The sequence below is a fragment of the Numenius arquata genome, chromosome 4, assembly GCF_964106895.1.
Source record: "Numenius arquata chromosome 4, bNumArq3.hap1.1, whole genome shotgun sequence".
Classification (NCBI taxonomy): Eukaryota; Metazoa; Chordata; class Aves; order Charadriiformes; family Scolopacidae; genus Numenius; species Numenius arquata.
In genome coordinates, this window is record NC_133579.1 from 60984860 (window position 1) to 61091188 (window position 106329).

Sequence of the window (106329 nt, forward strand, 5' to 3'; positions counted from 1 at the left end):
AGATTGTTGGGTTGTGTCTGTTTGTTTGTGGGTGGGTGTGGTGTGGGTGTGGGTTTTTTTTTTTTTTTTGTGGTTGGACTCGATGATCTCAAAGGTCCCTTCCAACCATGAAGATTCTGTGACTATATTCTCATGCAAAGAATCAGACGATATACTATTGTTGCTCTCTTTCCAGTTATTTAGAGGCTCTGTCTGTTCTCCAGTGGCTGCCTACCAAAAGTGTGCAATTTGTAACCTGTAATAATCTGTAATTAAACATAATTTAATTTAAAAATTAATTAAAAATTTTAATCATTTGTAACCTGAAAGGGAACTTTAATGAAACTGTACTGCCCCCTACATTCATTACTCAGTTAATTCAAAGCACAACTCCAGCACCTGCATTTGATATTTTTAACACTTCTCTCATACATCCAGGAGGCCCAGCACTCTCATATAAAATACTGCAATATACATGTTATTTAAAGCACTACCACTAGCTTTATCAGAGACGGGTATTTTCATCATTCAAGCCTCCATTCAAGCAGCATGAAATCTTACCATGGCTTCTTCTGGACTCGGAGTTTTGCTAGCCAAGTTCGAATTATCTTCTCCAGAAAACGCTTTCTCAGTACCAAAACCTGGATGTATCTTGAATAGAGAGACATGGGGTTGAGTGAGAAAATAAGAAACAACTTCTATGGTTGAGTCTTTAATAATGCAATCCAGCAGTGACTCCCCTGTTTCTATAAATGGGTCTTCATGAGGAACTACAAGGTGCTTAACTGATAATTGTTCTGGCAGTGAAACCTCTTGTGTCTCTGATTCTTGCAATTCTTTTTTAATGGTGTCTTCTCCATCTATGTTTTCTTCTCACCAGCCCAGCATTCTCCTTTGACGTGCTGATTCTTCTTTGCCTATGGATTCCTCCTCTGGAAAAAACATGTCCACACCTAAAGACTCCTCCCAGCTGGCTACGCAGAAAGGTGTGTTGCTTCTATGGCAAGTGTTTCTATGACTTAGTGACTCCGTTCTTCCTTGAGAAGTCTCTTGAAAATTCATATAGAATACTAAAAAAAAAAAATTAAGTTTTTTATAATGGTTTCAAAGAATATTCATGGAAATAATATAGCTGTGGAGAACAAGTACTTCGGAACTTAACATGATGCATATATCCTCCTGAGCATGTATCCTTTTTGATCAGGAGCCACTTAGCGAAAACGTGATGCAACTACAGGGATGTTCACAGCAGCACTGTGAATAAAGTCTGTAATTAACATTCCCCGATGTATCTTTCCTACGTATGTATGTCTCTTCCATTTAAAGAAATGTATGTATAAAGTCAGAATATAACCTGCGGTGTATGTAGTATGAAGCATGCTGCATGAGACGGAATCGTGGAACTGTCTAGTTCGGAAGGGATCTTTAAGATAATCTTAAATCCAACCATTAATGTAGCACTGCTAAATCCACCACTACACCACATCCCTCAGCACCAGGACTACCCATCTTTTAAATACCTCCAGGGTTGGTGATTCCACCACGTCCTTGGGCAGCCTGTTCCAATGCTTGACAACCCTTTCAGTGAAGGAATTTTTCCCTAATACCGGGATGAGATCTTGGCCTGCTGCTGTGCAGTCAGGTAAAGGCAGCTAAAGTAAAGGGACTGCAAAAAGCAGAACACGATTTCCCTTAATGCCCAAGAGAGCACGAACGCTGCTCATTAGTACGTTAGTGACTTATTTAGGTACGGGCGGCCGCTGTCAGCTCCCTCCGGGGAAGGCCGCGGCCGCCAGGTTTACTCCCCGCCCCGGTTCCCCCCCTCCGCCATTTCAGCCCCCCGTACGCCAGCGGCTGGGATAGACCCAACGGTTAAACTGACGTCAGGCGCTCGCAGCCAATCCCCGTGCCGGAACCTGAGAAGCGGACGGGGGCGGGTCCCGCTTACTTTTAGTCGCATGGGCTCGTTTCGCACTCGAATCTTTTATGTCCCTCTGCCGGTGCCGTAGGGGGTGGTGTAGCGCCCGTGTGCCGGCTGCCACCACCATGGCCGCCGCCGCCATGGATTACAGGGCGATGGCGATGAGCCAGGCGGTGCCTGGGCAGTTTGACGATGCGGAGTGCTCCGACGGGTACGAGGAGGCGACGGGGGGCCGGGTGTGGGGCTCGAGGGGGAGGCCCGTGCCGCCGTGAGGCGAAGCCGGGCGGGCCTGGAGAGGGGGAGGCCCGCCGCGGGTCCCGAGCGGTTCCCGCCGGCGCCGTCGGAGCCGCCGGTACAGGGGGTGGTTCGGGGGCGTCTGTCCCCAAAAAACGATGAGCGGGGAGGGGAGCGGTCCTGCACGCCGCCTAGCAGCGGGGCGATGGCCGCTGGCAAACGGCGGGGAGGGCAGGTGTGCTGCCCGAGCTGGAACAGGGCGTGTGAGGAAAGACTGTGTGCGCCCCCTCAGCTCTCCTCTTCAGTTACTTCATTTATTTCTGATTCACCACTAAAATGAGCAGACCCACCTGCAGACTCGGGGTGGTGGGGGCAGTTTCACTTTGGTGTTACTTGGTTGTAACTGAACACGTGAAACCGCATGAGAGAATGGTGAGCTGTTTAGGCCAGCAAATAATTTTGATTCGTTTTGCAAAACACATTTTCTGTTTGCACTGAAAGTCTAGAGCTTTTTATATTTAGTGGGGAGTGAAAAGGGAATGGTCTTGTGTTATATGTTCAAGCCATTTTCTTCCCAGTTTACCATTCATTTAATTAAACGTCAACTGCTTGAGGAGAATCTGCTTTGGGACATACTTGTTCTGGCAGAAAAACATGACAAGCTACAGACATCAACACATGAGTGTGTCAAAAGGGTTCATTTATCCCACAAATTCTTTTGTAGGCCAGACTTTTTTCATGTAGGTTGTGCTGGTGTCCTGAGTTACCAGCTGGCTGGCTGGTTGCCTCCGGTGAGATTTTGTGTGATGCCTTGTCAGGTGGAAATCTGCTGCGGCACCGAGCAGAGTGGTTCACCTCTGGTGAAGGAGCCAGCTGGCATGATCTGGTGTGCTCATCTGATTTGAGTTAGAGGAATCAAATATGTATAACTGCAGAACAAGTTAGAAGGCAGCACTGATGTGGTGAAGAAGGTAACTTAAATGCAGTCCATCCTTTAAAAGCAGTGACGTCTTCATATATAGTTGCTTAAAGACAGGTGAAGTGAGAAACATTTCATGGAGAGCTAGCCTTGTGAAATCATTTGTTGGGATAAATGTATTGAATTTTTGATGACTGTATCAATCATTTATAGCTATATTACTATCTGTGTTTGTTTGAAGTGAATTTACACAAGACACAGAAACGGCTAAAGAAGGTGAGGTCACTGAGAACTGCCAGTCATGTGTGTGTGAAGAAGTTAACACTGAGGAAGGAGACGGTGATGACGACAATGATGATGAAGAGGAAGATGAAGACTGGGACTGGGATGATGAGGTGGGAAGACTCACGAAGCGCCACAATGCTGCTGGTGGATGCAATCCACAGGTATGTTGAAGGCTGTTTAATGATCATCAAGAGTGCCCAAGGGCAAATGGGGCTAACCTGGAAGCTTTCTTCTTTGTTAGTATTACGTTTAGCAAAAATGGAAACAGAAATTTTTCCTCAAGAGAATCCCCTTTGAGTCTATTCCTTTGCCATGCCACGTGTGTACGTACGTTGTAGCCAAAGCTCCTCAATTTCCTTGTCTCTGTTGCTGGATTGTGTTTATCATTGCAGTTTCCCTTCTGTTTCTTAGCTTTCTCAATCTTTCTTTTTTTGACTACCCTGATCTCTACTGATGCTGCTTACCTTTTGGTATTTGTCCTGTGTTTTTGAGCATCTTCCCCCTCCTTTCTAGTCAGTTTTGAGACCATACCTGCTTGTCATACCCAGGATGGAACAGGTTATGTTTTGGACTAATAGTGAAGGAGGCAAAAGAAGGCATAGGAGATGGAGGAAGAGGTGCTAGAAGTGGATTAATTTAAAGTGTATGCTGTTGACATAGAAACTCTGGCATTGTGCAGAATAAAAAGCACGTGTGGCATCAGAACTAGGATCCTTCTTCCCCTCAGCTTGGACACTGGAAGCTCAAAACCTCTTTTTCTTATTGATACCAACATAACAGAGTAGTTGAGATAAATTAGCGATGTTGATCATGGCATATCATGTCTGAGTCACAGCACTTGTCCTGGATGACTTATTCTTGCCTTCAATTAGCGGTTTATGCTGTCCCGTGTTGGTGAAATAATGTTCTGATGTTGTGTTTGGAGAAGACTACCTGTAAGAAAAGATACCAGATTGGAAAATTTTATCTGATCATTACTTTCTCATTATTTCTCTCATTTTTCTCTTTGTGTCTGTCTGCTATTTCCCTCCCTTTTATACATGGAAAAAGTGTTAACGTGAGAGACTTGCAGCTCAATTCCCAGACTAAAAACAAATGTGAATTGGGGCGCTTTTTGGAATTTTAACTGATGTCACCTCTATTTTCTTTTCTTGAATTAAATAAAATCTGATGTTAAACCATATCCCTTTCTGCTTTTCTGTTTATAGCTCTAGATATAGACATCTGAGCTGACTTTTCCAATGATATTGCTTGTATTTCAAAGGGCTATTTAGAGAAGACAATATTAACAAATCCTTTGTTTCAGGCAAATAGACAGACCTCTAGTTGCTATTCAGCAAAAATGTCTACCCCTACAGACAAGGCTTTAAGGAAATTTGAGCATAAAATTAATTTAGGTGAGTATAATTGCATTGTTTTCTTTTATGAAAGCAGATACCGCTCTGTGATGTTCTCAGGCTAATTCTGCTTACTTAAAGCCAGAACTCACTGGAATGGCAGTTAACCATTGCCAGAGAGATTAAAAAATGGCTTTTTGCATACTCGAAGTTGCCTTTAATCTCCATTAACCAGCTGTCATACACCTTTCTCTCCCCTTTCAGAGCCACAGGGCTGTTTTGGTGTTGGTGGGTTGGGTTTTTTTTTTTCCCTTCTTCCCCTTGACTTCTCCAGATCACATAAAGTGTTTCTTGGTATTTCTTCCCTACCTTCTCTGTGGATACAAGCTGTTTGGCTGGAAGGAGGCTATCAACTTTCTGTTGTGATGTTATTTGTCATTGATTGGGGCCTTTTGACAGGGTAGTAAACAGAGGTTGTGTTTTCTTTCGTAACGAAGCGGTTCTAAAATGAAGGCTCAGAACAGTAATGCTGGTATATGTAGCCAAATACAGCAGCTTTTATACCTTTAGCAATTAATCAAACACCATTTAAAATACATCATGAGGAGAGAATCTTGGACTCTGTTGCATATTCTGTTCAGAAAATGGCATTCAGTTGTGGTAAGAGAATGGTGGACAAATGTAATGGTGAGATGTCATTGCGACGGAGACCAGCTCCAGGGCAGGTAAGACTGCGCTGGGAGTAGCGATCTGTAGCTGAAAAGGCCGAGGGAAAGCTCTTTTTGGGGCTTTTTTGTCGCCGGGCAAAGCCTCCTCCACGTGGTGGGGGCTGACAGCTGGTGGGCCGGCTGCTGACTAAGCCTGGGCGGAGCCAGCGCCTCCCGCGGCACATTTAAACAAGCCATTAACGTACCTAACGGTCATTGCGACGGAGACCAGCTCCAGGGCAGGTAAGACTGCGCTGGGAGTAGCGATCTGTAGCTGAAAAGGCCGAGGGAAAGCTCTTTTTGGGGCTTTTTTGTCGCCGGGCAAAGCCTCCTCCACGTGGTGGGGGCTGACAGCTGGTGGGCCGGCTGCTGACTAAGCCTGGGCGGAGCCAGCGCCTCCCGCGGCACATTTAAACAAGCCATTAACGTACCTAACGGTCATTGCGACGGAGACCAGCTCCAGGGCAGGTAAGACTGCGCTGGGAGTAGCGATCTGTAGCTGAAAAGGCCGAGGGAAAGCTCTTTTTGGGGCTTTTTTGTCGCCGGGCAAAGCCTCCTCCACGTGGTGGGGGCTGACAGCTGGTGGGCCGGCTGCTGACTAAGCCTGGGCGGAGCCAGCGCCTCCCGCGGCACATTTAAACAAGCCATTAACGTACCTAACGGTCATTGCGACGGAGACCAGCTCCAGGGCAGGTAAGACTGCGCTGGGAGTAGCGATCTGTAGCTGAAAAGGCCGAGGGAAAGCTCTTTTTGGGGCTTTTTTGTCGCCGGGCAAAGCCTCCTCCACGTGGTGGGGGCTGACAGCTGGTGGGCCGGCTGCTGACTAAGCCTGGGCGGAGCCAGCGCCTCCCGCGGCACATTTAAACAAGCCATTAACGTACCTAACGGTCATTGCGACGGAGACCAGCTCCAGGGCAGGTAAGACTGCGCTGGGAGTAGCGATCTGTAGCTGAAAAGGCCGAGGGAAAGCTCTTTTTGGGGCTTTTTTGTCGCCGGGCAAAGCCTCCTCCACGTGGTGGGGGCTGACAGCTGGTGGGCCGGCTGCTGACTAAGCCTGGGCGGAGCCAGCGCCTCCCGCGGCACATTTAAACAAGCCATTAACGTACCTAACGGTCATTGCGACGGAGACCAGCTCCAGGGCAGGTAAGACTGCGCTGGGAGTAGCGATCTGTAGCTGAAAAGGCCGAGGGAAAGCTCTTTTTGGGGCTTTTTTGTCGCCGGGCAAAGCCTCCTCCACGTGGTGGGGGCTGACAGCTGGTGGGCCGGCTGCTGACTAAGCCTGGGCGGAGCCAGCGCCTCCCGCGGCACATTTAAACAAGCCATTAACGTACCTAACGGTCATTGCGACGGAGACCAGCTCCAGGGCAGGTAAGACTGCGCTGGGAGTAGCGATCTGTAGCTGAAAAGGCCGAGGGAAAGCTCTTTTTGGGGCTTTTTTGTCGCCGGGCAAAGCCTCCTCCACGTGGTGGGGGCTGACAGCTGGTGGGCCGGCTGCTGACTAAGCCTGGGCGGAGCCAGCGCCTCCCGCGGCACATCACACCGCCATCCTATAAGAAGCCCCGGGGGAGGGCAGAAGCTAGCTTCTGCCCACCGAGCAGCAACCAGTTGCTGGGTGGGCGTCCTGGTCGGTGCCTAACGCCGCTGCAACTTGTACAGCTGGGTCCTGAGCCTCTGCCGTTGCGCAAGGTAAGTTCAATTCCTCGCTCCAACTGACCTTTCCACTGCCTCTTGCTTGCACACATCCAGCCATGGCTAGAACTAGGTCAAAGGCTATTGCCAAGAAAGCTGTGGGCACCCAGACAGAGGCCCCACGCAAACACGTGGGTGTCCAGGCCTCGGGCTGCAGGGAGTGCCGAGGCCTGGCCCTTGCCATGGAGGGTAGTGGTGATGACACCTGTGTCAGATGTGAACAGGTGAATGACCTCCTCGGCCTGGTGGTTGAGCTGAAGGAGGAAGTGGAAAGGTTGAGGAGTATCAGGGAATGTGAGAGGGAGATTGACTGGTGGGCCCACTCCCTGAAAATAAAAGAACATGTTGAGGCCCCACATAAGCCAGAGGACCCTCTCCCCATCTCTCGCCCGACAGTAGAAGGGGATCTCAGAGAAGAGGGGGAATGGAAACAGGTCCCTAGTCGGCGAAGCAGGCGAATCCCCTCCCTGCCTCTCCCACCTCCCCAGTTACCCCTGCAAAACCGGTATGGAATCCTGCAGGAGGAATTGACTGTTGGAGAGGAGGATGGTACAACTAGGCAGGATGTGCCAGAAAGACCACGTCGCCGCAAACCTGGCATCACAACTAGTTCAAGAAGGAAAAGCAGAAGGGTCATCGTTGTGGGTGACTCTCTATTGAAGGGGGCAGAGGGACCAATATGCCGTCCTGACCCGCTTCACAGGGAAGTCTGCTGCCTCCCTGGGGCACGGGTCAGGGACGTGTTGGACAAAGTTCCTGCTCTAGTCAACCCTTCTGACTATTACCCCCTTGTAGTTTTTCAGGTAGGCAGTGATGATGTATATAATACATCCAGGAAATTAAAAACAATCATAAAGGACTTTAAGACACTGGGAAAACTGGTTGAGGGATCAGGGGCACAGGTAATTTTTTCAGCGATACCCTTAGTTGCAGGAGGAAATCCTGAAAGAAATAAAAAGGCAACTGCGATAAACAAGTGGCTCAGAAACTGGTGCCATCACCGAAATTTTGGGTATTCTGAACTCAGGGAATTTTATATGGCACCGAGTCGGATAGCAACAGATGGAGTACACCTGTCTCAGAAGGGGAGAAAGATACTGGCAAGTGAGTTGGCGGGGCTTGTTGAAAGGGCTTTAAACTAGGATCGAAGGGGGAGGGGGTTAAGCGTAGGTTGAGCAGAAAAAAACTCAAAGAGAGCCTTCAACCTGCCATCTCAGCTAATAAGTCGGCCCCTTTAGGCACCCAGCTGAAGTGCCTTTACACAAATGCACGCAGCATGGGGAACAAACAAGAGGAGTTAGAGATGTGCGCACGCCTCCAGGGCTACGACATTATTGGCATCACCGAGACGTGGTGGGATGGCTCTTACGACTGGAGTGTTAGAATGGAAGGTTACAAGCTCTTCAGGAAGGACAGGCTGGGCAGAAGGGGAGGGGGTGTTGCCCTCTATGTCAAGGACCAGCTGGAATGTATGGAGCTTCACCTGGGGATGGGTGAAGACAAGACAGAGAGCTTATGGGTCAGGATTAAAGGGAGCACAGGGGCAGGTGATGTTACAGTAGGAGTCTGCTACAGGCCACCAGATCAAAGTGACAGCGAGGATGTGGCCCTCTACAAACAGATAGGGGCAGCATCGCGCTCACACGCTCTGGTCCTCATGGGGGACTTCAACCACCCCGACATCTGTTGGAAGGACAACACAGCAGAGCACAGGAAATCCAGGAAGTTCTTAGAATGTGTCGACGACAACTTTCTTCTGCAAATAATAGAGGAACCAACGAGGAAAGGAGCAGTGCTGGACCTTGTCCTCACCAACAAGGAGGGGCTGGTCGGGAATGTCAAGTTCAAGGGTAGCCTCGGCTGCAGTGACCATGAGATGATAGAATTCAAGATTCATAAGGCAGCAAGGAGGGTGCGCAGCAAGCTGGCTACCCTGGACTTCAAAAGAGCAGACTTTGATCTCCTGAGAGATCTGATTGGTAAGGTAGCGTGGGAAAAAGAACTGGAAGGGAGAGGGGCCCAAAAAAGCTGGGTGGTATTTAAGGATTGCCTCCTCCAAGCTCAGGAGAGGTGCATCCCAAAAAAGAAGAAATCGGGCAAAATAGCCAGTAGGCCGGCGTGGATGAACAAGGAACTGCTGGACAAACTCAGGACCAAAAAGGAGGCCTATAGAGGGTGGAAGCAGGGAAAGGTAGACTGGGAAGAATACAGAGAAGCTGTCCGAGTCACCAGAAACCTGATCAGGCAAGCAAAAGCCCAGGCAGAACTAAATCTAGCCAGGGATGTGAAAAATAACAAGAAGAACTTCTATAGATATATCAGGGATAAAAATAAGACGAGGGAAGCTGTGGGTCCCCTCCGGAAGGAAACGGGAGACCTGGTCACCCAGGATGTGGATAAGGCTGAGCTACTGAATGACTTCTTTGCCTCAGTCTTCACTGGCAAGGGCCCTAACCACACTGCCCAAGTCACGGAGGGCAAGAACAGGGGCTCTGGGAATGAAGAAGCACCCACAGTACAAGAAGACGAGGTTCGAGACCTCTTAAAGAACCTGAAGGTGCATAAGTCCATGGGACCTGATGAAATCCATCCACGGGTCCTGAGAGAACTGGCGGACGAAGTTGCTAAGCCCCTCTCCATCATATTTGAGAAATCGTGGCAGTCTGGTGAAGTTCCCACTGACTGGAAAAAAGGGAACATAACTCCAATATTCAAAAAAGGAAACAAAGAAGACCCGGGAAACTACAGGCCGGTCAGTCTCACCTCTGTGCCTGGCAAGATCATGGAGCAGATCCTCCTGAAATCCTTGCTAAGGCACATGGAGAATAAAGAAGTGATTGGAAACAGCCAACATGGCTTCACCAAGGGCAAATCGTGCCTGACAAATTTGGTGGCCTTTTACAATACTGCCACAGACTTGGTAGACAAGGGCAGAGCGACTGACGTCATTTACCTGGACTTATGCAAAGCATTTGACACTGTCCCGCACGACATCCTGGTCTCAAAATTGGAAACTCATGGATTCGATGGATGGACCACTCGGTGGATAGGGAACTGGCTGGATGGCCGCATCCAAAGGGTTACAATCAATGGCTCAATGTCCAGGTGGCGGCCAGTAACGAGTGGTGTTCCGCAGGGGTCGGTACTGGGACCAGTACTGTTTAACATCTTTGTCGGTGACATGGACAGTGGGATAGAGTGCACCCTCAGCAAGTTTGCTGATGACACCAAGCTCGGTGGCGCAGTTGACACGCTGGAGGGAAGGGATGCCATCCAGAGGGACCTAGACAGGCTGGAGAGGTGGGCTCGTGCAAATTGCATGAAGTTCAACCAAGCCAAGTGCAGGGTCCTGCACCTGGGACGTGGCAACCCCAGGCACAAATACAAGTTGGGTGGAGAATGGCTGGAGAGCAGCCCCGAGGAGAAGGACTTGGGAGTGCTTATGGATGAGAAGCTCAACATGAGCAGGCAGTGTGCACTGGCAGCCCAGAGAGCCAACCGTGTCCTGGGCTGCATCAGGAGAAGTGTGGCCAGCAGGTCTCGCGAGGTGATTCTGCCCCTCTACTCTGCGCTCGTGAGACCCCTCCTGGAGTACTGTGTCCAGCTTTGGAGCCCTCAACACAGAAAGGACATGGACCTGTTGGAACGGGTCCAGCGGAGGGCCACGAGGATGATCAGAGGGATGGAGCACCTCTCCTATGAAGACAGACTGAGAGAGCTGGGGTTGTTCAGCCTGGAGAAGAGAAGGCTCCGGGGAGACCTTATAACAGCCTATCAATACCTGAAGGGAGCCTACAGAAGAGCTGAAGAGGGACTCTTTGTCAGGAAGAGTGGTGACAGGACAAGGGGCAATGGTTTTAAATTGGAAGAGAAGAGATTTAGATTAGATATAAGGAAGAAATTCTTTACAGTGAGGGTGGTGAGGCACTGGAACAGGTTGCCCAGGGAAGTTGTGGATGCCCCATCCCTGGAAGTGTTCAAGGCCAGGCTGGATGGGGCTTTGAGCAACCTGCTCTAGTGAGAGGTGTCCCTGCCCATGGCAGGGGGGTTGGAACTAGATGATCTTTAAGGTCCTTTCCAACTCTAGCCATTCTATGATTCTATGATTCTATGTTATCCAAAAGGCATTACTTCTGGATGGTGTTACATCTCCAAGTCTGTGGGACTGCCTTATTCACCTGCATTGTTACCTTATAGTTCTTGAAATGTAGAGAGAGTGGAGAGCTAGGTCAACATTGGTATGTAGCTGAGCTTCTGGACTTGTTATAAAGAGCTCCACCTGTTTTTGAACATTGAGATGCTGGAGCGAGTGCAGAGGAGGGCAACGAAGCTGGTGAAGGGCCTGGAAAACAAATCATATGAAGAGCGGTTGAAGGAGCTGGGGCTGTTTAGTATGAGGAAGAGGAGGCTGAGGGGAGACCTCATCACTCTCTACAGCTACTTGAAAGGACACTGTAGAGAGGTTGGTGCTGGTCTCTTCGCACAGGTAACTAATGACAGAACGAGAGGGAATGGCTTCAAGCTCCAACAGGGTAGGTTTAGACTGAACATTAGGAAAGAATTTTTCACAGAAAGAGTGGTCGGGCATTGGAATAGGCTGCCCAGGGAGGTGGTTGAGTCCCCATCCCTGGATGTGTTTAAGAGACGTTTAGATGTGGTGTTGGGGGATATGATATAGGGGAGAACTTTGTAGTGTAGGGTAGATGGTTGGACTCGATGATCCCAAGGGTCTCTTCCAACCTGGACGATTCTATGATTGTGTTGTGGCACATTGGCTGGCAGCAGAGTTGCAGGGGCAATTCTGAACGTAGGAAACTTCTTTGATTTGGGGATTGGGTTTTTTTTTTTCATTTCTTCTTATGTGTTTTTCAGATAAGCTGAATTTTGATGACTCTGTTATAAACCGAGTCACAGAAAAGTCTAGACAGAAGGAAGCAGACATGTGAGTATTACTTCTGGTTCTATTTTCATTTAAATAATTTGAAACCAGAAGAGTAGTTCTTATTTCTTAGTGCGATCCTGAGTTTTGAATAAATTTATTAAGAAACCCAAAATTTGTAAATAGTCTGCATACATTTTGCTTTCTGATCTTAAAACTATTTGATATCCAGATCAGTTGCTTAAATCATTCCAAAGTTTTGATGCATCTGTTGCTGCTGCTGGTAGCACATCTGATTGTATTGGTGTAGTAGGACAGAAGTGATGGGTGACATGCCACTAGCAAAAGACTATTTTAGCTCTGATACTCTTTTTCTTAAGTATCAGAGATCCTTAAGCAATTGGGCTAGAAAAAAATACTGGAAGCCTTTTGAAGGTTCCACCAGATGATTTGGTCATGAGAGGTACCTTTTTTTTAAAAAGCTTATTTTTTTTCTTAAGCCTTCAGTTTATAAGCCTGAGTTGTTAACGACAGATACTGTTTTCTCCTGAATGCGCATAATTCAGTGGAGGCAAGAAATTGTCTGTAAAAGTGAAGGGCACTGATGTTTATGGGTTTCTTTTTTTTTTGTTTCTTTTTTTACCCCCTCTGCCTGCAGAAGAAACCTTTGCTTTTGTATGAACTGAAAGCCTTACTACTTGAGGCTGTCATCTTTGCTACAGAATGTTATATTTTACTCTGTCAAAGTACTAAGTCCTTGTGTGGGATTGTATCATTTCATTTTCACTTCTGCTAGGTACCGAGTCAAAGATAAGTCAGACAGAGCAACTGTAGAACAGGTAAGTCTCTAATGTGTCAAATTTCTCTTTTGACCAGAGAAAATAATGTGGAATTTTGGAATCAATGATAAAATGCATACTGTAAGAACAGAGTTTTGCCTTGGAATTCTGCTTCCCTTGTTATCCTGAAGAGACCTGTTGTATCTTTGTTTCTTTCTTGTATGAAGGTTGTACTTGCTTCCGTAAACATTTTGGAGCTCATTTTTGTGCATAGCATTGTCATTTGATCATATATGTAATGCAGAATTCCTTCTTAAGCTTTTATTAAATTCCAAAGAACAGTAAAAAAATGCTAGGTTTGGTTTTTTGCTTTTTTAGTTCTTTAGCAAGACTGAACTATTACTGGTCAAAAGCTGTATAGCTCCTGTATTTCAGTTATGATAGCTTTATCTTAAGAGGATCCTTATTTTAACACTTTTAATGCAACTGTGGGTGGGAAATCGTTCTCTTATGTCTCTTCTAGAGCTAGCTCAAGGATATATGCTTAGCTTTAAAAAAAAAAAAAAGATTTCTGAGTGGTTGCTCTTTGGATTATTTGATCCTTAAGAATAGTCTGATGCCATGGGTCCTTTAATATAGTGCTAAGAACGGACTGTGTTAGTAGGTTTTGTCCTCTTCAAAGAGAGCAATTGTGCTGACTTCTCTGTATTACATTTGAGGTGTTGGATCCAAGAACCCGAATGATTCTGTTCAAGATGCTAAGTAGAGGTGTCATTTCAGAAATCAATGGCTGCATCAGCACAGGGAAAGAAGTAAGTTTTACTACAAATGACATGATAATCTTTTTCTTGGCAAGCTAAGTGGCACCTTGTGGTGCTTAGAAGATGTATTGAAATACTTGGTTTTAGTAGTACTTTTTTTTTTTTGGCGTTGCTTGATTGGTAGGAAGTTATCTTAAGATAAAATGCAATTTATGTTAAAGGAAACAAGTTTCCTCAAGAATCTTGTTAATTGTATGTTACAACTGCAATTTTTGTAAAGGGTATATGTACACACAATGTTAAACAATGCCTGAAAAAACACGCAAAGCCAGGTAATTATTTCTTTATCTAAGAAGTTCTTCTGTGCAGATCAGACCAGCTCCATATGACAACAAACATGGGAGTATCTAAACGATGGAACAAAATTCTGTTTAAAATATTGTAAACCTTAATTGCTTTTACAAAACCAGTATGTTTGTGTGCTGTTATTATCAAGTAATACTGCAGATAATGAAAACCAGACCCCAGATTTCCAAGAAAATTAATAAATCAGTCTTAGAATGTCTAGTCCCAAGGCTGATCTGGTTTCTTCCAAGTCCTTGGATGCTGATTAAAGGCGTGCTTCTACCCTATGTAGAGGTGTCAATGTGAGATATTTGGGCCATGTTTTAAGGCTAAAATAGTGCACAGGCTCAAATTAACTCTTCACACAAGGGCTTGTTTTAGTCTGCAAAATGTGGATGAGGCAGAGTTTTCCTGTGCGTTATTGTTGTCCTATATGTGTTGTAACACCCCTGCCCAGTCTTTCCTGTAAGCTGCCTCTGGTAGAAAAAGAGATTGCCCTTGTGTGCAGTCTCACTCAGCTGGGTGCCATTGTAGGGGCTGGGGTGAGAAAGCTTATCAGAGCTTTTCCAGCGTGTCAGAAAGAGAAGAGAGAAGGTTATGTTGGTTTAAAGAGTGTTTAATATTACTTCTTCCCTTCATAATCCGATAGGCTAATGTATATCATGCCAGTACTTCGAATGGAGAGAACAGAGCAATAAAGATTTACAAAACCTCTATTCTGATGTTTAAAGATCGGGATAAGTATGTGACTGGTGAATTCAGGTGAGTTTGACTTCTGCCTGGTTTTACTGGGGGAGTGATGATGTTTGAAAGGTGATACAATCACCGGTGCTAATACTGCATTGATCGGCTAAGAGTCCTGTTGTCTTTTATTTCTTCATTTAAAGGTTTCGTCATGGATATTGCAAAGGGAATCCAAGAAAAATGGTGAAGACATGGGCTGAAAAAGAAATGAGGAATTTAATAAGGTGATTCTTCCAGTTTTTATTTCAGCATGCAAAGGCAACTGAAACTTTTTAGTTTGTAGGAGGTACTCTCCTTTTGCTAGACTGTGACTATCACTACCTTTCAGGGTCTCTGGAGCATTCAGGAAAGTGTCTTAAGCTTCCCTGTGGGAGAGAAAAGAAAGGAGAAGGAGGAATAAAGATATTCTTTTGTCTTGCTGCTCATGCTCTAAGCTCTCCAGTGTCTGAATGCTCGCTCTGACATGACTCAAAAGTGAGGGAAAGCTAGAAATAGCTGCTGCTGAGTAACAACAAACTGTGTGATATAGGTTAATCTAGGATTAACCTGCACTGTGTAAAAAGTCTTTGTCTGCCACAGGAATGCTTAGAGAAGGGTCAAAGTCAGAACGGTTGTAGCTTTTTGTAGTCATTTCCTAGTTGCTCTTCACAAGTGAGTTTCCTGAGTAGAGGAGCTCTTGTGTATTATTTTTAAAGCGACAGAGCTCCTACAGGCACTAGTGCAATGCAAACAGTAGAGTTTGTGTTTATTTTTTGGGGCTTTGTTCCTGTGTTACAGGTTGAATACAGCCCAGATACCTTGCCCAGAGCCGATTATGCTAAGAAGTCATGTGCTTGTCATGGGCTTTATTGGTAAAGGTGATAGGTAAGTACCCTTAGATTTTACTTTTTTTTTTTTAATTAGCAAAATATTTTATTATAAACAATCAAATCAACCCTCTGAATTTACCTACTATTACTTTAGGCCTCTAAACATGTTATTCTTAGATGTGCATGTGACCTGTAGAATACCCAGACTTTTGCCAGCTACTTCTGCAGACAACGTGAATGATTCTGAAGGCTGGAAAGGCTTGCTAATCATACATGAATATAACTCATTGCTTTGTAGTACAAACATCAATGTAGCATGATCCAAATTAGCTCATGTTGGAAACAGAGTTCCATATGTATGGAGCTTGGCAGGCATATACCAAGCTTTGCTGCCCTTCATGCTGCACTTAGCTGCTCATGCCAACTCGCTTGACACCACGAGGGGAAGGATCAGGTACAGCAGTTGAAGCATTTGCAGCTGGTATGAAGAAGGAAAACCTATTCACTTCCTGTTATTTGTGTTGTAATTCCAAGGCCTGCTCCTCTGCTGAAGAATGCTCAGTTATCTGACTCGAAGGTCCGGGAGCTGTACCTGCAAATCATCCAGTACATGAGAAGAATGTACCAAGACGCCAGACTTGTTCACGCAGATCTCAGTGAATTTAATATGCTGTATGTTTTTAAACTTTGCTCTGAATTGTGACATCTAAAATGTATGCATTGGCAGCCTCTATGTGAGAGTACTAATCTACCCTTAAGGGAGGGTGGGGTCCTTTTTGCGACTTGGGTTTGTAAGTTATGTAATTATGTAGGTTTTAACCCAGATTTGAGCTTTCTCTTGGTTAAAAAAAAACAAACACAAAAAAACCCAAACAAAAAACAACAACAAAAACTCAAAAGCCACAACACAAAAAACCCTACAAAAAACCCCTCACAAAGAAACAAAAAGACCCCTCAGCTGGAGAAAAAAATTATTAAAGTATCTTCTTTTTTTCATCCCCCAAACTGTAACACTGCTTTTTGTGTTCACAAGCAGACTATTTCTTTAAAGTTTAATAATACAGCTTGTGTAGAGGAGGGAAAGGATTAACCCAAAAAAGCCATTCTGGCCATAATATGCGAGGTGTGTGCTAGAGAAATATGTTAAGATTGTTTGCTAGTTCTTAAGATTGAAGAGCACTTTGTTCCTTACCCCTCAATAATCTCCTGTATAACATGAGTGGGGTTAGTGCAGCTCTCTGTTTGTTTGCAGGTACCACAGTGGGGACGTGTACATCATTGATGTGTCTCAGGCCGTGGAGCATGACCACCTGCATGCACTGGAGTTCCTACGAAAGGACTGTGCCAACGTTAACGGTGAGTGGGCTGCGCTTCAACTCTTGTTCTGGTAGCTGATTTATTTAGGAAGGTAAACTGTGTTCACCTGTGTTCTTTAAGGTATAAGTGACTGTAGAAGCTTTCAATCCCCTGTTAAAATGCTCCCTCTTCTAGGTTCTCATGGCTTCCTCAGGGAGCCGTATACTGTGCTGAATTCAGAAGCGTGTAGCCTATCTTGCTAGAAATCATCTGGCCAAAATGAGTCACCTGGCTGAATCTCAGATTTATGATAGATCTGAGATCAGTCCCAGTCTGCAGCAGTGCCCACCCCAGTCTTAACTTCCCTTACTTAAAGGACTGTGCGGGCAAACTGGTATGTTTCCTTCTGTGAGTGGAATCCACATCTGGAATTCCTCAGCTGCCAAGAAGTTACTGCATGTTATGAAGTTCCCTGCACACACTTGTCCAGATCAGCTGAGAGCATAGAATAGTTTATTAGAGATGTTATCACTTGCCATAGTATTTTGATAAATGAGGTACTTCCGTGGTATTTTTCTCTTGAAAATTTGGGCTTCATGTGTGAGCATGCATGTTATATAACAGACACCTCCTGGTAGGCTGTGCTTCTCTCCGAGGACCAGAAATCTGACGCTGCTGGCTGCTTTTCTCCCTCCTTCCTTTTCAGATTGACTTTTTTCTAATTTTACAGAGACTATGGAAGTCTGTGGAAAAGAATTGTGTGCATTTTGATGCTGTGTGTTTGTTGATAGCATACCCAGTATGCCAGTTTTTCCTGATTCCTTTTGTGTTTGTGGATTTCTAGTGACTCCCTTCTGGCTGAGATACTTACACCCTTCCTCTTGTTTCATGTCTTTAGGCTTGCTCTCCCTAGATATTCTAGTACCTCAGTGAGTTGCAGTGATTTTGGTGTGTTTTGTTTGTTTGTTTTCTGTCACTGTAACTTTCTCCATGTAGTCCTACAGAGACTCTGAGGAACACCTTGCTTTATGCTCTGCCCTAGCTGTGAGCATTGCAAAGACTTGTGGTTCCACAGGTACAGAGAGCTGCCTCCAAACTAAATTTTTTTTGTTCTCTCTCTGATTAATTTCTCATGGTGAGAGGTCTTCTGAAAATTTTAGTAGGAAACACTTAATAAGCAGTCCTCAGTGTCTTTCACTGCTGTTTTTCAGTACAGAAATGCAATATCTGAATTTGGTTATATTTGACTGAGAAACCAATTCTGAGTGTAGTACTGAGGAAAATTCTAATATGTTAATGTGTCTTCCCTCTTAGGCGGATCATAATTAGACTGCACTGTGTTTCAGTGGATAGTTCTGTTTCTCTTTGGCAAAAATTTGATGTTTACATTCCTTATTCTTTGAAATACATTTTTCATCTTAGTCGTTGCAAATACTACACCTGTCTTAAGTTGATTAGTACTTAGCCCCTACTCCATTAAGTCTGGCTCCACTGAAATTGATTTGGCTTTTATACTTCTCCAGTTATTCTCCATTGAGTATTTGTTGCATCTGGAAGATGAACAGTTTTATTTCAGATGGCTAAGAATTACCTGATAACTACAACCAGCGTGCATGATGCAGTACATACTGCTGAGACTTTCCCAAGTCATCAGGGCCATTAGCTTGCTTTAACTGTCACTTCAGCATGACAGCTGCATATGTTATACATAATTACTTACCGTTTTTGTTTCTGCCCTTATTTTCTGGTAGACTTTTTTCAAAAGCGCAATGTTGCAGTGATGACTGTGAGGGAGCTGTTTGAGTTTATTACTGATCCTTCCATCACAAGTGAGAACATTGATGACTATCTGTCTAAGGTAAGACCTCCTGGCCTTGTTGCTTATGTAGGATCACTTGAACAATAAAATCAGATCTAGTTCAGTCTCCTTCCTTCATTCAAGTAAAATTACTCTGTGCTGCTAGCAGCACCCATGCATTTCATCTCTAGCTGCCAGTTCTCCGCTCCCAGTTAGATATTTCTTTTAAAAGCTGGGGGGAAGGGGAAGCTTTTTAAGTTAATGCAAGAGAGGTGGGGGACACATATGCCATGCTTAGAGCGGAGATTTGATGTGTCGTTCCTGGACAAGACCACAAGGCAGAGACTGAGTGTGGTCCAGAAACCAGTGCAGCATGGGGATTTCCAGATGTTGTGTACTTTCTGTCATACTGGAGGTTGAACGAGACAGAGCTGTGCTGCGTGGTTCCCCTTACTTGTGCTCCTCTGGCTTGCTCATTGTGCGTGAGAAGAGCCAAGTTCCAAGACTGAGCACTGCTCACAGTAATCTTCTTGTGCTGTTATTTCCTGTAGTCATGCTGGGCCTCCTATAGTTTGATCTGGAAGAAGCAGCAAGCATCTTTTTCCCCCTATAAATAAGGCAAATCTGCAGTTACAAGTGCACTTCACAGAAATGTTGGTTACCATTAGGTGTCGCTCAAGGCATTGCCATAGGGAAAGCTGGAGTATTTAGTGGGTGACAGCGTGGAGTACAGGGGGAAACACAGATGGGAATGGTTAGTTGGATTCAGTGACGCGATTCTAAAGAGTGATAACTTTGTATTGTTTTATATTTCTTTAGGCAATGGAAATAGCATCAAAAAGAACAGAGGAGGAAAGATCCAGTCAAGATAAAGTGGATGAGGAAGTAAGTGAGGATTTTTGTTCCTTGTATGAAATTAATATTAACCTTGCCTCTTCTAAACAACAAAAACCATTGTTTTATATAGCACAGTTGATAAACGAAACATTGTGATACTGAGATGTCTTGAACGAGTCGAGTTGTGAAGTATTAAGGAATGCCATGTGTAAAAGCTGACAGTGATAAGGTGTTAGAAGGCAAATACTCCATTTCCTAAAACAATGTTTGCCTGTAGCTGGGTCCCATGATGTATCTTCCAGTTTAGGTTCAGTTTAAAAAAAAAAAAAAGAAAAACCAAAAACTGAGTGGAGAGATCTGGTTATGCCAGTGTTTTTGGCCTAGTGATACAGAAACAGGATATCTGAATACGAACATTGACCAAATTGCCTGTATAGCTCTAGTCTCAGTCTAATTCAGTTCTTCCATTTACTGTTTCTCTCCTTTGCTTTTACATTAAGCAAAGCTATTCCAAGTGCATTATAGAAAACTGCTAACGTTCTGGAAAGGCTTGATGTAAAGATAAAACAATTTCTATCTTAGTCTTGTCTCACTGTTCCAGAAGAGTTAAAAAAAACAAAAAAACCCAAACAACTCTGTGTTGAGCAGGATTTGTATCAGTGAGAACCTATTTGTACTGTTTCATGTGGTGTTTATCTCTGGAGTCAATACTACTTGATTTATCGAAGGCTTTTCTTTTTCTATTGGAGCTCTGCAGGTTTTACTAACTGCTACTGGCTCAAGCTTGGCCAAGGAAAATTTTTTTTTTTTTTTTTGGTTTCCTAAGATATCCTCAACATACAAATTCTGAACTATAGGGTTAGATGCTAGTGTTTTGTTGCAAGTCCATCTTTTGCAAACCAATTATTCCTTTGCTTTATATAGGTGAGATGGTTTAGAAGCATCTACATTCAGTTTATTTCTCTTTGACTTCTCATGTTACCATGGTTAGTTTGTATCACTTCCTTCACAAGAGAGTAGAGCTGATGAAGAGCAAGCTCTGTGGAGGTGGGGGCATCTGCTCTTTGCACAGCACTTAGTCTAGCAGTTATGATCATAAAGTGTGCTGAATTTGTACTGAGATTGAATTGATATCATGGGAAAGAGAAATACTTCTCTCTGATCTGGTAGTGACTTGAGTTTGCTGGATGACTGTTTCAAAAAGACAGCAAACCAAATTTTAAGTATGTTTTTGATACTGCAGTTAGGTTTTACTGTGCTATACTGCTGGAGGAACCTTTTTTGAGTTGGACTGCAGGATGAAGCAGGTGGTATTATATACAGAGATCAAATTCTAACGGTGCATTTTAGTGGAGTTGCTTCCTGAAGGCATTGTAAACATCACAATGAAAACATTAGAGAAACTATTTAGACTACAAAACCTTAGGACTCAAATCAGCTAAGAGGAAGTTGGAAGGGTTTGAGAAGTTTGTAAATGGCCTGGTGGTCAGTCATGCTGGGAAAGGAGCCTTATTACTGACGAGCATGTAAAGTCTGCTCCTGCAAAAAAAGATACTCTGCAGTTCAGGTAGTGAGTGACTGCCATGTTCATTTTTATTTTCTGTGAACCATGAAATTTTTCATGATTATTCTCCTAAGGATGCATAATTAGGAAGGAAGAACATCATGAAACTATATGTAAATTAGTAAATCTGTGTTTTGTTTCACTTTACTAGGTGTTTAAGAAGGCTTACATACCTCGAACTTTGACTGAAGTTAAAAATTACGAGAGAGATGTGGATATAATGATGAAATTGAAAGAAGAGGATATGGCATTGAATGTTCAGCAAGATAATGTGAGTGGACATGCTTGAGGCACTGCAGAGAGGAGGGAGGGAATATGAACGCTTCTAACTGGAAACAGATAGCAACAAACAAAACCAGAAGCCTTGTTACCAAGGCGTGGAGTACTGAATCTAGTGTCATACTTTAAATCATCTGGTTAGTACTAATGCTAACATTGTGGGGGTTTTACTGGTTTTGAGATAGTCATTTTCTCTGGGCATGAAGACTTAAGACATATTTTGGTAACATAGTTTTCTTTTTCTCTCACTGGGTGTAGATTCTCTACCAGACTGTGACAGGACTGAAGAAGGATTTGTCTGGTGTTCAGAAGGTGAGATGGTCTTTTTGAAATCGTACATTTTAGCCAATTTCAGAAAAGCGCTTACAAGAAGCACAAAGAATGCCTCGTCTTGTGGCTGACACTTTGAAAGAAGCCTCTTGTCTGTGGAATGACCATTTATGTCTGGGATGGGTCTGGCATGACAGTGTGTCTGCACACTGTGTGAATTGCTTCCTTGCGCTGTGGCTGATGCTGGGTTGCTTGAGAATGAAATGATAATCCTTGCTATGGCCATGACCTCTAAAGTTAAGGTGGAGAGGAGGGAAGACGCTTTCCAATTATGGAAGATGTATTTGATTTAAACAGTAGCATGACTACAAGTTTTGATACGTTCAGGGTAACTTTGCTCTAATTAATGTGTAAAGAACAACCTTGCGGTATGAGGCATAAGATATTATGTCTTGCTATATTTGAAGTACTCGACAGTGATACTTTGTAGAGTATGTTGGGTAAGAAGTTGGGTACAGAACAGTCTGTACCAATATAATTCAAGGGAGAAGCCCTATGTGGATTCCTCCTCCTTCCTTTGTAAATGTTACCTAGCAGTGGTGTTGGCTGTTTTAAAATGGAAATATAAATATGGATGGGATCAGACTGTGGCACAGTCTCCAGGCTTGTTTAAGAATAAGTGAGTTTTCTAGTGTAGATATTTGTGTTAGCAATAAAGCCTACATACAGTGCCCCTAAGGTAGATTTGGGTATGATCCAAGTGTAATTAAAAATTGGCTTCAACATATGTTAGCAAATAGCTGTTTAACTTATGGAAATTAGTTTGGGAATGCCAATACAGCTGTACTGTGAGACCTGACCTAAGAGATTCTGCATTGTACGTTCTAGATTCCTTGTTTTTAGTTTGGATCAACCTACTTCTCATTCTTTTTCTTGAGACTCAATGATGGCTGTAGTAAAGGAGATGGCACAAGCTCACTCAAGAATTGCTTTGCAGCAGATTCTGTTTTGGTTTTTATGTATTTATATATGTGTGTATATATTGTCATTAGGCTTCTTTGTTTTGGTTTGATTATAATTCTGTCTTGATATATCTTGCAGATTCCTGCACTTCTTGAAAAGAAGGCAGATGAGTCAGAAACAGACTCTGATGAGGATGATGGCAGCTCAGAGGACTCTGATTCGGGCTGTAAAGAATCTGTACATCCCAAAGATAAACCTGCTGAAGTTAGTGTGGACAAAAAGGTCAGCTGGCCAGGAATTGTTTGTTTTTCCCACCTCTGCCTATGTGACAGGAAAAAATCCTAACTTAGTTCTGAGTGGTTCTTGCTGCTACTTGTCTGAAACAAGCTATGGACTTTTCCTGTTGTGGAGAATAAGAGCAGAGAAAGTGCATTTCATCATGGATACTTTATTAATGGTGTTCTTACGTAGATGAACATGTAACATAGCTCTCTGTAGCCTTGACAAAGCTAAAAGAGAGGTCTCTGCAGGGAATTCAAAGGCTACGGAAAGCAGAATTTAGCAAAGCCTGGGCAGCTCTTCAGTGCCTCTGGCTGCTCTTCCAGGCTTTGGTGTACAGGTTTGTGGTCGTGGTCCCCAATTAACCTCCTTTTGCCCAGTGAACTGAGACACTTGATCTATACAACTGAGGCTTGGTGACCATGTTTGTACCACAGTACTATTAGTACAGACTGGCTAGCTTTGCTGTGGGCAAGAGATGTAATGCAGTCATTCAAAGGGATTATGGTTTGGGTTGGTTTTGGTTTGGTTTCTTTTTTTTCCCAAAGGTTTCATTTTCCAAACTGCAGAACAAGTATCCTCTGTTCTGATGAGGCTCTTCTGTAGAGTATTATCCATGGATGAGAGCCTTTTGGCAGCCTTCTAGGTGCTGTGCAAAAGACGGATGAAACTTGCTGGACTTAAGGGGTTCAAGATTTGGGGGTTTGCTTTTTAGGTGTTTCCTCCTAGAAAAGGTGGGATAATACATTCCATGTCTGTCAAATAAAAAGGCAATACTATGCTAGACACTTTCTACTAATCTAGAGCCTTTTAGATGTGAAGCAAGGACACCTTGATCACTCTCATTCTTATAGATGGGTTCTCATTTGGACAACTTTTTATGAGAGTAAGATGAGGTTTTTAGTAACCTGTGTGTTCAGCTGTAGGTTGAACAACTGATTAGCAGCAATTACTTCCACCCCCCACTGCTGACTTTGCATTTTCCAATTGAGTGTAGTCTCTTCACTTTGTCTGGCACAAATTGTAGTGTATTGCAGTAGCGTAACACCCTTTCTTGCCAATCCTGATGATGATCAGCTTGCTCTGCCAGCAGTTACTGGATCAGTACTTTTTCATGACATAAAAACACTTATTACAGTAGCCCTACAGGTAGCAGAAAACCTAGATCAGGCGTCCTGTTGTAACCTCAGGTGTAAATAGGATGAGTTAAAAGTGCCTCTTGTTCCCTTTCTTCAAAGGTTGCATGAAACTCCGGTTTTAACTAGTTTGAATTTTGGCTTGTCATCACCAGTGTGCAGCTCTTAGCTCCACCCCCAACCTATACTTCCTTTGATCTTTCCCCTCCCCATTCCTATTGATTTTTTTTTATTATTATTTCTTCATCTTGATAACCTCATTTTTATGTAGTGTGTTAACTTGGTAATGTAACAGTTGATTCACCTGCTCAAAATCTCTCATTCCTTCCAGGTTTAAATGAATGGTGTGTGTTTGTTTGTTTTTTAGGAAAGGAAAAAGATGGTTAAAGAAGCCCAAAGAGAGAAAAGAAAAAACAAAATCCCAAAGCACGTGAAGAAGCGGAAAGAAAAGACTGCAAAAATGAAGAAAGGCAAATAAAATCAGCTTTGGCTTGGGGAAAGGGATAGTTTGTTGTGGGTTATTTAGTCACTATATTTTTTTCTTTTTTAATTAAAAATCCTTTATTTATATACATACAATATTAATTTTGAGGGTGATTTTGTTAATGACATGTTGAAATTGTTTGAACAGAGTATACAACATGGGTTTCTCAATAGCAAAGGAGTTTAACACACTTGTGAATGATAAAATCTTGTACCTGATGGGTTGCAGGTTTAACCTGTTGTTAAACTCGCATTGATTTGTTCCTGGGGTCTTACTCCCCTGCCTCACACTGCATACGAGCTACTGTGGTTTGCTCCAGGTTTGGCAGTGGTGGGAATGGTGAAGACTAGGACTTGCTGCAAATGCTCATGCCCTCTTCACAGTATGGAAGCAAATTGAGCTAGTGGTCCTCTGCAGGCTGTCGCGGTCACCCACGGATAACCCTGCAGGCATTGTGCCTTTGCTGTCTCCTTGTGCTTGAATCACTTTTGGTATTTTCTTACTGAAAGCTGAATTTTTTGTTTTGGGAGGCAGCTGTCCTCATTGCCCAGTGCCCTTCTGAAGCAATCAGGCAGGTGTACCCAAACAGCCCAAAGCCTGAATATTATTTTTTTTTAATTCTTTTTTGTTGTTTGGATCCCGTCTGAGTTGCTCTTAGGAGTGTTAAGAACTTGTAAGCTTGTCAAATGAGTATTTGCTGTCAAGATTAATAATGTTCAAATTCCAAGTGCTGGGTAAAGGCTGGTGGCAGGAGCTCTGGGGTACGGCTCAGCATTACCAGTCTATGTTGTGCTAAGGTGCCCCAGTTCTTCATTAAGGAGAAGCTGCCAGAGCTCTGCTCATGAGTGACCCATTTGGGCTGAGGCAAAGGCACTGTACTGAAGGGAGACCACCTTTTCTCTCAGCAGCTGCTTTGGCCACTGAGGCTGACAAGTCTTGGGAGAGGTGGCCTCCTCGTGCTGTAGCACATCAGCTGTCTTCCCACTGCCTGCAGTTCCAGAACTCCCCATACCAGCACAGAGAAAGGTTCTGATTCCAGTAAACATCTTGATATGTTTTCCCACATTAGAGTTGATGCCCTCGGGATTTACACTTACAGGACATACATCCTTTGATGACAGAGGGCAGCTTTTATCGATCAGTGGGTATCCAACAATGATGGGTTGGCCAGGGGCAGGGTGAAGCTTTCTGCTCTTTACCTTCCATACCCAGAGATTGTGGGATGGTCATAGGCAGCCACCCTGGCAAGGACAGGTCATGTTGGCCAACTGCATGTGTGGTTGCTCCGCTCAAGAGTGTATTCCTCAAGGAAATGTGGTCTGGTTGCACCCCCCGGTCTGACCTTCACAACCTCTTTGGTGCCTTTGGCTAGAAATCTGGTAAGATGAACTGGTCAGTGCTTCCCAATCTCTCTCTGTGCTCCCTTCCTCTGTGTCCGTACAGGGATTGACAGCACTCATGTACAGTGTGCATACAAGCGTAGACTGTGTTGCTAGAGCATGTTGGGAAGCAAGACTGGTATTTCCTCAGCAAGTGGGGATGTTTGTTGGGAGACGTGAAACACCTGAATTTTGGAAAATGGCATTGCATCAGATGCAGCCTCTAACTTGGTAGTGAAGGGAAGAGGAGGCGCAAGACCTGCATCCAGAGGTGAGGGAGCACTTTTGATGGCTGTATAACACCAAGGGCTGAAGCACTGCTAGATGGATAGACACATTTCCTGCTTTTCCTTGCCATCACGGGAGCTTGTGTAGTGACATAATCAGGCAGAGGTGACCTTGGTGGTGGCTGCCATGAACCTGACTGGTTGTATTCTTAGGTGCAGAGCTGAAGGTGACTGAAACAATAATGGCTTTGTGCACCCACTTTGGCCTTGAATCCCATTGTACTGGTGATGCTTCCCTGCTGACTGACAAGGCTATCGTGTATGCATCTGCAGTTATAGTTGTGGTTCATGAAGGTGTGCACACCTGGAAGCGTGTGTAGGGATGTGGGGTGGTGGTGGGGGACTCCATCTGAGCTGTTGCCTTCCTCCAGCAACGGTTTGTGTAGTGGGCAGATCTCGGTACTTTTGGTGAAAATGACTCTTAAGAAGCTGTGTGTGCTTTAACTTCGTGTAGCTCAGCAGTGGATGACTCCACCAGGAAACTGGTCCATGGCTGATCAGCGGGAGTCGGGGGTTGTTAAACGCAAGAGACAACCTTCCTTTCATTGGGGCTGGGTGCTCTGAAGAAAAGGACAGATGTTAGTTCTTGGCAAACAGCCTGGAAGCCCTAGAGATGCAGAGTGTGTCCCCTACTGGGTGGATTTTACCTCCTTTACCTGAGGAGACACTTCAGAGAAAGGAGGCCGCTATCACCTGTGCTTGAGGGAAAAGGAAACATCCCAGCCCATATAACCTTGTCTTCCCTCCAGGCTGTGCGCCACAGCCTGATCGAGTTTGCCTGGCTCTAGCCATCCTGGAGCAGGAAGATGGTCCCGAATCAGTCATTTCGGGTTGGAGCCTTGCTCGCAGTGATGTGCAGCAGGACTGTCTGTGCAGGCTGTGCAAAGCATGAGCTGTCTGCCTCAGGTGTTTTCTCTAGGGCATGTTTACATCGGGTGTTTGCAGAGCACCTGAGGTGGAGCATGCCAGAAAAACCTGTGTTGTGCAAGTGCAGGTGGCCTGGGGATAGCTCTTGCAGCTGGGTGTGCGCTTGTCCAGGTGGGCTGTGAGTGCAGCTCACCAGTCCTGGCCATTGCAGGCTTGACACGTATAGTAGTGAGGCAGTCTGCAGGAATGGGGTGGACTGGGAGCTCTTTGGGCCGGGACCGCGAGATGGGTCATCTTTCTGGTGATCTGAAGCAGGAGAATGGCCCTTAAGAAATGTTAGACAATAACTACCAAAAGGCACCAGTCTGATAGGGAGTGGAGATGGGATGGGATGGCATGACTTCGTATCTTGTGCTAAAGAAAGCTTCAAAATTCAAAGTAGCACAGATACTCAGTTACGCTTTATTGATATCAATGTATGATGAGGTAGGTTTGTTTTGTTTTTTCCTTGCAGAGATTAGGATCTGACAAGGCCCACTCACTTTGTCATAGCAGCATGTTTATGGAGTGCCCTACTGCTGGCACCTGTGCAGACAGAGTAGCATTGCCAGGGCAGGAACGCCAGTACCTTGTGTAAGAAGAACTAGGACATCAAACAGCTCAAGGTAAAGCTTCCCCCATACTCTCCCTGCCCCCAAGGCTGCACTTAGTGGTAGGGCTCTGGAATCTCTTGTGGGCTACTGCAAGTGTCTCCGTCGTGGAGCTCACGTGATGGCACACAGCACAAGTGAACAGACCCTAGAGAGGTGGGCTGTGGCTCCTGGAGATGACCCTGACCAGTTACTGAAGCAGTGAGCCTGAACTGTGGGAGTGTGATACCTACCCCTAAGATTGAAAAGTCCCTTCTGTTGACTGCAGACATATTCCTCCACTGCTCCCTGGGTGTTCCAGATTATTACTATTTTTTCTCCCCCTTTTGAACGAGAACATCTGTACTGAGGTCACGGCATAAACTCGATTGCTTTGTCACTGTGGCTTTGGGAATGTTTCTGCGAGCAAGGTTTTTTATATTGTCTGACAGGTTTTTCAAAGCACAAATGTTTTGTTATCTGTCTTCTCTGAAAATGGGTTGGAGTCCAATTCTGTCTGTTAATCAGTATGAATTTTTACAGCTGTAAAAGCATAGTTAACTGTCAAGTGTTTTAATACTCCTTTCTGACTAAAGTAGAAACACTAAACATCTAACAGACCAGTTGCAAAATCAAATAATTAATTTTTTTAATGGGACTATGTTATATTTTAACTTAAGGAGCATATAGGTTTCAGGCTGAAGACAAAATGCATTTTGTTTGACCAAATCTTAAGACCGGTATTAAATTCTAGTCAGAATGTGGACCCACAAAGCGTGCTTTTGCCCCCTGGCCTGATGCTTTGTATGGGATGGAGAGCCACCACACAGGGGAGGGGTCTGCGGTGTCACCCTTGATGGTCTGAGATCAGTGGCTCAACCTTTGGGTGTCATCAGGCAGGGGGGGAGGGTGGGATGGGGAGCACCATCCTGCTGCTGTGTAAAGCCTCCATCCTCCTCTGTGTCGAGTGGTGCCTGCAGCTGCCTGCATCCCCCCAGGGGATGGGGCAGCTTATGAGGAGAGATGGAAAATGCTGAGCAAGACACCTCCGTTTGGAGAGGAGAAGGCAAAGCGGTGAGATGAAGGAGGCTTAAGAAATCATGAAAACAGCAGACAAAGTGAATACAGAACTGCTCTTCAGCAAACCCTGCAAATAGTGGAGGATTGGGTTAAAACAGGCAGGAGAAAGCACTTTACACGGAGGGCAGGCTGTTGGTGTGTTGTAGCAAGAGTGGTGCTTGTGGTTGCACCAGTGCAGGTAAGCACAGGCTGAAAATAAGCTGTCTAATCTGACAGGCTGTTAATTTTTTTTAATTATTATGATTTTTTAGGACAGGCTGACCATATGAAATACATCAAACTCTCAAGCCCAGGTCAGATGCTTGGAAAAATGCACTTCTGGGAATTTGCAGCCAATAGATCTAGTGGTGTTTGAAAGCTTAAGTATTTAGTGTGGAAATATTTACAACTCTGCTATCAAAGATAAAAATGTACAAAACGAGTTAATCCTATCTTCTAGGGCATTCCCCAGTAGTCTCATCTTCCCAGTTGTTCAAGTGGAACAGGTATGGGGAGGAGGACTGGGAGGGAGGTACTCCTGCCTAAGATAAGTTCCAAAACAGTTCATCGGCGAGGTTTTGGAGTTTTGGGGGAATTTTTTTTCCTCTCCTTCACCTCCTGGAAGTCCCACAGTGCTGTACGGTAGGTTTGCACTCTGAGCAGCTGGCGTCAGGCTTTGTTCCAAGGTCTGTGCCAGGCTGGTATTAATTTGTTGCTTCTCCCACGCTATAGATTTTGTTATACGTAGCAAGAGAAGCATTGGAAGGTGGAGGTTTGTGGATTTGGTTTCCCCATGATGAAGCCAGTAAAACCAGCTTTGCATGTAAGGTTATGTCTCCTTAGAGGGTTTTCATTTCAGTGCTGAAATATTTTGACTAAACAATGCAAAACTAGCTGTGGCAGGCTGCATGCGTGCTTTTGGCATGTGTGCTCAGGCAAGAGTCACACCTGTGGCCCTTTGAGATATAAAAGAAATGAGTCCAACATTTTCTGAGGACTCGTGTCCTGCAGTTTTTGATCACAGCTAATGGAGAAGCTAATGATGGAGGGGTGCAAAGCGAGAGATGAATTCCAGAATACTGAATTCCTTACCTGATTGTCCAGCTGAATCTTTACCTGGTATTTTCACCTGCAAAGTTGTACAGTCAGTTTGAGTGTGGTACTGTATATATGATACACAGATGCAGAACATGGCAGGTGCTTTGTCTGTGTGTGCCCTTCGCCCTGGGCTTCTCCCCTGGGATGTGCTTGCAGGATGATGTGGGACCACTGGGGCAGGAAAGTGTATTGGGGTCTCTTGTCTGGTTTCGGGCACCTGCCTGTTTTCACCTCTCTCCACTAAGGAAATAAAAGGATTTGGATACTCAGTGAGTGAGCGAGGACCTAAGGAAACTGTTTTGTTGCTCTCAATGAACTTTTAAAATCATAGAATCATAGAATGGTTAGAGTTGGAAGGGACCTTAAAGATCATCGAGTTCCAACCCCCCTGCCATGGGCAGGGACACCTCCACTAGACCAGGTTGCTCAAAGCCCCATCCAGCCTGGCCTTAAACACTTCCAGGGATGGGGCATCCACAACTTCCCTGGGCAACCTGTTCCCATGTCTCACTACCCTCCCAGTAAAGAATTTCCTCCTGATATCTAATCTAAATCTCCCCTCTTCCAATTTAAAACCATTACCCCTTGTCTTGTCACTACATTTCCTGACAAAGAGTCCCTCTCCGGCTCTCCTGTAGGCTCCCTTCAGATATTGGCAGGCTGCTATGAGGTCTCTCTGGAGCCTTCTCTTCTCCAGGCTGAACAACCCCAACTCTCTCAGCCTGTCTTCATAGGGGAGGTGCTCCATCTCCAAATGTTCCGTGGTAAACAGCTTCACAGATTGTTTAAATGGAAAAAGCTAACCGAGAATTTATTTTGAACTTTCTAGGGCATTGCTGTAAAAATAAGTACATAACTATAACTCATTGTTTTTATAGTTGTAATTTTGGTCCTTTTAAAATGCTACTAGACTTTCAAAGCAAAACTGCTGACCCTCTGCCTTCGTATCTCATTATTTTCCTGGTCTTGACATAATCTTATGTTACTTGTGCTAATTTTGATGTCCTCTAGAGGGAGAAGTGCTTGCTCAGACTATGTTCGAAAGTGTTAAGGCTCCCTTAATATATGAAAAATACTTACTATGTTTTGACTCTCTACATAAATTTCCACAAATTTTGGTGGATTTGTACATGGCACCTAGTTTGTTTTCTTTTTTTAATTGTTTTTTTCCCTCCTGAATTTGTAGGTCTTGGACAAAGTTTTGTACTTTCAGAGGTGATAGGGGCATAATTTGTTCTGGTCCAGGCAGGACCTGCAGCTGTGGTATTCATGCTGGGTTTAGGACGAGTTTCTGGATGGCATGTGAAAAATGCCAAGGAGACTTTTTTTCCCTCCCTGTACATATGAAGACTCATAGTGAGAATCTAAAACATGGTAAGGATGCCATTCTATGACTGTCCAAATTCATGGGCATGAACACCAATCTTATGTGTAATGCAATAGTTAGCAAGTGTTTTGCCACAATCGCTAGCCCTAAACAGAGTTTGTCATTGACAGCTGCTTTTTTCTTGGCTTGTTCCCCCCTTGCCCCGTTGTTTATTTTCAAAGGATTGACACAAGAAAAAACTTGGCCCTTCTTCCTGACATGCAGCAACCTGCCTCCAGCCTCTGCAGCCTGTGTGGAACTGTAAGCTTTCCTAAGCAACAGTGTGAATGCTAAACCTAGCCTACAGCACTGGATTTAAGACTAGCTCTCTAATCTAGCCCAGAGATCCACGTCTGCTTTGGAGTTTGCAAAGGCCAGGAGGCTGGGATTGTTGGGCAGGACTCGCAGCTGGCAGGTATTGCTTGGAGTTGCTGCAGAGCAGGATGAAGGATGGGCAGTGACCCTTCTCCTGGCACTAGCACTGGGCTAATGTCTGGCATGAAGGCCAGTGATGGGGATATGAGGACAGAAAGCTTGGTTCATAGGTATCTTCTGGAGAGGCTGCTTGGATCCAGAGTGTTTACTTGACGTTCTTGCTCTTAAGCTTTGCTTTTTACCCCTTTACCTCATCAGAGCCCCGACCCTTGAAGCTTAGCATGAACCCCGTGTTCCCCACTGTTTCCCCCCTCCCAGACTCAGCCAGGGCTGGTTCTCTGTATTTGGCTGCAGCTCCCCACCCACCCATCAGGGTCCAGGGTCAGATCTCGCTTTTTAGTGCCTCCAGCCCTGAGCGCTAACCCCAGTTCCAACTTATGCTGAAACAGGAAAGTCCTGTATTCCCCAGACATGGTACTGGGGTGCATGATCAGCACCATCTGTCATCCCAATCCTCTGGCACCTAAATGAGCAAGAAACAAAGCTGGTTCTTCAGCCCTTTCACTCCCTAATCTAAACCTATGATGAGATGCAGCCAGCAGCTTGCCAGGCTGGTATTGTCCAGAATCAGCCTAGTTTGGTGGTACTTCCAGGATCCAGAAATGAAATTATCTGTTCATCCCTCTCTATCCTTAGTCCTGTCTGTGTGTTGCCTGAAAGATGGATGGGATTTAGGATGGGCAGCTTTGCAAAGTCTGAGTGAATGTTTGTACCATCAAAAATGGTGCCAAATTCTGGGCAGGGAGATGTTGCAGGTCTGTTACCAATGCTTTGGTTAGAGATCTGGAAAGAAAGTCTGAAAAGGTTTAATTTCTATTTGGATTCTTCACTGTGCGGATTGGTATTTGTAAGGTATATAAGTTAAAGTTGCCATATTGGTAGGGTTGCTGTTGGCCTATAAATAGTCAAAGCAGGTGGAAAGGTAGGGCTGGGTAAGCAGGCTTCTCTCTCGATCTAGTAAGGATTGAGTGTTGAGTTGATGTTAGGTGCATAGAGTTGTTTGGAGTAAGGTTTGCTCAGGTGTTAAGCAGTTTTTTATCTGCCTGCTCTGAGTGCTTGCCAGTTCCCTTCCCTTGTTGTCCCAACCTGACCTCAGCTCCTCACCTTCGCTATAGACCACTAACCAGCTACTCATGGTGTAAAACAAAGAAACAGCAGGGAGAGCTGGAGACTCTTTTCAGGCAGTTTTGACTTGTTTAAAAAGCCACTCCCTGTGGGGGTATGTGACTGAGGTGGCAGATTTGCAGTGACTTGCCTCCGTGACATCAGGAGCATCAGTGCAGCACAGGGCATGATTCATTGTTGGGGATGGGTAGGGACCAGACCGAGGGCTTAATCCTGCTAAAGGCCCGGCTCCGGGTGCAACTCATGGGAGTTGAGATTTAAGGCTGGCTTGAAATGGGACTGAGGAGTTCACAGCTGCATAGGGGAGACAGGCACACAGTTTCTGGAATGGGTCACGTTTTTGGTGTTCTGGCACATTAGAAGTGGTGCAGCAGGAGAAAGTGAGTGGTTCCTTCAAAGATTTCTTTTTTTTTTTTTTTTGGGTTTAAAAGAACCTTCAGAAGAGTCAGTAATGTGTTTTTTCTATTTCCTGAGCTCCTAATGATTACTGCTTATAGCACTGAAAAAAAAAAAAACAAACCATATTTGTAAGGAGCTCTTTCAGCCATCCAAAATGCTTGCATTGAGATGTACGTCAACATTATAGATATGATGGACAGTGGAGAGAAAAGCCAGTGCTGATCTTTCCTCAAAGTTGAGCAAGCTCCAGCCTCCAATGGAAGTATTTATTATTTAAAAATTTGTTATTGTGTAAAGGAGTCACGAAACAATTTGAACTCGCCTTCATTGTTGCCTTTTCAAGTACTTAAACAAATACAAAACTTTCCCAAGATACTGGGAAGTCCCTGTCAAACATGGTTTATGGAGTATTTCCCCTCCCACAGGTGAACCAGGAACTCCCTCTTGTCTTTTTTGTTTGGGGAAACCGGTGGCAATGCCCACAGACGCTACTGCTAAGTGATTTCCACTTAAATAAAAATGAGACGTCAGCTTTCTGTGACCAGCCAGGCCCTTTTCTGGCAAGTCCATTAATTACACGAAGTACCCTGTGGCTGCCTATGGATTGCGCTATGCAGAATTAAAGGATTACCGTGTGTATGGGATTAACAATATCTGTGCTGTTTGAGTTGCTCTGTATATAGCTTTGAAAGATGTTTAATGAGCACTTTTAATTGACAGTTGGTGAGCCTGGATGGTGAGATGTTCTCTTGCTTTGTACTGACTGGGATGCTCTAAGTGTTAGAAATGGGAGCTGAGAGTAATGTAATTAGTTTGGTGGCAAGGCTTAGATGAAAAGGAAGCATATTTTAATCAAGTCCTGAAAGCACCAGCTATTGGTAGTGGAGCCAGGAGAACCTATGAGTTTTGTACAGAAAGGAAAAAGGGGGACAAGTGAGGGAGAAAAATAAGATGACGCAAGTGAAATCCTTCAACGTAAGGCATGGATTGCACAGAGCCATCAGCGTGTGCTGTGCTGCCAGGTGTCAGCGCATGATAAGAGCACCTTCAGACTTGAGCCAGCTCTTTGCTGATGCTTTTTGTTATCTCACGATTATGTTAGCCAGGCCTGTGAGGAGATGTAAGCTCCCAGACCAACACCAACACCCAAGCCTCCAGAAGGTGGTCTCTGGGAGTTTGCTTTGTGCTTAAGGGGCAGTACAGGCAAAAGACGCAGAGATTTGTGTGGGCAGGAAGCTCACAGCAGGCACGTCAAAACTGTTGCTTGTTCAAAGTGGTTTTTCTCCCGGGGTAGCTGTAGCCTCGCATCGCCGAGCAGCTCCCAGGCTATTGGATGTGGTGGTGTTCATCAGGCTGCACAAGACAAGGTGGTTGAGCTGCTTGTGCTTTGGATGAGGCTGTGATGCCCAATGGTCCTGGTCACGCACTTCTTGGCAGTTGGGCGGTTTGTTCAGGGGCTGCGATGCTGTACAGAGGTGTCTAAAAGAAAAAACTGCAGAGCTCTTTGTCGGTGGCAAGATCCAAAAGCTGAATGAAGCAAATGGTTGGATGGACACGGGTGTAGGAGCAGCTACACGGGCCAGGGCTATGAGGGAGTTTTGGTACAGATAACTTACAGGCCCAGTTTGGTAGCTGTCAGCGTTTGTGAGAGAGGTGAATTTAAAGGAGAGGTTTAAAGGAGGATAGATGCATTGAGCGACACCTGGAATTCCTCTCATTCATAAGAGGAGGATGGGTGGCTTTTATGGGCAGGAGATGGACAGCAGGGGAGGTAGTGCTTCCTCTGCTATTTCAAAATGAGGATTCTCCCACATCCCTCTCCCAAGTTACAGTGAAACCCTTACAAATGCTACGGGCCAAATTTTGTTCTCAGTTACACCCATGCAACCTTACTGAAGTCAGCAATTGTCTGTTTTGCAACCACTGCCTGATGCAATAACTTGAGGGCTACTTATCTTAGAGGTTTAAGACGTGCTTGCATTCCCAGCACTGTGACAGTGAATAATGCTGGACATGAAATTGCTGTTGCCTGAGTAATTGCTGAAGAATAACTGAGGTCAGTGGTGTTGCACGTTTGTAACTAACTGCATGGGGCTGGGAAGACTCATACGGTATCTGTGAGTTCACTGGGACCCAGGAGAGACAGGGCCGTCTCTCCCTCCAGCTGGAATGCCGCTTTCCCACATCAGACACTCCCTGCAGTAATTATACCCTTTTTAGACTCACCCTTTAGCAATTACTCGCCTAAGCCCTGCCTCAAACTGACATCACTGGGAAGTCCAATAAAAATACGGCAAGCGTTCAAACCATCCCAGGGAAGCAGAATACTGTATTATTAGTGGTAGTATTTCAATGCAGCTGTTTTGATTTTCTTAACCTTATCTCGTAAAAGGGGGAGTTTGTTCCCTCCCAGCAAATGGCCTCCAGGATCAGCAAAGTCCTTGTGTTGTCTTCAGTGACGTACTGTCTTCATGTCAGTTCCTTTCTTTTTCTTCTCTCTTCTTTGCAGTACTGAATGCTTTCTTCTGGAAGGCCTGATCCTAAGCTTCTCAGACCTCAAAACATCAGCCATCTCTAAGTCAGCAATTGTCTTGGCTGTTTTTCAAAGTACTTTTGTGTTCCTTTTTCTTTACTTTAATTTCGATTTCAAGTTGACCACCTCTTTAAGAGCATAAAGGTGTATTCAGAACTTGCATTTGCTTGGGAAGAGAGGAGAGTGATGGCAGCTTGTTCTACTCTTTAAATGCCCTTTTGGTTTTTTGGTAATAAAACTTCAAATGACTCCACGAATTGGATGCTCTATTAGGACACAGGAAGTTATCGCTATTTTTTGCCATAGGTAAAGCTGAAAAGTTGGACCTGAATCAGAGCAAATAGTTGAGGGCTTTGGGTTTTTTTTTTCCATTATGATCCTGTCTGAACTGGAATACAGCTCATCCTATGACATCAGAGTTTTTTGCGTTTTGGGGTTTTGTTTTTTTAATTCTTGGTTTGCATGGGAACAGCACTCCAGAAAATAACTTTCCAAACACATAATAAGAAAGGAAACTACATACAGAAAATGTCAAGGAAGGTAATTGGAAAATTTTGCAGGGAAGGATTCCTGCTCTGTAACACCTGATGATGGAAGCATGAGGCTTTGCAATTGTAAACAGAATTTCTTTCCACCCTGCTTGGCAATCGTATTCATTTTTTGGGTGTAACCCTTTCATGTACGCAGCTGCACTCCCCATTCCCATAGCTAGGCATGCCGGGTAAACCTTTTGATCTCTCCTCCTAGCTTTTGCTTGCTTGCATTGTGTTTATTACAACTTTTTCAATTCCTCCGGACCAGGGTGTGATGGATGATCCTGGAGGAGCTGCCCTCTAGATCTCTGTGATTATACTGAGTTGATGGTTTCTCCCTGACAGGTGCAGGCAAGTTGATTTTAAAAACAAAACAAAAAATCTTTTTAGTAAAGCGAAACCTCCTTGGTATCAACTCCTTCCTCTGCTGTCATGCTCAGGTCGGGAGAGCGGAGGCTTTTCTTGGCTTCCGTTTCTGCCTCTGGTACAATCATCTCTTTGAATCGCAAATGCCTCACCTCATAGTGGCTCTTGCCGCTTGGTACCAGCAATGGCTGTTCCTCCAGATGCCCCAACCCCTGGAAGAGCACTCCAGCTCTTAGCAACATGCTTTTACCTTTTCTGTTCTTTGCGTGTTGTTTTGGTTTTCTGTGGAAGTCAAGGGGCTTCTCTCACAGTTCACAGCAGCCTCTGGGGAGGCATCAGACTGAATCCTATACTCTTGGCATACTGAAAGCCCCTGTTAACATCAATCCCCATACTGTGCCCTGGTAAATGCCACAGACCACTCAGAAAGGTGTTGCCGGTCTTTCCAGCAGCTCCCCTGCCCCTGAACTATGGTGGAGTTTGCAAGTGTTTGGCATGTTTGCAAAACACCATAAGTGAAAACAACTGACTGATTGTTTTTTAAAAAAATAGTTTAAAAAATAGTTACAGACCTTTGGGTCCTTGCAATTCATTACTGTGTCTTCTTGATGGTTTGGAGGTTGTAGCATGACTATGATCAGCCAGAGCAGACGCTCTTGAAAGATGTGAAATGCCATTCTCCGTTCCCTGTGATTTGATATTAAAGAAACCTTATAATTTTTGAAGTGCTGCACATGTGCCCTTATCAGGTTTGGGGAAATATAAGAGTAGTTGCAGACAGGATACTTTGATATTGCAGAGAGCCAAGCACCTTTCCCATTAGCTCTGTGCAGGTGTATTGGCAAAACTTCGGTTGTCTGTTGTGAGATAACATGAAGCCGTTGTCTGCATATGTGATTTGTGAAGCAATATCAAAAAACACATTTCTTTTTTTTAAAAAAGGAAAATTATCTTGAATGTTTATGCCACTTGGAGTGTGGTGCTTTCTGTATTTTTGGGTGTGCATGCATCACTTCAAGCTGATCCTTTCAAAAAATATATTGTGGATTTTGCCTTTTGTTTTTTTATACTGGAGGAAAAAAATCACAGCCCCAGTCCACCATTTGATGCCTGAGGAGTTTGGATCGAATCGTACGTTGAAGCAAGATGATATACAAAGCACATGCGTCAGCTCAGCTACTTTTTAATCTGTTCCGTGATTTGTCCACACTCAGCAGCTTTTTTTTTGGCTGCAACAGAAGCCAGCACGGTGCTCCAGGCAAAGGCGTCACCCAAGCTACCTTAGTTGATGAAACTAAAGTTGCTTCCTGAGCGTTACTGTCCTGCACGTTGTTGGCTGAGCTGGCTCTGCATCTGCGGCCAATTTGGATGTCTGCAGTTGATTTACTGTGCTCTGAAATGCAGCTGCTTCATGTATGGCATCTCATCTGGGACCACCACTGGGAGCCGTCCTCGCTGAAAGTGAGGGAGAGATTAAAACCAGTTGAAGAAAAAGAAGGGTTATTTTTTATGGTCCTTCTAGGTCTTTTTTTTTTTTTTTTCTTTTGCCATTAATTCTTTTAGTAAAAGACAGAAAACTAACTCTCCAGAGCATCTGAGCTCCAGTCTTTCCTGGTGGTTTCCTTTTGGTAGTAAGTTATTGGGAGATGACATGAAGACTTGCAAAAGGCTGCCTCTTCTAAAGCCTGCGCAAGGGATTTCAAAATATAAATACAAAACCCGCCATTCTTCTGAGCAGATTCCTCTGGATTAACAGGGGAAATTCATTAGGATGCATTTGATCTTGATGGTTTGAAGGCAGCAGTCCTTCAAGGTCTTGCATAGGGTGAAACCCCACGGTGACAATCTGAGAAACAGTGATTTGCAGCAGGAATCAATTCTTTTCCCCTTACTTTCTCATAGTTATCTGAAATGCAGTGACTGCCTAGCGGAAAGGTTTAATGCATTGTCATGTTCGTTGGTAGTGGAGCATGTGCTGTGTAGGTACATGTGAAGACAACATTTGGCATGAATATGATTAAGATACCCCAAAGTGTGATTTAACTGGTACTTAAATAGCAATACTTACTTGATACAGTAAGTATCACAGTGTCACAGGAAGGTATGGGAAGCCCTGTATGAGTGAAGGTATTAATGCAGGGTTTAATACATTTTTTTGTACATAAAGATGCACTGACCTTGTCTGCACTGATTTGCAATGAAGTATAAAAACAATTATCATCAAAGAGGTTCATCAGGAAAAAAAAAAATACAGAACGAGGTCAGAAATATCATCTTTCATGATTTTAATGAAAACAGATGGTATTTTTCCAACTCTTGAGTCACTGTAAGAAAAAAAAACCACCCTATTTTTTGTGTTTTTCAGTGAAAATGTTTGTGTAAAAATGTGCTATAAATATTCTTCTCCTTCCAACCACAATTTATTAATGTAAACCTCATGAGTCTAGTATGTAGGGTGTATCCAGCTATGAATACTTAGACAATTAAAAAAAAAGTACCTTTTGATATTTTCTCTGGCTGAAAAGTTAAGATAATACAAATAATGATAACATATTTACAAAATTCAACAGTCTTGGCACATAGAGGTATCCTAAAAGAGACAAATGCACACAAATGTGTAGCACTTAGCATGGCAGTCTTAAAATTTTTGAAAGAAAGTAGTAGATATACTTCTTAGTTATTTCTGTTCTAAGTTAGTGCATGAAGAGCTATCCCACCATAATATTTCTGACCTGAAAATGACCGTGTGTGGGCTTGCATTTAATGCTGAGATGTGTCCTTGCACACTCTGAGCAGTGGGGAAGAGGCTGCTTGGATTCAACACATCTTTTCCATTGTTTCTTGGGCGTGAACGTGTATCTGACCTGTCCTCAATCTGATGAACTTTCCGTGCCAGAAGAGCCTGTCTCCCACACGCAGACACTGTGCAGCTGCCAAGTTCCCTAATCCTTGGAGAAGAAGGGCATTCTTCAAGTAAGCATGGAAACATATTTCGTCCATGGTTCTGTGTCTGCTACCCCTTAGCAGCTGCTGTTAGGGGTTGAACAGCACATTGGCCTGAAGGTTGAATGCCTTCGGGACTGAGAAAGGCCAGGTCTCTCCCGGGAGCAGCCCTGCTGCAGCACACCTGCTACCCTTCTGCTTGTCTGGTCGGTTGTTTGTTCTCTGGGGAAAGGATGGCATCTGGTGCTGTAATTACAGAAATCAGTGAATAATGACAATGAACGGTTGGACCAGACTTCATTTCAGTCACAGGGAAACTAGTGGCAAATGCAGCACCAGCAAATGTGTTGGGCATTTAAACCACTTGTCTGGTGGGAGAGTGAATCCTCCAGGAGCAGCCTGTGGACTCCTATGAAAAGCCTCATGGAAGTGGGACATGATGTGCATGTGTGGATGCAGGTTTGCTGTCTATCACTGAAGTCAGCATTTGGGTGGAGTATAAATCCTAATTTTTACAAGGTACTCTTGTGGATCTGTTGTCCCGTATGTCCATTACACCCATAAATACCCACGTGGTGTAATTACTGAAAGAGCAAAGTCAGTTAAAGGGAAGATTAGTGCTATGGTAATTAAAGAATTATTGAAAAACAAGAAGCCTTCACCAATCGCTATGAAAGATGTCATCCCTCAGGGAAGGAAAAGTGAATGCAGAAGCATGGCCACCACCACACCAGCGGTGTCTCGCCTGAGTCTGTGCTGTTCAACGTATCTCTAAATGATCAGGGAGAGGGTGAGTGGTGAGGTGAGAAAATCTGTGGGTGATTCTGAGCTGTCAGGGTGAGGAGGTTGAGGGTTGATTGAGAAGGACTGCAGAAGGACTTTGTGACACTGACTGGATGAGGAAATAGCGGATAAAGTACGGTACAGATAAGTGCAAGGCGATACACCTGATGACAAGGGGAAAAAATAGTCCCAACCTTATGTACACTGCGATGGGTACCAGGCTGGTGGTTACCATGCAGGAAGAAGGTCTGGGGTTATAACTGAGCTTTGAAAATCTGCGTGATCCTCATTTAAAAAAAAGTCAAGTAATTTTTAGGAAAGAGGTGCTGAAGGCAAGTGAAGGTGTCAATATGTCACAGTGTGCGTCTATGGCTCTGGTGTCTCAAAAACAAATCTGTAAAACTGGAAAAAGTACAGAGAAATGTGTCTGGGCTAAAGAGAAGTACAGAATAGCTGCTCTGTGAGAATTTCTTCAATGGCCTAGGGTACATCTGATACTTAAGGTTTACGTCGAAAAGGGTTGAGTAAATTAATGAAAGGAAATCTACCACATCTGAGTCAAAACAGCCAGTCCTCTGATCGGTGTCTAACTCAAGGCTCAGTGGATGCCTGAGAAAGACCCGGGGAAGCATTGCTCTGCGCTTGCCTTACACTTATGCAGCTCTGTAGGTATCTGCACTTGACTACCCAATGGAGCCTAGATGCTGAGGTTGATGGACCACCTTGTGTTTCTCATTAGATAAGCTTGTTCCTATTCACAATCTCTGTCGCTCAGCTTCTCTGTTCATCGGGCTGCATCTGCCTTGGGTATAAAGAAAAGGGATCAAGCTGAGAAGTGGATTAAGTATATAAAATTAATTTCTTAAATCATCCCCTTCCATATCAGTTGGTACTGGTACCCACAGCTTGGGCTGGACCGTAGGCTGTGTGTGCCCATGGCCTTTGGAGCCTCAGGAGATCAGAACATGTGCTGTACCCTTGTTTGTGATGGTTTCTGGTTTACTGATATGGTATTGGATGTCTCAGGTGCTAACGAGCATTTCGACAGCATTATTGGCGCTTTGCAGTTGCCCAGGTGGAGCACCATTCCTTTTGCTTTGCCGGGGCAGTTTGGTCATTGCCTGTAATGCCTCATGGAGGAATTGCTCAGCATCTTCCCCATTCAGATAAGAAGTCTTTCAAATAAGAAAATAGATGAAAATAAATCATGAAATCCAGCAGGCGTGAACATCTGCTGGGAACTGCTGCTTGCCTTTTTGTTCCAGTGGGAAAAAGGAAGCAAGAGGCGAGAGTGGGACTGAGCTCATAGAAGCGGTATCCGGAAGGGTTGGGTTTATACACAACCATGGGGATGGGTCCCAGTCTTGGGCCTTGTAGCAGAAAGGGTTGCACTCTCCTGACGTCACCCAGAGACGCTGTCCTTCCCTGTCCATTCCCAAGATGGAAGATAATGCTGCTTTTATTGGCGCCAGCCGAGAGTGTAACACGTCAGGACTAGTTGTAAAAGGATACGTTCTTCCATACAAAAATTTAATGTACTCGTGAAAAAAATTTTGTAACAGAAACTTAGCTGGGCAGCTTAACAAGTAAAATCTTTCTGGGCATTGCAGCAATAGTATGTTTTGTCCCTCCTTCCCCCTTTCACCTGCTGTGTCACCTGTAATCTCTACAGCCAAGGGACAATGTCTAGCTTGGGTTTGATCTTTCTGCAATATAAAAGTTGTTACTCAGTGCTCATTATCAGCATTGTTTGCTTGGATTATATTGTCTTTTCAGGTTGAATACACAGTGCATTAAAAAGCACACAGTAATAAAAAAAAAATAAATAGTGGAACTATAAAAATATTTTGGCCTGCTCCTCAGCTGCTACAAATTATTCTGTATGCACTGAAACCTCCTGATAAAGTACTGCCTCATTACATGGCATAGTAAAAGATATGCTTAAGCAGATATAGGAAGAGACATTAATAAAGTTAAGACCAAGTGACAGGCTATTTGATATAGTGGTTTGAAATAAAAAGCTTTTGACAGAGGTATTCAGCAGGATGGGTTTATGAGCTCTGTGCTGCAAAACACAGCAAGAACATGATGACCCCTTGTAGGCTTCCTCCCCAGAGGTTCCCCGGGGCTGCCTACAGAGTGGGTCTCCAAACTGGGCTGCTCAGCTGTCGGGGAGCAGCCGTCACTCAGCCCGTTTGGGGCCAAACAGTTGATGAGAGCTGTGTCTGCCAGGTCGGGTGGCTGCAGCAAGGTGCTGGGGAGGACCAGGAAAGGCCATTGCAGGAAGATAGGTTCTGATTATAAAGGTGGCACTTGAACTAGGCGGCAGGGAGCTTCATTCTCTGCCTGTGCTGATCATGCCCCTTTTGAGGACCAGAGCATGGTCAGAAGTAAGGCAGGATCTAACTAGACCATGACAAGGATGACATTTGGTATTGGCGGGAGGCATCAACACTTAACGTCATTAAATGATACACAGCGATTGTGTTGTTTTGTGTTGCACACCTTAGCAGTGGTTAGGGGGTATGAGTTGGGCAGTGAGTCTTTCCCTGAGCTTCTTACCTCCTTTTCCTTGGCATGGTATGCTAATGAAAGCCCTAGCCCAGCTCTTTCATCTTGTTCCACGTTTTCCTTTGTTGTTGTAGAAAAGGAGGGAGGGAGGGGGCCCAGGCTGGAGAATGAGAGATAAAGCAAGTTTGTTTATGGCTGAGTCAGAGAACAGTCAGATGGAGAGTTTTCCTTGGAACTTAGTAGCTGCGTTAGTCACTGGGACTGCAGCTACTCCACTGATGGCCAGAAAAGGGCCTTGGTGTCTCAACTTTGCTGATACCGAATGAGTTCTCTGCAAAGACGCTCTCCTAGCAGGTACAATTAGAGCGCTTTAATAGGCACGAAGGATGCGGAAAAAATTTTAATTATCTTGCATTAAACACAGCCTAACCTCAGCAGGAACAATCGCTTTATGTAATTTCAGATTAAGTGAAATTATTTGGTGTCGTAGTGACGTAATCGAAGCATCCCTGGGCAACTGGCTAAGATGGGCTGTTTCTGCAAAGGAAATAAGGTCTGATAACACTAGTACCTTATAGCATTGCATGTACCAACATGGGGCTTAATGAGAAGTAATCAGTTTGGTATGACCTGGGTAACATAATGGCTCAAGTTTACAGAAGCCTTTGACTGTCTATGCTCAAATGCATGTGTGTCAGGGTCGTGTACTTAAGGTTGGTTTCACACCCCACCCCGGTGTCCTTTAAAGAAGGGAGAGTTAAGATTGCCTCGGTGAACAGTTTATCCCAGCGGAAGGAAGTTCAGCACTTTACCCACTGGGCTTTGGCAGGTGCCTTTCACTGGAGCTTTTTGGGCTCCCAGCTTTTAGCTGGATCCATATCCCTCAGTGCCAAGCAGAGGTTTTCTGAAGTAAAGTGAGCCTGAGTAACTAAATCCCAGTGCAAACAAATGGGACTCACTAAGGCATCTTTGAAAAGTGTCGTCTTAAATTGATAACAAGGTGGAGGAACTAAAGTGACATTATTCATTTGTCTGAATGAGAATGATACAAGAATGGGGAAAAAGTGGGGTAAAAGATTGCAAAACTCCATTTATTTCAGTCCTTCTCTCCCCAGAGATACTGCCTGCATTAAACCCCCAGGTGCTGCATCGTTCCAGTTTCTGACTCTTTGGGTGTTCTCAGCTTCTGCTGTGGGCAGGGGCACGTTCAGTGCCTCTAAAATCAGAGCTGCTTTACCTTGCTCCCTGCTGGCTCTCCTGCCAATGCCCACACGGGCAGCAGGTTGCAGCAGCAAGTGCCAGCGGCTCCCCAGGTCTGAGCCTCCCTCGCCTCTTTGGCCAGAGCTTACCCTCTCCTCCCTGGCACCGCTGATGGTTCCCTCCTCTCCTTGGCTTTCCTCTTTGCCTGCCTGGGTTTGCTGGAGCCAGTGTAATGTCTACAATACACACACTGCCCAGGGTTCAGAGTTTCTATTTATCTGATTGCCTAGTGCGTGTGCTTTTTTATATCTCCCCTATAAAAGTTGTATCTCCTCAATCTCCACAAATCCCAGGGACAACTGCACACAATCCCACTCACTCACAGCACCACGCTGGCTGGCAGTGCAGGCATTGCTCCTGCCCAGCCCCATTGCTGCAGGGGTCTGTTTTATACCACCACAGGCCTTTTTTTTGTTCTTTTATCTTTTTTTCCCCTCCCCTCTCCCTCTCCTTTTTGTTGTTGGCAATGTGATTGCCAAGCCTGGCCATCATTTTCAGGCTGGAAGGCAGGTGAATGGCGGGGAGGAGCTGGAGGATGTGCAAATAGAAAGTGGTGAGCGCTTTTGGCGCTCTGGTGCAACGCCATGGTGGGGCAGATCCATAGCTGCCGAGGGAAGTGGGCATTTCCTCGAGTTTAGAAAGTGGGGAGCTGGCTGGATTCATGCTGCAGAGCACTCCCTCTCTACTGGCGCTTGGCCGTGTGGGTTATTTTCAGCCTTTATTGTGGTCTCTATATAATCGCAGCTCGCTAGACCCATAAAAATAGTACCTCGTGCTCTCTGCAGGGTGAACTGCTAATTACTTGCAGCCATCAGTGGCAGAACAAACTCAGGCAGCCATCCAGATGGCATGTTCCTACCTGTGACCGAGCGTGAATGATTTATATTTTATTGATAGTAAGGAGATGGGAGGGTGGAAGCCGCCCACCTTCCACACCCATTGCTCTGTGCTAGGACAACCTCGTGGGAGCTGGGAGCTGCACCAGGGATGTGAGGGACAAGCTCTCCCCTCCTAGCCCAGGACAAGGGCATGCCCTTCGGAAAGCTCAGATCCAGTGCATCTTTGGAAAGAGTAAATGGGAAATGGCTTGTCCTGGGGACATTTGGCTTGCATGTTGATGTGGCTTCTTGCAAAGGTGGTTATAGTCTCAGACCAAAAACTGCTGGCTGGTCAGCTTGAAAGTCCTTCACATCTACATACTTGAAGGAAATAGCTGTGGACAGCCTTTGTTTCAAGGTGAAGGCTTGGAATACATGGAAACTTGTATGTGCCACCTGCTTTTCGTTTCTTCTTTGCAAGTTTACCCTGTGTGTCCTCAACTATCACTTACCAGAAGCTCTGGAAGATTCCCACCAAAAGATGGATTTCTAGGTTCTTGACTGTTTCAGATCACTTCTCATTAGTATAGAGGAGAAAATGAAAAGGATTCCTTCTCTGCTCTTGAAGCAGAAACAATTCTTAGCTCTGTAATAATCTCATTCATCAGGGAATGATGCAAACTTTTTTTTTCTTTTTTGTGAGGAACGTTTCTTTCTGAAGACCACTGTTGGAGGGAGAGTGCTGGGGCTAGATGTACAGTAAGTCTGGGCCAAATCTGGAGCCTTTATGCTCCTTGATGCATTGAATTTGCTCACTTCAGCTTTCTACTTTCCACACGCACGTACCTTCCTAGCCTTGCTGTTTCACATGGGGTTGATGTTAAATAGCATTGCTCCAGGAATGACATAAATAAGGGAGGTGGGCTGAGGCCAGCATAGCCAGGAAATGTGCATGTAAAGCAGATAAAACCACACAATATTTGCAAACAGCAATTTCTGATATCCAGTGGGTAGCTGCAATGCAGCAAGTCCATTCCTCATGCACAGCCACTGATATTGACAGATTTAAATACAAGATGTGTTTGGCTCGGCAGGTGGAGTTGAACGTTTATCTGATTTGCTCTTGTGGCTTTTAACATCCAGGATCACAGATTGCAGACAGGCACCATCCTCCTTGGACCTCCCAAGCAGGCTGCAGGAGCCTGGGGAGCGGGCCAGGGACCTCAGCTCTCCCAGGTGTCATGGGAGGGTGCAAGGGACCAGATCCTTACCCCCAGATCCTTACCCCCTTCTCATGCCTTTTAACTAGAACTCAAGCAAGCATATTAAGGACTGAGGTACTTTTCATTTCATGTGTTGGGGGATGGGGGGGCCTGCCTCTGTATTTCCCAGTTCTCCAGGACATGTGTGAAGATGGCAGATACAACACAAGGGACCACAAATGGAATATACTTTAAAAAGAAAGTAAGTTGTCTTGAGCAGACTGCAGTTTAGAAACACAACAACCCTATAATCCAAAAAGAGATTTCTGTGCTGAATTCTTGTATGTGAGCAATGAACCTATTTTACCATAAATCAAATATTTTTCCAGGCCACATATTTGTACAAACCGAGTTTATATGCCAGTCACTGAAATTAGTCTCCAGTCCTTTTTGCATCTCAGGAGCCCTTGGTGCAACTGTGCAGAAGTGGAAGCATGAAAAATTATGTCTGCAATGTGGATCTACATTTACATTTGTTTGTCTAAGTTGAGATTTAGATATAAGAATACCTAGCTGGTGCCAGGCAGTACCTAATCTTCTGATAAATATTCCTAGGTACCATAAGCATGGAATGCTACTTCACAGGCTATGAAAGATAAATTTAATTTCTTTTTCTTATATTAATTGGAGGAGACCAGGTCAAGCAGTTCATTCTCCACACCACCCTTGACCCACAAGAGGCTGACTGTACACCAACAATGAGCTATTTCCAACTCATTTTGGAGCTCAGGAGAGACAGGAATTTGCTTCCCACTGATGGGATGACAAACACAATGGAAAATCCTGCTTGTCTTGGTCAGAGCTCTTTTATTGTGAAAACAGAGGGACCATGCTACAGGAGGGACACCATGAGGATTTCTGGTTTGTGGCCATGCCCCATCTTAGCCCTCCTCTTTTCAGAAGGTAAGTTTGGCAAGAGCTAGTTTTCCGGTGTGCCAGGCCTCCCTCAGGATATGCCGGCTGGCCGGGATTGTGAGGGGAGGGGAGAGGTCCAGCAGCTCTCTGTTGAGGCAGCACCACTTAGACGAAGCATGCCTGAAAAGTTCTTAACCACAGACCTGTTATTAGCTGCAGTGAGATAAAAGGCGTATTTTATGAAAGTATTACATTCCAGCGTTACACGTGCGAGTCAGGAGATGGCCAGCATGCCTATGAATGCATTGTCTGTTTGTTTGAATGCATTATTTTATGTCTATAGGATCAAATGTTCGTTACTTATACAATGCTTAATAACAGATCTCAGGACCATGCTCTGTGACTGAGAGCCACACAGTGGGGGTGTAACATGCTTTGGTATTTTTCTGTGGTTTTCTCTTTTGTTGAAAGTCAATTTTTTGTCTATACTGTTTTCCAAGGTGAGGTGCAAGATGCAGAAGTAGAACTGCAGTAGCTGGCATGATTTCGGGATAAAAGGGAAACAAGGTTTGTCAAGAGAGTAAAAATCTTGTGTTAAATCAAGTAATGTGGCTGGAAAGATAGACAAGCTTTCCACCTCAGTATGCCTTTATCATGTCTATTTTTTTCCCACCTAATCTTTTCCGGCAAGGTGGGAAACCTTGTATGGGAAGTGGTCCCATACAAGGTACCACTTCTGTCATGGCTGGCTCACACACTGCTTGCTAATCCAGGGATAGGGGGAGGTTGAACTGGCAGCTTCATTAACCTATGATCCAAAATGGTCTTTTGAAGTTGATTTTTCCTCTTGAAGCTCTTAATCACCCCTGTCATACAGTCGTCTGAAGTAAAATCAGGATTGCCTATCTTTCCAAAAGTTACACTTTAACTCAGCCACAAAATACGAGTTTGATTCAAGATTAGATTTACAAGGTGAGATTACATAGTCTGTCCTGTGCCAGGGACCAATTATATTATCAAAACAGTTCCTTCTGGCTTTAAAACGTTAATCTCTGTAAGAAGTAGCCAGCTGTTTTTCAGCGATGGCTGTATGCAGGATAGGGCATGACTTAGAAAATGGTCTCTGTTAGATCTCTTACAGCCGTCTCATGCTGGCATATCCAGCTCCCCGTTGTGCTTGCTGGTTTTCTGCGAGGCAGTGGTTTGCTGACCTCCTGACAGCGTGTGAGGGCTTTCACTGATGAGAGGCAGACGTGGAAAAAAAGATCCTTTACCTGGTGCAAACTGGGATTCCTGCAGTTGCAAGGCTGGATGAGCCTCCCTGCTCCCCTGTGCTGGGGGCACAAACTGCACATTTGCAGGCTGCGGGAGCTCACCCTGGGATCCTGCCTCTCTGTAAACCTGCTGCGTTTCAGGCAGCAGTCGAGTCTGCTTTCAGCCCTGCGCCTACCCGTGCCTGCATTGCTCCTGAACTTCTGAGCTGCCTCCCAAGGTGCTGTTTTTCACTGCCAAGGCTCACGCTGTACCTCAGCTCCATTGAGGTTTAAATCCTTAGCACAAGGTCAAACTGCCCTAAAAGCACGTTACATTCATAGAAAAGCATGAACATTGCATTTAGACATATGTTGTGCTGCTCCTTTCTGCGAGCAGTGTTCAGCCCTCTGCTTGCAGATATTAGAGGTACATAATGTCAATAATCACGGGAGGGAAGTTATGCATTTCATACACAGTATTTTTTTTCTTGAATCCTTTTAAAAAAGGAAGAAATGTATCTTTTTAGCAGAAATCATTGTATTTAAAACTTGTAGAAAAAAGCAAAATAGTATCTTCATAAATCCTGGCTTCCTATCATGGATTATCCTAAGTGCATCTCTTCCAGAAGTTAGCCTCCCTTCCTGCCATGCTGACCCCCTCACACTCCCTCTCTCCAGGTTTTCCTGTCTCTCTGCGCCGAGTTTGGTGCCTCTTGCCTTCACAAGCGATGCCCTGTGTGACCCCCTCTCCCTGTATCTACTCACACATTCCTTCCTTATCTTGCTGCTCCAGATTCCCTCCTGACTATAGACCATACATGTTTACAGATCCCAACTTGGTGCCTTCTAACAAAACTGGCTTTCATCCTGACAGTGAGTCATATCACCTTCCTCTCTTTTTTCCAAAACCTTCTGTATATGCATGAACCCTTTAAACAGAGGCATCTGAAATGTTTCTCCATCAGTCTCCGTATTTGTATCTGTCTGCTTATATGATCAATGTTTATATTAGGTAGTTATTATGCTCTTCTGAATCTGTTCTAGCTGTATTTTGACTAGACTGCGGTGACCTTCAGGCAAAGGCTCTGCTGTGCATGTTTATACCTTGCTAAATACACTGCTGATTCTCAATAAATAAGAACATTATTCATCTTTGAAATTATTTTTATGTGAGGAAGCAGCTTAAGAAAAAATCTGTGGGGTGAGAATTTGGTCAATAAAGTCAATGAGAATTCTGCCACAGGGTGTTTTTGAGTACAGTCTTGCAATTACTGTTGTCCTGTCATAGGTTTAGGTTATTAGTTTACTTTGTCTTTATTTTTTATATAGATCAAATATTGTCTGTATAAAGTTCCTTTGGTTTCTGAAGTGTTGCAGATCCTAATGACTTCTGGATTTGTAAATTTGTAAAATATTACTACATTTTGCCTGTTAAAATACTATGACCTTGCTGAAGCTTAATCTTTTTCCAAATGGGTCACATGGGGTAACACTTCTTCTTTTCGGGGTGATATTCAGCTTCAGGGACAGCAGCCTCCGAAATACGCTGAATGCGAGTTGCCATAACGCTTATGCCTAAATACGTGGTGCTGTTGCAAACTCCAGCCCTGTAGAAACCCTATTGTTTATCAGTATGAGAGGCCCCACCCCAAGCATTAATCAGAGCGAAGCTCATGTCATAAATCCACTGGCATCCCAAGTGAAGCCCTGGGAACGGAGGTTATCTCCTCCTTTTGCTGCTTGTCCTTTGAACTTCCTGTGGTCAGGGAATCCTTCTGTTTTCAGCTAGAACAACAATTATGAAACTACCCCTGCTCTCCTGGCCAGTGTTCATGTGTAATTAACTTTAACTGGAGTCATAATTTTAAGAGCGATTTCTCAAAAGCTTTATAACTCAAGACAATTAAGGCTTGAGAGAGAGCGCGCGAGACAGGGAGGGGAGGAAAACAGAGGCACTCCTTGGGGCAGGGCACTTCATGAGTATTAAACAGATGTGACTCATTCCTGCCTCTAGTCCCAGCAGAAGTAATACCTTTTGAATAAGTTCTGCGTGCTAGATAAAAATTTGTTTGCTGGTGCAAAAATCATACCACGCGTGTTAGAACAAGCACCCTGATGGGCTATTCCCATTAAAAACAAGGGCACACGGCAGTGGATTTTTCAGTCTGTTGGTGTAAATTGGACACAGGTTTTTTAGCTGTGGAAACTTGTCAACGTCTGCAGAAAAAAAGGGATAAAGGGGAAGGAAGTGCAGACCAATGAATGAATGAATGAATTCAGTTGCCCTTCTGGAGCAGGATGTTTTTGTTCTTAGTATGCATGACATATGTAGTAGTGTATATAGATTACATCCATTGGCCAATTTGATCAGGCAAAACCTGATCTTCTTGAGAACATGTGAAACTAGAAAGGAGATTATAGAACATAAAAATGCTGGGGACCCCTAGGTCTGAATTTTGTTTATTTATTTAAAGGTAGTTCTGCATGCAGTACTGAAGCCTTTGTTTATATGACAGGCATCCCCTTAAGCCAGGGCATCCCACAGATCTCTCACAGAAGTGATGCCACAAGGGCTTCAGTGCTGCATCTCTATGTGTGAAGGACTCAGCCATCTGTGAATGTACGGCAGATCAGGTTTTATGACAGAGGGTTGTTAGGGAAATCTCCTGCCACTACTACAGGGTGATCCCTATCTTTACTAGTGGCATGAGGATTCTAGAGGAAACACAGGTTTTTTTACCACAAAATTGGCTCAGAGCAAGGTTAGTCGGGGTAGTGGTTAAAAAACAGCCAGCCAGTCAGCCCACACAAAATCCTTACCAGTGTTCCTGGGGATAGGCTGTTGCTAAAAAAGTGGAATATTTCACTTAAGGGGAATATTTCACAGAGGGCATGTGATATCCTTACAGAGGGTGAGGAGGTGGCGGCGGGAGGGACAGCTGACATCATGCATCGTTACGCTGATTATCATCTGCCATGCAGAGAATGTCCACACCGCAGCTGAAGGTGCAACTGCAGCATGGGTGGACTTCGCTGGGCTTCGTTTAGAGGCACCGGCTCAGGTGGTAATGGCAGCATAATGACAGCAATGCAATAGCAGCACGTAGCTGCCTGAGACCTTGGGCACGTATTCTGGTCATTGGCCATGCTAAGTCCCCGCTTAGTTTCACCACTACTGGCATCTGGTTGAAGCTTACTCCCAGGCTTCTTGCTATGCTGCGGTCGTGGGCAACCCCACAGCTGGGTAGTCAGCCCCAGTCACCCCCCAACGGTGGGTTGCAGGCTGCTGCTGGTACAGCACAACCACGCGTGGGCCCTGCTTGCAGCACTCATCTATCCAGGAAACAGGCATATATTCTCCCTTAAAAACACTGAACAATCACCATACAACTGCAGGTTTCTTTGATCAGCTTCTCGTGGTAATGCTTTCCCCCTTTCCTGAGAAATCTTTGATTTCAACCATTCAGTGCCACAGCTCCTTCAGCTATTCCCACAGCCTCCCTTGGAGCAGCCTTCCAACTGCCCTGTAGAAAACTGCTCATCTGCTCCAGGTGAAGCAATACAGCAAAATGAATATCTTAATATGATGAGACTACAAGGGTGCCTACACAATCCGTGGTCTGCTTGGGAAGTAAACCCCGACCGCCTCGGGAAGAAAAGTCTGACCTACCAAGTGGTAGAGTGCCTTGTGTCCTTGGAGCTGGGACTTTGGAATTTTGTGCCCTCTGGGAGGGAGCGAGCTGATTTTCTCCATATAGGACCCTAGGGGCAAACCAGCATGTAAGTGGTACGGACAATCAGCGGCCCAGGAGTGAAACAGGGAGAGAACTGCAATGATAGTGTAGATACTTCCTAAGGATGATGCTTGATAGTTTTACAACATATTGTTGTAAGCAATGAAAATGAATTTTAAACTGTAACTCAGCTTATTTTCCATTTATTCATAAGAATTTTGCATTGTTTTCTGCTTGTTACATTTCTAATGTTAGCATAGCCATTATGTTGTCTCATCTCATTAGGTTGGCTTGTTTGGCATCTCTCAGAGATGCCAAAGTACAGGGGAGGTTTTTGGAAAGTATTTCATCAGTATTGTTGCTGGGACAATTATGACCAGCTCTAGTATTTTAATATGCTTGAATGTGGGTATCACTAACACTTGGACACATCTTTATCCCTTATTCTTCCATTATTAAGCAATGATGACAGCTCCATCTTCTCTTAAAAGCTATCACACAGCAACAAGAATTCAAAAAAAAAAAAAAATCCCCTAGGGAAAGTATTGTCTTTATCTACCCAGAAATATCAGGGTCTCCACTGAGTCTACCAGAACATGTGTGTATGCTACTGAATAACAAAGGAGGTGATTTATGCTCTTTGGAATAAGGACATTCCAGGACAGATATGGTGTGTCCATGCTGCTATCAAACCTTTCTGAGGGACAATGGTGAATGTGAAAGCTTTGTTACGTGAACAAGAAGAGGGTGACTGGGAATAGCCAACATAGATCTACCACATAGACTCCACAGCCCCTCTGGGCACCTGTTCCGGTGTTTACCCTCATGGCAAACTTATTTTTCCTAATATTGAGTGGGAATTTCCCCACTTGACCAACGTGATTGCTTTGTGTCGTAAAGGAAGACCAGTGGTTGTTACCTACCTTGATGTTGACAACTTTAGACATATCTCCTACAGCATCTTTGTATCTAAGCTGGAACATTCTAGTCTGGACAGATGGGTGAAAAACTGGCTTGTTTGTGGAATTTAAAGGGTTCATATTCTACCTAGAGTCCTTTACAAGCAGAGTTCTTCAGGGACCTGTTCTGGCAACTTAATGTCTTTGTCAGTGACGTGAAAGTGGAGACAGTACACACCCTCATCAGGTTTGCAGCTGACACCAAACTGAGGAGAGCAATCATCACACTCCAGAGCAGAGTTGCCACTCAGAGGGACCTGGGCAGCTTGGAGGAATGGGCCATCAGGAACCTTATGAAATTTGACAGGGACAAATGCAAAGTCCTGCAACTGGGGTGAAGTAGCTCCTTGCAACAGCACAGGCAGCCGATGAGCTCTGTGGGAAAGGACACAGGGGTGCTGCTGAGCAGTAGGCTAAATGTGAGCCATAAGGGTGCTCTGGCAGCAAGGAAGGCCAAGAGCTTGGTACATCCTGGGCTGTATCAACAGGAGCACAGCCGTCAGATGGAGAGGAGTGATTATCCCCCTCTGCAGGACTCATTAGATCCATCTAGAGTACTCTGTTCAGATTTCAGCACTGGTTGATAAACTTGTTCCTAAGCTGCCAAGATAGTTGAGGTTTGGAGACCAGCCCTGTGAGGAGAGGCTGAGGGACCAGGCCTTGTCCAGCCCGGGGATGAGACACCTTCAGGGAAACCTAAAAGCAGCCTGTCGGTATCTATGTGCAACCAAAGCTCTTCACAGTGGTGCATAGTAAGAGGACAACAGACAGTGGGCATAAATTGAAACAAGAGAAGGTCCAAACAGATATGAAGAGGAACTTTTCCCCATGAGTACAGCAAGCAGTAGAACAGGCTGCTCAGTGAGATTGTGCAGGCTTCATCCTTGGAGGGTTTCATGACCTTGGTGGACAAAGCCCCAAGCAACTTTGTTCTCACAGCTATAGGACTTTGAGCAGGAGGTTGAACTGCGGACCTCCTGACCTCAACCGTTCTGGATTTCTTATTAAAGCTGGGAAGGGAGGCTTTATTACTTAAGTTGTTCAGTACCTGGTGTTGTCCTAGTGATAGCAGGAACTTCCCAGTGCCAGTCAGTGCTCACAAACAAAAGTCTGGAAAAACTTATGACCTGATGAGATGAAGCAGGCAAAATTTTACTGCAAAATACATCTGACATATGAGAGTACCTTTGTCATCCTGCCCAGTGCCGCTGCCTGGGAGCTCCCCTTGGGTGAGTGTCCCATGCCACTTCCCATATGCCCTTTGCCCAGCTCAGAGGCAGCTGGAGCGAGCCATGAGCGCTTCTGCCTCTCCCAGAAGAGCCAGGTTGTGGTTCCTCTTGCTCTTGTCTGTGTCAACAGAGTGCATTAGCTACAAAAGCACAAGAAAGCACACTGCCGTAAACAGTAGCCCAGTTCATAATTATTATTTTATTGCTTTCTTGCAGACAAAACTGGCATTTTTTCAAGGATGTGGCTAGAGTCTGTCCTGGAGGCAAGGCTATACCCGTCATGCAACTGGCAGGACTGGACTTATTCTTAATTTAAACTCGTACTACATTTAACAGAGTAGCACAGACAAGTGAAATTTCTGCTTACATTGAAGCAAATCACATAGTGTGTCACGTAGTGTTCTACATAGGGTAGTCTTCCAGTGTCTGTTTACAGTGTTTTAAGGACTACTTGTGCATATTTAGTTCACTGAGATGTGGACAAGGAGGCATTATCACAGTAAGTTGATCTTGTTTCTTACAATGCCATTTGGAGGTGATTTCCCAGGAATCCACACATAAAACTAAGGAGAGCTGACAGTCCCTCAGTGCCAGCATAAGAGCTCAGAGCTGTGCCAACAAGGTTAACTTGAAGCAATGCTTTTTCTTCCCTGTTTTCCATCAAAGTCTCTGATTTTTTTTATTATTGATGTTAACCTCATTGATTCTTATGATGCTAATCATGCAAAAGATGAGCATTTTTATGGAAACAGCTGGCTGTGTCCTAAAGGGATCTAAATGATGCTAACAAAAAAGTGGATCTAAAGAGAAAAAGAGGAAATAAAGTAATAATTTTATTTCCTACATCTCTGACTCAGACCTGCTTACATAGAGAAGATATTATAGATACCCACAGACACATCCAAATCACATGGAGAGCTGGGAAGAAAACATTAATGCAAAGTAGCCTCTTTAGCATCTCATATCATATTAGGGCTCTAATCCTCTGGTCTCTTTATCAGACTTTTATAATTACATGGAGCAGAGAATGAGAAGGCGGAAAACTAAATGCAATTGATTCTGCTATTTGAACTACAAGGTTTGTGTAGGTGTTTGGGGGAAGGAAGCGAAGCGCACCAGCTCTTGAACGCTGAGCAGCTACACTATAGCAATAATTGTGGACTGAGGAGGCAGAGAATATTCCATTGCAAGTCTGAGTGAAACTTAGGCAGCACCAGAATTTGGTCTAGTCAGGAGAACACTTCCGCATTTACATTGTCGTATCTTGAAAGCTGTGCTAATCACAGATATTTCACGATCCCCAATGGCTGCCTTGTAGTATTCTGGTACCGCTCATGACAACTACTCAAGATTTAAATGAGTTATAGTGATGGTTGTGCTTTTGTAATGGAGGAGAATACAATTTTAATGAAAGAGCTCCCTTTTCTGTTCAACATGACTCAGGTGGAGGGAAGAGAAAGGCTAAATTCAACTTCTCACTTCTGAATTTGTCTTTAGAGAGTTATAGGATGTGAGGGTGAGAGAAGAGGCTGCCTCTTTTTTTTTTTTTCTCATTTGTACTGCAAACTTTATACTAAAAAAAATCCCTGTTAAATGATCAGAATAAAAAAGACTCTTAGAAAACTTTCTCAAGCTGAGTTTTATGAATTTGAAAAGGCTTTTTCAGCGCAAAGCAATTCTTAATGATGCCTTTACTAAGTAGCCTGAGGTCCCTTTGGTGGGGGAGCTCTTGCTGGCTGGGTGTACAAGCAAGCACAGATGGAGCACACAACGCTGTGATAATATCTGGAGTTTGTAGAGAGGGTATCTTGGTAAGGAGGTTTCCAATTCTATCAGGAGATAAGTTACCCTCCATAGCCTTGGGGTTTTGGAGAACAAAATATTTGTGTCAGGATGACACCTCCACTCCTCAGCTGTGAGAAGCAGAGCTTCTGGCACAGTAAAGAACAGAATCTTTATCTTTCCTGGTTGTTATCAAAATAGATGTGGTATGACCCACAAATTGAACATGAAACAACAGGTCTGCTTGCAAAAACTAATGCAAAGTGAGCTAATTGGCATTCTTTTGTATATATTGGATCCAATTCTCCATTGTCCTCCACCGCCTGTAGCCATTATACACCACAGAAGTTCAGCACAGGGGAGATGTGCATGAAAATCTGTTTTAAATGTCTTGCTTTTCTCCATTAAGTTGGTAAAGATATTTGGGACCATTATAACTGCTCTGATCTGGTATTCCCTCTTACAAGTTACAAGGTATTTTTAATTATGGTGGTAACATTTTAATAAGGCTATCAGTGCCCCGGGCCAATGCCATAACCCAGTTATTTGACATGTTGGGGTGACAAGCCTCTGTTAGAATGTGCAACCTTGCTAATGGGAGATCCACGCTAATGAGGGGGAACACTGATTGTCTACAGGGCTCCTGTAGCAGCTCCCATTTGAACCTTCACTCCTATTTCCAAGAACGAGAGCACAAGCAGAAGAAAGGGATGGGTGTCAATAAAATCATTGTGCTCCTTATCCCCTTGGGCTCACAGATACTTAGGTGTGAATTAGAGCAGCCCCAGTGTGAAGCAAGTGGCAAGATCCCTTGAGAGCTTCCACTGTCCCACTTCCCATCTTGTATGGCACGTGGCTGAGATGCACTGTGGTATCTAACACCAATTATCAAACTGTCTGAATAATGAGGGGTAGATGCACCTTACTAAAAGTTCATGTTTTATTAAAATAATTCATCCTTACCAATGAATGCATTTTGCATCCATGTCATGTGTCTGAAAAGATTTTTGTCCCACTGCCAAAGAATAACCAGTCAGAAATAGCCTTGTATTGCTCTCAGCGCTATTGTATGTTAACTTCTCAAGGTCCAGCAAATGTCACCGAGTGTTGATGAAACAGTATTGTGAAGTGAGCTTTTAAGGAAACCGAAATAACATAACATTAAATAATTGACCTTGTACTGTCACTGTTGGGGTGCTCTGCTTGCAGCAAGATGAAATCAAGAGCTGTGTAGAAATATTGTGTGCACGCTCTGTTGGTCACGGTGGAACCGTGGTGAGAAAAGGATGTCATTGGTCTTCTCCACCTGAAGCAAAACAGCGAGGCATCCTGAAACTTTTTGTCTGAGTAGTCAGTCAGGTTTGACAAGGCTGACACATCCTTCACCACACCCTCTACTTTTGCATGGTATAGAAGGAATTGTGCAGTCCTAAGATGCATTCCCTCCCGCTGATTTCAAAGACATTTTTTTCAACCCTACCAGAAACTGGTAGTGTAATATTCCAGGGACTGTCTAAATGGAGCACAGCAAGTGTTTGGGGACCTGGGAATGACAGCTCTTGGCAGACAGTCCCAAGCTTGACTGGTCACAGGCTCACACTGAGCACCTTGTGTCACTCATTCGCTAACCTCCCCAACCTCTCCAAACACTCACTGGGGAATATCTGCATTTTAAAATGGATTGTGCTGCAGGGCACTGTAAATCTCCCCATAATTAGGCACCAGCTGAGTGCATTTAAGATATATCTTCCCCATGACAGGGATATCTTTGAGTAAATTGACTGAACCCTCTTGGTTTGTTATTAATGACATTTCAGTCCATTTCTGCAGCCACTATAGAGGTGTTGGTACTGGCACTGGCTGATGAACCTCTTCTCCTATGCAGAGGAGAGCTCAGACTGCAGACTCAGGAGTGTTAACTCTGAATTTTCTGGGGAGAGTTCAGACTGAGTGAAGTGAGGAGGCAGAAACTCCCAGGACTGACCTTCATGTTGTAATAAATATGGACTTTGTGAGTGCTGCTTCTCAGCCTAAGCTATTGCTTCCCAGGCAGCCCTTGCACAGGAGCGGTGGTGCGTAGCAACCTCCTTACAAAGACCCGTAGCCAGATTAGTGGCTTGCACGTGCAAACTTGTCCTTACTGCCCAAATCTGTAGGAGTTAGGAACACAGGAGTCACACGCTGTTTTACCTGGATGATTTGATCTCTGTTTGGGATGCCAGACCTGATTTCTCACAAGCTACAATAATGGAAATCAGTTACCAAGTCATATTCACATTTGTGCTTTGAATGTCAGATGTCACTGGTTATCACTGTGTTTCAGCTGTTTTAAATTTATTTGCTGCTTCTCCATGCAAGGAGGACATTAAAGAGAGGATGTCATTAAATAAACTCAGAATTTGGCATGTGAAATAGGAGGGACTGGCAGTACTGTTAAAAGTTGTTAATTAACAAGCCATTGAGGGGAATTTCAGCATGGCCTTGGGAATTCAGTTCTTAAGATAAAATACAGATGTCTCCCCATTATAGACAGGGACAAATGCAGCTTGTTATGTTCACCTCAGGTAGTGTCCTGAATAATTAAAGACCCACTATCCAGCAGCTTAAGTCTAAAATAGAGCTTTTGGGTGCACCAGTTGGAGTCGGGGAGGAGCCTCTTTCTGAAACTTAAAGAGACAGATTATGCTTACCCCTAGTATTATGTATAAAGGAGCTTACTTCTGTTTATTAAAGCAGTGTTCAGGCACAACTGTATCCCCTTTGCCTCCTTGGAATTGTTTTTTCCTAATATCCTCATGGTGTCTCCAATTCCACAGGAGGGGAGTTAGGATATAGGGCCTTGTATAGGGCCTATAGGCACAGACCTTGGCCCTGGCTTGGTCTAAGGCACCCGCAGGGAGTATTAGATCTTCTTTTATGTATACATGTCTTAAGAAGCAGAACACCACCTTCTGATAAGGGAGATGAGCAAGAAACTCCAAATTACTGCATGTTATTCTCTCCTGCATGGAGTTTTCCTTAGGAGGAAACAAGACTTTGTAGATTGCAGTTTACTGGACTTCTGTTCTCAAAATCTCTTTGAAGTCAAAGACAGTCAAGGAACTTAGGATGTGGCCTTAGGTACATCAGGACTGGGCCTTTCCAGAAGTAGTGGAGCAAGGTTTAAGCAAGATCTTCCAGTTATGATACTGATATTTTCCTCTAGTTGGTAGAATTTTAAGCAATACCCATGTAACTTGATCCTGCTTCAAGATAACCAAGCCCACCTAGGGGGGCTTACTTACATCCAAGTAAAATTGACTTCTTGTAGCACCCAAGTAAAAATACTTGTATTTACTTAGTTCATTTGCCCAGGTACAAAACCAGTTCAGATATGAGCACTGAGCTCTTTTCAGTATCAGTTCAGTCTTATCCTCTCCTCTTCATTTAAGTGGGGCTAATTGTGCAAGCAGGACCAGCAGAATCCACTTGCTATTTAACTACATTTTTCTACATGTCCAGGTAACAGTGACTCATGCAGGCCTCTGGGTGTATCGCACACTTGCTGTCTCCATCACAGATAATAGAGTGTCTCACTGAGCTGGCACACCAGTCCAAGCTGAAAGGTGGGGCTGATTGGAGGTGGTGCTGAAACTCAGCAAGAACCCCAAATCAGTGTCGTGCTTTGGGATTTCTAAATGCACATACATAGGAACGGGCAGCTCTCAAAGGGACTTGCTGGAAAAAATGCTTTGTATTCATATGTCTAAATACAAGTGCCTGGCTTGAGGCATCACTACTCAAAAAATCCAACTTTTAGGTATGCTGGTGGTACTTACACAGTCATCTATAATTATGTTTCAAAAAGTATGGAGTATGGAGTATTGGACTGGAGTATGAAGGCATAAAGTTCAAGTTTCCCTCATTCTGCATCTCCTCCTAGGTTACATCTGTTTTCTACCTTTTTACTTCCTTCTCTGTAGCATTAAGCCTATGTATTTGTTTTTCTTACTCATCCTGACTGCTTTTGTATTCTGCTCCCTAATGACTTTGGAATGTAATGTCAAATCATCAAATTGTGCAAATGTAATCTGTATTCAAAAAAGCAGCCCAAATCCACATATATATATCTATCTACACATATATATATATGTATGTGTGTATACATACATATGTATGTATACATACATATATATGCACTGATATATAATGACTCACGCTATATATAATACAGAATATATATTACAATACAGAAGTCACTGTATGACTTCAGAGATAATAGCCAACTTGCATTCTTCCCCTTTGTAGCGTTCCATACAGCTCCGGGCTGTGCCGTCAGGATGCCTTCCAGGACCAAGAAGCCCCACATTTGCTTGAAGTAGCTCGTATGCCTCCGCTACGCTGTGCCCACCACCACCGCCAGCAGCAGGACAGGTTCTCACGTAACTTGTACCGTGATGCTCCAGCAGAGGCCCAGCAGTTTCAGTGGCATTGAGGAGAATTGCTCTCCTTCGGTTTTCTCTCGAGTAGTTCAGAAATTCTTGTCCTCCTGGTGTGTTTGTGTAGTTGTTATTTACTGTCCTGTGGCCTATCACTTGCATTTAAAAATACCAGGAAAATGATCAGTGCAGGAAAGACAGAAACGGGCCCAAGAATTTATGGATGGTGTGGGCTGCTGGTGGTCTCCGACAAGTTTAAAGAAACTTACAGCACATGCGCTGTAGCAGAGCATCAGATGACTGATATGGCTAGCTTCTGTACTGCATTTTGGGACAAAAGCCACTGGGTTATTTCAGAAAAGCTTGGTGGGGTTATTCACAAGTGACTGCTGCTGCTTAAAATCTGGCCACCTTCTCTTTGTCTTCTGATACCATGGGCAAGCGGCCAGACCAGCTGAGGCTGTGCCACTGAGTGTAGCTAAGAATTTGCTCTCAATTTACCTTTGAGACTAACCCAGTGGTCAGTGGCTGATAATGAAGGCACCACTGGGCATCCTACAGCAAACTTCCTTTGCTGACACTCTGTATGCACTCCGGGGAGACCTTATAGCGGCCTTCCAGTATCTGAAGGGGACCTACAAGAACACTGGAGAATGGCTTTTTACAAGGGCATGTAGTGATAGGATGAGGGGTAATGGCTTCAAACTAGAAGAGGGGAGATTTAGATTAGATATCAGGAGGAAATTTTTCACTCTGAGGGTAGTGAGACAGTGGAACAGGTTGCTCAGAGAAGTTGTGGATGCCCCATACCTGGAAGTGTTCAAGGCCAGGCTGGATGGGGCTTTGAGCAACCTGGTCTAGTGGGAGGTGTCCCTGCCCATGGCAGGGGGGTGGGAACCGGATGATCTTTAAGGTCCCTTCCAGCCCAAACCATTCTATGATTCTATGAAATGTATTAAAACGATTTTGTCTCTAGGATCTGGCTTATTTTTTAAGAGCGAAGCTTAACTTTCAGAGCACCAGAAGGCAGGAACCAAGAAAAACTAAGGCAAAAAGTAAGTTTAAACACCCATTTCTGGATATCCTCTTTCTCCCGCACAAATGCAGTCAGCGCAGGACAATTCAAGCATTTCAAGTGCTGGTGCACAAGTTTCAGACCTGTTTCAGAAACGCACTGGGCTTGGAGTACCGACAGCCTTCCGGCATGTGGGACCTGCTCGATTTCAGGTTTAGGAAACAAACATTTGCGCCGCTTTCCCAACAAGCACGCCGGCCCCGTGATGTGCCACACATCGCAGGGCAGGGGGACAGGGCTGCCACCGGCGGACCCGACCCATCCTCCAGGTCACGGCGCCCATTTAACTGGCGCTCCCTTGTCGGGGTGCCGGTTGCTTTCTGTAGTGGCAGGAGGCTGTCGGGCGCCGTGGCCACCCCTGTCCCCGGCCGCCCTCCCCGCAGCGCTCCCAGCCCTCAGGCCGGCCGCTCCGTCCCCCGGGGGTTCTGCGGCAGCCCGAGGGGAAAGCGCCGGTCGAGAGGAGGTTTTTAATGGGCTCCAGCCTCCACCGGCAGCTTGTGAGGGCAGTCCACGCACTACGGAAGGTGGAGACGCCGGTGGGAAGCTGAGAGAGGCCCTCGCGGTCCCCGGGCGGCCAGCGGGGAGCGACACCGCTGCGGGGCGGGGGCCGGGGAAACCTGAAGCGGCCGCCGAGGAGGCGCGGAGGGCGGCGGCGGCTCCACGCCCAGGAGCGCCGCTTAAAACCGCCGTGGAAAGGTGTGGCTTCGCCTTTCCTCTGCCGGCGGGGAGGGGACGGGACGGGACCTCCGCTCTTGCCGCCGCCGCCGCCGCCAGCAGCCTCCGCCACCGCGCACCGCTCCCCGCCCTCCCCTCACCTGCGGGCCGACACTCGGCCCTTCCCCGGCTCTCGGCGGGCTGCGAGGGAGAGGCGGCAGCGCGACGGGGCCCCGCCGGGGGTGAATGACTTTCCCCCCGTCGGGTCTGTGTCAGTCTCCCCGTCGCTTTCCCCTTCGTCCCCTCTCCCCCCGGGCGGCGGCCCCCCGCGCTCCCCCGCCGCCATGAGCGTCAACGGCGGCTCCCACCCGCGGATCAACACCCTGGGGCGGATGGCGCGGGCCGACTCGGGCACCGACCTGCGCTACGAGATGAGCTCCCATGTGGTGGGGGGCGGCGGCGGCGGCACCCACACCCACAAGACCTACTACTACCAGAAGACCTACGGGGGGGACTACGCCTCAGACGGATACGGGTAGGTGCGGGCCGGGCTTGGGATGGGGAAGGGGAGCGGGGCCCGTCGGTCCCGGCCCCCGCTCCCCCGGGCCCACCTTCGGAGAGCTGCCCTCAGCCCGCCCGCCGTTTCGTTTCCTAGGTGTGCCAGCATGCAAGCCTTTCCCAGCCTCCCTGAGGAGACTTACTTCTGAAAAGGCTTTTAAACGCAAGCAAAGAACTTTTAATTTTTATATTTAAAAAAAAAAAACAAAAAAAACAACAAAACACCACACACTTTTGGTGAGGACTCTCCGTGAAGAGAGTGAACGGGGTGAAAAGCAGAACCGGTAACCTCAGCGTCTCCCCTTTGCACTCTGGGGTGTAAATGCCTCTGTGCTGGCGGTACTGACCCAGCAGTTCTCTGCTGACAAACTCCTGCTTTGCCCGGTGTCGCAGAACAGGCTGTGCTGAGGTACACTGCTTTATACCTCGCACACCCAGGCTCGGCTATTGCTGTCCTCCCCAGCCGTTGCATAACTAGGGCTATGGAATGATTTTAACTAGTGGGAATCGCTCTCTTATTCTTTTTTTTTTTTTTTTTGAGTTTGTTTCTAGCTTGTGCAAGGCCCGGGAGTTTAAGGCTGTGGTCTTTCTATGGGGGATCTTTTGGGGAGCAGAGATGCGTGACCAAGCAACATCAGTCTGCTTTCCTCCCCTCTGTCTTTTTCACTTTCTGCTTGCCCTGTTGCTGCGAGCGCAGTCAAGATCCTACAGGCAGGGTGCCAGCTGTGCGTCCTGCTTTGGAGAACTCCTGCTTTCATGGATGCCGCTGTACTGGCAATCTGCGCAGATCAATTCTGTCAAAGGCTTTTTCGGAGAAAAATGGTGCTCTGAATGTATGAAAAATAAGTTAAGTGGTCATGAAGACTTCTCCGTTAATCCCTTTTTCTGGGAGTTCACAGGACTGAAAAGCAAGCAGCAGTTACCTTCACTGAAGGAAACAGCACTGGTGTGTGTAAGGCATCTATACAAAATGATGCTGGTGATTATTCTTTTTTATGTCTGGAATGGCTCGCTTAAACCTATTGGTCTAATTATTGATGCCACTGATTCAGGAATTGATTTGGAAGTGCTGTTGTGTAATTTGTGTTAGAATTTAAGCCCTAATTTTATGGATAGTACATTACAATTATGTTGCAGAAGGATGAGAATTAAACATATATACTAAATAAAGAGCAGATCAGAACAGGCAGGCTTTGTTATATCAAGCAGATCTATAAATGGCTGTAGAAAATCAGCATTACCCTAAAGAGCACAGGGAGCTCTGTTTAGGTACATCAGATCTCTTGCTAGAGGACCACTGAATGAAAGATAAAACTTGCATTCTTGCTATTTTTTGGGTTATTACTTTGCCCAGTTCTTAGTTTTAGTTCTTCATTTGACTTTCGGTTTGGTGTGTGCACTGGTAAGTTAGTTAAGATGAATTGCAGCTACAACATGTCTACTTACTATTACAGTAGTATGAGAATACCTATTTATTGCTATACAATTAGAACAATTCAATACTTTACCATAGGAGAGTGCACATACTAGGACTCCAAAACGCCATTGCCGTGTTGCATTTGTGAGGATTTGTTTTGCTAGTGGTGCTCCACTGCAAATACCTTTACTGTTTACAAGAAACAGACATGACAAATTAATGGCAGAACATGCTATTTCCTGGCTGTTCTCTTCTTCCAGACTTTACTCTGGTGCAACTATATTGGGTTCACTAGAGTGACTTCTCTATTACTCCTGACTTTCACTAGAGGAGAAATACCTTCCTTTAATTTAGCATTCTTTGACTTCTGTTACATATTTTAAACCAGTCTGTTAGTTTGTTAGGCTCTTCTTTCTTTCGTATTCAATGGTGGTGTAGCAAGAGTGGAAAACGCAGACCTGCTCAAGAGGTTAACAACCGTATATCAACATCCTTTCATTTACACTTTATAACATAATATTCATCTACTTTTTGGGAAGACATATCCGGCAAGGGTGTTGCAATGAAAGTTCCTGCTCACCTTATTGCAAGGCTTCTGCATGGAACTAAAGACCCGTGTTAATGAGATCAAAATACACACACATATATGTATGTATATATTTACATATATTTTTTATGTGAAAAGATCTGACCACATAAAACACTAAATGTTTTTTTTTTTTGCAAAACAATATGTGTGTTTGCACCTTATTGAGTTGCATAGGTTTATTTTTAATCAGTGCTGATTTGAATTAAAATGTGTCCGAAAAGCAGGGTTTTTTTGCCAGTTAGTGAAAAAAGCAGTAGTGTCTCATCTTGCACATGCGCTGCATGAGAAAATCCACTGAATCCAGTGCATGTTGTGCTTGCAGGATCAGGGCCACCATCTGTGGAATTGGTTTTAATAATTGTGCTCAGCCTGATATCTTCCGTGCCAGTTTAGTGGCAGTTACTGAACTTACGAAACTGAGGCTTCTTTTTCCAATCGGGAAGATCACTGTACCTTTATTTTAAATGCAGTAGGATTCAACTTAGGGTCTAGTCTTGTAAGTTTTGGGGCGTATTCTGCCAAACAAGTCTGTGCTGAATATTACATTACTCACAGAGCAATATAAGACGCTCCCTACCCTTAGGGCTCAGCAAGGTGCTTTTACAACATTCCCTGTTTCTTCTGGCTTGGGAACTCAGGATGAGCTTGGCCCCGAGAACAGATACTCAGCTTGAGAGTGAGTCACACACTCCTAAACTGCCAATTTATCAGTCAAATATTTATCAATGTCTTTGCTACAGAGAGATGAACTCTGGTACGCTGTGAGGGAAGGAAATAAAGTGGCAAGTTGTGGAGTTTTAGTTGTCATTGCTGAGATTAGGGGAAAAAATAGTCTAGGATTCATGGTCATCAAGTGATACCTTACCCCGAAAACTAATTAACTTTGACGATTTTGCTTAAGGGTCAATGTAACTTCTTTGCTCTAAGTTAGAATAAGACTTAGCAATTCATATCCGGTGCCCCTGACACTACTTTCAGGGACTCAGGGACAAGGTCAGCTTGCAGAAAACAGATTCAAAGTTGCATTTTTGCCCTTTCCCTCAGCCTCGCAGGGGTGCCCAGCTGAGTCACGGTGGGGCTGGCATGGGAACGTCCTCTTTGAACTCTTCTGTCACAGCACTTCGTTGGGGGGGAGAAACTGCCCGTGACAAACAAAAACAGGGGCAGACAGAGAGGGAGGAATGTGTCTGAACTGCTGCTGAATACCTGCCACACCAGCAGAGCCAGGGCTGTGCTTGAGCTGGCCAAGAAACGGGTCTTGGCAACGGCTGGCAACGCTGCTCTGCCATGAGAAGAAAGCCAGACTGTACCTTTCCCAACTCACCTTGTCGTGGGTGTGTGTGCATGAGATTTCAAGCTAGGTACCTTTGCAGGCCTGAAAGCCTCTTTCAGGCAAAGGAATGTGCTGCGTTTGGAGCGGCGGCTCTCCGGCAGAGGTGTATCTCCGTGGTCCCAGGTGTACCCTGCATTTGGCACCTCCCTCTGCCAGAGCCGGAGGTGGGAGAGGCAGGGTGTCTGCAGCCTGCTGCACTGGGCAGGGACGGCCTTTAGAAACGATGCCATTGCTCCTGGTGATTAATACTGCTGAGAAAAAGTGCAAGGATTTTCTGCGAATAGGTGTGGCAGGAACCCTTGTGAAACCCTGCTTGCTCTGAAGGCACTGTGCCTCAGGGTTCTTAAGATTTCACTGGCAACTCTTAAATTTTTGCACATTTCTAATGGTATTTAGAATCCGATCATGCAAAATACAGACATCTGAGGCTTCCTGTCATTGTGCCTATAGTCTATGTGCGTACTCGGCAGATGGGACTAGTTTGTCGAGGTTGTGGTGTGCCAAAAGTGATCCTAGTGAGAGCAGAGACGTATGGGAAGAACCCAGTTGTGAACCTCCTGATGATTTCTGATATTTGCATTCACCTTTTGAGAGGGTAAAAAAACCCTATGTTATAATATTTCAATTTCTGGTTATATTCTAATGGATATTGCGATTTGCTACTTTTTGCCAGTGTATGCCTGTGCATTTTCAGGGGCACACACACCACCCCCAACTGGCAGGCGGTGGCAGATGGGCGGTGGTTTAGTCCTGTGGTGTGTGCAGGCTCTGTGCTGGGAATGGAGATTCCAGGTCAGGTTTTTCTTCTAACTTGCCTACCCTGGGCATACCAGGTAATCCCTTGATGAATCTATTGCTTGTTCAAACAAGTTTGTGTGGATGGGGAGGGGGGGGGAGGAAAAAAAAGAAAAAGAACAAGTGCTATTGTTTTTCTCTCAGCGTTGAGTTGTGGGAGTCTCTCAATACTTTGGATCTGAAAGAAAAACTTTTTTAAAACTTCCTTTACGTTTTGAATGAACAACAACAACAAAACAAGCTTTGAATTTTTAAAAGGCTAAATGTTTTGTGGAGGATTCAGAAAATTTAACAAGGAATGTTCTAACTTGGTCTAAATTGGGTCTTAGGGCCAAGAGTGTCTCCTTTGTGCTTCCAAAGCTTTAAGGACCTGTGAAGCTGCTGGAAGGCTCTACAGTGCTGCTAGATGTGCTTCTGCGTGTCTCCTTTGCCCTGCTTCTCTAGACGCTAATCGCCCCTCGGATAACACAGCAGCCTTTTGATGTGTGCTAACAAAGGCAGAAACCAGAGCGGTCTCCAGGTTGCAGGCGTTTATGCTGGGGATGTGCAGGTCTTCAGCAGCAGGAGGCAAATGAGAAAGCAGAAAGGAGCTGGCTTTCTTCCTTGCCCCTCGGGTTCTGGAGTAATGACAACTTGGTTGGGCCTGTAAGGGTGCAAGCCGAGTGTTTACAGAGGGTATATAATTTATTCAAAATGTATCACTTAGGAAATCTTTTGACTGCGTGAATAAGTCAGTGGCAGCAGCAGTCAGCACGGCTGTGTTCCGGGGACGTGGGCGCAGCAGGGTTTGCCATGTCTGTCTCAAGTCGCATAACTCTTTGCACGGCCTCAAGAGCATTTTTCCGTCCCATTTACAAAAAGCAGGAATAGTTATTTCTTGTTCTGTAGAGCTGGGGGTGTTGTGAGCATCACTGGTACTGCTTAACAGTTAAGTGCAGTCCTAGTGCAGAAACTGAGGATCCACCAGTAAGGTAATGGTTACGTTTAGCTCAGGTGGGGTATATTGCAGCAAGGAGATGTTGTCTGAGCTACCATCCTGGCCAAAGCCCGGTGGCAGCCGGGCTTGGGCTGCTTCTCATTTCTCTGGGAGAGCAAGAGCGTGGTATAGTAAGGGAGCAATGTATTCTGCCTTGACATGCAGCAAGCAGGGTGGCTCCTGTACAGAATGATGACAGCGTGAAGGTGCTGTGCCTTTCCTAGGCTTCTTCTGGCAGTAGAGAAATACAGGACTACATTTTAAAGTCCCATATAAAAGCGATTCTTCTGTGTTTTGAAGTTTTCTCATAATTTTAAAACAAAGACACTAGCCACCTTTGTTTTCCTTTGTTCCTTTAATAGTTAATGACTATTAAAACAAAGCCATTTTAATAAAGAACTCAGTTTAATAATATCTTTTTGAAATTCATGAGTTACCTTCAAAATAAGTGTCACGGTCTAAAATTTTGAGTTGTAGGGACAAACAGGTAGTTAAGGTCTGAGGCAGTCCAGGCTGTTTCACTCAACACTGTTCTCCAGGGTTTACAAAACCAAAGCAGTACTGCAAATAGTCAGATTCTTGCATATGTATATATTTATTAGTAGGAGTCCCTGCACTCTTGCGTTACAAGTCCTGCTAAAAGACCAAGCTCTAGTTCTTTCCCTTTCTGCTTGAATGGTTGAAAATGTACGTTGTATCTACAGAGGTGCAGTAAAACAAGCCCGTATTTTCACTGTGTGGTGTGCCCACAGTGTTTGGTGCAGCAGGATCCTATTCATAGGTTCGAGCTTGAGATGCTGCCGGAGTTAAAATCGGATCAAATTGTCATCATAGTAGCAGTAGCTGTTACAATTACCAAACAGTACTTTAAACTCATTCACTTTCAAGTAAACAAAATCAGAGGAAGCAAAGAGACATTGACAAAATACCGTCTATAGTACTCTGCTTAGGCTGTCACCTGTGAGGATTGTCAGGGTCCTACATCTTTCTAAGAAACATAAATGTATTTTTATATATGATCTAGGTTACATGGTTGTAACCTAGCTTCGTTCTTGCCTCCGTGGTAAGATGCCATGTAGCATGTTCCAGGGGTTAGGGTTTGCCTCAGTTTCTTTAGTCCATTCTTTTTTTTTTTTTTTTTCCCCCTTATGCCGTTGTGTTGGATATGGTTTTCCTTTGCTGACTGTTTCCTTCTGCCTCAAGGTTGGATGTCTGCTTACTCTGCATTGGGGTTTCTGCTTTGATCTACTCATTCCCATTAAAAGCCTGTTGGCTTCAATAAGAGGAATATTACATTGAGGGCCTTTGAAACTGCTTGTGAAGTACTCTCCTGTCACATGAGTGAAAAGTATTGAAGATGTGTCCATGTGAGACTGTGCTGGTGCTGTCTGATGCATCAACCAATATATGTTGAGGTATTGTCTTACTAAGTATTTTTATTTTCTAAATTCAGAGGTTGATTTTTACTCTTCTTGAGTATGTTTGTACAGCTAAATCCTCTTCAGATGGGAAGTCTTTTGAGTCCTGTTGACTTAGTGGAGCTATGTCATCAAATATCAGCTCTGGCACTGGCATCTGCTATCTCAGGTTATGCCTCTTAACCCCATGTAGCTCTGGTCACCTGATGGATTTGAAAGCCATTATCTTGCCCAGTGTCATCAGCTGCCTTTGACAGACCACTACCTTTTCACCTGTTTTCCTATTATTGATCTCAGTATTTTGACTAGCAAAACAGTTAGTTGTTTAACAACAAAACTGACATCCAAGGTGTGAAAAGCAACATTGATGAAACAGTGTGCTCTTTTTTCCTTTCAGTTTATATTGCTCCAGCTTCTGCCATTGTTTTGGTTATGTCTTTATCTATTAGATTGGAGAGCCTTAAAGCTTGCTGCTTTCTTCTTATGAAAGTCCCCATGAACTGTAAACAAGTAACTTGTAGATCTTCATTTGAAAATCTAAATAGAGTGTGCTTAAGCCTCCCACTTCAAGGCATCTGCTCCTGCCTTTGAAACAACATTGTGCACCTATCTTAAACTATCTTCAGTTTTCCAACTTTTTTTATTATTTGGACAATAATTCTGGATGTGTATTCTAACATCAGGATGAACACAAAATACTTGTAATTCTACTTTTTCTATCTTTTAAATGTTTGGTTTTATTTGAAAATAGCTTTTCTTTGCAATTTCTTAGTGTGTTAGCTATGACAGCCGTCATTTAGACCTTGTCTCAGAGTGAAGTAAGTAATGCCTTTGAGGTCAGTGAAGTTACACTGAAGCCAGTGGAGTTACGCTGATTTATTACAGTAGAAGTGTGGTTCTTCTCTATAGTTTTTTCATCTTTAATGGATATCCGGCATTTATAGCTGTCAGGATAGGATTGAAAAAGTGATTGGAGAAAAAATACTCTTCTGATGTTCTAAAAAGGGAAAATTGCTTGGAAGGTTCCTCTCTCTTTATTATGTTTCATTCATTAAAATAATTGTGGGTATAATTAAATGTAAATTTTAGATGCAGTCAGATACTTCTAGATCCAAACACAATAACGATGCCTAAGGAGAAGGAATGATTTAGAAAAGGAAGCTGACAGGAAGCCTGGCACAAAATCAGACCCATATGTTATTTTTCACAATTGTTTTCTTTAAGCTGTTTCCAAGATATACAGGGGTGCATAGCACAGTAGGGCACAGCGTTTGTGCAGCCAAAGGGTCACAGCGCAAGTCAGGGGTTGCATGTGTACAGCTTTTTTTTTTTTTTAAGTCACCCAGTGATTCTCCAGTCCTGTCTCTGTGTCTTTGAGGGTCTACTCCCTGGTATTAGAGGAAGGTGGAGAACTCTGCCGAGTTTTTACATTATTGCAATTCCTTTTCTGAAGGATAGTCAGAGTCTATTGAAGTCAGCGGAAAGATTTCCATTGAATCTATATGACTTGCTGGCTCTGAGCTGGACAGGTTTGCACCGATAGTCTTTTTGATGTCAGTGTTGTATGGAAGGTTTGGGCCTTCAGTGCTTTGTAATGGAAAAGGTTACCTACTGTGAGCAAAGGAGTTAGAAAACTAGGCAGGGCTTGAAAGCATCTCAGCTTCTTACTGTCTCTTAGTAGTGGTTTATTTTAGTTTCACTGGCAAGTGCTTTGGTTTGGGAGCTGCCTGGGCTTGCTTGGGAGCTCTGATTCCATCAGCAAGGAATGGTTCCTTGCTTGAAGCACCTCACCCACATTCAACTAGCAGTGGCTTGCTTTGGTGGCTGAGTCCCAAATGCTGGAAAAGTAACCTTCTGGCAGTATGGATGCAGCAGATTACGTGAAGACAACAATTATGACCCCATTATCTCTCTTGGCTTTTTCCCCCACTAGTGTTTTTGATTCTGGACTTTTATTTGGAACCCCCAACCTCCCATGTTATTTATTTGGAAGACAGCATGTCCTCTAACTCCAGGGCCTACATCTGGTTTTGTAGTAGCTTGTGCATCTTGCAATTCCTTCTTAAGACAGTGCACTAGTTTTAAGCATTTCTGCTGATAAAAGGGCCCTTCATACGCTTGTATGGACGTATGTGCTCAGTAGCAGAGGATCCTGCTTTCCTTTTATGCTGTGACATTGGATGGCTGATGTGATAACACGTGCAATGCAAAAGCTATGTTCTAACGTATTGACTTTAACAAAGATCGTGAATAATTCATTCTCACTGTAATACTGACAAAATTTTGTCTATCAAAGCTACAGATAGCTGTACTGGAAGAACTTCCTCATTTATGGTATGCCAGTTTCCACCTTCTACTTTATGCTGTGGCAAAGTCAGTTCACGCCTGCTGTTACAGAATTATAAAGTGGCTCTACCATCATGGAATCGGTATTAAAAATTCACAGTGCAATAATGCAGGAGGGCCAGATAAATCGTGTGTGTCTCTGACGCTAAATGAGATGGATTGTTCCATGTAACTTCCCTTAGCTGTTCTGAATTAGTGTTTCTTGTCTCTTCAAAATGGGTGATTACTCAGTACTTAGTTCATCTTCTTCTCCCCCACAACAGTCAGAATGGGACCTGTACAGTGTCCAGACGCCAGAACACCATCCAGGAGCTTTTGCAAAACTGTTCGGATTGCCTGATGCGAGCAGAGCTCATAGTACAACCGGTGAGTGCTTCTTGTTCTTCTTATCGAAAGTGATTATGAATATTACAGGGAAGGAATGCTGCATCGTTATCTGGAATCACAGGCTCTGCTTCTTCATCTCCTTTCTCCCCTTTTAGCTGTTTACGTGAGGCAACTGGGAGTGGAATAGCACACCGCCTTCCTAGGTCTCCCTCCTCTGTCTGCACTCAGTGTTCAGTAAAACTGATTGAAATGCATCCAATTAGGAAAAGGGGGTCTTCCTGTTTTTTTTTTTTTTTTTTTTTTAAGCCCCCACCCTTCAAAAAGATTCTACTGCATCTTACTTTTCAGTTTTAGATCAAGACCACTGTCAGTGTAAACAGCTGTTAATAATGTTATGACCATGTATAATCTCTTAGTGTGTTCTGTAGAATATTGTCATCATTTTCTAGGCCATAAAGAACCTGATCCACCATAGGAAAATCTTTCGTTATCTTTATTTTATTTTTCCAGATGATTCCTGAAGAAGTATATGAAACTACATTAAAATCTTCTTGACTGCTTCATCCCAAATGCATAGAGATGATCTTTGCTGCACACTACACTGATATAAACCCATAGTGCCTGGGCGTGGGTTACTCACTGACACTAGATTCAGTCCTGGCAAACATAGGGTGTCCTCTGTTCCTGCTGAAGTCAGAGGAGGTGCAGGGTGGTGAGTGCATCCTGCTGTTGAGGCCACTGAGATCCAAAAAGCATTTGCAGTTCTGGCAGTAGATGTGATTTAATGCACACTTTTGGTCCCTCTGTGGACAGAAAATTCGTTCAGGAATTAATTCTGTGGTTAGCAGTTCATTTCCTTTTCAGAGACACAGCACGTGTGAGCATGTTTATATAAAAATCAATGCCAGAGTAAATACTGCCTCTTGTTAAGGATTAATATTATTCTATTGAAGTTAAAAGAAAGTGATGTTTAGCTTCAGCTCAGTGCCACAACATGCATTGCTTACTATTTTTGTTTTCTTTTCTTTCTGAGGGACAAAGTAATGAGGTCCATCAACATTTTATTTCAAAATCAAATCACAGCTGGGTTATGCTTTGTTCAGCATGGCTGTGTCCGTGTGAGATGAGATCAAAAAGTCATGTCTTCCTGCTCGAAGCACCATGACCATACTGTGATCCACTGCACTGAGAGGGCACATGGAGAATTTGCCTATACTTTGGGTGATAAGGTGGTATGCAAAATTCTGGGCATGGAGCTGGTCCCAGGCAGACAGGGTGCAGTCTGTTTTTGAAGGGGAGGAACAATGTCTGTAAGTCTTTTAGAACCCCAGAGAAACTTCTGAAAAATCAGGAGCAATATCCACCAACTCTCACCAGGGCAGACTGTTTGCTTCTCGCCCTCTAAACACCAAAGCATAAGGCCTTAAAAGCTTAGCACACTGTGTGAAGCCTTGGCTGTGCTGAAATAATCATCAACCAGGATGTGCTGTTCTTTAGGGAAAGGTTTGTTTGGTATTATGTTTAAATTATTTTCTTTTATATTTTATTTGTAATAAGGACTTCCCAATGACTGTGGATCCTTTGTTGATTGCCCTTCTGCCAGTTAAAACTGGCAATCAGAGACCCAGCAGTTGAAACGTATCGTGCTTCTTAAAAATAATTGGTCCCCATAACATGTCTTTTAAAACAACCAAGTTGAAGGTTAGGTGATGAATATTTACTTTAATCTCCCATCTCTCTTTTTTTTTTTTTTTTTTTTTTAAGGAATTGAAATATGGGGATGGCGTCCAGATTAGAGGGAACAGAGATCTGGAAGAATGTTTTGCGCAGGCAAATGACCAAATGGATATCCTGGATGGGCTGATCAGAGAGATGAGGCAGATGGGCCAACCCTGTGATATGTATCAGAAAAGGTATTGCCACGGAAGGGCTGGGGGGGGGAGGAGGGCGGGAGGGGAATGTGACTGATAAGTTTGTGATGTCTCAAGTGTTCACCTTCTCTGGTGTTGTAGGATGTGACAGAAGTAAATTGGCTTTGTCTGGGGCAAGCTAACATGGAGAAGGGCCCTGCAGTAACATATTTCTTACAGAATTTCACACCTTGGTTGTCCCCAGTGAAATTTTAAATATATTTTTTCCACAGCCTGTGCTTTCAGCACTTTGTTTTGAATACCTGGTGGTCCAATGCAAGAGAAGAATTGCATTGTTTCCATGTTTTCTGGTTGTTTTCCTCATAGGCGCTTACTGGTTCCTTCCCTTTTAGGCTGCTTCAACTTCAAGAACAAATGCGTGCCCTGTACAAAGCCATCAGTGTTCCCCGCGCCAGGAGGGCCAGCTCCAAAGGTGGTGGTTGCTTCTCCTCTCAGAGTGGCTCAGGCTGGGATGAGTACACGAAACGTGTCACAAGTGAATGTTTGAACTGGATGAGGCAGCAGAAGGTAAATCTGTGCAAAACCCAGAGACAAGGCTAATACCTGGTGGTGTTTTTGTATGTCACATCACTGCAGTAATGTTTTGGGTGCCAGTAGAAAATTAAAAGTACATGTGTATGCTCATATATTATTCCAAGTTCCACTTTTTATTTTTTTAATTGTACTATTGTAGAGGTAGTGAGTATCCACTGAAATGTGAACATGAATTTGGGATCTTTATTTGCAGAGGAAAAAGTGTGGAAGTTAGGTTTGAAAGCTGAATGAGACACAGCTGTTAACATAACAAAAGGCATTGGCATGCCTGCGTTAGAGATTATTATGCTTGATATTTCCTTCCTTTCTTCCACAGATTTCCTATATGATTTGTATTTATCTTAACCCTTCGCACAGATAGGACCAGCTTCACAGATTTAACTGTTGTCCAGTATTTTACAGTTTTTTTCCCCTTCTAATCTATCCTTATCACAGTGGAAGCCGTAAGGTAGAGCTGATTGTCACAGGACTTGACTTTCAGAAGTCACTGCTGAAATAGCAAATTCAGCATTTTTGTGTGTATCTGTTGCATGTGCAGAAGAAATCGCCCATGCACAGCTGTTGATGATGTAACCTGGAGTAGAAAACACATGTTGAGAGCCTGTAGCCTGTTTTTGTGCTGCTGAAGTGAAAGCTCTGTGTGTGTGGGTGGACAGTCCTTTCTAAGAAACAAGTAGGGAGGATGGAACAAGTTGGCTGAAGCTATACTTTGCAGAGGCCTTGTAAATTGAAATTGCATTATTTTTATCTCTCTTTATTAGGCTGTTGCTTAGTGATCCTGTCATTGTTATCTGCATGTGGTGTTTGCCAGGTGGCTGCTATGTAAACCAGATGAAGAGGGGAGAGCTCTGTGCAGTTCCCATACTTTTATGTGAGTGCTAGTCCTAGTCTAGTCTTCCAGTGCCCTCCCATAGCGTGGCATGTTTTGGAGGAAGGAGGGGAAGTGGAGATACACTCCTTGAGTGATAACACGTATAAGCATCATGCCAGGAGAGCAACAGCAGATATGATCGCTCTACACACACTGTGGGAGAGCAGGCTAATGGTCAGACCTGCCACAGCTTGAGGAGTGATGTTGGACAGACACTCGACATGCTTCCAGTGATGAAAGACCATGAACATGCGGCACCTCCCAAAGATGCCACGTGACACCCTGCTCAGACACCCCTAGCTAAGCACAGGGACCATAAGCGAGTGCTTTATAACTGCTCCCACACAAAAGCTCCTGTGAAAGTAAAAGGCTTGCTCATTCTCCCTTCTTCAATTCCTAAGGCAAAGCTGATGTGGGGCCAGTAAGCACTTAGCTGCCTGTTTAGCTTTTGAGTTTTCCTAGGGAAAACTTATTTTGAACTTTCCACCACGCCTCTTCTTCTCACCAAGCTTGGCTGTGTCTCATTACCTGCTCACACTGGGACCAGGATAATGTTTCTCCCAGTAACACAGTCAGATGTGGGAAAAAGGTCTGAGCAGCTGTGGTTTTCTGCTGGTGTTTTTGTGTTTTCTGTCCGGATGGTTTGCTGACAGGAGAATCAGGTGATAGGAGGGTCGGTCAAGTTTCCAGAGCAGAATTAGGGAAAGTGCAGTGAAATCCAGACAGCCTTTGTTCATGTACTGGCAGCCAGCCAGGACTGCCGCTGTTGCTACCGACTCTTTAGACTGTTTAAATAGAAGGAGAAGGGTCAAAGTCCTGTAACTTTTAGATGGCTGAATGCAGAATGGTTTTGTTTCTTGGATCGTTTTCAACACTGCCTTTGAACCCCTATGCTTGAGCATGGTTTGGACTTTATTGTCATCTGTTGACTCACAGAGATTTGGCTTCAGGCTGGTAATTACCGAATTCAGTCCCAACCCAAGATACCTATTTCTTTCCTGTGCGCGTGCGCAGGCAGGCATTCAGACAGAGATGGAGTGTGTCTTTAGAGCATAAAAGTTGAATTGGAGTTTGAGGAGCTGCATTGTGAATTCAGTAGCTTTTAATATTTGAAAATAATGAAACAAAGAACTGCAGTCAGATAGTTTTCAAGTTATTTAGTTATCCAGGTGTATTACTGTTTTTCAAAGGCTGTCCCTAGAGATTTTCACTCAGCATCCTACAATAACTGCTGCCAAAATGCAAGACAAACAACATGTTCTATAATTATTTCAGTTTATCTTCTGTTTTTTCATTTAGTTTGACTGCATTTAAGTTATTGGAGTTTACATGAGAGTAATTAAAAAGGAAATGCAGTGTATGGGGCTACAGAACTTTACTCTGGGATTTTCACATGAATTGCATGAGTGGCATTGTTTGATAAAGTCATAATTTCTTTTCAGAGTGATAAGAATGTAAGCTATACAGTAAAACATAAAAGAACAGTTTGGTCCAAAGAAAACAGATGAAAATACACTACTGAGTGTGCTTCATCTAATCTAATTTTAAGCAACTTCAATATTTTCCCTACTTTGTCTCTTCTACTTTGGGAGCCTGTCACACAGTTTAACTGATGACAATTCTAAGAAATTGTAACTCCCTATTCTGAACTTCCCTTTGTTCAGTTTTACTCTCTTCTGCATATTCATGTTTCCTTCAGTTCAATTCCTATGTTCTTCGATTTAGATAATAATGTTGGAAATGAAAGTAGAAATACTGTCTCTTTCTCCTAGGCTGAAATGGAGCTAGTGAAATGGGGGTTTGATGCAGCATCCATTGAGCAACAAATTAGTGACCATAGGAGGACTCACAATGCCATTGGAGACTATCGCTGGCACCTGGACAAAGTCAAAACAGACCTGGTAATTACTGTCTTCCCTTATGTGTTGCTTAGTCTAGATTTGTGTTATTGGGTTGCTGGTGTTCCGCTACAAAAAGGAAATCTGAATAGCTCAGCTTCTCTTCAGAAAGCACTGGTGTCGTGATAGCAACCACTTTCAACCTTAATATTTATTATTTTGTGATTTTGTGTTCCACTTCTTCCCTCAGAATTTTAAAATGAAAAATTAGTAGCTATTTAACTTTTTCGTTTTGTGTACCAAGGCTGGCAAATGAATATTGCAATAAGTTTTTGCAGGAAGAATGGCTAAGAATGTTTATTCTCACTTTCTGTCTAGCTACATTAAAATAAGAAAGTGAAAGGATAAGGTGTGTGCTTAGATATAGCCTTTAGTAAAGAGGGAATTTCTATGAAAAATGCCAAAATTCTGGGCTAAACCTAGAGCTTTTCTGAGGTGTGGGCTTTTTCATGGATTTTTTTTTTTCTTTTTTTGCCCCTCTGAGACTTCAGTTCTGGATTTTGTGATTGGAATAAAGAAGACACTGAAAATGCATTGGGTAACTTCTCCTGTCAGCCCAGCAGCTAGGTATAGGAGAGAGGAGGCTTACTTCATTCCTATTCTTCTTTTCTGTTAATTGCTTACACAGACAGGAGGAGAGAGGGTTGGACCTAAAGAAAAGGCATTCCATTTTGGAGCTCTGAACTCTCAGCCAAGCTGAAGAGTGGAAGGGGTGTAACTCCCTTTTCCCTTCTGCTCCAAATAGGCTATCTATCACCTTTCCTTATGGAATAACAGTTCCAAGGTTGTGCAGCTTCCCAGCCATAGAAATGGGAATAAAAATTGGAACCTCCTGCTCACATCGTGGTTTATACAGCTCCAAAGCTGGCTCTAGGACTAGCTGGTTCCCCACAGCTGTCTAGGAGTTTGGTATAGAAATAGATCAATTTTTGGGAGCTGTTTTGCTATGTACTTATGCTTATAAACTAAGCATCCCTGAGGGAAGTAAGTTTATCCAAGCCTTGGTTTTATACTTCTTGTGGTCCTCCAGTGGTGGAGATCTGATACTCACCTATGTCTTTTGCAGGCATTTGCAGGTTACCACCTGTAGTTGTAACATTATGATACTGACACTGTAAAGGAAATATCAGCAAATAGGCAACTTATAAAAGCCTCACTAAATATTTGCTGTCTCTATTTCAGCGGGAGAAGGCTGCTGTTCATCAGCTGGAGGAAGAATATGAAGGACTTCTGGTGAGCACGAGATGTGTCCATGTCTGATAAGCTCTATGGCGAATGCTCTTTTTTGCTTTACTAGCACCTATGCTGTAGTCAAGGGACACGTCAGGTTTCAACAGAGTGACAGATACATATTTAAATAATTCTGTTCAGCAGTAAACTGACAGTGCTTTGTAGTTCCTGTAAGGTTCAGTTGGAGTCACGAGCTTGAGATTAATTCATTACCTGGTATATAATTGACTCTATCCTCACAAGGAAGTTTCTAGTTTGCACCTGGTTGGTCACTAAGCAGGTGAAGAGTAAAAGTCTACCTCCTTAATGGGAGTAAACGTAGTGATGAAGTTAGTCTATAGATGAAGCTTAAAAAGCTAATCAAATGTGGGATTAGAACCAAATTCTGTGTAGGGCTGTGCATCTTCTCCACTTTGGATCTTCATGTAAAATACAGTGAGAATCTTGTGCAAATAGTAGATTTAACCCATGGGATTGGAAGCTGATTCCTGTACACATTTCAAGAAACAAGATGTGTATTGTGACACGAGGACAGAGAAGGAATCTTTTAATGAAGTGTCATCTGTGCAAAAGGTGCTGCTACAACATCAAGGATGTACTAGGAGCAGCAAATGCAAGTTAAAGTGATGTTAAATGTTCAGATATTTCTTATATTTTCGCCCATGCCTTTTTGTTTGCATGCCTACATGTATGCTACGCTTGTGTTTGAAATGTCTTTGGGAAGCTGCTGACTTCAGGTTCCCATTGTTCTATAAATCCAGACACGTTATCTGCTCTCCGCTGCCAACAGGTTTTATAGATGTGTGGTTTTTGCTGTTACTTTATTTAAAAAAAAAAAAGGGACATGCTATGCTCTTAGCTTACCCTTCTCCACTCAGCACAGGCGTTTCTGTGTTTATGGCTTCTTATTTATGGAATTTCTTGCAGAAATACTCATTTGAGAGAATGGATCAGCTCCGTCAATTCCAGAACCTCATCCAAGCCACCAGCAGAGAGATCATGTGGATCAATGACTGTGAGGAAGAGGAACTTCTCTACGACTGGAGTGACAGAAACACTGACATTGCCAGGAAGCAGGAGGCGTTCTCTGTAAGTTAGCTCAACCTCCCCATGCTTTCCATGGGCCCTCTTTTGGGACAGTGAGGGAGGAACAGCCTGGCTCAGGGGAACTGATTGCAGGACAGGCATTTCTTCACCCTTTCAAAGTTCCTGGGGACTTTTATCAATGCTTTTGGATTAAGTACTGTGTCCTTTCGAGTCAAGATTTGACATCTATTGCAAGATTGTGCTCCCATTCAACCAGTTGTCATGGTTTCTTTTGACTTTGCCTTATCAGTACAGTCCACTGTGGAGTAGTAATCACATGTAGCTGTGCACACAGTCATTATGTTGGCATGCTAAACTACGGGACTTGAATCAAGCAGGGTTTTAATTCTCCCTGTTAGGACTATGTAGGGCATAGGGGGTCCCCCTATTTGGCCTGATTGTCTGTCACCAGGGAGTAGAGCTGTGGCAGAGGGAACTGCTGTCTTCCTCTGATGGTTTTGCCAGCAGCACATTGAGTGCATGGTCAGAGGTAGTTTGCACTGCTCCCTGTTTTCCATGGATACAGAGGGAAGTTGAGCATGTGCATTTCTTTAACCAATTTTGGTTCTGATCACCAAATTGAAAAGGGAATGAAAGTTCACACTATTAAGGAGGTACTTCTTTTTTTAGTTCAGTTGTTCTGGATGTTACAAGACGCAGTCACTTTTGTTTTCATCGTTCCTTGGAAAGTTAGCACTTTGGATGCTTTGCTCTATGAAGCGGCAAGCCTAGAGACTAGAACTGAAATGATTATACCTTCTTTGTTTCTACTGTCTTCATAATTAACTACAGTATGCTGAATAGAATTACTATGTAGTGTTAGCAGGGATGATTTTACATTATCACAAATATCTGGAAAATTTTAGGTAAATCCTCCTGTGCAGCATATGTTTGGGGGCTTGTTTAATGCTGTGTTTTTGTTGTTTAGAAACGCATGAGTGAACTGGAGCTTAAAGAAAAAGAACTCAACAAGCTAAAGCAAGAAAGTGACCAGCTAGTGCTCAACCAGCACCCTGCGTCAGACAAAATCGAGGTGAGTTAGACTTTGTGTGATTTTGCTTGCTCCTTTAGTTGCTATATGGGAAAAGTTCTCAGAGTCAGCAAATGATGCTGCATTTGGACGTGAGAAGGGTTAGCCTGCCAAAAAGCATTTCCATTTTTATCCAGCTCTATGAGTTGCTCTAATAAATGTTGCTGCCTTCCTCTACAAACCTGGCCACAACAACTGCAGGCTTCTTAAGAACTGTGTGGAGAGCTCTCATTGCTATCAAGTTTGATGATAGATGGATGTAAAAATTAATATGAGGCTTAGGGAGTTGTCCGAGTTGACTACAGTGCAGCAGAATTTATGGTAGGAAGGCATGTCATTCTTCTGCTATCTTAGTAGGCATGTTTTGAAGAAAGCCGCACCCTTTGAGGGTTTATATTTAATCCAGGTGCAAATACTTTCTGCAACTGAAATTCATAGTGCATTTCTACAGCTTAGCCAAGACATTTTTGCTTTCACGGCTTGTTGTACATTTACCTTTCGATTACAAAAGCTGTAACAATTTGGAAAATCTCATTTATTAGGAAATGCTGTAGTAGGTATAGTTCGAAGAGTGCATAAGAACCCTGAAACGGAAAGAAGCTAATTTTAAAAAAAAAAAAAAATCCTTTCTGCTTTTCAGTGTATTTACTTTAACTGTTATCTTATTGTGTAAAATCACCATTCATATTTCTTCTGTGGTCAGTTTCTTCCTTAAAGGAAAGATTCTTGTAAGCTCCAGCAGTGAAGTAAAAATTGTGTATAATTTTCTAAAGAATATACGAGGGCTACTTGAGAAGTCTGAATTTAAAAATAGCCATCATTAAACAATCATGTTTGACAGTGTTCCTTGGAAGAAGTAGAACACAAAAATTTGCAATTGTAATATTTTATTTGCACTACTATTTGTGCATTTCACCCCTTCTTGTTCACGCACTTCAGGCTTTATGCTGATTAAACAAAATTCAAATTATGAACAAATTTCTCTCTGCATCCCACAAGCAGGTATTTAACTCTTTTCAGTTAAGTAGATGCTTAGAAGTTGGGGAACTATTTGCATGAATTACATTATTCTGGTATGCATTAATTTGTTTTAGCAGATTTTTCATTTGCACTTATGTGGAGCATAAATAGTTTTGCTTGAGTCTAGGTATGGGAGAGTGATCAATGTGGTGGTCTGAGTTCTGTATATTACTATTTTTTTAGGCCTACATGGATACATTACAAACTCAATGGAGCTGGATTCTTCAGATCACCAAATGCATTGATGTTCATCTGAAAGAGAATGCGGCTTACTTTCAGGTGAGTAGTGATGTGGAGAATTCACGCTACTTTTGTTAAGTGTGAATCCCATCATGGATATTTTTTTTTCTGTACCAAAATCTGTTTAAGTCTGTGCACAATGCATAACACACTGTTACCATACCGTAAATGCTAACTGTAAATTCTGCCAATGTGAACTGGGATTTCTCATGAAAGGAATCCATTGATTTTCACGAGACATTTTCAAGAGCTGTATACAACTGAAATCACAACTTTTCTCCTGTAGTTCTTTGAAGAGGCCCAAGCCACAGAGTGCTACCTGAAAAACTTACAAGACTCCATCAGAAAGAAGTTCATTTGTGATAAGAGCATGTCACTGCAGTGTTTGCTGGAACAGATCAAAGAGCTGGAGGTACTGTCACACCCACCTGACAGGTTATGTTCTGCTTTTCTTGGAAATCAGTTGCCCTCTTCAGATACCAAATGTAAACCTAGGTATACCGCAACATTGGTATACAGGACTGTATGAACTTGAAACCATAAGGGTATATTCCTGCCCATTTCTTAGGAAAGCCTACAGATGGATCAGTGTTATTTGAAATTGGCTTAATACTGCTTGGGAACTCTGATTTCTTTTTAAACCCATAATGAGCCAAACAAATTCTCAAGTTCCTGACATGCTAAAAAATTAATAAAATGAAAGGCTTGCTTTCATAGGTAGAATAGATTTTGCCTCAAAGGATAAGTGTATTTAATAAATGATTCGTCATGCCACTTTGTATCATTGTAATCTCTTTGAAAGGACTTAACTCATAGCTTTTGTAGCAACTTTATTCATCCTACAATTCCAAATTGAATATACTGAAGGAAAAATGGTCAGTGATGTAAGAGGGTAGTTGATGAAGTCAGGTTTGAGAGTGCAGTTACTACTTCTTTTTTTTTTTTGGTTAGCAAATTCTTTTTCTTTTTTTTTTTTTTTGACACACTATTAACCTTTGCAGAATGAACGAGAGAGAATTCTTGAATACAAGCGGCAAGTGCAGAGTTTGGTGAATAAATCCAAGAAGATTGTGCAGCTGAAGCCACGTAACCCAGACTACCGGAGTAACAAGCCCATTATCCTCAAGGCTCTGTGTGACTACAAGCAGGATCTGGTACTGTATCCCTTTTTGGCTGATAATGAACATCATGTAAACTAGAACATGGCAAATGAGTTAGTAAACAAACTTTTGAGCTGATAGGTGTAATCCCTTTGTCTGCTTTTGGTCAGCATTTAAACTGCTTAGATGAAAAAGCTCTGACTTTCATGCAATTATGAATAAACAGGCTAGGTTCTGGTTGGTTAATAAGTTTGGTCAAAATGATTATTATTAGTCCATTAAATAGCAGTAATACTCAAAGTTCAAATTAGCGCAGAAAAGTTTTATTTATAATTGGGCTAAGATTGTTCTACAGATGCTTCCCAGCATCTATCCATTTCTTTTGGTGATTGCTCACTTTTCCAGGGTCCTTCTGGGTCTTTAGTTCAACACTTCATCTAACAAAAGATGAATGAATGTACAATAAGTCATTGGTATCCTGAGTTTTTTGCTGGATGGAGTATGAAATTGATGGTTGTGGTTTTTTCCTTCTCAGTACCAGGGCTGCCTGAGTTGTTTGATGTGTTTTTTTTTTTTTTCTTAACAGTCTGCTTAGATGCATTTTCTGCTTATGTGCTCTTTCTCTTTACTGGTTCCTAATTATCCGGTTTTCCTGTTCTGTTAGCGATAAAACTCGTTTTACCTGACTCACTAGGTTGTACTCCTGCAGTGACCAGTAATTGACCACTGTGATTTGTGTTTACGATCTGAGGTTTCTGCTATCCACTCTGAGTCTGTGATCTTCCATACCACATTTTATTCCAGAGTAATGATCTGTTGTTACTGTAAGCACAGCTAAAAAAATTTAGGCAGTGGTTACCTGACTGCTTGGCAATTGCTTTTAGAGTTAAGCATGCTAAATTCTGCTCAGGTGAAGGTAAGCCCAGACAAGTCTGGAAGCCCTGCATGGTCAGGTCAATGCCAAGCTGTGGCCTTTCACTAGTTCTGTCAAAAATCTATCTGCTGGCTGTAGAGGTGTGATGCAAGGAGAGAGTTCCGTCAGGATAAATGATAAAGGAGCTTCCCCCTCTTGGACATGAGTGGATTGTAACCTGTACCACAGCCGCATCCATGGCTGCAGGGTGTCAGGATTTCTGGTGATTTGGACTAGTGGATCTAGCTCTGCTGCACTCACTCCAAGTCTCTTTGCAAATATGGATGCAGCAGTAAGCATCCTTATGCCTCCAGCTCACTGGTTTACAGCCATGCATGTTTGCCTAGCTTGCTGTGGCCATGTGTCCACACTCAGCCTTTGATGCTTGTCATGACAAGCCCCAAGTCTGATGATCAACTGGACTGACAACTGCTCAGAGAGTTCAGAGTGCTCCCACTTGGTTTTCTTGGGTTTTCTTCACATGGAAACCAGATTGAGGGAGAAGGGGTTGATCTGTAATGATCTCTTGCCCCACTATGAAGCTAAGATGCACACCCAGACCTGGTAGCTGGGAAGCACTCCCACTTCTGTGATCTAGATGCATCTTTCTTGTCTGTCTTTTCTAGAAACCCCATCTTAGTTAACTAAAGAAAAAAATATTGTTCTGCTTTCCTTATAGAAAACAGTGCGCAAGGGAGATGAATGTATCCTGAAGGACAATAACGAGCGCAGCAAGTGGCTGGTGACTGGCCCCGGAGGAGTGGATATGCTGGTGCCATCTGTTAGTCTTATCATCCCACCCCCCAATCCGTTAGCAGTGGATCTTGCTACCAAGTGAGTTGCTGCCTGGGTTCGGACACCTGCTACTGGGAGTAGATAGAAGAGTTCGCTCAAAATAGCAACCAACCGCAAAATCTGGTCTGTGCCTTGATCAGAGTGCCCCTGCACTCCATAAGGGTGGGGGATTAAGGATTAGACCCTTGACTTGAGGGAGTTTGCTTCAGTGAAGCTTGCTGGGATCTAAAAATATTTAAAACAAATTTTACAAGGTTTTTCTTATCTCTAATAATGAAAGTCATGGAAAAATTAATTTCCAAGATTTTTTCTACTAGAGAACAAGCTTTTACACACTCCACATGTGGTGAATGTTTCTTGGGATGTTTTGTAGCTATGCTACGAGGACACACAGGTTTTGACAGTGAAATCTTTTTTCTCATCTCAGAATTGAGCAGTACTATGAAGCTATTTTAGCTTTGTGGAACCAGCTGTATATCAACATGAAGAGCCTGGTATCTTGGCATTATTGCATGATTGACATTGAGAAAATCAGAGCGATGACTATTGCCAAGGTAAGACTCTGTCTGGCCTTACCTCTAGACCAGGGATATCCATGACCTGACCTCTGCTGCCCCAAATGGTGCTTGCTGTGTCCTGTGCAGATGTATGTTCTGCAAAACTGTGGGCCTTCCTTTTGTTGGATTGCACAGTTACATATGGAAGTTGTTGTTTTATTAAGGGAGAAGCAAAATATTTCATATTCAAACATGATAGGGGTAAACGGGAAGATTAGATAAGGGGATTTATTACATACTTGTACTTGTTCCCACTATGCAAGGTCATGGATAGGCAAAGAGGTAGAATTTCAAACTATTCTGAAATTATGAAATGGCTATAACAAGACTAGATTAGCTCAGAGGGCACTTCTAGCATTGTACTTTTAGAGGCAATCTGGGTAGGTTTTATTCTAAAATGTGATTACTTTGGTTTTTTCTATAGGGGTATTAGTTTGTTCCTTAATGATTAACTAGTCATAAGCCTTCACCAATTGCTTCTTTTTTCAAAATTCTCTTATACTTCATTTCAGCTGAAAACAATGCGTAAGGAAGATTACCAAAAAATAATAACTGACCTGGAGATCCATTATCAAGAATTCCTAAGGAACAGCCAAGGCTCAGAGATGTTTGGCGATGAAGACAAACGAAAGATCCAGACTCAGTTCACTGATGCTCAGAAGCACTACCAAACCTTGATTATACAACTGCCCAATCAACCACGGCAGCCACAAACAGGTTTGTCGTCCTCCTGTTTTTTGCAGAGGTTGCTTGGGTTTCTTTGTTTAAGGTGACGTACTGCTTGGGTTTCTTTGTTTGGGGGGTGCATTCTTTTTATGTGAAAATGTTCTCATAAACATATGAATGGAAACATGTTCAAGAATTGTACTTCTGTCTTCCAACGTAACACAACTGGCCATGTGCAGGGAAGAGTATGTTTTGTTCTTCCTTCCTGTGGGAATAGTCCTCTGAAGTTCATGGAACTTGCTGGGAAAATGAGAGTAATTCAGTCCATCTGTTATATTTTCAGTTACTAGTAAGCAAAACCTCACTGCTGGATTTGAGGAAACAAGTTTCTCTTTTTGTGAAGGGGAGATTTCATTGCTTGAAACAGCTGCTTAAAGGCCCAGATCTTCTACCTGTTCTCCGTTCTACAGATCAAATCAGTGCTTTGGCACTGCACTGCACTTTGGCACTGCATTGGCTTCCTATATGTACGTGCTCAGTTTTCTGGCAGTTGACACACAATTCATTTTACAGTGGTCCCAACTGAGACCTGTCCTGTGGGTTCCTCAAACACCATCATCGTTAATGAGAGAAACCGAGAACATGAGAAGCAGGAGGCCTGGCTGCTGATGGAGCTTCAGAAACTTCGGCGTCAGATTGAAGCTTCTGAGATTCGGATGGTTCAAAGAGCTCCTCTTGGAGTGGATCAAGGGGCTGTGCATGACTTTTCAGTCAGAATAAAGGATTTAGAGGTAACTGTGAATGTTTTCCTTTGAACATCTGAAGCTTAGTATGAATCTGTGCTGCAGAGTGTGTTGCAGTTGTATTTCTGATTAGCTGGAAAAGACACACCCAAGCAGAAAATTCTCAATTGGAAGTTAACCATGACAATTTGGTTTGGAATTTAGCTCCTATGTAGAAAAAATTGACTCTTGGATTTTAGAAGTCAAATTATGTCAGGCAAAGAATACAGAAAGCCTGATGTCAAGTGGACGTGAGCTCATGTTAAACCTCATCCAGGTTAAAGCACTATTAATATCCTTTTGCACAGACCCCACTTTACCACCTACCCCTGAAGTGCTGTCTGTGGGTATAGAGTGTCTAGATGAGGCTTACAAACTCCCTATCCCAATTCTTAAGATTTGAAGGAGACTGGAGAGAGAAGATTAGTAAGAAAAGAGAACAGGTTAGGTATATGAGAAATTCCCCTGAGGCAATGAGGTTGCAAAGGTCTTAAGAGCAGCAGGACCTTGGCACATCTACTGAGTGCAGTAGGCAGCTGGCAGTAAAGTGCTCTGCTTTCAATAAAGCTATTTCAGAGTGGATGAGGTGCTCAAAAAGAGGTATTACCTGTTGTTGACTGTGCAAAAAAGAAACAACCCAATGTTACTTACCTTGAAGAAAGCACGCTGGGGCACTGCTTAAGTCCTCAGTCAAGCTGATTAGGTAACAGCAGACTATTTGGGCAAGGAGACCAATTGCATATGTGCTATAGAATGATCTTTCAGCCACCAAAAATGTGTAAATCAGGCATTCTCTTTCCCTAGGGTGTGCAGAATGACTCTCAGATAATGGCTGAAACCCTCAATAAGCATAAGGACTTGCTGCCTAACTTCAGAGGCTCTGAAAAGTATGTGTACTTGCAGTCAGAGATAAACGCCCTTTTTCAAAAACTGGAAAACATTAATGGTGTTTCTGCTGGCTACTTAGACAGGTAAGAAAATTGAGGTTATAGCAATAAATCATTTACTTTCTTCTGTAATTCCTAGTCTAGAAACCTGCCTCTTGTTACAAGTAATGTAAAATTACATCTTCTTTCCTACAAATGCTGTACATGAGTGTAGAAAGAGACACTTATGTGAAATTTTCCCTTTTCTGGAAGACTTTAAAAAAAAAAAAGTGAGAATTGTGTCACTGAAATTTCTTCTGTACTGTCTATTCTCTTTAACTAATGATCTGCAATTAATTAGAAACGTCACCTTTCCTGGCCCCAGTCTATAATAAATTTGTCTTGTATTATTTATTTTAGCTTGAATGCGCTGAGGTGTCTGCTCCAGATTATTCTGCAAACAGAAGATGTGATCAGAGTTTTTGAAGTCAGACTCTCTGAAGAGGAGACTGTTCCTTTGGATCTTGATAAAGTAGAGGCTTATCGGGCTTGTCTGAAGGTGAGAGGCCAAGATCCAAGGACACAGCAAGGCAAAATTTGTAGCTGCCAGCACTGGACTATTGAGTTGGGTGAAAACCTTCTAAAACCACAGGAGATGGAAATGCTGATCCTGTCGTATTTTATGATATACACATAAAATGCTTTTGCAAGTTATTGGAAGGAATTTATGGGTTACTACTTCTTCCATCCCCTGGTTGCTTCTGCCCCCACAGAAAAGCCAGTGGCGTGGAAGGTCTCCATAATCCATTTATGTACAAAATTATCTGTGTTTATTTGTACCACTTATGAAGCTAGATTTGAAGCCAATAACTCCTTTCTGGCAAAAAGGCTTTTTAATTGCCCTTGTCTTCTATTTGTAACAAGTAAAATTGAGTGTTATTGTGTGTCTTGGTTTTGCCATAGAGTCCATTTTAAATGTTACAGTGAGAACTATCCATCCTATACAAGGGGAGAAGGCAAAGAATAATTGCTTTGAGCACAAAGTTGGCTTGCAGAACCAGTCTTTATCTGGCATTGAGCAGGCCCTTTTATGCACCGCATACCTTTTGGAGAATAGGCACTCTCTCATTCTTTCCTGTTCTCAGGTGCAGTAGGGAAAAAGAGTCTAAGTGGTACAAATGGAGAACAACCAGGTTACCATTTTATTATGTTAAATGAGAGCTGCATTTCAGTTTTTGGGAGTTGTTCTCAGCTGGTGTGAATTTGAGCTACACAAAATAAAAATGCTTGAGCATATTATCGAAGGATGCAGTTATCCCCGTGACTGGGTGATGCAAGGCAGACTGCCTGCACTGTATACGCCATTCGATGATACCCCACAGTACGCCAGTATGTGCACACAAACAAGCGTGTGTGTAAAGCAACATCTCCATGAAGTATGTTTATAAAAATGTAAACAGGAAAAAAAAAATCTGCAGATTTTCAGATAACATTTAAAAACCTGAGGCTTGGATTGCACATCTATTGCAAGTGCAGGAATCTTTTATACTTCAGTGAAACTTTCTAGTCAGTTGTTTCCAAGAACAAGCAAGGCAGGCTCTTCCCTTTTTTTTGGTAACTGCTCTACACTGTTCTGAGAAACTGAAATGTTAGCTACAGAATATGATGACAGAGGCCTTTGCTTTGGCAAATTATTTAAGGGCGAGTCTAACTTTAAACACATTCTTAAGTCACTCTGTTTACCAAAGTCAATGTTTCACTTTAGATACATTAAGTCCATCTGACATCAGTGTACATACCTTACTGAATTAGAAACAATCTTTAGACCCCAATAGGTTGTGCATGCTGCTTATGGTTGAATTCCTCTCAAGAATAAAATGTATGATGGCATTTTGTTTTTTCTCCAGAAAATGAAAGCAGACCTAAACATGAAGAAATCACTACTGAATGCCCTGGAAAACGAGCTACAGAAAACCCTTCAGATTCACTCACAGTCTTGCCAGTCATACGCCCTGTATGACATGGATATTGGAAAGTTCTGTGACAAAGTTACCCAGCTAATGGACCGCTGGCAGAGAGCTGATAAGCAGATAGATAACAGGTTTGATCATATTTCCTAATAGCTTCTTCCTTGCTATTGTTACTAAGATCATCTTAACAATGAGTCTAAAAGAACTGATGTGCACTAATCATCACTTCCAGAGGACAAATTATGACTTCAGGGCAGTAACATGTAGGTTGAACATACTTTAAAAGGTATTATGTAAGACTAAGCAGGAAAATGTAAGTTATTCATTAAAATGTGTAACCTATGTACTAAGGAGTTATTAGAATTATTTTTTTTATTCTTGCTAAAGTTCTTGGATTAAGTACTTCCAGTCAGCATTTTCCCCCTCAAACAAAGCAACCATGCTTATTCCTGAATACCCTATACCTGAGGGTTAAAAAATTAACACTAAGAATTAAGTAAAAAAAAAAAAAAAAACCCAACCATTTTTTCTAATGCTTTATTGATCTGAAGGCATATTCAGAATGTTTTGGGGTTTTTTTTGGGGTATGGTTTGTTTTGTTTTGTTTTTACTTCAAGCCAAAATCTAGTCCTATTAATAAAAATTGACTCATTGCTAGTTGTTTCAGTGAAAATTGAGAACGAGTACCGAAGTCAGTGAACTTGATTCTTATCACTGCGAGGTTTTATTCATCCCTCACTTAATTGCAAGGAAGTGCCAACCTCTCTGGCAGAGATACTCAAAAGTGAGGCACTAAAACCCCTTGTTGGGTGACTAATAATCAGTAAAAGTTGCATTTATTTGAAATTTTTGTTCGGAATCTCCTTTTAGAGCTTCCCATAGTTTTACTTAGTCTATTACTTTAAACATTTTTCAGAAATAAGACAAAGAGAGAGAGAAAGAGAATGCACTTTCCATTTTGACGGTTTTCCTTTTTTTTTCTTCTAGATCATGGGATTTAGAAAGGCAGATCAAACAGCTGAAAACTTACCGAGATCTCTACCAGGCTCTGTGCAAATGGATCTGTGATGCCAAGCGCAGGCAGGAGTCCATCGAGTCCATGAAGCTGTGTGATTGCAACAGTATCATGAGATATCTACATGATCAGAAGGTATGCAGCACCTGGATGAGTTGTCTTCAGTTACCTGGATTTTAAATTGTTTTGCTATTTAGAAAGTATCAGTATCAATACAGTCTGAAAAACAGTGGCCTGTTTTGAATTATAAAGTATGCAAGCTACCAAAACCCACCACGTGTAGAAGGCAGGAGAGAAGTTATTATCCTCATTCCTTTCTGTCAGCACTGCTACAGATTATGAACAAGACCGTTTTTGGCTCATACATGATCACTGACACTTTTATATATCAGCTTTGAGTTAATTCAAGAGACTGTATGATAGTGCAACTTAGGGGACAAATTATAGCACAAAAATAAAAAGCAAGGAAATACACCTAAGCTAAAGTCAAGTAACTCTCCCTCCCCAGCTCTGGGGGCTGTTCAGTTGCCAGGTGTCCTTTCTGAGAACAACCTTCTCACACACAGGGAACTTGCCATGCTAAAAACTGCATAGCTCCAGGTCTCAGCCTCTGGGCTTGCAGTGGTCTCATAGCGTGGGTGCCTTCTGATGGAGGCAGCGTGTACAGGAGGAAATACGGGCAAATCTTGAGGGAGTGCTTCACAGCTCACTTCTCTCTTGACAGAACTTGCACAGCGAAATCTGTGGGAAGCGAGACAAAGTTGAGGAGCTTCTCAAGCATGCAGATCAGTGCTCAGCTGCAATTAAGGTACTTGGCATTTTTATGGGGTGTGGTTTTTCATGGTCAGGCTCATCCCATTGTCTCTGTACTGCTGGCAGGTGAAATGTCGGCTCCCTGGTGTGTGTGTATGTGCAGAAACTGCTGGGGTGAAGCATTTTTCTGTATAATGCAGATTGGCAGGAGGAATCGTGTGCAATAGCGATGAAAATCAAGAAGATGGAATGGTTTTGTGGTCTTTGCAGTTTTGTCACTTTTATATCTGTGCTTTCTCTGGCTCAATCGTACTTTCTGTGACAAAGATCTTGCTGTATATGTGTTGTGGTGTATGTGATATGAAAGAGATACAAGGCAGTTATTTCTGATGATGTTTTGATAACAGTACCTAGACCAGTTGATCCCATGAATCTTTTTCACTTCAGGTTAGCCCTCAGCTAATGGAAACATGTATCTTCCCTTTTTTTCTTTTTCCCTTTGTCATTCTCCTACATGAGTCTCCACTTGAGAGGTGAGATTCTGTTTATGGTAGAGGATCATCTGTACATGGCCAGAGGTATAAGCAAGGGAAAATGTAACTTTTTATTAAAAAAACCCAACAACAAACCACAAACAAAACAACTCCAAAACTTCATTTACATTTTGGGAAATCCAGATGCCCAGAGAGTTCCTTGGCAGTTGCTATGTGGGTCTTACCTTTCTCTGTTGCTTTACAGGATTATGAACTACAAGTTGCTTCCTACAGTTCTGGATTAGAAACATTGCTCAACATACCTATCAAGAAGTGTGTGGTTCAGTCTCCCGCAGTGCTGATTCTGCAAGAGGTATCTTTCTTTCCTCCCTATTAATCTTTTGAAAATATTTGTTTGTCCGTGTGAGCCATTGTGAGTCATATCCAGCTGTATTCTAATAATAAGCACTGTCATTGGAAATGTGTACTAAGCATGTAAGCACACAGAATTAGTGCAGAATAGTCACTGTGCTGTAAAATCATACTTGGGCTCATTTAGACAGTAGATTAGCCCTCAGGAATTTGCCTCATTCCTATTCAATATCCATTGCATGCATATTGTGAGAAAGTAAGATTCATGCCCCAAGTGGTTTAGTTGCTTTCAGCCTGGGAATTAACCACTATTAAAAGTTTAACTTGGGTTGCTTGTGACTGTCAGACAGGAAGGGCATGATGAACCAGCGGATGAAGCCTTGGATTTAGTATCGCAGCAACTGTGGGGGAAAATAATCTTGAAAAAGAAGGTGTGGGTTTATCAGAAGGGAGAATTTATACGTTTGGGGTCCCCAGAAAGTCATGTGAATTTGTGAGGAGGAGAATTTCTTTTTACTTTGTCGAGTCATGTTTTCTCAAGTGGATTGGAATCCTTTAAATGAGCTGAGACATAGGTATCTTCATATCTAACTCTCTAGTACAAGCGGCTAACAATTCTCTTTCTTTTCAAGGCTAGCGAGGCTCATTCTCGCTACATAGAACTTCTTACAAGATCAGGAGATTATTACAGATTCTTAAGTGAAATGTTAAAAAGCATGGAGGACTTGAAGGTAATCTGACTCTTATTTTCATTACCTTTTATATTTATCACAGGTTAGCAAGTTATCACTGCTCAAAGACTTTCTGCTTCAGTACAGTGCAAAACAGTCCACAAAACTAAATCCTGAGCTCAGTGGTGTGCCGTGAAGGAGGCATATAAGCAGTTTCATGCATCTTTTGTCAAAGAGTACAGTATCTTGCAAAGTTACCTCCAAGGTTATGTGTGAGGTGTAGAACATTAGCCTTCTTGGCAATTAGGAGGTGCTCATCAAAGCATACAAGAGGTCCTTCTCTGTCCATCAGAACCTTGACCTCAGTGACAGTACAGTTATCTCAGTGCTGAAAACTCAATTAACTCATGGTTAAGGGGCCACACCTCGTTTCAGGCCATATGTACAGTGTTTCAAATGGAGTTACTCCTGATTTGATTCAGGAGTTTAAGAAGTCACAACGATGGAATGTGAAACACCTGTTTGAAAATTGTGGAGGTTCTAAATGAGGATGTTTAATACTTTGGTGGTGAACTCTTGGTACATCAGATTTTACTATCTGTATTGCATCTCCCCCCCCACTGTCAAGTACCATTTCCCCTCTGAACGTCATTATGTTGATTTCTGAATAAGATTTGACTCTGAATAATTAAGGATTCCAGAGTTTGTCTTGATGACATTAAATAATAAAGAATTTTGAGCTCTCATTGAAGCAGAGAAAAAAATGCTTTGTAAGTTGTCAGTGTTACAAATGTATATTGTATTGCATGTGATGATTTTGAAACAGTTGTGACAAATGTTTATGTGGGGTTTTTTTGTTTTTCTGCTATCATTTTGCAGATGAAAAACACCAAAATTGAACTTCTGGAAGAAGAACTTAGGCTTGCCAGGGATTCAAATTCAGAGACAAGCAACAAACATAAATTCCTGGAGCAAAATCTGCAGAAGTATCAGATGGACATTTCTCAGCTCAAGGCAAAGCTGATGAGTTTGGAGGAGATGAAAAGACAAGCTGAAATGGATGGAAATTCTGCTAAGCAAAACCTGGACAAATGCTATGCCCAAATAAAGGATCTAAATGACAGAATAACCAGGCTGACTTATGAGACTGAAGATGAGAAAAGGAAAAGGAAGTTGCTGGAGGATAGATATGAGCAGCAGAAGAATGACTATGACCAGTTGCAGAAAACGAGACAAAATGAGAAAGACAGCCTTGGTTGGCAAAAGTTAGAGTCTGAGAAGGTCATCAAGGAGAAGGAGTACGAGATAGAAAGATTAAGGGTTCTTCTGCAGGACGAAGGCACACGGAAGAGGGAATATGAAAATGAGCTGGCTAAGGTAAGAAACCAGTTTAGCGAGGAGATGAGTAATTTAAAGAACAAGTATGAAACAGAAATTAATATTAAGAAGACCACAATCCAGCAGATAGCTGCACAGAAAGATGATGATGCAAAAGGCCTCAGAGCCCAAGTTGACAGACTGACAAGAGAAAACAGAGACCTTAAGGATGAGATTGTGCGGCTGAACGATGCCATTCTGCAAACCACAGATCAACGGAGGAGGGCAGAAGAAGATGCTCTTCAGCAGAAGGCTTGCAGTTCTGAGGTGTCACAGCAAAAGCACCAGTTAGAGCTAGAGCTGAAACAGATCATTCAGCTTCGTGGTGAAGACAACTCAAGGTACAAGCAGGCTCTTGAGGAGGCTGCCTCAACTATTCAGGATAAAACTAAGGAGCTGGAAAGGTTAAAGGTTCAGCTTCAGGAAGAGGCTAAAAGCCGATGGGAACTTGAAAATGAATTGGCTAAGGTAAGGAACAGTTATGATGAGGAAATAATTAGTTTAAAGAACAAATATGAAACTGAGATTAATATCACAAAGACCACAATTCACCAGGTCACCATGCAAAAGGAAGAGGACACAAATAATTATAGAACACAGCTTGATAATGCTATGAGAGAAAATAGGAATTTGTGTGAGGAAATTAGGAGACTGAAAAATACAATAAGTCAGACAACAGATAATCTACGGAAAATAGAAGAGAATGCTCAGCAGCAGAAGGCAGCTGGCTCAGAGCTTTCTCAGAAGAAACAGCAGCTGGAGATTGAGCTAAAACAAGTTATTCAGAGGCACTCTGATGAAAGCATGCGGTACAAACAGTCACTTGATGATGCTTCCAAGACCATTAAGGAAAGAAACAAAGAGATCGAAAGGCTGAGAAAGTTGTTGGATGTAGAAACAAGTCAGAGGAAAGAACTAGAGGATGAGAACAGTCAGTTAAAGAGAGTCCAGTTTGACCTGCAGAAAGCAAACACGAGTGCTACTGAGACAATTAACAAACTGAGGATCCAAGAGCAGGAACTGGCCAGACTCAAAATTGACTATGAAAGAGTTTCACAAGAGAAAAAAGGGAGGGATCAAGAAAGTGCAAAGTTCCAGAGCACTATAAAAGACCTGCAGATCCAGAAACATAAGCTGGAGGAAGAACTTTGCAGGCAGAATAAAAATTTGATGGAGGAGACGTCCAGGAGGAAGAAACTGGAAGAGGAAACAGAAGGCATGAGGAGATCTCTGAGAGACCAATCGGTTAAAATAACTAATCTCACACAGCAGATAGAGGAAGTGTCTATTGTAAAGAAGAGAAATGAAGATGACCTTAGACACCAAAGAGAAGTATTAGATGGTCATGTGAGAGAGAAGCAGAGATACATGGAGGAGATAAGAAAATACACGTCTGATATTGAGACTTTACGCCGTCAGTTGGTCCAAGAGCAGGAGCAATTAAAACAGGCTCACCTACGATATGAGCACTTACAAAAATCCTCTGAGGAGAAAAGCAAAAACTTGAATGAGTGCAAAATAGAAATTGAAAGGCTTCAGTCTCTCACTGAGAACCTTACCAAGGAACACTTGTTACTGGAGGAAGAGCTGCGAAATGTTAGATTGGAGTACGATGACCTCAGAATGGTCAGAAGTGAAGTTGATGAGAAAAATACTGCCATTGCTGAACTAAAGAATCAGCTTCAGACAAGCAGCAAGCAAACCCTGGAACTTCAGGGGTTGATTAATGATTTACAGAAAGAAAGGGAAAAATTGAGACAGGAAATTGAAAAATTCCAAAAGCAAGCTCTAGAGGTATTCATACATATTTTGATCCCAGCTTTACTGTCTCTCAGATATATAATTAATTGCAGTGTCCATTTGAATCAACTTAATTCACGCTTTCCTGTTTAAGTTCACTGTACTTGTGACTAATATCCCCTTTTTGGCCCCTTCCCTTGTCCATTTTTAAACAAAAATAGCAGGATTTGGCCACTTTCTTAAACTCTTTACTCCCTGGGAGCTGTGCTAGGCAGCCATAAACTGTCTTATTGTCTAGCTGAGCCTTGCCCTCAGCCCTTGCCCCAGGAGAAACCCTGGGTCTGTGCTAGTCTCCACCAAATCATCCTAGGGCAAGGTGAGAGTACATGGAGAACCACTGTGCTTTAGCTGTACCCTGCTGACTGTGCGCTTCCCCAGGCGGTTTCAGCTAGGATGGGCTAAAGCAGTCCTTTGAGGCTGACCTGCGTGCTATCATGAACTAAACCAGGTAAAAAACCTAGAACCAACAAACTGTCAAAGAGCTGCTTAGCTGGGTAAAGTGTTGACTACAAGTGAGGATTGAAGTTGATGTTGTCAGCTGTACCTAAGGTACTTAAAGACTACATTTCATTGACTATTTTGGGGATTTATATTACGAAGTCACTAAGGGCACTTGCAAATTTTACAACTGGCCCTTATTTCTTAAACTTAAGGCAACAGTATAAACAAGTTAAAGAAAACTTGTTTTTGGTATTTCATTCTTCTGCCTGGTTTCTTGTCCAAAGAGCTGCTGTTTAAATATATACATGTGAGCACTTGTGAAAACATTTCTTTGCTTTTTCCTACACTTGCCCGTTATATTTGTTCCTCACTCCCATTCTCAGCTATTCTTTCCTTTATTCAGTTTTTCTTTACTTTAAAAATCTTAATACTAATTTCTTAAAAATATTAACATTTAGGATTATGACATCTGTGCATATATATATGCATGTATCACAAGTACATAAACTTGCATTCCATTTAATATGGGCTGTATGCAAATGTGCATGCTTGTAGGTGTTTGTGTATATGTATACATATAAAGACATTAAGTGAATTAAAAATTAAAGCAACACAAGTAGAATTGTTTGGAGCAACATGTGAAACTAATAGGAAAGTGAAAAATGAGTCATATATTTCCTTTTTATCAATGTGTGACCAGTCCTTAGCTGATACAAATTCTCCCAGGTTAGTAGGACTATGTCAGGGTACACCTGCTGAGCATCAAACTCTTAATGAGTCTTGAATGCTCTGTGTATATGTAGGTGTACTATGAGAATTATTAAAAAGTTATAAAGAGCTAAATAAACCAGCAGAAAATCAAGCCTATGTATAACAGAATGGAGTCTCCAGTAGCTCTAGAGACAATATCAGTGAAGCGACAATGTACCTTCACTGGTTTACGTATATCCATGGCCTTGGGTAAGGCAGTGCTGCGACTGGAATGTTTTCCAGTGGAAGCTTGCTGCACGTTAAATGACAGGCTGAAGAGCATTTTAAGTGGAGGGCATAACTCTAACCATTCTCTCTTGGTTTATTTCTTTAAATTGTAGGCATCCAATAGGATTCAAGAATCCAAAAATCAATATAGTCACATTATGCAAGAAAGAGAAACCTTGCTGATAAAAATGAGTGCTTTGGAGCAAGACAAAGCCAGACTGCAGAGACTGGAAGAGGAGCTGAACCGTTTGAAAGTTACCCTGGAATCAGAGTCTCGTTTGAAGCAACGCCTGGAAAGTGAGAAGCAACAAATCCTGAATGACCTCAATCAATGGAAGAGCCAGCACTCCCGGACAGAGGAATCCATAAGGAAGATCCAGTGTGAGAGAGAGAAGAGTGAGAGGGAGAAGAACACCCTGAGGAGTGAGATTGAAAGGCTGCAAATGGAGATCAAACGGATCGAGGAGAGATATCGGTGCCGACTGGAAGAGACTGCTGTCAAAAACCAGTCAGAGTTAGAATCTGAGCGTCTCAGGCTGCAGAGAGAAATTGAGAAACTCAAGCAACGCCCATATGGGTCCCACAGATCCACACAGACTGAGGAGGACTTCTGTATTGATGCCTCCAAGTTGCTGTTCAGTGGTCTGCGGAAGAAGATTACAGCAATGCAGCTGTATGAGTGTCAACTGATAGACAAACTCACTCTGGATAAGCTGCTGAAGGGGCAGAGGTCAGTGGAAGAAGTCGCAGCTGACATTGAACCCTACCTCAAAGGGGCAGGTGCTATTGCAGGGGTCTCTCTTTCACCCAGACAGAAGTATTCCTTTGTTGAGGCCAAACGGAATCAGCTGCTTACAGCGGAAAACGCAGTCCTGCTCTTAGAAGCCCAGGCAGCAACAGGAGGCGTGATAGACCCACATCGAAATGAGGTATTAACCGTGGACAGTGCTATCGCCAGAGATCTGATCGAGTTTGATGACAGAGAACAAATCTATACAGCAGAAAAGGCTATTACAGGATTTAAGGATCCTTTCTCAGGCAAAACCGTGCCGGTATCTGAAGCTATCAAGAAAAACTTGGTTGACAGAGAAACTGGGATTCGTCTGCTTGAAGCCCAGCTGGCTGTAGGAGGGATTGTTGATCCTGTCAACAGTGTTTTCCTACCCAAAGATGTAGCTTTGTCTCGTGGGCTGATTGACAAAGACCTGTACAGGATCCTAAACAACTGCCAAGGCACTACAAAGAACTTCATTGATCCCACCACCAAAAAGGCAGTCACATACATGCAGCTGAAGGAAAAATGTAGGATTGAGCCACACACCGGTCTGCTTCTCCTCCCAGTGCAGAAGAGGAGCATGTCATTCCAAGGAATCAGGCAGCCCGTCTCAGCAGATGCACTGCTCGAGGCTGGAATTATTAAGGAATCGACAAGGAACGACTTGGAGAGAGGTGCGATTACAGTGGAAGAAGTGAGTGAGAGAATTATTGATTTCCTTCAGGGCTCTAGCTGTATTGCAGGTATCTACAATGAATCTACTAAAGAGAAACTTGGCATTTACCAGGCTATGAAAATAGGTTTGGTGAGACCGGGGACAGCCCTTGAACTCCTGGAGGCCCAGGCAGCCACAGGGTTCATAGTGGATCCTGTCAGCAATGTGAGGCTGCCTGTTGAGGAAGCCTACAAAAGAGGCCTTGTTGGAATTGAATTTAAAGAGAAACTTCTCTCTGCTGAAAGAGCTGTCACTGGGTACAAAGACCCAGAAACCGGAAACATCATTTCTTTATTTCAAGCAATGAACAAAGAGCTCATAGAGAGAGGCCATGGCATTCGTTTGCTGGAGGCCCAGATTGCTACTGGAGGAATCATTGACCCCAAAGAGAGCTACCGTTTGCCAGTAGAGACAGCCTACAAGCGTGGCTACTTCAATGAAGAGCTCAACCAGATCCTTAGCGATCCAAGTGATGACACCAAAGGGTTCTTTGATCCCAACACAGAGGAGAACTTGACCTACTTGCAGCTGAAAGAAAGATGCATAAAGGATGATGCGACAGGGCTCTGCCTTCTGCCTCTGAGAGAGAAGAAGAAGGTGGTGCACACCTCGCAGAAGAACACCCTGAGGAAGCGCCGGGTTGTCATTGTAGATCCAGAAACAAACAGGGAAATGTCCGTGCAGGAGGCGTACAGCAAAGGCCTCATAGATTATGACACTTATACAGAACTAGCTGAACAGGAGTGTGAGTGGGAAGAAATAACTATTACAGGATCAGATGGTAGCAGTAGAGTAGTCCTTGTCGACCGAAAAACAGGTAGCCAGTATGACATCCAAGATGCTATTGATAAAGGTCTGGTTGAGAGGAAGTTTTTTGACCAGTACCGTTCTGGCAGTTTAAGCCTGACGCAGTTTGCAGACATGATTTCCTGCCGTAACGGCACTGATGAGGTGTTTCGGCATGAGTCGGTGACTCGGTCCCCCACAGTGCTGAGTGTGAGGAGTTCTTCCTCGCTGATCAGGAGTGGTTCTTTCTCAGAGACCCCGGAGGAGTGCAGTCCCATTGCAGCCATATTTGACACAGAAAACTTGGAGAAAATCTCCATTTCAGAAGCTATACAGCGGGGCATTGTAGATAGCATCACCGGGCAACGGTTACTTGAAGCCCAGGCCTGCACAGGGGGCATAATATGCCCTACCACAGGCCAGAGGCTTTCCCTTCAGGAAGCCACCAGTCAAGGCATCATTGATCAGGATATGGCCACACGTCTCAAACCAGCCCAGAAGGCCTTCATAGGGTTCGAAGGCATAAAGGGCGGACGCAAGAGGATGTCAGCGGCTGAGGCAGTGAAGGAAAAATGGTTGCCTTATGAGGCTGGGCAGCGGTTCCTCGAGTTCCAGTACCTCACTGGAGGTCTGGTGGACCCAGAAGTGCGTGGAAGAATAAGTACTGAAGAAGCCATTAGAAATGGATTGATTGATGGTCGCGCTGCCCAGAAATTGCAAGACACGAACAGCTATCCCAAAATTCTGACCTGTCCCAAGACCAAACTGAAAATATCCTACAAAGATGCAATGAATCGGTCAATGGTGGAAGACATCACTGGGCTTAAGCTCTTGGAAGCAGCCTCTGTTTCATCTAAGGGCATATCCAGTCCCTACAATGTCTCCTCGGCACCTGGCTCTCGCTCTGGCTCTCGCTCTGGCTCACGTTCAGGCTCACGCAGTGGATCTAGGAGGGGAAGTTTTGATGCGTCAGCAACCTCTTCATATTCTTACTCATACTCAACCTTCAGCAGTGGGTCTATTGGGCGCTAATAACAAGTGAGGGAATGTGTCTACATTTTAATATTGTTTAGATTGTTTTCTATCCCCTTTCCTAAAAAAACCCCAACAACAGAGTAACCCAAAGCAAAACCCTGAAGTCTTTTCCGGGTGTGTTCAGTTTCTCTTCTGAAAAAGCTGTAAAATGCTTGGGTGCAAATTTATGGAATATAAATTAGGGGATGCAAGAAGTCATATTTGTGCATTTTGAGTTTTGGTTCCCATTTCCTTTTACTGTTTGGATTTTAATTGGTCTCTGTATATTTTAAACACTCTGTCATATGCCCTCTCCTGGTATCTGTAACTGTCAACCCATAAGCTGATAACTGTGGTTTGAAAGTCTTGCAGTAGTTAATTTTTTTTCCGCATAGACCTTTTCTCAATTTGCTATTATGAAGAAAAAAATACTAACAATCTGGACAGAAAATGCCTTTAATATTGGTTTAGAATCTATACTATATCATGAAAAGCTCTGTTTTCCAGATGGTCTACTTCTCTATGTTTGGCTAGCCATTTTCTTAAGTATAACTTGGTGAATATAAAGGGCTATTATTAGGCTGGGCTTTTGTTTTACTGTTACCCATATATATTTTCTATGGTTTTGCTTGATTTCCATGTAACGAAAAAAACAACAACCAACTGCACCAAGTGAGCTATTCTGGGCAATAAACTTTTGAAGTTTTAAAGTACTTGTTGTGTGCTTATTAAATTTATCTATGGACATTTTTGGAGGTACAGGTTAGAGAAAGTACTTGTTACTTTTTCTAAATATTTCTAACTTTTTCATAAAAATAGTGTACAGGCCCATTATTTTTCATGATGTTGATCCATCATTTTTATGAATGTGGACTCTGACTCTGAATTTTGAGTAGAAAAATGAAGGTCGCACCAGTAATGGAAACTAGGCCCCTAGAAGCAGAAGGCCAGTTTCTGCAGTTGGTTATAGACTTGATGATGACCAGAAGCATATTTCTTCTGCTCATGATGCAGCCTATTGTCTCTGCAGCTACAAGGGACTGAGTCAGATTCTCCCTTATGCATCAGTGCAACTTTGGACAGTGAGCAGAACAAAGATATAGTGACAGGGCTTAGCCAACCAGTATGGTGGCACAGGAGGATCTTTCAAAACCTGAACAATCACCTCCTGTAATGTCCTCCCACCTCTTCTGCTGGCTCTTGAAAGCCTATTTTGAGAAAATAGTAAGAGTCTATCTGAGTTTGCATGATGCCTTGCTGTCAGTAGCTTACTGACTCCTTTAATTGAGCTGAGAAACCAGAGCAGGACTAAGTGATCCTAAGATTAGAGGACACAACGGGGTTTGAAACCACTTCAGCTGCCACGGATGTTCTTCAGCCAGAGCAGAAAATGATTTGTGTACATCAAGACCGTCCTGTCCTCTCCCATTTGTCACACAGTGCAGATGCCTCTGGGTAGGCATTATGTTCTTAGCAGGGTGATCACTTACAAGAATTTACTTTGGTTTTAGACAGTTGCTAGTACAGAGCTTTAATGAAAAAAACTATTTGCCAGTTCCTGAAATAAATTCTTCCTGTAAATAGTTGAAAGTGTTGCCTGAAGCACGTACCTGCTTTTAGCCATGTACCATGTAGGAACTCCACCCGTCTGTGAATTTTATCAGTCGTCACAGGTAGAAGGAAGCTGATAGGCACAAGTGCTAATCGCTGTTAATGATGCTGCCTCATTTTTGTAACATGTTCCTTTTCTGCAGTAAGGAAGAGCATGGTTTTTGATACTGCTGTCTCTGGCTAAAGTGTACCTTTTAGCCTGAAAAGCATTTCCAGTGTTTTCTGAAGATGAGAGCTGTGTATAAAATCTCTGCCATATACAAATTGTCCTCAGTCACTAGACTAAGAAATTAAATGGAGTGGTACAAGTCAGTGGTAGAGATCTCTGTAGAAAGTAGGTGAGAAAGTGCAACCCATCTCTGAGTAAACTCCGCAGCTTTGGAGGTTTGTCTCTACGGCTGAAGTTCATTGCCTCTTCCGCTATGGTACAACCAGTGCCCGAATGGCTTTTGGACAGCTAGGGAGAAGCAGCCCTGTAAAAAAAAACTCACCACGTTATTTAATCCCAAGTTTAAGACTGTTTCTGCAGTCTTAAATGGCTAGGGGGTTCCTGGGCTCTACAGTAAAAGTTAAATTTGTCATTGTTAAAGTTTGCATTGGGTGCATGCACCTCTGCAGTCTGCCTGGGCTGAGGAATCTTGTGGACTCTGTGGTGGAATTGCCAGAGGACTGGGCTTGCTTTTTGCACGAGACATTCCCGGCATCTCTGGTAGGTTGTTTAAAGCTCCATCTTTACATATTGCCTTTTTTTAACTGCTGGATCTACATTTTGTCTGACTGTGGTAGCCTAAATATAAGACCACCTCCCAGAAATGATGATGATGACACTGTTTTCTCCTTGCAGGTGCTCCAGCAGCACATGTTAGTGTGACGTTAGTCAGCAATGGCCTTATACAGCCAGAGATGTTTGGTGCAGGAGACCCAGGTGCCCAGGGCTGGAGTAGCAGCTGAGCCAGAGTAGGCAGCAGGTGGGGCAGGATCCTGATAACATGGGGTGCTAAAGAGATAAGTGGAGAGTTTTCCTCAAGTGTAAAAAGGTGCTGAGGAAGCAGCTCAAGGAAGAGCCTCCAGAGCTGAAGTTTGGTGGTTGCTGCAGAGAGGTCAGCCAGCAGAGAGAGGCATGGCAGGTAAGTGTGTCCAAAGCGCCAAGGTGTTTTGGAGTTGAGGAGAGTGGTTTTGTGGTAGTGCCTGGTGTTTGTGAGCTGCGAGAGCCTTGCCTGGGGTCTGAAGAGCAGGCAGGCTGTGGTCTGTTTTGGTGTGAGTGGTAGGGGCACAGAGGTGAGCATGGGGCTGCTGCTGTGGATTTGGGGCGGGATGTTCATAGGCTCTGTAGCTCTTCTGCACCAAAGGTGAAATGAACCTTGTTCTTACATCTTAAAAGAAAGGCTGGCAACTTTGGATGATCTCTGCTGCTGAGACAGTAATCCCTTAATACTGAAAAGCCAGAATAAGCTTGCTGATCCAGCCTGTGGCTGTGAGCACCTCTCCATGCAGGAGGTGTGCTGGGCTGGGCGCACCCATCAGCAGCTTTGTGGATTGCAGTCAATCCTCTTATTTTGCTGCCTCCTGCCTCCTCCCCATGCCTTGGAGTGGGTGGTGCTCACCCTGTTCAATGGCAAACAGTTGCCCGATTGTGCTGACTTGGCTACTACAAGTGGGGAGGATTCAGTCATTAGCAGGGCCAGCTCCCCTGTGAATTGGGCTTTGCTCTGGACAGGACTGGAATTCATTTCAGAGAGTTGTATTGACTGAGTTAATGGTCTTGATGTTGTGAATTTGCTGTCCTTCAGCTTGAGGCTGGGAAATGACTGCTGCTTAGGACCCAAAGTATGTAAGGCACCATATGGTTTGCACAACACAGCAGCACTCAAGCCAGAGTTTTGTCTTATTTCTAAATATTAGAAATATACATGTGCCATGGTTAATTAATAGTCTAGCCTTAGGAATATGAAAGAGGGGTAGGGAGATTTACAGAATGGCGACTATATGATTTAGTGTAAAATTGTCTGAATTATTAAATTATAAGTATTTATGCAGAGGGTGGGGGTTTCAAAGTATTTGTTCCAATTTCTATACACTCTTATAATGTAAATCTGGAAGAATCATTCACAGAAACTTTGGCCAAGGAAACCTAGGCTGTTCTGAGACAAGCAGAATTTACTTGTCACGTGTAACTCTTTCAGAATAATTCTATAACTGAAAATACTTTTTTTATATACCCAAACAACTTGAGACCAATTCCTAGGCCCCTCAAGGCAGGCTGGGCATGGGCTCTCTGCTTCTTTCCTACCTGTGTTTTCTAGCCTGGTGTTTAGTGATAATGGACCTGTGATTTGAGGTTAACTTCATGGATTTTTGCCCTCACAGTTGTACCAAATGCACAGTTGGTACATATATAACCGCATCACATAATTAAAGAAAAAGCAATATTTGGGACTCCATTCATTATCTCTTGGAGCCAGTTTCTACTTTAGTTTTTATCAAAGAGTATTTTATGGTGGCATTAATCCAGTGGGAGGCTCCACTAGGAGGGCTGAACATCCATCTGTTAATAAATCAGATATTGAAGTTGCTGATCCCTCTGTAGATTCCTGTTCTGTTGGTTGGCTGGGAATGGGCATAATGCAGTCCTTTGCTTCACACAGCTCAGGTGAACCAGGGAGTGCTGGGTGGCCAGCTTGTCTTGGGGGATATGTGTTTTGCCTGGCTGCTTATCTTGGGCAACAACAGGATACCCAGCAGGTCTTGAAAAGGCAAAAGGAGGCTACATAAAGGAAATAAACTGAAAGAATTGGCTCCTCACTGTTCACTGCAAAGTCATTTGCTCATGCTGCTCAGACCAGGAGTGACCCCATGCGAAATGGTGAAAATTCACTAGTGTAAAATTTGAGCAGGATCTGAATCCAGTGTGTGCATCAGAAAATCAGTGTCATGAGCAAATGGTGAGGATTGGGAGGTCAATGGGAATTCAGCAGCAAAGCACCAGGGAGGGATGTGCCTTCTCTTAAATGCTGCACCCTTCCCATGCAAATGTACTAGGGGGTCCTCATCGCTTACTCAGTATATGGCAAATTCTTAAATAAGAGTGGCTGAGATACCTGGTGCTGAAAAAGCTACTGGGAGACAGAGCAGCTTTCTCTCCCTTTCCTTCAATATGCCAACAGACACGCTTGTGCCGTTTCTCTCACCACGGCCCTAGGGACACATCCCATCATCTGCCAGTGTAGTGGCAACTGTCAAACAAACTCCGTTTCTCACAGAGGTTAAATGAGTACCATGATTCCAACACAGCTAAAACAGTAAATATAGAGGAGCTGCTGCCGAGTGTCTGACTAGAGATACTGTTGAATATTTAACTACAAATAAACACTTTACTGTATAAAAAGTCTTCCTCCTCCTATGAAGTTGAGTTCAATGACTGAATCAATGGTAACTAGAGGATAAAACTATTCAATAAGAGGTGGCTGTCATTCACCATATACATTACCTCTGAGACCTTGGCATCCTTTTAAGTCAGGGAGACCTCTGCCCAAATTACACTTCTACCCTTTGCAGCCTTTGTCTCCTGCATGACACAAAATAAGAGAAATACATCTGGTCACTGTGCAATTCTGCCTTGAGAACTGACCCTGGGGGCTTTTGGGTTCCTACCTGGTTTCCCAGCTGTTCCTTTCACTCCAGGAAATCCTACAGGTCCTCTGGGGCCAGGCTCACCGTCAAGTCCAGGCAGATCAGGTTTTCCCTTTTTTAAAAAGTTGCAGATTTTTTTTTATTATTTTAAAATTAGGCCAAGAGTAATGTGTGTGTTCTATTTTTTTCCTCCTATGAAAACAAAGTACTGGAAAGTTGGGTGGTTTTTTTTTGTTTTGACAAGCAACCAAGGATAGAACTGGGATAGTGCCTGGTTTCTTGGCTGAGCTAAGGAGTTTAAAAACATAATCCAGTGTTTCATTTTCATATGGTTTTATTTTTAAAACTTTGATTAAATTTAGTTCAATTTAAAAATGTTGCTATAAGCATTTGCATTTAGGAAATATCAGGAAAATCTTTAAATATCTCTGGATCTTTTTCAAATTAGTTGTAAAACTGTTAATGGCATTTAGAACAAGTTTCAACATAGTTGTACTTGATCTGGTGTTGGTTGGTTTTGTTGGAGTAGGAGGAATGTACTTATTATGTATTTATAGCCTGGGATCTTTAGAACCTCAATTTCTCTCAGGTTGCTCTTAGAGCTTCCAATCCAATGTCTATTTTTATTCGGCTTATCTGTGGACATTCTGCTGTGCAAGTTGGAGGAGGAAGGGTGTGTCTTCCAACACTCTTCAACAAATATAACAACCTTGGCTTTTGCAGGTGACTTAGATGTATTAAGTGAATCCTGAGGCAGAATGCGG

At 43.5% G+C, this 106329-nt stretch overlaps 2 protein-coding genes across 4 annotated transcripts; both read left to right on the top strand.

The window, feature by feature from the left end:
* Window positions 1-1993: 1993 nt before the first annotated feature.
* RIOK1 (RIO kinase 1) lies at window positions 1994-24387 on the top strand. Its single transcript, XM_074146143.1, has 17 exons — window positions 1994-2111; window positions 3295-3499; window positions 4645-4735; window positions 11944-12013; window positions 12747-12789; window positions 13449-13541; window positions 14485-14597; window positions 14723-14803; window positions 15357-15443; window positions 15923-16060; window positions 16641-16744; window positions 18436-18542; window positions 19302-19367; window positions 21035-21154; window positions 21421-21474; window positions 22534-22677; window positions 24178-24387. The coding sequence occupies exons 1-17, from the start codon at window positions 2026-2028 to the stop codon at window positions 24286-24288; spliced, it is 1713 nt and encodes a 570-aa protein (XP_074002244.1). The 5' UTR covers window positions 1994-2025; the 3' UTR covers window positions 24289-24387.
* A 37863-nt stretch (window positions 24388-62250) lies between these two features.
* On the top strand, window positions 62251-101036 carry DSP (desmoplakin). Of its 3 annotated transcripts, none has more exons than XM_074146853.1 (24): window positions 62251-62441; window positions 71602-71704; window positions 73430-73578; window positions 73929-74103; window positions 76774-76902; window positions 78082-78132; window positions 79057-79218; window positions 80144-80248; window positions 81449-81544; window positions 81792-81917; window positions 82507-82659; window positions 84198-84352; window positions 84741-84867; window positions 85383-85587; window positions 86110-86327; window positions 87123-87289; window positions 87605-87743; window positions 89092-89285; window positions 90142-90304; window positions 90894-90977; window positions 91661-91768; window positions 92400-92498; window positions 93318-95609; window positions 97148-101036. In XM_074146853.1, exons 1-24 carry the CDS (start codon window positions 62251-62253, stop codon window positions 100340-100342), a joined length of 8586 nt encoding a protein of 2861 aa, XP_074002954.1. In that variant the 3' UTR covers window positions 100343-101036. The 3 variants fall into 3 exon arrangements, with proteins under 3 accessions (XP_074002954.1, XP_074002955.1, XP_074002956.1); XM_074146854.1 differs by having other exon boundaries at window positions 93318-94283; window positions 97148-101030; XM_074146855.1 differs by having other exon boundaries at window positions 93318-93815; window positions 97148-101030.
* The last annotated feature ends 5293 nt before the right edge of the window (window positions 101037-106329 follow it).

What these genes read in the sequence shown, in the direction of transcription:
- RIOK1 (XM_074146143.1), top strand. Translation starts at nt 2,026, where the DNA reads ATGGCCGCCGCCGCCATGGATTACAGGGCGATGGCGATGAGCCAGGCG. An exon ending in TGAGCATAAAATTAATTTAG is followed by an intron (nt 4,736 to 11,943) that starts GTGAGTATAATT and finishes TGTGTTTTTCAG; the next exon opens with ATAAGCTGAATTTTGATGAC. An exon ending in GCATCAGCACAGGGAAAGAA is followed by an intron (nt 13,542 to 14,484) that starts GTAAGTTTTACT and finishes ATAATCCGATAG; the next exon opens with GCTAATGTATATCATGCCAG.
- DSP (XM_074146853.1), top strand. Translation starts at nt 62,251, where the DNA reads ATGAGCGTCAACGGCGGCTCCCACCCGCGGATCAACACCCTGGGGCGG. An exon ending in ACAAAGTCAAAACAGACCTG is followed by an intron (nt 76,903 to 78,081) that starts GTAATTACTGTC and finishes TCTCTATTTCAG; the next exon opens with CGGGAGAAGGCTGCTGTTCA. An exon ending in CTGCGTCAGACAAAATCGAG is followed by an intron (nt 80,249 to 81,448) that starts GTGAGTTAGACT and finishes CTATTTTTTTAG; the next exon opens with GCCTACATGGATACATTACA.